Genomic DNA, 144,179 nt, shown 5'->3' with positions numbered 1-144,179 from the left:
GAGATCACAGAGAGAGGGAGGGGTAAGGTCATAAAAATATTTGAAAACAAGGATGAGAATTTTAAAAATTGTGGCCTTCCAGGACTGAGAGTCGATGTAGGTCATTGAGTACATGGCTGGTGGATGAATAAAACTTGATGTGGGTTTGGATACAGACAGCAGAGATCTGGATGAGCTTAAGTTTATGAAGGGTGGAAGATGAGAGACTGACCAGGAGAGTACTGGAAGAGTCAAGTCTAGAGGTAACAAAGGCATGGATGAGGACTTCAGCAGCAGGAGTCAAATGCAACACTAAGGTTGCAAACAGACTGATTTAATCTCAGGCTGCCAGGGAGAGGGTCAGGTGAGTAGCTAGGGAGCAGTGTTTGAGGCAGGCACCAAAATTAATGGGTTCAGTCTTTCCTAAATTTAATTAAAAGAAAAATTCCGCCTCCTCATATCTGTATTTTAATCAGCCGTTTGTGTTCCAATCACATACTGGTCTTGCACTCATCTAAAGCTGAAAGTCCAAAACCAAAGTGCAAGGCACATAACCCCGTTCTCTAGATGCAATGTGAATGTCGCCACAGTCTCAGAGTGCTGCTCTCCCCTTTGAGAGCTGACTGGTGGTGATTTAACCTGAAGGTCACCAGGCGACGGGCAAGATTGAGAAGGCATGACTAACCTCAGCTGGTACGAGAATTTAACTCATGCTGTTGGTGTTGTTCCGAATCACAACCCAGCCATCCAGCCAACTGAGCTAACCAACCTCCAGATAGCATGGCAGGATTGTACTAGGATATATAAAGGTCATCAAGTTATAAAAGAAGCCATAGGGAATAAAACCCATTAGCGTGTGTGAATTCCAGCTGCTAACTTAATGTGAAAGAGCTTCAGAACTTGTTCAGACCTGCAGTGCTGATAAATTATCAGTCTTTCACTCTTGTGAACGACAGTAGTTATGTGGCATACTTAGGGTGATAATTATTAATAACCTCCACCATCTGTTTTGCATTGTCTTGACAGCTTGACCAAAATAATATACAATAAAGTGTTGGATGATTTGGAAAGCTGAATGTATTCCTGGAAGTATCTGAATCCCTGTGCTGATAAAACAAAGATATGCACGATCAATGCTTAAACTAATTATTTATCTGCAGAGTATACTTAGGTAATTCAAGTTTAATTTGACCTGTGCTTTCAAAAGAACATCTTTACTGAAGCTATATATGATTAAACATTGAAAATACATTTGTGAATCAGAGAAATTTGTACATAAACCTCTTCCGATATTATCCAGGATGGAAGAATTCTACTATAAAGTACATATACATTTCCACTCAATACAGATTTTTTTTACAGAGGACATAATTAAATTGCCTTACAAGATGTAATAGGATGGGTAAATTAAGCAAGATAAATTATGCCTAGTCATCTCTCTCCCCTGAAACTGTATGAACTAGGTTATTTACAATCTCGACTTCATATTTGACCCCAAGAAAAGCTTCTGACCACGTATCCGCTCCATCACAAGACCCCCAACTTTTATCAATGTCACTGGGTTCTGCCCGTGTCTTGGTTCATCTGCTGCTGAAATCTTCATCCATGCCTTTGTTACCTCTAGACTTGACTATTTCAATACTCTCCTGGCCAGTTTCTCATCTTCCACCTTCCTCAACCTCAGCTCATCCAAATCTCTGCTGCCTGTATTCGAACCCACATCAAGTCCTGTACATCCACCACTCATGTCCATTGACCTACATTGGCTCTTGGTTAGGCAAGGCTTCAATTTTAAAATTCTCATCCTTGTTTCAAATCCTCCTGTGGCTTTGTCCCCCTTATTTCAGTAATTTTCTGCAGCCTCACAACCATCTGAGGTAACTGCCCTCTTCCAATTCTGACTCATTTCCTAATTTGATTTCCCCACCACTGGTGGCTGTGTCTTCAGCTGCACAAGCCCAAAGCTCTGGCGTTCCCTTCCTTAACCTTCTCTACCTCAAGCGTCTCTTTGCTGCTTAAAACCCACCTCTTTGGCCAAGCTTTTGGTCAAATCGCCTAATATTTCCTTACGGGGCTCAGTGTCAAATCTTCTTTGATAATGCTCCTGTAAAGCTCCTTGGGGCTTATCAATACTTTAAAGTCACTATATAAATGTAAATTATTATTATCAAATGTAATTATTGCTTTTTAAAAAGGTTTGTTGTGTAACAACCAGATGGCTCCACAGTTCTCCAGGGAACTCCCGATGATTAGAACATATAGGGGTATATTTGTCATTGGTAGCTGGAATTTCTTTCTTGCTCTTCTAACATTCTCATCGATAGGATGGCCCTAGGTGAACAATAATCTGGGGCTACAATGTGAAGCTATCTGTAACTTTCGGACATGGACTCTTGTAATCCTTCTGTGTGTCCTCAAGTTTGCAATCTTACAAAGGATAGATTAATTGTAACTTTAGGAGTGCGAGAGTATAGTCATTATGTTTTTTTAAAATTGATGCATTATGTGGGCATCACTGTCAAGTTCAGAAATGTTGTCCATCACTAATCTGAAAGGTTGCTTGACTGGTTATCAAGAGGCTTGGACCAATAATCCAGAAACTTTAACATGAGTTAATATCCATCCTTGGTAGCTGGGGAGTTTATATTCAATGAATTAAATAATTTTGGAGTAAAGAGCTCATATCAGTAATGAAGACCCAGAGGTTTCCGGATTATATTAAAAACCCAACAGCTCTACTGATGCCCATTGTGGATGGAAATCTTCAATCCTTCCCGGTTGGCCTACATGTGACTCCAGACTTACAGCAATGTGGTTGATTCTTAACTAGCCTCCAGAACATCCATTTGGCCACTGGCACGTTTACCACCACATTCTCAATGACAATTATGGATGAATAAATGTTGGCCTTGCCAGTGACACACACATGCCGCGCAGCAAGATACAAATAATTGATTTTATTTATTTATTTTGTAACAGTCAGTTAATGAGCGAACAGCAGTGCCAATCACAACTCATGTACTTTGTGCCCAAATGAAACAAGAACTGGACAATATTCAGGCTTGGGTTGATAAGTGGTAAGTGTCAGATAATGCCCGTCTTCAACAAGAGAAAGTCCAACCATCTAAACTTGATATTTAATGCCATTACCTTTACTGAATCCCTAACCATCAACATGGGATATCCATTGAACAGAAACTTAACTGCTCCAGCCACATAAGTATTTTGACTACAAGAGTTCAGAGGCTCAGAATTTTGTGGTAACTCACCTCCTAACTTCTCAAAACCTTTCCACCAAGTACAAGTCACAAAATCAAGAGTGTCCTTGCCTGAACAAAAGCACTCAATAATATGCCACATAAAAGGTTATGCCACAAGAGCTCATGGTGTTGCAGGTGTAATGAATGAAGAAATTGTTATATATTTCCTATTTGTGGTAGTAATGTTGTTAAAAGCCCCTGTTTAAAATACATACCGGCAGTATGTCTGCTAAACCTGTAATTAAGGTGCCTTCAAAACTTGAGATAATTATCCATTTCAACCACTTACTTGGTTACAAATAAAGGACTAATGGAATATTGTTATGATTGCTGGAGGTTCCCTGGAGAGGATTTATGAGGGATTGCATTTAGTCTTAGCTAAGCAGGTCATGGAACTTAATGGGATACAGATGATGTAATTAATGGGAGGAACCAGGTCCGTCTGTAGTTTTGCAGTCTGTTATCGGATTTTAAGTTGAACAATAGTTTTGACAAATGCTGTTCGGTTGAGCAGAAGTGTACTGGATCCGCTCTTAAAAGGAACTCTCTCCAAAGGTCTGCATAGCTAAGCACCTAACATTTTTATTAACCTTATTTATAAATGGCATTTGAACTGTATTGGGTTGCTTAATTGGAATTAGTGGTAGGTTTACATGGTAAGTTCAAATTTTTCCTTGTATTTAAGATCTGTTTAACTGATAATTATAAACCTATTTCTTTGATGTTAATGTGGTTAATTCTGTGTTTAAGTTAAAGTTGTTTTAACATAAAGATACCTATTGGTCAGAGACATCACTTCTGGGGTGAAGTATACTTTCCTCACAGTTTTGCAAGTTGAAAAATTGTTTGGGATTCTGCTCCAGCATTCTAACAATAGTTGGAGCCTGGATCTGTATCCTAACACAGATAATATATTAGTAGTAATAGAGGACTGGCAGATGGAATATGGCGGAGGAAAATGTGAAGTTATGTACTTTGGTAGGAAGAATAAAGGAACTGAATATTATTTAAATGGAGAAAGATTGCAGAAAACTGCAGCACAGAGGATTTCGGGGGTCATTGTGCAAAAATCACAAAATGCTATCATGCAAGTTGAGCAGGTAGTAAGGAAGGCAAATGCTGGACTTTCTGTGAAAGGGAATGGCTGTCTATACTCCATTCCCATCCATCAGGAATGCCAAGAGACAATATCAGACCAAGCTAGAGTCACACACTAACATCACGGACTCTCAGCGGTGTGGCAAGGCTTAAACAACATAATGGGCTACAAAGCCAAGCCGAGCAGAGTCTCCAGCAGCAGTGCACCTCTCCCCGATAAACGCAATGCATTCTCTGCTCGGTTCGAGCAGGACACCATCAAATCGATATCAACTGCCCCAGCAGCCTCGGACACGCGCATACCCACCATCACAGCTTCCAAAGTCAGATTGGCCTTCTTGAAAGTGAGACCTCGGAAGGCGACGGGTCCTGACGGGGTTCCTGGTCGTGTACTCAGATCCTGCGCGGACCAGCTGGCAGATGTGTTCGTGGACATCTTCAACCACTCCCTACTCCGTTCCGAGGTCCCCGCATGCTTCAAGAAGACCACTATCATGCCAAAGAAGAGCCAGGCAACGTACCTCAATGACTAATGTCCGTTGGCCTTGACATCAATCGTAAGGAAGTGCTTCGAGAGGTTGATCATGAGGCACATCAACTCCATACTCCCTAGATCTACTGCAATCTCCACCATCTACACCATCTCCCTGGCACTACATTCATCCCTGGAGCATCTCGACAAACACGGCTCCTACATCAGACACCTATTTATTGACTACAGCTCCGCCTTCAACACCATAATCCCAGCAAAGCTCATATCATAGCTTTAAATCCTAGGACTTGGCTCCTCACTCTGCAACTGGAATCTCGACTCACTGACCCATAGACCACGATCAGTAAGGTAATCAACAACACCTCCTCTACGATAGTCCTCAGTACCAGGGCCCCACAAGGCTCCGGACTTAGCCCCCTACTATACTCCCTATATACACACACCACTGCATGGCAAAATTTGGCTCCAACTCCATCTACAAGTTTGCTGACGACACAACCGTAGTGAGTTGGATCTCGAACAACAATGAGTCAGAGCACAGGAGGGAGATAGAGAACCTAGTGGAGTGGTATAATGACAACAATCTCACCCTCAATGTCTGCAAAACTAAAGAGCTGGTCATTGACTTCAGGAAGCAAAGTATTGTACACACCCCTGTCTGCAACAACAGGGCCGAGGTGGAGATGGTGGATAGCTTCAATCTGTCGTGGTCCACCCACATCGACACTACGACCAAGACAGCACAACAGTGCCTATACTTTCTCAGGAAACTAAGAAAATTCGGCATGTCCACATTGACTCTTAACCAATTTTTACAGATACACCATAGAGAGCATGCCACCTGGCTGCATCACAGCCTGGTATGGCAACTGCTTGGCCCAATACCGTAAGAAACTACAGAGAGTCATGAACACCACCCAGTCTGTCACACAAACCCACCTCTCATCCATTGACTCTGTCTACCAGGATGTTGCCTGGTATGGAGGGCATTAGCTATGAGGAGAGGTTGAATAAACTTGGTTTGTTCTCACTGAACGAAGGAGGTTGAGGGGCAACCTGATAGAGGTCTACAAAATTATGAGGGGCATAGACAGAGTGGATAGTCAGAGACTTTTTCCCAGGGTAGAGGGGTGAATTACTAGGGGGTATAGGTTTAAGGTGCGAGGAGCAAGGTTTAGAGATGTACGAGGTAAGTTTTTTAGACAGAGGGTAGTGGGTGCCTGGAACTCGCTGCCGGAGGAGGTGGTGGAAGCAGTGACGATAGTGACATTTAAGGGGCATATTGACAAATACATGAATAGGATGGGAATAGAGGGATACGGACCTCGGAAGTGTAGAAGATATTAGTTTAGGCTGGCAGCATGGTCGGCACAGGCTTGGAGAGCCAAAGGGCCTGTTCCTGTGCTGTACTTTTCTTTGCTCTTTGTACACCTCCTGCTGCCTTGGGAAAGCGGGCAGCATAATCAAAGACTCCTCCCACCCAGCTTAGTCACTCTTCCAATTTCTTCCATCAGGCAGGAGATACAAAAGTCTGAGAACACGCACTGAGAGATTCAAAAACAGCGGGCGCGATTCTCCGCACTCACGACGGGGCGGAGAATAGCGGGTGGCGCAAATTTTTACGGCGACGCTGGTCCGACGCCCTCCCGCTATTCTCCCCCCCCCACGCCCGCCCCCCCGACACGAATCGCTGCTCGCCGTTTTTTTTACGGCGAGCAGCGATTCTCCCCTGGCCGATGGGCCGATTTCCAAGGCCTTTACGGCCGTTTTCACGAATTTGAATACACCTGCTATACAAGTTCGTGAAAACGGCGCCAAAGTGCCGTTCTGCACAACCATGCCACCGATTGGCACGGCCGCACCGATCGCGGGCAGCGGGTACTTACCCCACGCACTCTTTGTTATTCCGCCGCCCTGCTGGTTCAGTCCGCGGAGCGGCTGAGGTGCATTACGGACGGCGCATGCGCGGGTCTGACGCATATGCGCGGATGACGTCATCCGCGCATGCGCGGGTTGGAGTCGTCCAATCCGCGCATGTGCGGCTGACATCATCATATGCGTCAGCCGTCGCTATCTTTGGCGCGCGGGCTTAGCGAAATTCATTAAGCCTGTGATGCCGTAGATCACGGGGCCGCGATGCTAGCCCCGACCGGGGAGCAGAATCGGGTCCCGGGAGGGGGCGCGGAAGCTGCCGTGAAACACGGCCGTTTTCATGGTAGCCTTCACGACTCTCCGCCTTTGCGGAGAATCGCGCCCAGCTTCTTTCCCGCTGTTACCAGACTCCTAAACGACCCTCCCATGGATTGATCTGATCTCTTCACACATCTTCGTTACTGAGTAGTACTACACTCCTGTATGCTTCACCCGATGCCAATGTATTTACATTGTGTAGTTTATGTTTGCCTGATGTATTTTCTTTTCATGTATGGAATGATATGTCTGAACTGTACACAGAACAATACTTTTCACAGTATCGCGGTAGCTGGTTTGTTATGCAGAACAAGGCCAGCAGCGCAGGTTCAATTGCCGTACCAGCTTAGCTGAACAGGCGCTGGAATGTGGTGACTAGGGGCTTTTTACAGTAACTTCATACTTGTGACAATAAAAGATTATTTTTATTATTACACGTGACAATAAACAAGTCCAATCCTTTATGTCAAAGGGAATGGAGTTATGGAAGTCCTGCTAAAACTACACAAGGCACTAGTTACACTACACCTGGAACAATTTTGGTCCCCTTATCTAAGGAAAGATATATTGGCATTGGAGGTAGTCCAGAGAAGATTCACTAGGTTCATCCTGGATCTGGAGGTATTTTCTTGAGAAGAGAGGATAAGTCGGCTGGTCCTGTACTCATTGGAGTTTAGAAGAATGAGAGACAACCTTTGTGGTAGTATGACTAGGGGTATTACGGTACCTGAGAAGTGAGCTGCTATTGGTGCAGAGGACTCGCTGCCCATTGGCCCTGGTAAGTCATGTGCCTCTCAGCCGATTGGCTGAGAGGTAGGTAGCTCCGCCTACAAGGCGGGATATAAGAACCCGTGCTTCCCAGCAGTCCGCCATTCTTCTGTACGTCTGCTGCCGGGCACACATCTTGTGCATTAAAGCCTTTTGTTTGGATCACATCTTCATCTCGTGTCCAATTGATGGTGCATCAATTTAATGCACAAGTTTTAAAAGATGGAGCTTCGTATCAAGCCAGAGTGCCTTCGACTCAGCCCGCACGCAGAAAATGCAACAGCTGCATTTAAACACTGGCTGGCGTGTTTTAATAGTTACTTGAGCACAGCCGTAAACCGCCCGACGAAGGAACAAAAACTGCATATCCTCCACTCGTGCGTGGGCACCGCCGTGTACACGCTCATAGAGGACACAACAGACTATGATGCAGCTATGGACATGCTAAAGGGACATTTCATCCGGCTGGTGAACCAGGCCTACGCATGGCACTTGCTGGCCACGAGACAGCAATTCCCTGGTGTGTCTTTAGACGAGTTTTTTTTTTTTTTTTTTCCATGTCGGTGCAACATCGAGGGCCGAAGGGCCTGTACTGCGCTGTATCGTTCTATGTTCTATGTTCTATGTTCTACCAGACCCTCCTTGTTCTGGGGAGAAACTGCGCCTGCCCACAGGTTTCTGCGGCCGAGCATACCGAACCTTTAATTAGAGACGCTTTCGTTGCGGGTATTCAATCTTCCCAGATCCGCCAGAGACTCTTAGAGAAAGAAACTTTAATCCTCGCTGAGGCACGGGCCCTCACCTCCTCTCTCGATGTCGCTAACCCCAACGCCTGTGCGAACGCTCCCGACCGCGCGGCGGCCCCCTGGGCAGCATGGAACGCGACCCCCCTCACCTCCGCAGACTCGGAACCTCCTCAGGCCTGCGCTGCAGGGTGCCCCGATAAACCCACAGGGCCCCGCTGCTACTTTTGCGGCCAGGCCAAGCACCTCCGCCAGCGCTGCCCGGCCCGCACCGCAACCTGTAAAAGCTGCGGCAAAAAGGGCCATTTTGCAGCCGTTTGTCAGTCAAAGGCGGTCGCTGCAGTCCTGAGCAGCGACTGCGGGTCCCCCCCCCGTGCTATTCATGCGCCCTGCGCAGCCCGCGGTCCTCTCTGCCCCCACCCCCTACCGCCACGAGTGATCATCGGGCGCCGGCATTTTGGGTCCCTGACGCCATGTGCGATCCCCGGGCGCCGCCATTTTGGGCCCCGACTCCACGTGCAATCCCTGGCACCGCCATTTTGTTCACCCCCCCACCACGTGCGGCCGACGGGCGCCGCCATCTTGGATCGGCACCGAGGACCCCGCAAGTGACCACTCGCTGCCGGATGACGACTCGGAGTTCCTGCCACGACTCGCCTGAGTAACGTTGGATCAGTCAAGGCACGCTTTCCACGGGGACCATGAAGATCTTCCTCAATGGCCACGAGACGAGTTGCCTGTTGGACTCCGGGAGCACGGAAAGTTTCGTCCACCCCACCACGGTAAGACGCTGTGCACTTCCCGTTTACCCGGTAAAACAAAGTATCGCTCTGGCCTCCGGTTCGCACTCAGTCCAGATCACTGGGTGCTGCATAGCGGACCTCACGGTCCAGGGGAGGAAGTTTAAAAACTATAAGCTCTTCGTCCTTCCCCACCTCTGGGTGGCGGCACTTCTGGGGTTAGATTTCCAGTGCAACCTCCAGAGCTTAACATTTAAATTCGGCGGCCCTATGCCCCCCCTTACTGTCTGCAGCCTCACGTCCCTCAAGGTCGATCCCCCGTCCTTGTTTGCAAGCCTCACCCCGGATTGCAAACCCGTCGCCACCAGGAGCAGACGGTACAGTGCCCAGGACCAGACCTTTATCAGGTCCGAAGTCCAAAGGCTTCTGAAGGAAGGGGTTATCGAGGCTAGCAACAGATCCTGGCGAGCACAAGTGCTGGTGGTTAAGACCGGGGAGAAAAATCGGATGGTCATAGACTACAGTCTATGGTTTACGCAGCTGGACGCGTATCGTCTCCCACGTATCTCCGACCTGGTCAACAGGATCGCACAGTACAAGGTTTTTTCCACGGTGGACCTTAAGTCCGCCTACCACCAGCTCCCCATCCGCGCGAGTGACCGAAGGTACACTGCGTTCGAAGCGGATGGACGACTCTACCACTTTTTAAGGGTTCCTTTTGGTGTCACGAATGGGGTCTCGGTCTTCCAAAGGGAGATGGACCGAATGGTTGACCAACACAGTTTACGGGCAACCTTCCCGTATCTCGATAATGTCACCATCTGTGGCCACGACCAGCAGGACCACAACGCCAACCTCCGCAAATTCCTCCGTACCGCAAAACTCCTTAACCTGAACTACAATAAGGATACGTGCGTGTTTAGTACCGACCGTCTAGCCATCCTCGGCTACGTAGTGCGTAACGGAGTGATAGGCCCCGACCCCGAACGCATGCGCCCCCTGATGGAGCTCCCCCTCCCCCATTCCCTCAAAGCCCTCAAGCGCTATTTGGGCTTCTTTTCATATTATGCCCAGTGGGTCCCCAATTACGCCGACAAAGCCCACCCACTCATCCAGTCCACAACGTTTCCCCTGTCGATGGAGGCTCGCCAGGCCTTTAGCCGCATCAAAGCAGATATTGCAAAGGCCACGATGCGCACTATCGACGAGTCCCTCCCCTTTCAGGTCAAGAGCGACGCGTCTGATGTTGCTCTGGCGGCCACCTTCAACCAAGTGGGCAGACCCATGGCCTTCTTCTCCCGTACCCTCCAAGCTTCCGAAATCCGCCATTCCTCGGTCGAGAAGGAAGCACAGACCATAGCTGAAGCTGTGCGACATTGGAGGCACTATCTGGCCAGCAGGAGGTTTACCCTCCTCACAGACCAACGGTCAGTGGCTTTCATGTTCGATAATGCACAGAGGGGCAAGATAAAGAACGATAAAATCTTGCTGTGGAGGATTGAGTTGTCCACGTACAACTACGACATCTTGTATCGTCCTGGGAAGCTAAACGAGCCTCCCGATGCCCTGTCCCGCGGCACTTGTGCCAACGCACAAGTGGACTGCCTCCGAACCCTCCACGCGGACCTCTGCCACCCGGGGGTCACCCGCTTTTTCCATTTCAGTAAGACCCGCAACCTGCCCTACTCCATCAAGGAGGTCAGGACAGTGACCAGTGACTGCCACATCTGCGCGGAGTGCAAGCCGCACTTCTACCGCCCTGAATGAGCACACCTGATGAAGGCTTCCCGCCCCTTTGAACGTCTCAGCATGGACTTCAAAGGTCCCCTCCCCTCCAACAACCGCAACACGTACTTCCTGAACGTGATTGACAAGTACTCCCATTTCCCTTTCGCCATCTCCTGCCCCGACATGACCACGACCACCATTATCAAAGCCCTGCATACCATCTTCCCCCTGTTCGGTTACCTGGCATACATTCATAGCGATCGGGGGTCCTAATTTATGAGTGACGAGCTGCGTCAATTCCTGCTCAGCAGGGGCATCGCCTCCAGCAGGACGACCAGTTACAACCCCCGGGGTAACGGACAGGTCGAGAGGGAGAACGGTACGGTCTGAAAGACCGTCCTGCTGGCCCTACGGTCCAGAAATCTCCCAGTCTCCCTTGCTGGCAAGAGGTCCTCCCAGACGCCCTCCACTCAATCCGGTCACCTCTCTGTACCGCCACTAACCAAACGCCTCACGAATGTCTTCTTGTTTTTCCCAGGAAGTCTTCCTCAGGGACCCCGCTCCCGACCTAGCTAGCTACCCCCGGGTGCATTCTGCTCCTGAAACACGTGTGGGTGCACAAGTCGGAACCGTTGGTCGAAAGAGTCCAGCTACTCCACGCGAATCCGCAATACGCGTATGTGGAGTATCCCGACGGCCGACAGGACACGGGCTCCCTCCGGGACCTGGCACCCGCCGGATCTCGACCACACCCCCCAGCACCACCCCCCCCCCCCCCCCCCCCCCCCCCGACACCCACTGCCCCCAGCAACGACACACTCACAGCTCAGCGGACAAGGACCCCCTCCCCCAGCCTGGCCCCTGCTAGCTCCGACCTTGGGGTACGGACACAGAAACAAGATCATCGCTCCCGGAGTCACGGACGACCACCGCTCCGACGTCGCCGGCACCACTATGCTAGTCAAGCAGGACATCGAAGGCGCCCACTCGACTGATTGAATTGATGTGACCTACGGGTGGACTTCTGCCTGTGGATGAACTCTTGTGATTTTCTTTTGTTCTTTACCTGTTCTCTCATTTCCCCCCCCCCCCCCCCCCTCCCTGATTATGCACACTGTACATAGTTGTTTTTTTTTCCTTTTAAGACCATAAGACATAGGAGTGGAAGTAAGGCCATTCGGCCCATCGAGTCCACTCCACCATTCAATCATGGTTGATTTCAACTCCATTTACCCGCTCTCTCCCCATAGCCCTTAATTCCTCGAGAAATCAAGAATTTATCAATTTCTGTCTTAAAGACACTCAATGTCCCGACCTCCACCGCCCTCTGTGGCAATGAATTCCACAGACCTACCACTCTCTGGCTGAAGAAATTTCTCCTCATCTCTGTTCTAAAGTGACTCCCTTTTATTCTAAGGCTGTGCCCCCGCGTCCTAGTCTCCCCTGCTAATGGAAACAACTTCCCTACGTCCATCCTATCCAAGCCATTCATTATCTTGTACGTTTCTATTAGATCTCCCCTCAACCTCCTAAACTCCAATGAATATAATCCCACGATCCTCAGACGTTCATCGTATGTTAGGCCTACCATTCCTGGGATCATCCGTGTGAATCTCCGCTGGACCCGCTCCAGTGCCAGTATGTCCTTCCTGAGGTATGGGGCCCAAAATTGCTCACAGTATTCTAAATGGGGCCTAACTAGTGCTTTATAAAGCCTCAGAAGTACATCCCTGCTTTTATATTCCAAACCTTTTGCACATTAGTTACGGGTCAGTGGGCAGCCATCGATGCAATGGTACGGCCTAAGCATCTCTAGTCATACTACCAGTCTCACGTACTCACGGGACACCACCCCCCCCCCATGCCCGCGTTTCCCCCCCCCCCGCTTCCTTTTCAACAAGGGGTGAATGTGGTAGTATGACTAGGGGTATTACGGTACCTTAGAAGTGAGCTGCTATTGGTGCAGAGGACTCGCTGCCCATTGGCGTGGGTAAGTCATGTGCCTCTCAGCCGATTGGCTGAGCTAGGTAGCTCCGCCTACAAGGCGGGATATAAGAACCCGTGCTTCCCGGCAGTCGGCCATTCTTCTGTACGTCTGCTGCCGGGCACACACCTTGTGCATTAAAGCCTTTTGTTTGGATCACATCTTCGTCTCGTGTCCAATTGATGGTGCATCAACCTTATTAGGGGGGTAGATGCTGAGAGGAGAGGATGAGTGGGCATTGTCTTAGAGTAAGGGGTCACCCATTTTAGAGATTAGGAGGAATTTTTTTCTCTCTCAAAGGGTAGTGAATCTGTGGAATTCTTTACTGTCGAGAGCTGTAGAGGCTGGATCAAATATGTTCAAGGCTGAGATAGACAGATTTTTAATCAGTATGGGTCTGATAGCCGAAGGAATTCATACAACAGCAGGTAGGCAGGATAACAATTTAGGTTTATTTAATCAATACTACAATTACACTTTTCATCCCACAGAGTCACTCTCCCTGACGGGCTCCCAGGTCGGCATTTTTACCTTGTGAGGTTCCTCCCAATTAGGAACGGAAGGTTGCCTCCAGCCCTATTCACCTGGGGAGTTTGTACTCTCCAATATAAGGGAACCATTTATATTATAGGGTTTGGCCCAAGGAGCTGTGATAATGGTTACCAAGGGTTATGGGGATAAGGTGCAAAAGTGAAGTTGAGGATTATATCATCCACGATCTCATTGAATGACAGAGCAGACTCGATGGGCCGAATGGCAAACCAACAGCAGAGGGGATTACTGGCTCATTCCCAGAGTGGTGCACAGACAGTGGGCGAGATTCTACGCAAATGCGGAGAATCGTAAAGGCTGCCGTGGGACAGGCCGTGACCCACGGCAGCATTCACCGCCACTTCCGGGGCCGATTCTCCCCCCCCGGGCGGGGCTAGGAGCGCGGCCCCGTGCGTCACGGCCTTGACGACGGTCGTCAAGGCCGCACGCTAAGCGTCATGCCGGCTGACGCGGCCGATGACGTCAGCCGCGCATGCGCAGGTGGCTTCTTTTCCCTCAGCCGCCCCGCAAGACGTGGCTGCTTGATCTTGCGGGGCGGCAGAGGGAAAAGAGTCGTCCGTTACGGATGCACGGCCCGCGATTGGTGGTCACCAATTGTGGGCCTATGCCCCCCTTGGCATTGCCGTGTTACTGCTGTGCCAATCGAGCCCCCAGATGCCCCAAATGGGCATCTGCCGCCTGTTTCACGACGGCAGCGAGCAGGTGTGTTTGCTGCTGTGTTGAAATGGGCGTGAAGGCCCGGCCGCTCGGCCTCAGAGAATCATGGCGTGGGTCGGGCGTGGGGGGGGGAAATAGCGGGAGGGCGTGAAAAATGTCGGGAGTATTTTGATCTCTAACTACCGCAATCAGTCTGTTTTGTTGCGCAGGTGTGTCTTTCATACCCTTCGATCATACCCTTCGATCACGCTGGCTGCTTACAAAAACTAATTTAGTAAACAGCCGGCAGCGAGAGCGCTGATTGACAGGCCGGGCCAGGCCGGCAGGGCGGAACCACAATTCGGTGCCGCTGTTGCGCTGCGGACTGGGTTGATGCGCTGAACGCTTCCGGCTTCCACAAATGGCGTTGGGATGGAGCGCGCGGCTGTGGCGGTTTGTGCCGTAAGTATGGGCGCGAGGTCGATTCGAACCGTTAAATATCGATAGTTCAAACACATCTCAGTTGTATTTGATGTGTCAGAGGCCAGGCCGAGCTCTCTGCATTCATGTTGGGATCTGCCCGCCGGCCCAGGCGCTGGTCAAATTATTCACATGACTGAATTGGGAGCCAGACTTTATTTACAAGTGCATTCCAGCCTTGCCAAATCTGATGCGCTATTCGCTCCTCCTCATTTTGCTTGCGCCCTTATTTTGTTTGCTTTCCTCCAACATACGAACTGAAGTGTCCCGTGAAAAATAAAGCTGTCCAAGTAAGAATTATCTAAAGTTGAACTTCTGCCATGGATTTTCCTACATTGTTGGAAGATTTGAAATCGTGCAAGTTGCCTTATGTGAGAGCAGTGTTTGTGCAGAAGTATCTGCTATGATCCCAACAGCATTTTTCTCAGCCCTCATACTTCACTTGAAAAATATTAGCAATGCAAATAAGTGGATTTGTATCTTTTAAAATGGTTTTCAAGCAGTTGGAATTCAAAATTAATCTGATATGACATTTTCCAAAATTTGTGAAACATTGTATCCTTGTACAGCAATCTTTTTTAAAAATGTCTTTATTAGGCGTTTAAGTTTTGCAACAAACAAATAATGCAACAAACATATTTTCATTGCAAAACAGGCACAGTACAGAAAATTAATGTGAATATAAGTGCAGAAATAATATTTATCTAACAATACAAAGGAAAAAACAGCTCTATACCCCAAATTCCTACAGCTGATCATGTCTAGATCTTTAAAAAAGGAGATAAATGGTTACAATCTCGGGTACAATCTCTCAACCTGAGAGTAAATTTAATCTTCTCCAAATGCAAAAAGGACATTAAGCCCCCTTACAAGCCAGAGGCACTAGGCAGAGCAGGAGACCTCCGACTGAGCAGTATCCACCTCTGGACTATCAATGAGGTCATCTGTATGAAAAGATACTCGATGTTCCCCCCTATCCCAATTAATACCCCTCCATTGAAGCTCTCAAGGCTACAAAGAGAGTCTCTATTACGAGGGTAAATAAAAGTGGTGAGAGTAGGTAGCCCTGCTCATTGCCCCTATTCAAGGGGAAGTAGTCTGAATATGAAATACTCATGGCGTGTTAAACAAGGGGCACTGAGAAGACAAAGCAAAAGATCAACCCTGCTGTTACCAGACTCCTAAACAACCCTCTTCTGGACTGACCTGATTAATACTACAATCCTGTATGCTTCACTCGATGCTGGCATTATGTATTTACATTGTGCTCCTATTTATTTTCTTTCATGTACTAAATGATCTGAGCTGCTTGCAGAAAAATATTTTTCACTGTACCTCGGTACACATGACAATAAATAAATCCAAACCCAAGATGGCCAGCGAGCCAAGTCAGGTGACTCAACAAAGATCGACCAGCAGACACCGTCAGCAAACCAAAACTAAACCCCCACCACACCCACCTCCCTAACCCAAGCACATTGTCGGAGCCGAGCATAACCACGCACGAAAACAAATGGAACAGTGAAATGAAAATCGCTTATTGTCACGAGTAAGCTTCATGGAAGTTACTGTGAAAAGCACCTAATCGCCACATTCCGGCGCCTGTCCGGGGAGGCTGGTACAGGAATCGAATCGTGCTGCTGGCCTGATTGAAAAGCCAGTGATTTAGCCCAGTGAGCTAAACCAGCCCCAAGCAATAACCTAAATCTTACAAATAACAGAAAGCAACTCAACACAAACTCTAAGCTCATTTAAAAAAAACTATTATGGGCTGCAGAAGATGTTTTCATATCACTCCTGTTAACTAACACACCTTATCGTGGGGATTAAAAACGTAATTGACTTGGAGCGCCGCGAGGGTGACTGAAAGTCGTGCCAAATAGTAATAACGGAGAGAAAGAAAATAGGATATTGTAAACAGCAGAAATCCCTCATATACAACTATGGTCATCAAGAACACACCCAAAAAACAGACGTGAAAAGTACCATACAACGAGCCATAGATCAGATTAAATATAGCACAAATTGTACTGCTGGACAAAGAAATGCATGTCCCAACGAGTCAAAATAATAGTCCTTTTCATCGAATGTTTAACGATGGCGGCTGGAAGTTGACTTCCTTCTCTCCAGTGAGGATTTCACATTGTTAAAGGCGGCCTTTTGCTTGGTTCGGTCTGCACTCATTTCCTGATATTATCTGATAGAGTGGCCTTCCCACCTGAAATCCCAATGCTGTCTTGCCCATCGAAGCACCGACTCTTCCTTAAAGCTGTGAAACCTGCAATTACAGCAGGAGAAGAATCTCCATGGCGAGGCTTTGGTCGAAGCGGTCTAAGTCGGGGGGGGGGGGGGGGGGGGGGTGGTGTTGGATGTCCATTCTCACCACTATTTTGTGCAACAGGTCTGAGAAATACTGAGTAGGACGCAGCCTTCAATCCCTTCCAATAACCATACAACATGAACATTTTGCTTCTGGATCTGTTCTCTGGGTCTTCTAGCTTGGATGTTAATGCCCTGTTATCCTTGATCACAGCGGTAAGGTCAGACTCATAGGAGGTGATCCTATCACTATGGCCAGACAATGGTTGTTGCTCCTTGTGCTTTGACGGTCTGGCTGGTGATCTCGAGAACTGAACGAATAGGGACCCAAGGCCTCCTTGATATTTTAAGTTCCAAATTCAAGCATTGTCGATATTTTTCAAGCCCAACCGCCAAAGGTTTGCTGAGTTGCTTCGGCCGTTAGTGGAGTGGCCAAAGGATCCTATTTTGAAAAAAAGCCGAGTTATCCCTGACCTGACCAATATTTTATCCCAAGTGGGAAGCAGTGATGTTGTGGTATTGTCACTGGATTAGTAATCCAGAGACCCAAGAGTAAAACTCTGGGGACCCAGATTCGAATCCCATCATGGGAGATGACGAAATTTGAATTCAATTAAAATCTGGAATTAAAAATCTAATGATGGCACAAAACCATTGTTGATTGGGCAGCACGGTAGCATGGTGGTTAGCATAAATGCTTCACAGCTCCAGGGTCCCAGGTTCAGTTCCCGGCTGGGTCACTGTCTGTGCGGAGTCTGCACGTCCTCCCCGTGTGTGCGTGGGTTTCCTCCGGGTGCTCCGGTTTCCTCCCACAGTCCAAAGATGTGCGGGTTAGGTGGATTGGCCATGCTAAATTGCCCGTAGTGTCCTAAAAAGTAAGGTTGGGGGGGGGGGGGTTGTTGGGTTACGGGTATAGGGTGGATACGTGGGTTTGAGTAGGGTGATCGTTGCTCGGCACAACATCGAGGGCTGAAGGGCCTGTTCTGTACTGTTCTATGTTCTATGATTGTTGTAAAGAGCCATCTGGCTCACTAATGTCCTTTCGGGAAGGAAATCTGGATCCTTACCTGGTCTGGCCTACATGTGACTCCAGACCCACAGCAATGTGAGTGACTCTTAACTCCGGTCAAGGGCAATTGGGGATGGGCAATAAGTACTGGGCCAAATGGCGATGCCACATCCCATGAATAAATAAATTTTAAAAATTATAATGGAAACTTGACTACCTGGTTATTACCACATTGTCGGAGGTTGTACACAAACTAGCTGCTGTGTTTCCACAATGCAACAGTTAGTGCAACTCAAATGTATTGGTTTTGGTGTTAAAGCACGTTAGGACAACGTTTGGTTGTGAGAAGCATATATAAATTCTGGACTTTATTTTCCCAGAAAGCTAAATATATATCCAGAAAAACATAATTATTTGACCTCCCAATATCCTCTAACAAATTTACGTAACTCAAGAGAACCAAAGATGCAGTTAATTTTGCCAATTTACTTATGCATTGAAATCTAGCTTCCACTGTGATTGAGGTTTGCACACAGGATTGGTTTTTAAAAAAAATTAGAGTACCCAATTCATTTTTTCCAATTAAGGGGCAACTAAGCGTGCCCAATCCACCTAGCCTGCACATCTTTTGTGGGGGTGAAATCCACGCAGCCATGGGAAGAATGTGCAAACTCCACACGGACACTGACCCAGGGTCGGGATCGAACCTGGGACCTCAGCACCGCGAGGCAGTAGTGTTAACCACTGCGCCACCGTGCTGCTCACACACAGGATTGATACGTTGCTGTTGATTATGCATGTGCTTTAACTGTTTGAGTAATCATTGGTTCAAATTTGTTAGTAAATATTTTTACTTTCAATAGATCTTTGCAGCTATATATTTCTGAAAGAATGCTTCCTGCTGTGTATCCTGTGTCCATCATGCCCAGGCGGAACAATTCAAATAGAACATCAATAGTTCGATGTGGTAGACAGGTCTATGCCAGGCTGTATCCTGTTTTGCTGATTCGACCTGACGGATCCACTATCAATATCCGATACATGGAGCCTAAAAAAATGATTACCGTAAGTATTAAATAATTATTGTTCAGAAGGAAAGGGAAGAAAATTTGTTCAATAAAAATCAAAAAGACAAAGGTATATAAATGACATTTTTTAGTTCAAAATCTTCCATTTATGTGGTTAGCATCAATGCTTCACAGCTCCAGGGTCCCAGGTTCGATTCCCGGCTGGGTCACTGTCTGTGTGGAGTCTGCACGTCCTCCCTGTGTGTGCGTGGGTTTCCTCCGGGTGCTCCGGTTTCCTCCCACAGTCCAAAGATGTGCGGGTTAGGTGGATTGGCCATGCTAAATTGCCCATAGTGTAAGGTTAATGGGGGGGATTGTTGGGTATGTGGGTTTAAGTAGGGTGATCATTGTTCGGCACAACATCGAGGGCTGAAGGGCCTGTTCTGTGCTGTACTGTTCTATGCTCTATGCTCTAACTCCCCATTTCACAAGTTTTGAAACTATTTTCATAGGAAAAGAATGTGACCCATATTTGTGAGTTTCTACATCAAACATTATCTTGAAAAGACTGCGTAGCTGGCTTCCAATGTCATACTGAAAAACAACATCATAAAATAAAGGTGGGGGTGTATGTATATCGCTACATCTATCTATTTACCTATATACAACTCAGGTAGTTTCTAGGATTACAGGAAATCGAAATATCTTGTCAAGTAATTTAGCCCTTGATCACTTAGTCCAGAACAGAGCACAGATTACTTAATATCTTTTCAATTTGTTCAATGCAGTGTTTGTTTCAGCAGGAGTGAACGTTTATCACCACAACTGTTGCCTTTAACCAAATATTTTACTTGCTAACTTTGTGCAAACTGCTGTTAACTAATGAGGGTGTATGAAGAACACAATGTTCATATTGCATGTGATGCAAACATAAAAGTACTGCTTTGTGGTTGAGGTGTTAAAAGTCTCTGCAGAAGACGATTTGTTTATGGGTTACAAAAGTCCAGATATACTTGTTACAGAAGACTTTCTCATTCAAGGAAAGTAATATGTGGGCGGCACGGTAGCACAGTGGTTAACACTGTTGCTTCACAGCACCAGAGTCCCAGGTTCGATTCCCGGCTTGGGTCACTGTCTGTGCAGAGTCTGCATGTTCTCCCCGTGGCTGCAGTTTACTCCCACAAGTACCAAAAGACGTGGGTTAGGTGAATTGGGCAGATTGAATTCTCCCTCGGTGTACCCGAACAAGCGGCGGAGTATGGCAACTAGGGGATTTTCACAGTAACTTCTGTAAGCCTACTTGTTACGATAATAAAGATTATTATTATATGTGAGAGGAAATACATTTCAACTCCTCTTTGCACAGAATGCAAACTAAATGAAATATAGGGTATTATTTTCCTATTGTTAGTGAAGAAGTCATATGACAGGGCTCACCATTCTTTTTTACTATATTGATCAGTGGGAGAATATGTATTCTAGAGTAGGGTCAGGAGAATACTTCAGCCTGGAGTTTGTTTCTGTTGAGCTGAGGACCTACTCTTAATGTACCACTGCAGATACTTTGTATGAGTTAAAGGGTTTATATTAATAAAATACAGTTTTCACTCGATCAGACCACCACTCAATTTTTCTGAAACATGGAATAGCAACTCCACTTATAGCAGGGTGCGTAGAAAAATTCAAGGTATTCAGGCAAAGTCAACATGGTTTTGTGAAAGGGAATTCATGTTTAAGCAATTCATTGGAGTCCTTTGAAGAAGTAACATGCTGTGGATAAAGGGGAACCAGTGAATACATGGATTTCCAGAAGACATCTGATAAGATGCCACATCATCAAAGGTTATTGCAGAAAATAAAAGCTCATAGTGTAGGGGGTAACATATTGGCATGGGTAGAAGATTGACTAGCTAGCAGAAAGAGAGTAGACATAAATGGGCCATTTTCTCATTGGAAAGATGTGACACGTGGTGTGCCACAGGGATCTGTGCGAGGACTTCAGATTTTTAGAATTTATATAAATGATGAGGATGAAAGGACCAACGATATGATTGCTAAATTTGCTGATGACACAAATAGGTAAAAAGTTGTGAAGAAGACATAAGAAGGTACAATAATATAACAAATAGGTTCAGTGAAGTGTCAAAGATCTGGAAAATGGCATATACTGTTGAAAAATGTGAAATTGTCCACTTTGGTAGAAATAATTTATCTAAATAGTGAGAGATTTCTAAGCTCTTGAGATGCAGAAGGAACTGGGTGTCCTTTCATCCTAATAATTTATATGAATTGTAAAAAGCTGAGATCCCAGCACAGATCCCTGTGGCACACCACGTGTCACATCTTTCCAACGAGAAAATGGCCCAATTATGTCTACTCTGTTTCTGTATGAATTGCAAAAGGCTAGTATGCAGGTAGAGCAAGTAATTAGGAAAGCTAATAAAACGTTATCATTTATTGTGAGGGGAATTGAATACAAAAGTAGGGAGGTTAGAGACCACATTTAAAGTACTGTGTACATCATTGGTCTCGTTTAATGAAGGATATAAATGCGTTGCAAGCAATTCAGAGAAGACTTACTAGACTAATACCTAGAATGGATATTGGTCTCATTTAAGGAAGGATGTAAATATGTTGGAAGCAGTTCAGAGATAATTTACTGGACTAATACCTGGAATGGGCAGGTTGTCTTGTCAGGAATGCGTCTTACTCTTCAGGATCCCAACGGATATAAGCAAAGGCTTATATCCGTTGGGATCCTGAAGAGTAAGACGCATCTTGATTGAAACCTTTAAGATTCTGACGGTCTTGATGGGGTGGATGTGGAAAGGATGTTTCCTATTGTGGAGAAATCTGGAACTCTTGGAGTCTCTGTTTAAAAATAATGGGTCGCCCATTTAAGACAGAGCAGGAGAATTGTTTTCTCTTGAGGGTCATGAGTCTTTGGAACTCCCTCAAAAGGCAGTGGAAGCTTTGAATATTTTTAAGTGAGGGGTGAAAGGTTATTGATCATTTAAAAAGAGTAATGGAAGATTATAGAAGATTCCGAAATGAGGAATTGTCATTACAATCAGATCAACCATTATCTTATTGAATGGTGGAACAGATTTGATGGGCCAATGGTCTACTCAGCTTATGCTTGACAACCCAAACTCAATTTATTGTAAATAGTTTGATGCATTAACCAGAACACCAGGAGCATAGGAACAAGTGGAGGACATTTAACCTTTCAAACCATTCCATTAGATCATAATGGATCTGTATCTTAATATCCTTGCCTAATAGAATTCTTAGTTTTGAAATTTTCAGTTGACTTAGCCTCAACAGCTCTTTGAGGAGCAAGTTCGAGATATCCATTATCTTTTGCATGAAGATGTATATTGACTTCACCCCCAAATAGCCCAGCTCGATGGTTATGCTCCTTGTTCTGGATTTCCCCACCATGATCATAAAGTACGCTTAATCTTCTATAATTAAAGTTTGCTTCAAGGTAAAAGTGAAATTTATTATAAATAATCATTTCAGTGACAAAGAAGCTACTTGGAATTCACCTGTTTGAATTATTCTTCATATTCTGCCCATACTTTAAAAAACCAAAACCTATTTTATTAATTTGTGTTGTATTGGGCCAGATTGCATGTTTCCTGTTGTGACTTGTATGGATTTCAGTGCATTTACGCAGGATAATCAGATAACCCAGGTTGGTTGAAAACCATTTCTTGATTTGTTACAGATGCCAGTCGATGTTTCCCTTTTGCCGGAAGCTGAACGGAAAGCAAGAATGCGCAAGCGTGATCCCAAAAGAGCTGGAATGAAAGAGGAGCAATTCGAAGATGAATTTAAAGTTGACAATTATAGTAAATTCTGGAAGAAAAAGTAGTCTTCAGGATTTTGTATTTTAGGAACACAACCATCACTGGGCTGCTTTACTGGTGTTGAAATCAGTGTAATTTTGGCCAATGCACAGTGCATGTATTACTATTGTGATATTATTAATAAGTACTGTTTTTTATTTATATGATATAATTGATCTATATTATTAAATGTGTTTCGACAGGAAGGTCACAGGGAATAAAGCAACAGATTCCTGTTTTTATTTCTACTATTCCGTGGCTTAAATGCTAGGAGAAAATGCTTTCAAAGTTAACTAGACTATAACCATTCACATTTATTCTGTGCCTCCTGTTCCTGACAACATTTCTATTGATTTGACTTGAATATGCTTAGTTCTATTCTGTAAAGTATCATGAAAACCTGGCTGCAGTAAACTAGATTTGAGTATTAATTATTTATTATTATTCATGGAACCTTCAGCTGGAGCATTACAAATACTTTCACTTAATCTCCCCTCCCACCTTTCCCGGGGTTACGCAGTCTTTTGGTACCTCATCTAAGTGTGTTTTAAAAAAATTCTTATTAGTTTACTCCTCGTTGCTGGCCTTGAACAGGTTTTGGAACAGCCCGACAAACTGCAAAGTATCCAGGAAGCCTTCCTCTGCCCCTTGGGTGGCGTACTTAATCTCCAGGTGGAGAAATTCCAAAAGGTCAGCGAGCCAGTCTACAACTGTGGGTGATGCTACCGATCACAACCGAGCATTATTCTCCGGCGTGCGATTAGGGAAGCAAAAGTGAGGACGTTGGCCCCCTTCCACATGGGTAACTCTGGCTGCTCCGATACCCTGAAGATTGCCACTATTGGGCATGGCTTCACCCTCACCCCCACAACCTTGGACATTGCCTCAGAGAAGGCTGCCCAAAACCCAGCAAGCTTAGGGCAAGCCAGGCCCCTCTGGCACCGCTCAAATTTGTCCTCCACCTCCGGGAAGAACCTGCTCATTCGGGTTCTGGTCAGGTGCGCTCTGTGCACCACTTTGAGCTGCATTCGGCTTAGCCTTGCACAGCAGGAGATGGAGTTCACCATGCTCAGTGCTTCGCTCCAGAGTCCCCGTCCTACCTCTGTCCCCAGTTCGTCCTCTCATTTTTGTCTGCCCTTGTCCAGTGGAGTCTGGCCTCTGTCCAGTAGCTGTCCGTATAATTTCCCACATAGCCCCCCCCCCTTCTCGTTGCTTGTGCCTATCAGGTCGCTAGCAGTATGTTTTGTGGGGCCCGGGGTACCCTGCCGTCTCTTTGTGGAGAAAGTGTTTTATTTGGAGGTGTCTCATTTCCTGTCTTTTTGCTAGCCTCCACTTCCTCATCAGTTCGTCTAGTGTTGCCAGTCTGTGCCCTACGTCGAAGTCCCCGACCGTTAATGTGCCCCCTCTCCGCCTCCATCTTCTGAAGGTGGTATCCAGCATGGCTGGGGGGAATCTGTGATTGCCGCATAGGGGAACCATGAGGGACATTTTGGCTATCCCGAAGTGTTGTCTCAGCTGGGTCTACGTTCTCAGTGTGGCCGCTTCCACTGGGCTTGTTTTGTATCTTGTTGAGGATGGGGTGCTGCTGTGGCCAGGGCCCGGAGGGTCATTACAGGGTGCCTCGTCCATTTGTACCCAATCTGTATCAACTTCTTGTACCCATCCCCCTCACTCTGCTGTTGCTGCCCAGTGGTAGTATTGTAGGTTTGGTAAGGCCAAACGCCCTTTGATTTTCCTTCTTTGCAGTGTCTTTGGGAATTCTTGGGTTCTTACCCCCTCTAAACAAACGTCATGATTAGACTATCTACGTTTTGCACAAACATCATGATTAGACTGTTTACGTTTTGGAAAAAGGCCTTGGGGATGAAGATCAGAGTGGATCTAAACAGGAAGAGGAACCTAGGCAGTATGTTAATCTCGCACTCCCCCCACCAGGGAGATGGGGAGTGAGCCCCACCTTTGAAGGTCTCTTCTTACTTCCTCCACCAGGCTGGTCAGGTTCCACTTGTGGATCTGTGTCCAGTCTTTGGCTATCTGGATCCCCAGGTAGCGGAATCTGTTCTGGGCTGTTTTGAACGGGAGCCCCTCCAGCTCTCTCCCTCCCCTGTTTGGGTTCACTGGGAATGCCTTGCTTTTGCCCTGATTAAGTTTTTGTAGTATGCCTTCAGTCCTCCTATGGCTTCGAGACATAGAGGAGCAGGTCATCTGCATAGAGTGAGACTTTGCTCTCTGTCTCCTCTCTGGATTACGTTCCAGCTTTTCGCGTCCTGCAGGGCTATCGCCAGGGGTTCGATCGCTAGTGCGAACAAGAGTGGGGATAGGGGGCAGCCCTGTCTTGTTCCTCTCTGCAGCGGGAAGTATTCAGAGCTGGTGGTGTTAGTTCGATTGTTCGCTTTTGGAGAGGTGTACAGGATCCTCACCCAGAAGGTGACCCCGCTCCTAGCCCAAACCGTTCCAGTACCTCGAGGAAGTATTTCCATGCGACTCTGTCAAAGGCCTTTTCTGTATCCAGGGAGACGATCACCTCTGGTGTTCTCTCCGGAGGGGGTCATTATTACGTTCAGCAGCTGCCTGACGTTCGCTGTGTGCTGCCTACCGTTGGCAAAGCCGGTTTGGTCCTCTGCGACCACCTCTGGTACACAGCCTTTTGGCCAGGAGCTTTGTGAGTATTTTCGCATCCACGTTCAGCAATGAAATGGGTCTGTATGATCCACATTCCGTCGGGTCTTTATCTTTTTTTTTTTATAAATTTAGATTAGCCAATTATTTTTTCTAATTAAGGGGCAATTTAGCGTGGCCAATCCACCTACTCTGCACATTTTTGGGTTGTGGGGGCGAAACCCATGCAGACACGGGGAGAATGTGCAAACTCCACACGGACAATGACCCAGAGCCGGGATCGAACCTGGGACCTCAGCGCCGTGAGGCGGTTGTGCTAACCACTAGGCCACCGTGCTGCCCAAGGGTCTTTATCTTTTTTGGGTATCAGAGAGATTGTGGCCTGCGCTAGCGTGGGGGGCAGGGTGCCCCTTACCAGTAAGTCCACGAACATGTCCCTTCGGTGTGGGGTTAGGACTGGTGAGAATTTTTTTGTAGAAGTCCGCCGGGAATCCGTCAGCTCCCGGTGCCTTCCCCGCCTGATGCTCTCCACGATTTCTCCCAGGTCTATTGGTGCTTCCAGCTCCCCCCGTCTGTCTTCCCCCACAACTGGTAGTTCCAATCCGTCTAGGAACTGTCTCATACCCATGTTTCATCTCGGAGGCGTACAGTCCCCAGTAGAAGGTCTCAAATGCCTGATTGACCTCCTTTGGTTCTGTTACCAGTCTGCTTCTGCTATCTTTTACCTGCGCTATTTCTCTCGTGGCTGCCTGTTTTCTCAGCTGGTGAGCCAATAGGCGGCCAGCCTTGTGTTCGTGGAAGGTTCCCTGTGTCTGGCGGAGTTGGTATACTGCTTTCCGAGTGCTGCTTTTTTATCTCTGCCAGCAGCTCTACAGTCGGGGCCTCTGTCGAGTATTTTCTGTCGACTTCCAGAATGGAGTCCACCAGTTGTTGCCTGGCCACCCTCTCTTCCCTATCTCTGCTTACCTTGGAGGCTGTGATCTCTCATCACGACCTCCAGTGCCTCCCAGAACGTGGAGGGTGAGACCGCCCCATTTTGGTTGTTACTAACGTAGTCTATGGCCAGTGATGTTTTTTGACAGAAGGCCTCGTCGGCCAGGACGTCAGTGTCCAGCCTCCATGTGAGCCTGTGGAGGCCTGTCTCCAACCTCACATTCATATAGTGTGGCACGTGGTCAGAGATAACGATCGCAGAGTACTCCGTTCCCGTGATTCCCTGGAAGCACCGATTTCCCCACTGCAAAGAAGTCGATACGGGTGTATACGTTGTGTACTTTTGAGAAGTATGAAAATTCCTTCTCTCCCGGGTGTAGGAGCCTCCATGGGTCCATAAATGCTCCTAGTTACCTCACCATGCCAGTCTTTTTCCCTGCTCTCACTTAATTTTAATTATCTTAAATCAATTACATTTCCAACAATTTGAAATGCATGGGTAGTGGGGGTGGTATTGAAAGTAAAATACTTACATTTTGAAATTGGGTCAGTAATATTTGAACATAAAACCTCTGGAGACAACATTCACATCAGGACAAAGTTCTGACTAATTTTGCCACACTAATCTAAGTCATGCTACATTTAGAATACTGAGGAGTGATTTTAACCCAATTTACATGTCAGAAAGCAGGTTATTGAGCAGTTTAAATTGCGTACATTGGTTATCCATCTAAGAACTAACCATTTGCGAATTAAACCTAAACAAGGATATTTTCCAAAAGCTTTGTGGGTCTATTTTAAATGAGCATGTCTGGTCCAGATGAAGAGCAGCGCAGTAGCATAGTGCTTCACAGCTCCAGGGTCCCAGGTTCAATTCCTGGCTTGGGACTGTCTGGAGTCTGCATAGGTTTTCTCCCACAAGTCCCGAAAGATGTGCTTTTAGGTGAATGGGACATTCTGAATTCTCCTTCAGTGTACCCGAACAGGCACCGGAATGTGGCGACGAGGGGCTTTTCACAGTAACTTCATTGCAGTGTTAATGTGAGCCTACTTGTGACAATGAAGATTATTATAATTAGGATCAACTGAGCAGAATGCTGTGATTTTTCCATTCATGTCAACCTGTGGAACATGGCTTGGATCTGTAAGAGGCCATAAAAGAATGTTTTAGAATATCTTCCCCAAGCGAAGAGTAAAGCTTGTGCTTTCCCTCTTCCCTTTTTCTTAATCATGAGAATCCCACTGGTTGGAGCAGCAGCCAATTCTGATGCTCACCTGGTTATAACAGGTGGCGTCACAATTTTCCACTTCTACCTCTGGCAGTCAATTGAGGTCAGCCAGTGGGATGTCAGTGAGGGCCAAGAGTTAAAAATTTGCCAGGCCCTTCTGCTGCAGAGAGTCAATTTATAACCTACTCAAAACTGGCTTTGCATTAAATGCTCATATTTACTATCACACTGCTATTTTGATCATTTGAATGAGTTATCTCTTGTGCAACTCTGCAGCCAACAAATCTATGGAAGAAATGCTTTGCGTAAAATACACTGTCACATCTTTAGATTCTATCCAGCCACCTGCAATGCTCTTTCTGAATTTATCTTGGCAGATTGTTCCATCTCCTCTTTCTTTGATCTATCTGCAGCTTTCACACAGTTGACCATATTTCTCCTTGAGCACCTCCTCTGTTGTCCACCGAGTCAATGTGCTCCAGCTCCTATTCTTATCTAATTGTAGCCAGAATCAACTGCAATGATTTATCTTCCTAGCCCTCGTTATTTCTGGAGTTCCCCAAGGGCCTGTCCTTGACACTCATTTTCTCATCTATATGCAACCCCACGACAACGTTATCTGAAACATCAAGTTCCATGTGTATGTCAGTGACTTTGGGCTCTATGTCTCTTCACCACCTCCTTGGATCCTTCAACATTCTTTGACTTTTCAGACTGTTGGACGAACCTGCCGCAAACTCCATTCCTGATAAGTAACTTGAGCCGAGTAAGTGCATTTAGAATCTTGGTGCTGAGTTTCTGATCACATACCTGCACCACCTACCTAAAATTCCTCAACTGTAACCCTGACGCAGCCCACCTACATACTCCTGTTACTTCAATACTTAATTTTTAAATGTCCTCCAAGCTGACCACCCACTCTATCCAAACCTGTGCGCATTTGAAAACTCTGCTGCTCATACCTTACCTTGCCCCAAAATGTATTAATCTATCATCCCTCTGCACGCTCACCTTCACTAGTTCCCCACCTGACAATGATTCTTTATTTTCAAATCCTTTTATGGACTCACCCATCCCTTTATGTGTAACCTTCTCCTTCTAGCCTTTGAGGTCTCTGAACCTTTGAGTTCTGGCATCCTGTGCTTCTCTTAATTAATCACTCCACCCCATTGGTGACTATGTCTTCACCTGCCCCAGGTCTGAAGCCCTCACATTCCCGTCATAATCTTCCACATCGCTTTGCTCTTTTAAGATGCCTGTTTCACCTGCATCTCGGCCATGGATCAGTTCTTAGCACTTTTGCCTGTGACTAACAAAACAAGGCCCAGGAGTGGAACAGTAAGAGAGCAAAGCCCAGGAGCAGAATCACCAAAGTCAGGGATGCCCGAGAATGGTGCCCACAAAGACAACAAGGCCTGGGAGAAGATCCAGCAGAGGCAGCGAGGTAAGTGGAGCAGCCAGAGACATCAATGCCTGGGAAAAGAGCATCTGGAGACTGCGGGCGGAGCTACTTTAGATAGCGAGGCCTGGGAGTGATTACGCCTGGGAGCCAGAGCTGCCAGAGAGCAAGGCCCAGACACCGAGCCATCAGAGCGTGAGCCCGGGGTTTGAAGGTTGAGCAGTAGATACATCGCTGAGGTGAATCTACAAGTCGAGAGTTTCGTGGATAGCACAGTTCCGGATGTCACCCTGCAACATACGCTTATTCAGGCGGATAGACAATGGGTGACTTCCAGGCAGTTAGCTTGGTAGAGGCAGGTACTCTTGTGGCCCCTTGCAGACTGCTGCCAACATATATGTTGAGGGTCTTGATGTGGGCCTCAAGAGATTTGTCTCTAAGTTGTCAATGTTGAGCAAGATATTGAGAATGACAAAGCTTCTGGCTGAACGCAATTACATTGTTATTTACTAGAAACAACAATACAGCTCTGCACAGGCCTCGATCTCGCCTGGGTGCTCACAATTACTGAGGCTGATTACTTGATTATATGCCTGTCTTAGGGTATACGTAACACACTCACATACAGTAGTGAAGATCTGCAGTAAGGCTCACAGGCAATAGTGAACATCTAACATGGAGTCTGGACCTCTTATCCTCCAGCTTTACATCTAATGACGTCACTATGCAGCTTCTTAAAGGAACATATCATTGTATTGGTATACATACAACATCACCACAGGTACTGCAGGAGCCCTCTGTGTATCTTGGTCACCTATCAGTATTCACCTCTGAAGTGTGGAATTGTTCTTTTGGGGAATACAGTTGGAGCCAATTCCATGATATCACAGCTGGCTCAGCTGAATGGGAGTTGGGGGGGGGGGGGTGGGGGTGGGGGGTTGGTAGTTAAATTAGAAAGTAATGTTAGGGGATTCTGTAGCAAGGTAGAGGCATTTCTGCATGAATCTAAGATAAAGGGTGCGATTCAGCAACCACATTTAACGGGTGAATTGCAAGAAAGCCCCAAATTGGGCTCTGCGCGAGGCTGATCATGAATCACCTGGCTGCACGAGATCTACATCTGCATATTTCTTGAGCCATTAAAGACCCAGGCACCGGATTCACCTGGCACCCAATACTCAACAGCTGTGCCTGTGGTACCTCACTGGGGCACCATTTGGTACTGGTCCGTGTAACGGCACCTGGAGGGGGGCATCTCCCAGGCCACTGGCGAACCCTGGCAGTGCCACCCAGGCAACCTGATGCCAGGGTGACATTGCCAGGCTGGTAGTCCCAAGCTGACCAGGGCAGATTGGTACCCTCTTGCACCTGGGAACCTTGGGGAAGCCAGTCTGGCAGTGCCACCTGGGTACCCTGACGTCAGTGCCAGGTTGGCATGCCAGGGTCAGGTCTGGGGGTGGGGGGGCCTTGCCAATTAGAGGGGGATGACGGTGGGGTTTCTGGGGCTTTCCCAAAGTAGGGGCGGTGAAGGAGGGTCAATGAAGCCGGCGGTGCCTGTGGCGCCCGGACCTGCAAACAGCCTTTCCTGCTGGTGAGATCAACTCGCCAGCAAGAAATCACTGTCAGTGCAGCCTCGTTGGCAACTCCCCGAGGCCAAAAAACCGGCAAAGTGCCATTGAATAGTGGGGTATGTCTCAGCACTGCAGCTACTGAGAAACATCCCGCTAAATGTGCCCAAAAGTGGACTTAGTTTGAAGTCTGTTGAATCATGCCCAGTATATTGCCTCCGTTATGCCAGGCACATGTCACTGAGTAGCAGCAGAGCACTCAAGGTACAGAGTGAACAGCCAGAAGTTGTAGGCCATATTGATTTCAACAGCATAGGTAGGAAGAGGGATGAATTCCTAGAGCCAGCTTTCCAGGGAGTTAGGGAATAAACTCGAAAGCAGGATCTCAAAGGAATCCATAGATTACTCCCAGTGCCAAGCGGTGATGAGTATAGAAGGAAACGGATAGAGCAGCTGAATGCATGGCTGAATGGATATGAAGCATGAGGGAGGGCTTTAGATTCCTGGCACGTTGAGACCTGTTCTGGGGAAGATGTGACTTGTAGAGACAGGATCATTTGCACCTGAACTGAATGAGGGTGGTTTGCTTGTGCTGTTGGCAAGGACTTAAACTAACAGGACAGGGCAATAAGCACAGGTGATTACATTAGAGAGAAAAAAACAAGTGCATAATGAATTAAGAGAAATACATAGCACTAGAGCAAGATAAAGTAAGGCATGAAGTGAGGTCAGGGTAAGAGGGAACACAATAAGGCCTAAATAGGATTACTGTTCATGTATGTGAGGGTATGGAGGGTAGTAAATAAAGTTGATCATCTGTAGGTGCAGATAAGACAAATAGAAATATGTCATGGCGGTAGTAGAGAACTGGCTCCAAAAACAAAGGTTTGAATATCAAATATTCCCGGATACATGGTCGTCAGGAAGGAAAGCAGGAATGATGGCAACATAAAATGAAGGGTATAATTCTAATGGAGTTGTAGCAGCAGAGGGTTCGGGGGTATATGTTGTAAGGATCCTTCATGTTCCTGTTTATTCTCTGTCTTTTTACCTATTTCCCCTTTCTTTAAATTCTTTCCGTTACATTATTGATCCAAAACAATTGGTGGACATGTGTCTTTAAGGCAACCTGTATCTTTACTTCAAGCAGAAGAAAGCAGTGGCCTGTGCCTTTAATTCAAACAGGATTCCAGAAGACTGTGTTTCTCCATCTTGTGTGTGTGGGTAGAGGATGGGACAGTTAAAGAGGGGGTGGGTATCAGCTTGTTGTTAACCAGTTGTATTTACTGCATATTTTGTGATGGTTCTTGATATAAATAAACAGCTAATTGTGTTTCAACTTACATATCTGGTGCCTAATTATTGGGAAGCCAAGGGCCAACAACTTCGGGAAATTTTATATGAATTGTTGGTTAATTCACTTATGGTGTGACTCCGGGGCACGTGGGACTGGAACTGACCGCACAATTTCCCAGGGTGACATGATAACGTTCATAAATCACTGAAGGTGGTAGGGCAGGCTGAGAAAGTGGTTAATAAGACGTAGGCATTTCTGTGATTTATAAGTGAAGGTATTAAAGTGGTAAAGTGCAGTTGGTTTGGTGAACCAAATAATTGTGCCGCCTGAATGGGAGTAATGTGTTCAATTCTGGCATGACACCTTAGGAAGGATGTGAAGGCATTCGAGAGGATACTGGAAAGGTTTACAAAAATGCTTCCAGGGATGAGGGACTTTAATTAGTTGGAAAGCTTCGAGAAGTTGGGGCTGTAATCCTGGAGAAGGTATGGTTAAGAGGAAATATCATCAAAATCATGAGGAAGCAAGTTAGTGTAGATAGAGAGAGACTGTTCCCATTGACAGAAGGACAGAGAATCAAAGGACACTGATTTATGGTGAAAGAACCAGAGGTGACATGAGGAGAATCCTTTTCACACAGGTGATTCGGATCTGAATGCAATGCCTGAGTGGTGGAGGCAGATTTGATCGTCACTTTCAACAATGTGTTGGATAATTATCCAAAGAGAAAAGAATTGCAAAGGCCTTGGGGGGAAATGGTGTTTAATGGTGGTGAACCTCGACAGGTTAATGGTGGTGAATCCCATCAGGTTAATGGTGGTGAACCGCGACAGGTTAATGGTGGTGAATCCCATCAGGTTAATGGTGGTGAACCGCGACAGGTTAATGGTGGTGAATCCCATCAGGTTAATGGTGGTGAACCTCGACAGGTTAATGGTGGTGAATCCCATCAGGTTAATGGTGGTGAACCGCGACAGGTTAATGGTGGTAAATCCCATCAGGTTAATGGTGGTGAACCGCGACAGGTTAATGGTGGTGAATCCCATCAGGTTAATGGTGGTGAACCTCGACAGGTTAATGGTGGTGAATCCCATCAGGTTAATGGTGGTGAACCGCGACAGGTTAATGGTGGTGAATCCCATCAGGTTAATGGTGGTGAACCTCGACAGGTTAATGGTGGTGAATCCCATCAGGTTAATGGTGGTGAACTTTGACAGGTGGTGAATCTTGACAGGTGGCTTCAGAAAGACAACATTTTCTGAAAGTTTTAGGCTTTTAGTCTCAGGTCCCTTTTCAGTTAGGGAATTGCACTGTAATAATGTTTCTTTTCTCCACCTATGCTCCAAACTTCTGTTAAATTAATCAATTATATTCAAAAGTAATAGCTTAAATTGTCATCAATTGAAGAAGCAATGCAGCAAATTCACTGCATGCATGGTAAACATTAATATTTATCATCTTTGGCAAAGAACAGTCTTGACTGACAGCCATGAAGAATTAAAATAGAGCAGCCTTAATCAACAAGCTTTTGAGTAAGCCTGCTTTTGAGTGGTGCGGCCGTACTGCCTGAATTTTATTACTAGGAAAAAACAATTATCACATTTTATCAGCAAATTCTATTCCCTTACTTCAGTATGTTAATAATTAACAATGTCCAAAGTTCAGTTAAAAAAGGTTGCAACTTGCAGGATTCATCGAACCAGCAATCAAAGTTTCCTGAATATTTGAAATAAAAATAGAAAATGCTGGAAATATTCAGCAGGTTATGATAACATCTGTGGGTTAATAGGGTTAGCCCTTCAGGTCTATACTTTTCATCTGAACTGGGAAAAGTTAGAGATATAATAGATTTTGACCAAGGGGTGGGTGGGGAAAGGGCAAAAGGAAGATCTGTGACAGGATGAAAGTCAGGGGTGTTACGAATGCCTGGTCAGCTCTCAACAATGGCTAAGAGGCTGAACCAGAGCCATAAATTGTAAAGTTTTAAGATGATGTTGAAAGATTGATTTGTTTCAGGAGTGATAATATAGGAAATAGGGTTTGGTTATTTTATAAACAAACTTTAATAAAAGGAAAAACAATATTTAAACTTTTAAACTTCAACCCTACATTAACAGGTTACATGTTGTTGCTTAACCTTAACACACCAGTCCCCGTTAAACAATGCTGTAACAGAAATGCAGCTCTTGTGCTACTTTTAGATGCGGACAAAGGCAATACTTGCATTTACAAAGCAATTTTTCTTCAGGTAGGGGCATATGTTCTGAATCCATTTTCCAAAGCTTGCCTCGGTGCCAACTTTCATGACCTTCTCGGTCAATTTCCAAAGCCTTCTGCCCTGTAACTTTCATTATCTCTGGGTCGAATTCCAAAGCCTTCTCCTCTGTAACTTTTATGACCTCTCTCAATTGATTTCCAAAGCCTCTGTAACTGTTCAAAGCACAATTTTCTCTCTCTCTCTCAGCTCCGTTCACCCCCTCACGCAATCGAACAGAGATATGATATTGATATGCAACTACCTCACATTGACAGATAAAGAGGCCATCAGACTCTGTAATGGGCTAATAACTGGTCAGACAGGAATGAAAGACAATGGATCTCGAGTGAATCACTCTTGCTGAACCCGGCCATCCTGTGTATTCCCACTAATGAGTTTAGGTCTGAATGGGATAATGTAACTCATGCCAGGTGTGAGCATATCCCTTTGAATCTGTGCAAGCAGATTTTTTTTCCCCTCAGTCTTTTTAATCCCTAAATTGTCTGCTACATTGGGATCTCTTTTCTGGATGCAAATTCTGAATATCTCTCCCACGTGACACCACCCTTCCTAGAGAAAAAATGAATCATCAATATACAGAGATTCCTTCATTTTCTGAACCCTTGTCAATTTTAAACATTTTTTAAGAATACATACAGTTTAACGTCCTAATGTGCATGTCTTTTTTTTTTTCATTTTTAAACAAGCAAACATCACATGAGTATAGTCCGTTGTAGCCGTTTCCCATATCACTGTCATGATGGGGCATTAGCAATCGCATTTATTGTTCGGACATTTTTGCATTAAGTTTGTCGAAGTCATCCTAGTATTATCAGACCTTAAAGTGCTCTTGGTGACAGTCTCCATACTTTTACACAACAAAACTTCATCAATAATTCAGTTACATGCAGTTGGGTTTGTACACTCTGTATGGCACCTCTTCCGCTGGGACAGTGGTTTTTCTTCCCACTTTAAGAAACCTCACTGGCTTATCCTGTTTTGTCTACCCAGCCCTTTTCGTAAGCCACCCAACACTGTGACTTCTCATGTTCAGCTTTATTACAATGAAAACACTGGCGTTTTCTTGTCTCTCTACCACTCTCTTTGGTTTCCTTTTTACTCTGAGGCACATTCTCCTTAACATCACCAACAACACCTCTGCACAGACCCCCTGTGAACTTCTCATTTCCCCTGTTTCTATTCTTCCTAGATTGAAATTGATGTCGGACCACTAAACTTGGCTTTATGAACCAATTCAAAATCCGCTGCCATTTCTGCAGCCTGTCTAGCCATTTTACCTCTCTCCTCTTCCACAAGAGTTCTGCAACTGCGGGAAGTGAATCTTTAAATTCCTCTAAAATGGTTATCTCCCAAAGTGCCTCATACGTTTGGTTTATTTTAATGCTCTTGTCCACCTCTCAAAATTCACTTATTTAATTCCTTCAAATTCTCTTCTGACCTGGTTCTTTTCTTAGATCTCGAAACTTCGGCTTGTAGGCTTCTGGCATTAGTTCATTGGCAATTAATATGGCTTTCTTCAACACATCATAACCCCAGACGCCATCAAACAACACCCATGCAAGCTCAATCTGCTAACAACAGCACAGGTACAAACAAAGATGGCTGATGTACCTAAATGAAAAATAAAACTCCTTGACAGAGTGAATGGAGAAAGGAAGGCCAGGAAGCTGCTGACATGAGGACTTCATCCAGCAGGAGGTGTCAGTGATGGTTAAATGGAAGAAAATGCTAGTCTGGAAAGGCAGATTCAGAAGAAAGCTGAGATTCAGTTTCAGATTGCACAAGAACTCCAGCATACCAACAATCATCTGCATGAGATCAAAGAGGAGCAACCTCAAGAAGGAAGAGAGCTACTCACAAAGCAACAGGTTGTAGGGAAAGAAACTGCAGGAACTGTAGAGCTCCAAGAGCAGTCAAATTCCTATCATAATGGTGACACAGGAAGTGATGACACTAGGATCTGGTCAGGAGGAACAGATGAAGGACTAAAGCTGTCTCACCATTTCCAGACAACATCGTCCGTGGTGGAATATGGAATCTGGTGGCTGAAGAGCTGGTACAAATGTAGCCAGAATAGTCAGCCACCTTTCAATATGCAATGACTGGTGTTCAACACTGTCCAAATGCACCAGATGTTACCAATTATTCTGGCTATCCTCAACAGACTGCAAAAGAAGCAGGATACAAAACCATTGATAAACCCAATCCAAACAAGGAATTATCGGTAAGAATCTTGGCCACAAACTCCCAAATTGTTATGGGCGCCTGATCAGCTCTCAACAGTAGCTAAGAGACTGCACCAGAATCATAACCTTTTAAAGTTTTAAGATTGTGCAGAAAGATCTATTTGTTCCAGAAGCGATAATATAAGAAATAGTCACTAAGACTAAAAAAAGTGTTAAGAACATAATTTTATAAACAAACGTTATCAAAAGAAAATAAAACAATATTTAACCTTCAACCCTAACAATAACAGATTACATGTAGTTTCTTAACCTTAACACACTAGTTCATATTAAACAACACTGTATCAGATCATGCAGCTCTCATGCTACTTTCACAGAATGACAAAGGCAATACTTGCATTTATGGAGCAATGTTTCTTTAGGCAGGGGCATTCGTTCTGAAAACCTTTTCCAAAGCCTGCCTCATTGCGAATTTCATGAACTTCTCGGTCAATTTCCAAAATCTTCTGCCCTGTAACATTCATCACTTCTCTCAGTCGATTTCTGAAGCCTTCTCCTCTGCAATGTTCATGACCTCACCTGGTTGCTTTCCAAAGCCCCTGTAACTTCAAAGCACTACTTTATCTCTCTTTCTAAGCTCCACCCAGCCCCTCACACAAAAGACCAGAGACATGCTACTGATATGTAACTAACCTAACATTGACGGACACAAAGGTCATCAGATTCTGTAATGGGCTAAAAGCTGGTCAAGGCAAGAATGTCCCAAAGGACAATGGATTTTGAGTGACTCACCCTTGCTGAATCAGGCCATCCTGTGTATTACCATTAACAAGCTTAAGTCTGACTGGGACAATGTAACTCATCCCACGGGTGGACATATCCCTCTGACTGTGCGAGCAGTTTTTTTTTCCTCAGTCTTTTTAACCCCTAAATTGCCTGCTACACTGGGGTCTCATTTTATGGACCCAATTTTATAATATCTCCCTTGCGTGACAAAGAGAGATTGACTTATAAATGAGTTAGTCTTCCAGGGCAAAAGAGAACGGTGATGCGATCAGAAAATAAACAAATAACAAATTGGCCTCAATTCTCCGGCCATTGGGGTTCTCTTTTCCTGCCAGTAGCGCACCTCTGCCTGCGGTTTTCCTCGCGGTGTGGGGTGGCTTCAATGGAAAATCCCACTGACGAGCAGCGGGAGTAGAGAATCCCGCCACCTGGGACTGGCACACTGCTGAGAAACACACGGCCGGGGGAGCCAGAGAATCCCATTCATTCTTTGCCTAGAGAAGATGTGCTGATGACAGCAAACAGAAAATAAGGAAAGGAAAACAATATGGAGCAACGATTATGGTCTACAATTGTTGAACTCAATGTTAAGTTTGGAAGGCTGTAAAGTGATTAATTAAAAGATGAGGTGTTGTTCCTCAAACTTACGTGAGCTTTACAGCTGGCCAAGGAGACAGATGTTAGCGTGAGAGCCAGGTGAAGACTTAAAACAACAGACCATTGGAAGCTTGGGATCATACTTGTGAACAGAATGAAAGTGTTCGAAAAGCGGTCACTCAATCTGCATTTGACCTCCTCTATTGTAAGTAACCAAAACAGCAGTCTAAATTGAAAGAAGTAAACATAAACCGTTGATTCACCTGGAAGGAGTGTTTGGGACCTTCGAGGGTGAGGAGAGGTGAGGCAGATGTTCCATCTGCATTTGCATGGAAAGTTGCTGAGGGAAGAAGAAGGGGGGGGGGTCAGGGGAGACTGAGGAGTGGGTCAGGGGAGACAGAGTGGATCAGGGTGTCATAATTTCTGCTCCATTTTGGTTTCTCCCCCCCACCCCCCCCCCCCCCCCCCCCCCCAGCTAGCAGCACCCCTCTTCCAGGCACATATACTGTTCTTTTGTTTTACCTCTTGCAACATCGCCCTCTCCTTTGGCCCCTGGAAGCCCTCTACTGTCATCCAATCTCTTCTTATGTTCACCCTATCACAGATCTTCCTTTTATCCTTGCCCCACCCACCTCTGGCTGAAAACCTATTACATCTCTAACTTGGCCCAGTTCTGATGAAAGGTCACAGACTTTAAGCTGTTTTTCTCCCTTCCCACAAACGCTGCCGTAACGTGCTCAGAGTATTTCTATCATTTTCCGTTTGATCTCAGATTTCCACCATCCGCAGTAATCTGTGTTTCGAGAATGTTTACCTTGGAGACACCAGACTTCATTGTGATTGCCATTTACTTTGCATTTGTTATTGCTATTGGAATATGGGTGAGTTAAGAATCCCCAGGGTGAAGGAGACTGTTTATTTTTCAGTTTACATTAATGAAGGTTGCAGACTTGAACTCTGGTGTTTACAAATGCAGACTTGTAAGAGTGAAAAAAAATGCCTATCTTCTGCTTTATGTTGTTTCATTTGTTGGTTGGAATGTATTCACTACAGTTCACAGTTAAAACCTCCTTTGACTTATACTGGAAGCTGAGGCAATGAATAAACTGGCGATCGGATACTTTGTGACCTGGTGCATTCAGAAAAATAAATCAACTTTTTAGAAAGATTTTTAGGTAAAAATAATGCAGTTCAGACATTTTAGCATTCCATCGCTATCGTGGGTTTATATCTACATAATTGTTTGAGACTTGTACATGCGCAAAACATCAGTTTCCGATAGTTATTTTTAAAATTATGTTCTTAACACTTTTTATAGTCTTAGTGATTATACAGAGATTATGGACCAAAATTAAACACATATTTATAACCGAGTGAAATTTAAGCTGTTAAGTATTAGAATTAACGATCCACTCTATGTTGCAAACACTGCAAAATATGAGCAACCGTTTGATTGCTGTATATTTGAAATACGTTTTTTTATGTGTAAATTACTCTTGGGGCTCGCTTGCTTAAGCAGGAGTTTATAGAAAATGTAATTGAATTAAACAGGTCGTTTTTACTATGAGCTTAGCAAGTTAAAGAAATAGAGTGATGACTTATTTTTTTCCCAACAGTTCCTGGTTCCTGTACGTCAAGTCCTAACTGGGTCCTAATGACCTTCCCACGCTGTTTGGAGTTGATTTTTAACCTTGCTCTCTATTCCATTTCATTTGGACTTTGATTAAGAGAAATCACATCTAAATCTTTTTTGCATTACAGTCGTCTGTGAAAGCCAACCAAAGCACGGTGGGAGGATATTTTCTTGCTGGAAAAGCCATGACATGGTGGCCTGTAAGTCTATTATTGTAGTTATTTTTCGAAGCATGTTAATATTTGATGTAAATAACAGCTAATTATCACTTCTTGTTAATAAGTATTATTGCTTGATGTTGCAAGGGTTTGTTTAGTAGATTCACAGAGAGGTTCAGAGGCTTTTATAACACATAGAGCTAATTATCTTAGAGCTAATTATCATAGAATTTACAGTGCAGAAGGAGACCATTCGGCCCATTGAGTCTACACCTGCCCTTGGAAAGAGTATCCCACCGAAGCTCACGCCTCCACCCCATCGCTGCAACCCAGCAACACCACCGAACACCGTGGACACAAGGGGCAATTTATCATGGCCAATCCACCTGCCCTGCACATCTTTGGATTGTGGGAGGAAGCCTGAGCACCCAAACGAAACCCACGCAGACAGGGGGAGAAAGTTCAAACTCCACACAGTCACTTAAGGCCAGAATTGAACTTGGGTCCCTGGAACTGCGAGGCAGCAATGCTAACCACTGTGCCACCGTGAAGCCCTTGATACATATATACATATGCATAAAGTATAGCCCAAGCTTTATTTTAAATTTATTTTTTGAATAGATTTTACTGGATATGGATGGGCCAGTATTTATTTCCCATCCCCAACTGCCCACTTTTCAGATGGCATTTTTCAGAGTAAGCCACGTTGGTGTGAACCTGGAGTCATGGAGTAGGCAGCATGGTGGCATAGTGGTTAGCATTGCTGCCTCACCGCACCAGGGACACGCATTCAATTCCGGCCTCAGGTGACTGTCTATGTGGAGTTTGTACTTACTCCCTGTGTCTGCTGAGTTTCTTCCGGGTACCTCCCATCGTTCAAAGATGCGCAAGTTAGGACGGGGAGTGGGCCTAGGTAGGGTGCTATTTCAGAGGGTTGGTGCAGACACGATGGGCTGAATGGCCTCCTTCATCACTGTAGAAATCCTATGGTAAACCGGACCAGGTTTCCTGGCAGATTTCCTTCCCTAAAGGACATTAATGAACCAGGTGGGTTTTACAACAATTGTCAATGGTTTCATGGCTGTCACTAGACTTGTAATTCCATATTTAATTGAATTCAAATTACCCATATGCCGTGGTGGGATTTGAACCCTAGCCCTCAGATCTTCCCCGGGTTTTTGGACTACTAGTCCAATGACAATGCCACTGTTCCACTGCCTCCCTAAAATTTATGCTAACTTCATGTTGACTCGAGTTTTTCCACACAATTCTGTCAACTATTATATGTCTCTCTATATCATATTGTGGGTGATACTGTTCGTCAGTCCCATATTAGCTCTTGCTATGCTAAACACCCTTATACTATACTTGTTCCCCAAAATCTTTACGCAACATATTTACTTATTACCCCTGCTCCCCCAAGTCTCTGACTTCATAAATTCAAATGGTCTGGAGGTTTGTCAATTCTTCCAGACCTTGTTCTGCCACATTTGAGGAATAGTAGGTTCAGTTGCTTTGCACAAGTTTTGTTGGCTTGGAGTTAAAATCATAGTATTCAGTGTTTCCAGAGCCTGGCTATCAGTATCTGATTTGCTTTTTACACTCCTTGACGTTAAACCTTACCTGATCAACAACCCACTTGCTTTGTTCAGACACCCTAGGCATGTCCCATTCCTTCTGCGAAGAGTGTCCACTCCGTTCCTTCATAGTATGAACATAGATTTTCTTTCTCCATGGGGGTGCGGCATGATCTTTCTTGGAGTTGAATGTGTATCTCCATTCCGTTAGAATGTTCCTCATCAATGAACTCAACCCGCTTTCATCACCACATTGTGTCCTTTCCTGTGTCCTTGTACCTCACTGAGGTGTGCTCTGGTGAGTTGATGGTCACTACTCTCCTGCCCCAGCATCGCCTTGCTACTGTGCATTTTTCTTGAAAATTACAGTTTCATTGCCATGATGTTCCCTGGTTGTATGACAGCAACCATTGGAGCCTGAGGTTGGGATCATCAACCTGTTGCCTGTAATTCTGATGTGTGCCTTCCAATCAAAGTATGGTGGTACCTATCTGCAGGTTTGTTTAGCGTGACCAAAGAGAAGCTTCTTTCACCTGCAAGGGAATTGAACAAACCTGCAAAGAGTGAAGACAATTCAGAGCAGAAGTCTCGGTTGAGTGTATTGGGTGGTCCTCTCGTAAATTTGCAGTTCTGTGTAGTTGACAACAGAGGTTGTTTTGACATCTCCTGCTATTTTGAGGAGGTTAAGGGCAACAAAGGTCCCTGAATAAGAAGCAAATGACATACATTTCTAATATTTGCTTATTGCCATACTGGAGTAGCTCTAGGATCATACTTCTGACTGCAAGTCAGATTCCTCTATGCCCATAGAGTGGTGTGTCTGTAATGTGTCGCCAGAGGACTTTCAGCCATGGTTTCTATTCACTCCTGTGCCGAATTTGAAATTAGTGTGCTGACCCTTTATAGAGACGTTAGCATTCCAAAAGGAGAACCCAAGATCCTTGATCTCACTCAAGAAATACGATTGGATTTCTTCCACAATCTTGGGGAACATAGGACATAGAACATAGAACATACAGTGCAGAAATGCAGAAATTAAATGAAATGAAAATCGCTTATTGTCACAAGTAGGCTTCAAATGAAGTTACTGTGAAAAGCCCCTAAAGCAGGCCATTCGGCCCATCGAGTCGGCACTGACCCACTTAAGCTCTCACTTCTACCCTATAACAAATAACCCGTCCTAACCTTTTTGGACACTAAGGGCAATTTGGCATGGCCAATCCACCTAACCTGCCCTTTTTTGAACTGTGGGAGGAAACCGGAGCACCCGGAGGAAACCCACGCAGACACGGGGAGAACGTGCAGACAATGACGCAATGGGGAATCGAACCTGGGACCCTGGCGCGGTGAAGCCACAATGCTAACCACTGTGCTACCATGCTGCCCTAACTGTTTTGAGACTGTTTTGAGATCTCTGCATGTCACTGTGTCTTAGACTTGCACTGCTTTCAAAGGTTCCCCACGCTGTTGCAGTTGAAACTCTGCATAGAGATTGCTGGACATTGTTTTTGTATGTGAGGACTTTTGGCTTCACAGCATTGACATGGTCTGCTGCCAGCACGTGCTCTGTTTGGATATTGTCTTCCTTGGCCTGGAATCTGTCCCATCTTCTTTTGCTTTATGAACTTACAGTTGGGGTTGCTGGCTTAACTTTGCCTCATTTAATGGACCTTTGCAAATTTCAATCTGTTCTTCAGATTATTGGATTTGCTTTTTGGACTTTGCATGCCCTAAGGTTTTAATACTTCTTAAAGTCAGCATTGAAGGATTTGAGAATCTCTTCAAACTTATCTGAAGATTAATTTATTCCTTGCTTTGCAATTATGTCATCTGCTATCGGACCTATTGAGTACAGTTGTGTATTCACCAGCCTCCTTCTTATCTAACCCTGAAGCTATCATGCATCTTGAAAATCTTTTTGTCGACTTCCGGTGGCGGCGATGTTTGAGTGAGCCACACATTCGGCGGGCTCTCACTCTGGCGGGGCTTTAGGGCTGATTCCCCGCAATAGCGGGACCACGGAGCGGCAAAAAGGCGGCCGCGAAAGTGCTGGAGAGCGGGCTGCAATCTATGGAACCATGGGAGTCCAGGAAGCAGAGGAAGAGAGAGAGAAAGGGACAGAGGCAAGGAGCAGAGGAAGCTGACCTGGAACTTAAGATGGCGGACACACGGACCTTTCATGCTCCAGGAGATGAAAAACAGTTTGAGTCGCTGAAGCGGGACAACTTGGACCCACTTCAGAAGGCAGTGGATCAGCTGAATCAGAGGCTGGATGCTCAAGATGTAAAAGTTAAGGAGCTGGGAGAAGGAAGGCGGCAGCGAAAGTGCTGAGGAGCGGGCTGCGGCACATGGAACAGTGGGAGTCCAGAAGGCAGAAGAAAAAAGAGAAAAAGGGACAGAGGCAAGGACCTGAAGAAACTTACCTGGGACCTAAGATGGCGGACACACGGACCCTGGACTCAGCAATCCAGCAGGCACTGGATAACATGCTCCACGTAATGAAGTCCAGTTTTGAAGCGCTGAAGCGGGACAGCTTGGACCCAATCCAGAAAGCGGTGGATCAGCTGAACCAGAGGCTGGACGCGCAGGATGTTAAAGTTAAGGAGCTGGGAGAGGCAGTGGAGGAGCAGGCGGATGCGCAGACGGTTGCAGCGCTAGAAGTTGACGGGCTGAAGGAGCGGCAGAGAAGACTGCTGGACAGAGTGGAGGAGCTGGATAATAGAGTCCGCAGGAACAACCTGAGGATGGTTGGCCTCCCGGAGGGGGCTGAGGGAGCTGATGCCGCAGCGTTTGTAGCAGACCTATTGATGCAGCTGATGGGGGCCGAAGCCTTTCCGCGACCGCCGGAGCTGGAGGGGGCACACAGAGTGCAGGGGCGGCTGGGCGGACCCCCCCGCCCGATGGTGATTAGGTTCCACAGGTTCGTGGACAAGGAGCGGGTGCTGCGGTGGGCAAAGAGCGCCAGGAGCAGCACGTGGAACAACAGTGTTCTCCGCATTTACCAGGACCTAAGCCAGGAGGTGGCTCGGTGGCGAGCAGCATTTAAGAATGTCAAGGAGGTGCTGTTCAAGAAGCACGTGAAGTTTGGTCTGCTGTTCCCAGCTCGTCTATGGGTCACGCACCAGGGTCAACACCACTACTTCTCCAAGCCTGAAGAAGCGATGGATTTTGCGAGGGATCAGGGGCTGGTCCCGAAAAGAGGCCCCACGGACGTGAATTAGGGCCCGAGGATTACTGTGGGAAGGTACGCCGAATGGGCCTGGACTGCTGTTCAACGGTTTGCTGGGTCAAAGGTGCCAAGCGGAACATTTGGGACTCTTTCCTTTGTTCATGGACATTGGTTTGGGGTTTTTTTTTCTCATGTTTTTGTTTTTTCCTCTTTTTTCTGTTTTTTTCCTTTTTGGGGTGATTTGTACTTTTTGTGCAGCTCGCGGAGGACACTGGAGCCAGCACGGTAACGAAGGGGGGCCGGTCAGCAAGGGGGGCCAAGGACGTGGGTTGTGGGGTTTTTTGTTTTGTTGATGTCCATGCCTTTCTGTACCAGTGAGTTTGCTCCAGTGGGTTGGAGAGGGGGATGGGGCGCCGGGGAGTGGGGAGGAGGACGGGGAAACAATGGGAATGAGGCAGCTGGGCGCTGGAGTGTTGAGTCACCGGGCTAGCAGATTGGCTAGTCAAGGGAGTCAGGTGGGGGGGGAGATCACAGCCAGTGGATGGCAGGGGTGGGGGTATCGGGGGATGTGGTTAGGGGTGGGGAGGGGGGGGTGTTCTGCTGACGTGGGAGGGACTTGAAATAGGCACTGGAAAGGAGGTTGAGGGTGGAGGCAGCCAACGGGCGGGCCAGGAATGGCGCGACGCACGGGCCGGGGACCAGCCCGAGAAAGGCTATGGCTGACCGGCGTGGTGGGGGGGGGGGGGGGGGGGGGGGGGTGGGTTGTGCCCCCCGACCAGGCTGATCACCTGGAACGTCAGGGGACTGAATGGGCCGGTTAAGAGGGCGCGGGTGTTCGCGCACTTGCGGGCTCTGAGGGCGGACGTAATTATGTTGCAGGAGACACATCTGAAAGTGTCAGACCAGACCAGGTTAAGGAAGGGCTGGATTAGCCAGGTCTTCCACTCGGACTTGGAGTCGAAGTCCAGGGGGGTGGCAATCATGATCAACAAGCAGGTGCAATTTGAGGCGGAGGGCATAGCTGCAGACAGGGGGGGGCAGATACCTGATGGTACGGGGCAGACTGGAGGGGAGAAGAGTGGTGCTGGTGAATATATATGCCCCGAACTGGGATGACGTGGACTTCATTAAAAGAGTACTGGGGAAGATCCCGGACCTGGATTCTCGCAGGCTAATAATTGGGGGGGGGGGAACTTTAACATGGTCCTTGACCCGGCTTTGGATCGGTCGTGTCCCAGAACGGGTAGACTCCCAGCAATGGCAAGGGAGCTGAAAGGGGTTATGGAGCAAATGGGGGCAGTGGACCCCTGGAGAGATAGACAGCCGACAGGAAGGGGCTACTCGTTTTACTCGCACGTCCATAAAGTATATTCTAGGATAGATTTCTTCGTACTAAGCAGGGATTGTATAGGGGAGGTAAAGAACACGGAATATTCGGCAATTACTATCTCAGACCATGCCCCGCACTGGGTAGACCTGCAGATCTGGGGAGCGAGCTACCAACGCCCGCAATGGAGGCTAGATGTGGGACTGCTGTCGGAGGAGGGGATCTGCGAGAGGCTTCGGAGATGTATGCAAAATTACTTGCAGGTGAATGACACGGGGGAGGTCTCAGCGGCGACCCTGTGGGAGGCGCTAAAGGCAGTAGTGCGGGGGGAGCTGATTTCAATTGGGGCCCACAGAGCCAAGGCAGACAGGGCAGAGATGGATAGATTGGTCAGGGAAATGGGTCGGATAGATGTAGAGCACGCGGAGTCCCCGGGGGAGGTTTTACTCAGGGAGAGGCAGAGACTACAGGTGGAACTGGGGGCACTATCCACGAGTAGGGCCGTGGAACAGCTTAGGAAGGCGAGGGGAGTGGTGTACGAGCATGGGGAAAAGGCTAGCAGACTGTTAGCGCAGCAACTCAGGAGGAGGGAGGCGGCCAGGGAAATAGGTAGAGTGAGGGATGGGGAGGGGCGCAAAGGGGAGGACCCGGCAGGATTGAATAAGGTATTCCGGGACTTCTATCGCAAGCTGTATACTTCGGAGCCGCCGGAAGAACCGGAGGAGATGAAAAGGTTTCTGGACGGGTTAACATTCCCAACAGTAGGTGGGGGGCGAGTGGATGAGCTGGGGGCCCCGATTAGAGTGGAGGAGGTACTGGGGGGCCTAAAGGCCATGCATTCGGGGAAAACCCCGGGGCCGGATGGATACCCAGTAGAGTTCTATAGGAAGTTTTCTGAGCTGGTGGGCCCGGTCTTGGCGAGGGTTTTCAATGAGGCAAGGGACAGCGGGACCCTGCCGCCGACAATGTCGCAAGCCACTATATCACTGATATTGAAGCGGGGTAAAGACCCGGAGGTGTGCGGGTCCTACAGGCCAATCTCCCTGATTAATGTTGACGCCAAGCTCCTGGCAAAGGTACTGGCGGTTAGAATGGAGGACTGCGTTCCGGAGGTGATTGGGGAGGACCAAACTGGGTTCGTGAAAGGTAGGCAGCTGGCGGCCAACCTGAGAAGATTACTTAATGTGATAATGATGCCCCCGGTGGGTAGGGAGGTGGAGGTAGTGGTGGCGATGGACACCGAGAAGGCCTTTGACCGGGTGGAGTGGGAATATCTTTGGAAGGTGCTCGGACGGTTTCGGTTCGGGGAGGGATTGGTGGATTGGATCAAATTATTATATCAGGGGCAGCACGGTGGCCTAGTGGTTAGCACAACCGCCTCACGGCGCTGAGGTCCCAGGTTCGATACCGCCTCTGGGTCACTGTCCGTGTGGAGTTTGCACATTCTCCCCGTGTCTGCGTGGGTTTCGCCCCCACAACCCAAAAATGTGCAGAGTAGGTGGATTGGCCACGCTAAATTGCCCCTTAATAGAAAAAAATAATTGGGTAATCTAAATTTTAAAATAAAATCAAAAATAAAAAATTATATCAGGCCCCGAGGGCCAGCGTCAGGACTAACAGAGAAGTGTCGGAGTACTTTAGGCTGTACGGAGGGACCAGACAGGGCTTCCCGCTCTCCCCGCTGCTGTTTGCGCTGGCCATAGAGCCGCTGGCGAATGCGCTGAGAGTTGCAGAGGGATGGAAGGGGATGGTGAGGGGCGGGGTAGAACATAGGGTCTCTCTTTATGCAGACGACCTGCTCCTGTACGTGTCGGACCCAGTGGCCGGGATGGGAAGTATACTGGGAATGTTGAGGAAGTTCGGCCAGTTTTCAGGATACAAATTAAATACGGCCAAGAGTGAAATGTTTGTGGTGCAGGCAAGGGGCCAGGAGAACAGATTGAGAGGGCTACCGTTTAGGCTGGTTGAGGAAAATTTCTGGTATTTGGGAATCCAGGTGGCACGAGACTGGGGCAGGCTGCACAAGTTAAATTTGGCCAGGGTGGTGGAGCAAATGAAGGGAGAGTTTCGGAGATGGGATGCACTCCCGCTGTCGCTGGCAGGGAGGGTGCAGACTATAAAGATGACAATCCTCCCTAGATTCCTGTTTATTTTTCAGTGCCTCCTGATCTTTATCCCACAGTCCTTCTTCAAAAAGGTTAACAAGATGATCATGAGCTTTGTCTGGGCGGGAAAATCCCCGCAGGTGAAGAAGACGATGCTTGAGAGGAGCCGCAGCGAGGGAGGGCTGGCTTTGCCAAGTCTGATTAACTATTACTGGGCGGCTAATATCGCTATGATAAGGAAGTGGATGGTGGGTACGGGGTCTATCTAGGAGCGGGTGGAGGCGGCTTCGTGCAGGGGCTCCAGCTTGGCAGCCCTGGTCACGGCTCCTCTACCGCTGCCGCCGGCCAGGTACTCCACCAGCCCGGTAGTGGTGGCGACCCTGCGGATATGGGGCCAGTGGAGGAGGCATGTAGGGGAGATGGGGGCGCCTGTCTGGGCGCCAATCTGCGACAACCATCAGCTTGCCCCCGGGAGTATGGATGGGGGGGTTTCGGGCATGGCGGCGGGCGGGGGTGTTGAGGGTGGGCGATATGTTCCTGGAAGGGAGCTTTGCAAGTTTGAGGAGCTTGGAGGAGAAATTTGGGCTGGTAAGGGGAAATGATTTTAGGTACCTACAGTTGCGGGACTTTGTTCGTAGACAGGTCCCATCTTTCCCACGCCTCCCGCCAATGGGGTTCCTAGACAGAATAGTCTCTAGGGGGGAAGAAGGGGAGGGTAGAGTCTCGGGTATTTATAAGGTGCTCATGAGGGAGGAAGGGTCCCAGACGGAGGAACTGAAACTTAAATGGGAGGAGGAGCTAGGCAGGGAAATGGAGGACGGGCTGTGGGCAGAGGCCCTGAGTAGGGTAAATTCGACCGCGACATGTGCTAGGCTCGGGCTGATTCAATTTAAGGTCGTTCACCGGGCCCATATGACGGTGGCTCGGATGAGCAAATTCTTTGGGATAGAGGACAAATGCGCTAGGTGCGCGGGAGGACCAGCGAACCACGTTCACATGTTTTGGGCATGCCCTAAGCTGAGGGGGTACTGGGAGGGATTTGCGGACGTCATGTCCCGGGTGCTAAAAACAAGGGTGGCGATGGGTCCAGGGGTGGCAAATTTTGGGGTTTCGGAAGACCCGGGGGTCCAGGGGGAGAAAGACGCCGATGTTTTGGCCTTTGCTTCCCTGATAGCCCGGCGACGAATACTATTGGCGTGGAGGGACTCAAAGCCCCCGAAGACTGAGTTGTGGCTTGCGGACATGTCGAGTTTCCTGGGTATGGAAAAAATTAATTTTGGCTTGAGGGGATCTGTACAGGGGTTCGCCCGGAGGTGGCAACCATTTATTGACTTCTTTGCGCGAGAGTGAGCGTCAGCAGGGGTTGGGGGGGGGGGGGGGGGGGGGGGGTGGTAGAGTAGAGTAGAGTAGGAGGGATAAAATGGCGGGTAGTACCGGTGGGAGAGGAGCGGGCTTGTGCAATATGTTACAATTGAAGTATTGAAAGTTCATGGATGTTTGCACATTTCTGCCTTTTTTGCTTTCTTTCTGTTGATGTCTGTAACTGTTTACAAAGCCAAAAACTACCTCAATAAAATTGTTTATTAAAAAAAAAGAAGAAAATCTTTTTTGTCGAAATCCTCAATTCTGGACCCAGCCTAGCCTTTCTATGATCCAAAATTGATCTGGCAGAGTTGATTTATTATCCATTGTTACTTCTCAGCCAAGGGGAGTACGGTTTCAAATGCTGTTTCGCCTTTAAAGATGGCGCTGCATTGATCATTTTTTCAATGCTTTTTCTTGTGCTTGTCGGGTTTCGGCAGGCTCCCTCGATGACCATGACCTGACTTCAAAGGGAGCTTTTTCTTGGAGCGAATTTTAAATCAAAGATTTGAACCCTCAGTACATTTGGTACCAAGGTAGGATGTTTTAAAGGCGATTCCAGACTTTGGCTGCGTTCTTAAAACGTTGTTTTTTCAAAGCATCTGGACTGCCGCATGGTATGGCATCCATTCTGAAGTCTGGCTGGCCATAGTGATTCACGAAACAAACTGACCGATTAATAATCAAAACACTTTTGAAGGCTAGTTCAGCTTTAGAACTGAATTGTTTCTCGCCCTTGTAAAAACCTTGTGCTCAGGGAAAGTGAGGTTCAGGGGGCCCCAAGAACAGCGAGATCCAGGTGGAACCAGAGGAGAGTGGAGTCCAGCATGGCCCGTGGATAGTAAAGTCCAGGTAGGCCAGGGATAATAAAGACAAGGCTGGCCGACTGAGAGTGAGGTCCAGGCAGGCCCAAGGAGAGTGAGGTCCAGCATGGCCCAGGGAGAGTGAGTTCCAGCATGGCCCAGGGAGAGTGAGTTCCAGCATGGCCCAGGGAGAGTGAGTTCCAGCATGGCCCAGGGAGAGTGAGTTCCAGCATGGCCCAGGGAGAGTGAGTTCCAGCATGGCCCAGGGAGAGTGAGTTCCAGCATGGCCCAGGGAGAGTGAGGACCAGCATGGCCCAAGGAGAGTGAGGTCCAACATGGCCCAGGGAGAGTGAGTTCCAGCACGGCCCAGGGAGAGTGAGGTCCAGCATGGCCCAGGAGAGAGTGAGTTCCAGCATGGCCCAGGGAGAGTGAGGTCCAGCATGGCCCAGGGAGAGTGAGGTCCAGCATGGCCCAAGGAGTGTGAGTTCCAGCATGGCCCAGGGGAGAGTGATGAGCAGGGAGAGTGAGGTCCAGCATGGCCCAGGGAGAGTGAAGTCCAGGCAGGACCAGGGGAGAGTGAGTTCCAGCATGGCCCAGGGAGAGTGAGGCCCTGCATGGCCCAGGGGAGAGTGAGGTCCAGCATGGCCCAAGGAGAATGAGGTCCAGCATGGCCCAGGGAGAGTGAGGTCCAGCATGGCTCAGGGAGAGTGAGGTCCAGCATGGCCCAGGGAGAGTGAGGACCAGCATGGCCCAGGGAGAGTGAGGTCCAGCATGGCCCAGGGAGAGTGAGTTCCAGCACGGCCCAGGGAGAGTGATGTCCAGCATGGCCCAGGGAGAGTGAAGTCCAGCATGGCCCAGGGAGAGTGAGTTCCAGCATGGCCCAGGGAGAGTGATGTCCAGCATGGCCCAGGAGAGAGTGAGTTCCAGCATGGCCCAGGGATAGTGAGTTCCAGCATGGCCCAGGGAGAGTGAGGTCCAGCGTGGCCCAGGGAGAGTGTTCCAGCATGGCCCAGGGGAGAGTGATGAGCAGGGAGAGTGAAGTCCAGGCAGGACCAGGGGAGAGTGAGTTCCAGCATGGCCCAGGGAGAGTGAGGTCCTGCATGGCCCAGGGGAGAGTGAGGTCCAGCATGGCCCAAGGAGAATGAGGTCCAGCATGGCCCAGGGAGAGTGAGGTCCAGCATGGCCCAGGGAGAGTGAGGTCCAGCATGGCCCAGGGAGAGTGAGGTCCAGCATGGCCCAGGGAGAGTGAGTTCCAGCACGGCCCAGGGAGAGTGATGTCCAGCATGGCCCAGGGAGAGTGAAGTCCAGCATGGCCCAGGGAGAGTGAGTTCCAGCATGGCCCAGGGAGAGTGATGTCCAGCATGGCCCAGGGAGAGTGAGGTCCAGCATGGCCCAGGTAGAGTGAGGTCCAGCATGGCCCAGGGAGAGTGAGGTCCAGCATGGCCCAGGGAGAGTGAAGTCCAGCATGGCCCAGGGGAGAGTGATGAGCAGGGAGAGTGAAGTCCAGGCAGGACCAGGGGAGAGTGAAGCCCAGCATGGCCCATGGGAGAGTGAAGTCCAGCATGGCCCAGAAGAGAGTGAGTTCCAGCATGGCCCTGGGAGAGTGACATCCAGCATGGCCCAGGGAGAGTGAGGTCCAGCATGGCCCAGGGAGACTGAGTTCCAGCATGGCCCAGGGAGAGTGAGTTCCAGCATGGCCCAGGGAGAGTGATGTCCAGCATGGCCCAGGGAGAGTGAGTTCCAGCATGGCCCAGGGAGAGTGAGTTCCAGCATGGCCCAGGGAGGGTGAGTTCCAGCATGGCCCAGGGAGAGTGAGTTCCAGCATGGCCCAGGGGAGATTGAGGTCCAACATGGCCCAGGGGAGAGTGAGTTCCAGCATGGCCCCGGGGAGAGTGAGGTCCAGCATGGCCCAGGGAGAGTGAGGTCCAGCATGGTGCAGGGAGAGTGAAGTCCAGCATGGCCCAGGGACAGTGAGTTCCAGCATGGCCCAGGGAGAGTGAAGTCCAGCATGGCCCAGGGGAGAGTGAGGTCCAGCATGGCGCAGGGCGAGTGAGGTCCAGCATGGCTCAGGGAGAGTGAAGTCCAGCATGGCCCAGGGAGAGTGAGTTCCAACATGGCCCAGGGAGAGTGAAGTCCAGCATGGCCCAGGGGAGAGTGAGGTCCAGCATGGCCCAGGGAGAGTGAGGTCCAGCATGGTGCAGGGAGAGTGAAGTCCAGCATGGCCCAGGGACAGTGAGTTCCAGCATGGCCCAGGGAGAGTGAAGTCCAGCATGGCCCAGGGGAGAGTGAGGTCCAGCATGGCGCAGGGCGAGTGAGGTCCAGCATGGCTCAGGGAGAGTGAAGTCCAGCATGGCCCAGGGAGAGTGAGTTCCAGCATGGCCCAGGGAGAGTGAAGTCCAGCATGGCCCAGGGGAGAGTGAGGTCCAGCATGGCCCAGGGAGAGTGAGGTCCAGCATGGCGCAGGGAGAGTGAGTTCCAGCATGGCCCAGGGAGAGTGAGTTCCAGCACGGCCCAGGGAGAGTGAGGTCCAACATGGCCCAGGGAGAGTGATTTCCAGCATGGCGCAGGGAGAGTGAGTTCCAGCATGGCCCAGGGAGAGTGAGTTCCAGCATGGCCCAGGGAGAGTGAGGCCCAACATGGCCCAGGGAGAGTGAGGTCCCACATGGCCCAGGGAGAGTGAGGTCCAACATGGCCCAGGGGAGAGTGAGGTCCAACATGGCCCAGGAGAGAGTGAGGTCCAACATGGCCCAGGGAGAGTGAGTTCCAGCATGGCGCAGGGAGAGTGAGTTCCAGCATGGCCCAGGGAGAGTGAGTTCCAGCATGGCCCAGGGAGAGTGAGGTCCAACATGGCCCAGGGAGAGTGAGGTCCCACATGGCCCAGGGAGAGTGAGGTCCAACATGGCCCAGGGGAGAGTGAGGTCCAACATGGCCCAGGAGAGAGTGAGGTCCAACATGGCCCAGGGAGAGTGAAGTCCAGCATGGCCCAGGGGAGAGTGAGGTCCAACATGGCCCAGGGAGGGTGATGTCCAACATGGCCTGCGAGGATGAAGTTCAAGATGGCGCGGCGAGAGTCATAGAGAGCTACAGCACAGAAAAGGCCCTTCAGCCCATCGCATCTGCGCAGACAAAAACAACCACCGAAGTATTCTAATTCCATTTTCCAGCACTTGGCCCATCATCTTGTATGCCTTGGTATCGCAAGTGCACATATAAATAATTCTTAAATGTTATGAGGGTGTCTGCCTCCACCACCCTTTCAGGCAGCGAGTTCCAAACGTCCATCATCTTCTGGGTGAAAATATTTTTCTTCATATCTACTCTAAACCTCCTGCCCCTTATCTTAAATCTGTACCCCTGGTCATTGACAAGTTTGCTGACGACACGACCATAGTTGGTTGGATCTTGAACAACGGCGAGTCAGAATACTGGAGGGAGAGAGAGAACCTAGTGGAGTGGTAAGCGACAACAATCTCTCCCTCAATGCCAAGAAATATAAAGAGCTGGTCATCGCCTTCAGGAAGCAAAGTACTGAACACACCCCTGTCTACAACAACAGGGCCGAGATGGATATGGTTGATAGCTTCAAATTCCGAGGTGTGCACATCACCAAAAATCTGTCCTGGTCCACCCACATCGATGCTACCACCAAGAAAGCACAACAGCGCCTATACTTCCTCAGGAAACTAAGGAAATTCGGCATGTCCACATTAACTCTTACCAACTTTTACAGGTGCACCATAGAAAGCATCCTATCTGGCTGCATCACAGCCTGGTATGGCAACTGCTCGGCCCAAGACAGCAAGAAACTTCAGAGTCGTGAACAGAGTCCATCACACAAACCTGCCTCCCATCCATTGACTCCATCTACACCTCCCGCTGCCTGGGGAAAGCGGGCAGCAGAATCAAAGACCCCTCCCACCCGGCTTACTCACTCTTCCAACTTCTTCCATCGGCCAGGAAATACAAAGGTCTGAGAACACGCACGAACAGATTTAAAATCAGCTTCTTCCCCGCTGTTTCCAGACTCCTAAACGACCCTCTTATGGACTGACCTGATTAATACTACACTTCTGTATGCTTCACTCGATGCCTATAACTAAATATTTACATGTGTACCATGTGTTGCCCTATTATGTCGTTTCTTTCCTTTTCATTTAGCACACTGGGCTAAATCGCTGGCTTTTAAAGCAGACCAAGGCAGGCCAGCAGCACAGTTCAATTCCCGTACCAACCTCCCCGAACAGGCGCCGGAATGTGGCGACTAGGAGCTTTTCACAGTAACTTCATTTGAAGCCCATTTGTGACAATAAGCGATTTTCATTTCATTTCATTTCATAAATGATCTGTATGAGCTGCATGCAGAAAAATACTTTTCACTGTACTTCAGTACACGTGACAATAAACAAATCCAATCCAATCCAAGGGATCAATTGATGTATAGGGCATGGGTGGGGCCACACCAGGAGTATTGTGTGCACATGTGGTGTCCTTCTCTGAGGAAGGATGTTCTTGCCATGGAGGGAGTGCAGCGTAAGTTTACCAGGCTGATTCCTGGGATGGTAGGACTGTCATATGAGAAGAGACTAAATCGGTTAGGATTAAATTAATCGGAGTTTAGAAGAGTGAGGGGGGGATCTCATAGAAACTTAATAAAATTCTTGCAGGATTAGACAGGGTAGATTCAGAAAGAATGTTCCTGATGGTGGGGGAGTCCATAACTAGGGGTCATAGTTTGAGGATAGGGGGAAACTTTTTAGAACTGAGTGGTGAATCTGTGGAATTTGTTACCACAGAAAGTAGTTGAGGCCAAAACGTTGTGTAATTTCAACAAGAAATTAGATATAGCTCTTGGGCTGAAGGGATCAACGGATATGGGGAGACAGCAGGATCAGGGTATTGAACTTGATGTTCAACCATGATCATAATGAATGGCGGAGCAGGCTTGAAGGGCTGAATGGCCTCCTCATGCTTCTATTTTCTAAGTTATATGATTGCAACACGTTCCAGGTAGCAGGCACCCCCAGCCGGGTCGTAGAATTGCCGGGGGGCGGTGTGAATCCCACCCCGATGCCAGCTGCCAAATTCTCCGCGCCGGGGTTTTGGCTGAGCCGGGAATCGCACCGTGCCAATCGGCGGCCGCTAGCAGCGGCCCTCCCCCCGGCGACTCTCCACCCCGCGATGGGCCGAGCAGCTGCCCGGTCCCGCCGGCGTAAATCAAACCAGGTCCGTACCGGCGGGACCTGGCTCTACGGGCGGCTTGCAGAGTCCTCGCTGGGTGGGGCGCCCGGGGATCTGGCCCTGGGGGGTGCCCCCACGGTGGCCTGGTCCGCGATCGGGGCCTACCGATCCGCGGGAAGGCCTGTGCCATGGGGGCACTCTTTCCCTCCACGCCAGCTGCTGTCAACCTCGGCCATGGCTGGCGCGGAGAAGAACCCCCCCTGCGCATGCGCTTGGCTGACGCCAGCACACGCTGGCGCTCTCGTGCATGCGCCAACTTACGCTGGCCGGCGGAGGCCCTTCGGCGCCGATTGGCGTGGCGCCAACCCCACTGGCACTGGCCTAGCCCCTGAAGGTGTGGAGGATTCCGCACCTTCCGGGCGGCCCCACGCCGGAGTGGTTCACGCCACTCCTGGTCACCGGTACCTCCCGCCCCGTCGGGTAGAGGTGAATCCCGCCCAGGGTTCATGGACTTCCACGACAGCAAAACTGGCACCGAACCTGGACCAATTCAGTGACACAGGAAGGGCTAGCACCAGAGCCACGTGAAACACAATTGATTCCAATGGGAAATGTGTTGGATTCGCTCGGTCCGTGCATGACACTTGGGAGGCTGACAAGCTGCTGCCGCATATACACACTTCACTCCCCACACACACCATTCCTGTCAACAAGATGCCACAGGTTGCACTGGACCATGTCCCAACCCACTGATGGGTCGGCTGGGGCCAAAGGGCACATAAGGGGGTGGCCTGGGGAGACACCCATACCACCTCTGGCTCTAGGTTCACTGTGGGCAGTCAACAGCTGCATGGCTGCCTTGCAGGCTGCAGCAAAGGTGTTTCATGCCTGTCCACCCCAACCCCACAGCCCACCTCCTGGCCACCCCCCGCTATTCCCTCCGGCCCTGGCAGAAGCCCCCCGGCCAGCAGCACAACTGTTAGCTAACCATGGTGATGTTGGTCACTTTGTACCCCCTCCCTCTCTCCGTCAGCAGCCATGGCGCCTGTTTCACGATTTTTAAAAACTCAAGTGAACCTCACCATCGGGAATTCACCCCAGCGGAGAGGACAATCGCGTAGGCCCCAGAGAATACTGGGTCAGGCCCGCTAATGATATGCCAACAGCATTCACTGTATGTGCTTTCTGGAATGCATTGACGCCACTGTCAGGGCACTGGAGAATTGCAATTTAATCATAATAATCTTTATTATTGTCACAAATAGGCTTACATTAACACTGCAATGAAGTTACTGTGAAAAGCCCCTAGTCGCCACACTCCGGAGCCTGTTCGAGTACACTGAGGGAGAATTCAGAATGTCCAATTCACCTAACAAGCACATCTTTTGTGACTTGAGGGAGGAAACCGGAGCACCCAGAGGAAACCCACGCAGACACGGGGAGAACGTGCAGACTCCACACAGATAGTGACCCAAGCCGGGAATCGAACCCAGGTCCCTCGCGCTGTGAAGCAACAATGCAAATGTGAGATCGACGCCGGCCACTTTTTCGGCATTAAAATCGATTCTCCGCACACCAGCGTCGGCTGACGGCGAATCCCGCCCAAGGTCCAGGAAACGTTTAGTCAATATGATCAAATGATGAGGATGGCCAGTCTATTGACAAAGTCCATCAACAATCAGTATGGTGAACATCAAAGAATGTCTTTCCACAGTTGGGGGTACCAACAGAAGCCTTTACCACCACACAGATTATATGCCAATAGATGAAGGCTCAGCATAACCTATGTGCAAAACTGGATACCAGTGCAAACACCTTTCCACATCATATACTGAAAATCCCACAGGTTTGGCAAGTAATGATTCAACCAACCAGTGCCAAAACCACTACATACAATGGCTCAGAGACTCCATCCCCGAGATCCATTACACTCAAGTGTCACCACAAAAGCCCACCCTTGTTACTCCAGATATTTTATGTTGTGTACAGTACATGTCCAATGTTCACAGGCCTGGCATGCAGGGATCAAATCCAAGTTGCCATCCACTGTGTCCTCAACTCAACGCTGATGACTAAAGACCACAAGGAGCACCATTGGAAATCTTGTGCTGAACTAGGTTAGGTGACGTAACTCTGCAACATTGACATGTGATTCCAGACTCACGGTCTTGTGGTTGACTCTTAACTGCCCGCTGAAATGGCAAGCCTTTCAGCCCGAGGGCAATTAGGGACGGGCAACAAATGCTGGGTTGACAGCAAAGCCCACATCCCATGAAAGATTAAAAAAGGTAATTAGCCAATAGGCTCAGTGGTACAGTTTGAACAATAGATATACCCATTCCAAACATCCAAACTAGTGTAGAACTGCTACTTGGCAGACAGGTGCGGACAGACCTCCCCAGTCACTACTCCCAGGAGTACATGACAACTTGATCAAAAAATGGGGTGGGGGGGTAAAAGATGTCCATGACCAGGATACGGGTAACAAATTACCCAACCTGAACATTGGACAGTAATTTTCAGTACAACCACTCAACTGATGGTACCTGGAATCCAGCAGAAATCATCAGCGTATGCTGTGACCCAGAATCATATTGTGACGAACACTAAGTGAACCCCATTGCAACTAGAGCATGGTCTAAGACATGGCAAACAGCAGCCTTCAGCAAAGATCACCATAACTAAAGCTGAATGGATAAGCAAACCTCCAAATTGCAGATTTCAGAAATTTGTAAATTTATTGTTTTTTGTTAAATTGCATCTAGTCGAATGTTATTTTCTTTTGCTGTCATACAGACAGTTTGATTCTTCAGGGGTAAACCTTTTGTTAGAAAAAAGAGGGATGTTTTGATCTGAGGTGAATGCACATGTAATGAGGTATATCATAAACCATGTCAATCACCACCATTTTAACAAGGTATTCATCCGTGACTTGTAATCATAGAATTTACAGTGCAGCAGGAGGCCATTTGGGCCATCAAGTCTGCACCAGCCCTTGAAAAGAGCACCCGACCTAAGCCCACACCTCTACCCTATGCCAGTAACCCCACCTAACCTTTCTTGACACTAAGGGCAATTTAGCATGGGCAATCCACCTAACCTACACATCTTTGGACTGTGGGAGGAAACCAGAGCACCCGGAGGAAACCCACGCAGACACGGGAGAAAGTGCAAACTCCGCACAGACAGTGACCCAAGCCGGAAATTGAACCTGGGACCCTAGAGCTGTGAAGCAACTGTGCTAACCACTATGCTACCATGGCCCCCACCCCACCCCACCCCAGTATGCAAGCAACAAGATACACATCAGATGTACTATACTCAGCCTCCTAGTAAATCTATCAATGACTATCACATCTTCAAATAAAGAAGCCACATTATTGTTTCGCCAATTCTTGTGTATGATTGATATGTTTACATCAAAGAAAATGAAGAATGTAACAGTTTGAATACTGATCCCTGGGAGCACCACACTATACCTTTCTACAATCCAAAAAACAATTGTTTACCTCTACTCTCTTTCCTGTCACTCAACAAATTTTTCTCCATGCTGCCATTGTCCCATTTATTCCATAGGCTTTAACTTTGCTGACAAGCTTGTTACGTAGTACTTTATCAAACATCTTTTGGATGTCCAAGTATACCACGTCAACCGCATTATCCTTATCAATCCTTTCTGTTACCTCATCAAAAAACTCAATAAAATTAGTGATTTGGTATTTGAGTATTGCTGAAAAAGGGAAATCAATAAGACCAAAGGGAACAACAATTTATACTGCCCGCAAAAAAGGTTGTTACTTTGTTGGCAAGTGGACTCTTGATCGGTTGGGATATTGTCATGGAGAAGGCACCAGTGAACAGTTATCCCTCAAGCTTTTGTTTAATTGAAAGAGGAACAAGGCCTGGTGTAGTGGGGAAAATTGCACAGCTATTTGAAGGTAGTGTACTCCACCGCCACGCTCGTGAGAAACCAGACAACGACTCTTGGAGTTACGAACAATACTTTTATTAGAGTTATAGCTGAGCTGGTGCGTATGCAGCTCACACGCCACACAACTCTGCTCCCCACCCTGTACAAACAATGATACTTCACATCAAGTTCCATAAATTAGCGTATGCCAATCACTTGTTATTAGTTTTTAAAAAAATATTTTTTATCCTCCTTTTTCACATTTTCTCCCAAATTTACACCCACCAACAATAAACAATAGTCAGGAACAAATACGTATCAATAACAACGATCCCATCCTCCCAGCAAACCCCAAACATTAGCCCGCATGTTCACATAAACAAATGACAAAAAGGAATTAGGGATCATCCATAGTCTCCATTAACACACACAGCAAACCCTCCCCCTCAACCCTCCCACCCACACGCCTCAACAAATGTTCGATGTTACACAGTTTTTGAAAGTGCAGAATGAATAATACCCATGAATTGCAGAACCCCTCCGTCCTTCCCCTCAGTTCAAACTTAACCTTCTCAAGAACCAAGAATTCCAACAGGTCCCCCCGCTCTCCAACCTATCAGGATCTGCCTACGGGCTATCAACGAGGCGAAGGCTAAAACATCTGCCTCTGCACCCGTTTCCAACTCTGGCTGGTCCGACACTCTGAATATGGCCTCCTGGGGGCCCGGGTCCAGTTTCACGTGCACCACTTTAGAAATGACTCTAAAAACATCCTTCCAGTAATCCACTAGCTTTGGACAGGACCAAAACATATGAACGTGATCAGCAACCCCCCACCCCCCACCCCCGCAACGTTCACGCAAATCTTATACTCTTTCAAAGAATCGGCTCATCCTCACTCTCGTGAGGTGTGCTCTGTATACCACCTTCAGCTGTATCAGCCCCAACCTCGTACACGAGGTGGAAGCATTCACTCTCCGGTGCACCTCACACCAGAACCCCACCTCCATATCCTCTCCCAACTCTTCCTCCCACTTTGCTGTGATCCCTTCCAGTGATGCCTTCTCCTCTTCCAAAATAGCTCTATAAACCGCCGACACTACCCCTTCTCCAGTCCCCCTGTCGTCAGCACCTCCTCCAGCCATGTGGAGGCCGGCTCCACCGGGAAGGTCTGTATCTCCTTTCTGGCAAAATCTCGAACCTGCATGTATCTAAACATTTCTCCCTGCTCCAGCCCATACTTCGCTTCCAGCTCTTTTAATCCTGCAAACCGACCCCGAAGAAACAAATCTTTTCGTGTCTTAATCCCCTTCTCCTCACATTTCCAAAAATTTCCACCCCACTTCCCTGGCTCAAATCTGTGGTTCCCCCGAATCGGCATTTCCCTTGACCCTACCCCAACGCCAAGTGTTGACGAAACTGCTTCCAAATTCGTAATGAAGCTATTATTACCAGACTCCCTGAGTATTTCCCCGGGGCCATCGAAGCGGCGCTGTTGCTAGTGCTTTCAATCCGGACCCCCTGCACAAACTCTCCTCCATTCCGACCCACTGGGAATCAACCCCTCTGACCCAGCTCTGCACCTTCTCCACATTCACCGCCCAGTAGTAGTACATCAGGTTCGGGAGACCCAGACCCCCTGCCTGCCTTCCCCTCTGTAGCAGCACCTTTCTCACTCTGGCCACCTTCCCTCCCCATATGAACGAAGTAATCCTTCCCTCAATCTCTCTGAAAAAGGCCTTTGGCAGGAAAATTGGTAGGCATTGGAAAATAAACAGAAATCACGACAACATGTTCATTTTAACCGCCTGTACCCGATCCGCCAGTGACAGAGGGAGACCATCCCACCTTGCTAGATCAGCTTTCACTCTCCCCACCAAACTAGAAATGTTGTACCTGTGGAGCCACCCCCCTCCCCCACCACCGGGCAACCTGTACCCCCAGGTACCTAAAGTGAGTCCCTGTCCAACGGTGTTATTAGTTATCTATGTCCAATCATGACTCGATTAGGTTTACATCATTCATAGTATATGAAAATAATTAACCAATCACATTAAAGGGCCGCATGCTGAATTAAACTATCCAATCACTACAAAGGCACGTATGCTGTCTTGCAATTAGTGATATCTGTGGTCCAATAACTGGGTGTTTTACATGCTGTTTAACATACTGTTTTATGGTGCTTTGAGGTATGGCTGCTATCCATCAACCTTCCCTGCTGTTGTCAGCAGACAGCTTGGAGCCAGAACAAATGGTCCTATATTGTTATACAAACCTTGTGTTTTAACACTTGCAGAGTCCCTGCCTGGAAACTGGCCCCAACTAACAAATTGTGTCCTTGTGGTGTATTTTCACAAATTGGCAGCTTATCTCTCACAATCAGAACTAAAGGATTTAACTTTTCCACCAAGTAATAGATCTAGAGGTTTTATGCTCTTTGTAATGTAATATCTAATATCTAAAAGAAGCCCCAATTGCCCTCTTCACCTGGACATGTTCTTTGCTTGCAGAGGACAGGACTCTGCATTTAAATATACATAGTCTCTAATAAGCATAAGTGAGCCATATTGTGAGCCTAAACGTAAGCTTGGCCAACAGCCATTCCCTGGAGGACTGCTAATGTGAGTATAGAATGTGGCTAAAAACAGGGCTCAACAAATATACAGAGTATACGCAAAAATATTTTGGGGCTGAAAAACTTGAATTGTTTTATTCGCCGAATCAGTTTATACATTGCAATGTACAGTGTCACATTCCCAATTCTCCAGTCCTATGGCACCACCCCTGCATCTAAGGAGGTTTGGAATGTTATGGCCAGTTTTGCCTCAATGTCCAACTTTATGTCCCTCAGTATCCTTGGATGCATCTCAGCTGGTCCTGGTGACTTATCAACTTTAAATGTGGCCAATCTTTATGCTGCCTCTTCTTTCTCAACTTTGATCCTATCCAGTGTCTCAGCTACCTCCTAATTCATTGTACTACGACTTTGTCAGCTTTCTTCCTCAGCAAGCGACTCTTTCGAACCTCTTTCTGTTCTTGCAATGCAGTCTGTCTGCTATTGCTTTATCCCCACAGTGCTCTCAAATCCCCTGCTGATCGCACAATGTTCTACATAAGCCCTTTTAGGGAAGATGAGCAAAAACGTGGTAAAAGAACATTAAGGAGCATCTAAAAGAAAAACAAAATGCCGCAGGCGTAGGGATGTTTAGGGAGGCAATCCCAGAGATTAAGGCCAACGCAGCTGAAGGCACAGCTGCCAATGGTGGAGCAACTAAAATTGGGGATATTCATGAGGTCTGAATTAGAGGAGCGCAGATATCTCAGAGGGATATAACGCTGAAGGGAATTACAGAGGTAAGGAGGGGAGCGATACCTTGGACAGATTGTGAAGAAGTATGAGTCAATGCAGGACACCAAGCACAATGGTGTTGAGTGAACAAGACCTGTGATGGTATTCTGTGCCCTCCTCCTGTGGGAGATTTTGTGGCAGGGGGAGCATTTAATCAGGCAGAAGAATGACTGGTAGATACCTCGCCACTTTCCCATCGCCACCCTGATTACGTCTGTGGTGGGAAGCCATCAGCTGAGGCTATTAAGTGAGAAATTAAGTAAACATTCACTGCAGATAAGCGGAACTTGGAAAGTAGATCATCTGAAGGAAAAATGAAATAAACTGTCAATTAATCAAGATAAAGCAAACAGATATAAAGGGCCGGGTTTTTGCACCCCAATAAATTCAGGAATCGGCAGAATTCAGGTCGCAGGATCATAAATTTGAATTTCAACTTCAAAAAGAGCCCCACACAAACTTCTCAGAGGTGGGAAAAAATTTAGGATAGATTTGGTTCACGACCCTCCTGATATTGGGGTTGTCATTGACAAGCCTATTTAACGTCCCACAGTATTTTCATCAGGTCAGGCAGGATTTGGGACACCAGTTAAAAGAGTTCACAGATTTGGAGAAGTCTGCTGAGGAGTTGGGAACATTCTGGCAGATAAGTGTAAAATGTTTTGCTGATTTCAGAGGTCTTAGATGCTGTATTAAAAGCGAAATGTGCTTTTACTGCATTGATTGATCATAGGGTTCTGTTCTGAAAAGATATGTTGACCATTACATTAGCCAAGACTGTGCACCTGTTGAGATGCATTTCCCATTTGAAAACATGCTATTGCAGATTCAAAACTAAAGAAAACAGGACTTGGAAACCATCCTGTTTTGATCTGAGCAGTGATTTAAATTTCCAAAATCCTTTAACCTAAAAAATGGGCTGCTGCTTAAGCTTAGAGGAAAAAACACAACCACCTGCTCTTCCTCTTTGATTGACAGGCCATCTGGTTTGAAATAGAAAACAAATAATCCTCTTTTAATTTCAAAAGGCTCCATTGACTGGAGTTGTAATGGTTTGTTTTTACAGTAGAGTTGATTAGGAATGCGTGGCTGAGTTGTAAATGTTTGCGAAATATCAGTGTGTATTTTTCACCATTGTTCGGGAGACTGCAAGCTTGGTTTGATTTTTTGAAGAGGTTACAATAGGATTATCCTAGGCAGCAGGCCCAAACCTTGCCCACCCATAACGCAGAGACAGAAATACGGCAGGAATTGGAGGAGGTGAGGTGTTTGGGTTGGCAAGCCCTGACTTGCATTTCCAATTTAATAATCAGCCCCAAGACTCAAAACCTGAAGATAACGGTAGTCAACAGAATTGATTTCCTTTTATCTGAACATTACTTAAAATAAAAGGCTGGATGTAGAACAGGAGGCAATGTAAGGTAATTACAAAATCATGGGATTACAAAAAACATGGTTCAGCCCAGGAGTTGGGAGCTGGTTTAGCTCACAGGGGCTGGTTTAGCTCACTGGGCTAAATCGCTGGCTTTTAAAGCAGACCAAGCAGGCCAGCAGCACGGTTCGATTCCCGTACGAGCCCCCCCCCACAGACAGGCGCCGGAATGTGGCGACTAGGGGCTTTTCACAGTAACTTCATTGAAGCCTACTCGTGACAATAAGCGATTTTCATTTCATTTTTTTTCAAATTCAATATGCAAGAATGCTCTTGAATGTTTAGAAAACAGATATGCAAGATTTAAAAAATGATAATGAAAGCACGACGGAAGAGAGGAATTATTCACCTCTGATAGAGTGACATTCACTCTTTAATCACTAAATCAGCTTTCGCTTTTTCCCTTGGAAAGACTAGCTGGCTTCTCATAAAGGGACCTTGTTTCTTCGACCACACTATTTAGGCATCTAGCTGCAAGTAATGCTGAAACCTGTGAGCAAAGAAAGTTGTACTTGAATCCATTTCTTTGGTTTTACATTCGAGAAAAAAAATCTGGGATTTATTATTAAAGATTAGATATGAATAGACATGCTTAAAGTTGTAACATAATGACAGAATTACCACTGATGCATTTCACAGATGTTGGAAGTCTCAGCGAAATGTACATTATAAAAAGAGCTTAACATTGAAACCAGCATAACATGTTTTATTCTCAATATATTAACAGATTGGAGCATCTCTAATGTCCAGTAATGTGGGCAGTGGCCTGTTTATTGGTTTGGCAGGAACAGGAGCTGCAGGAGGCATCGCTGTTGGAGGTTTTGAATGGAATGTAGGTTCAGCTATTGCAGATCCTAACTTATTAAATGCTATATCTTACCCTGATAAACTGCTTATTTTGAGAAAAAAATCTAGTCCGGCTATAGTATGGCCCCTGTTCTTCCATCCACAGTTTTGATTATTGCTTAAAAGCTGCCCCTTGTTGAAACAGAAATCTTTAATATACTGCATGGTTCAGTCTGTGGCGTGATTTTACCAGAGAAACTCTGGGCCGGATTCTCCGTTTCAGAGACAAAGTGCTGCTGCCGGGATTGAATCGGTGGGTGTTCTACGACCCCAAAAGCGGTGCTGGTCCCAGAGCAATTCAGGGTCTGTTAATTCACAGGGGTCGGGATTGGCACTCGGGAGGCTGACAAGGTGCAGCCACATATAAGCACTCCACTCACCCCACGCATTAATTTCAGCCAAGAAGATGGCAACCCAAAGCGTGGCACCCCATTTTGCGATGCAGAGCTCGGGACCTGCTCGATGCCATGGAAGAGAGACAGGGCACCTGAAGTGTTGGGCACTGTGGATCCGTGAAGCAGACATAGGCCACCAACACTGAAGATGGTTCAACACTATTTTATTAACTCTTATAAAATGCTAGACATACTATTACTGTGGGTTTACACGATGCTAGATTAACTAGAGACCTGTGCCTGTGCGAACCAGTTGAATCTCTCAGCACGTGGTGAGAGTCTGTACTGTAACTGATAAGCTCTTGTGCTTCTGAGAGGCAGCATCCAGAATGAGCAGGAAAAGTGATGCCCTCTGCCTTTATAGTGCGTGTGTTCTAACTGGTGATTGGCTGCGGTGTTTGTGCATGTTGATTGGTCCTAGTGTATGTCCATCAGTGTGTGTGTCTGCACCATGATATACTGGTGTATATTATGACAGCACCCTGTTCCCAGAGCGGCCAGCATTGCTGTAAAAGGCTGCACACCCTCCTCAGGGCAGCCAGGGTGAGTAACCAGTACCATGCCCCTGGCACCAACCTCCATCCCACACACCCGTACCACCCCCCCCCCCCCCCCCCAGCCCAGAGGGCGACCGAACCCTATCCGTCTGCAATCTGCTCGTACCCCATTCTGCACCACCTGTCTACACTCATACCGCCCGCCATGACCGGGGAGCCCTGCACACGCAGACCACAGGCTGTCCGTCCCCTGTGCTGCCCAAGTCCGACTGCCTCACACTGCATTCCCCCACACCGCCCCTCCTCCAGGAGATGGCAGCCCGCAACCACATGGAGAGAGAGCAGACTGGAGGGCGGGGGGGGGGGGGGGGGGGGGGGGGGAGTACATGAAGGGGTTTCAGCAAACATCCAGTGCCTGCAGGTGTGGTTGGAGGAGTCCAAATGCCTGTAGGGGCAGGAGGTGCTGCCGACCATGCGTGCTACCCAAGCCAACACTGAATGGGTGGCGTCTGCGGTGGAGGCCTCGAGGACCAACGCATCAGCCATGAGTCAAGATGTCCAAGGCCTGGGACACTCTGTGTGGGCGGTAGCCGAGGCACATGACGGTGGCCTTGTCACGGACAGTTTATGTACCGGGGCCACCTGGACATTGCAGCAGCACTCCAGAGCTTGGCCTAGTCACAGCAGGTCATGTCTGCAGGTGTCGACGGCATTGCCTAGGCACTCGCTGACCTGAGCCAGTTACAGAGGGATGTGGAACTGCCCTGTGCTCCATGGCTGCGAGCATTGAGACCCTTGGCGAGATGGTAGTGGGCCTCCAGGACTGGCAGTGCCAGGTGGCAGGGGAACCCCGGGAGGTCGCTCCAGCTGCACCCCCGCCCCAAGGAGTAGCCAGGGGACCATAAGGCACCCCAAGGGAAGAGCACGTGCTGAGGCGCCTCAGACTCCCCCGCCTCCCCCCTCCTGTCCCTGGTGCATTTGATGGGCAGCGGGCAGAATAGGATGGCGCCACACCAACTGGGACACACAAAAGACTGCCGGGCCTATCCAGGCCTGGTCGCTGCAGAGAACAGCCGCCAAATGGGACTCAAGTCACAGGGCAGGAATCACAGCAGACCACCTCCACCCCTGATTTACCTCCCGGGGAACCATCCAGATGGAGTGTTAGGGCCCGTAAGGCAAGAAAGTTAGACACCAGTTAAGTTGGCACGGATGTAGCACACAGGATAGCCTGAGGGGCTAGAGCACAAACGTGTAGATACATGTTCACCTGTTCACAATAAACATCTGTTCACAAATGTTCCAATCTGCCTCGGTGCTCTGTCAGAAGGGTGTGAGAGATGGGCTGGGCTGGGCTGGCTGCAGAGGGCATTGGGGGCTGCGATCATTCGAGGTTGGCATGGGCCAGGTCAGCCACTGCACATCGCTTGGTATACAGCCCCGCTCCCTCCCTCTCCACACTCCTTCCACCCCGGACCCTGGGCGGATTCGCCGCCGGCTAGATTTGCATTTCGCCGGCGCCCGGGGGGTTTCCCGATGGCGTGGGGCTGCCACACAATGGGAAACCCCATTGACCCGCTGGCTTAATGGAGAATCCCGCCGGCGGGCCGAGGCAGGAAGGTGACGTGGCGGGGTGGAGAATCCAGCCCCATGTCCCTACCTCCACCACCTCAGGGGGTCTATGGGACCGTGTGATAGAATTACCAGCTCTCACAGGGATCACCCAGGCAGATGGTGGAAAGTTCTACCGAGGGAAGGAGGCTGATGTTGTCAGACAATGCGGAGCACCAGAGCTCATCACAGAGCGGGTCATCATCATCCTCTATCCCATGGACCAGACCTGCTGATACTGCCAACCCAGGGCCTGCACCCCTGTGAGGAGGTAGAAATCACAGAGGGGGTTGCAGACATGGGGGAGGGTGGGTAGTGCAGGGAGGGTGGACATGGGAGGGGATTATTACATAGAACATACAGTGCAGAAGGAGGCCATTCGGCCCATCAAGTCTGCACTGACCCACATTAAGCCCTCACTTCCACCCTATCCCCGTAACCCAATAACCCCTCCTAACCTTTTTGGACACTAAGGGCAATTTATCATGGCCAATCCACTTAACCTGCACGTCTTTGGACTATGGGAGGAAACCGGAGCACCTGGAGGAAACCCATGCAGACACAGGGAGAACGTGCAGACTCCGCACAGACAGTGACCCAGCGGAGAATCGAACCTGGGACCCAGGTGCTGTGAAGCCACAGTGGTATCCACTTGTGCTACCGTGCTGATGGTTGGTCAGGGTGGGGGGGTGTGGGGCTGGGACAGGATGTTAATGTCGCCGTTGGCCAGGCCACCTAGTCGGTGAACCTGGAGGCACTGGCTCACACGTTGTGCGATCTCCTGTCGATGCCCAGGCCCCATGTCCTGCCAATCCTTGCCCTCCTCCGCATCCTCCTCGCGGACGAGGACTGGTGTGCAACCACTCCTCCAGTACATCGGCCCTCTGCGGAGCTATGTTGTGGATGGCGCAGCAGGCCACCATGATGTGGGAGACTCTCCTAGCGTTATACTGGAGGGCCCCTTGATGGACAGGCGGTGCTGCCCCACACAAAGCTTAGTGCCGCCCCTCCTTCCTCTTCCTCCTCGGCCTGTTAGGCGGCTGGCTCTCCATCCTCAGCGGCTAACTCCGCTGATGCAGGGCCCTTTCCGAACAGCTCCTGCTTGTACAGCCTCAGTGCATCTCCCTGGGCTGTGACGGCAAGGCAGGTGCAAACCATTCCGGGTTGGATTCCAAATTCAATTTTCTGTAGGGAGTGAAAGGCAGACATGTTAGCATGGTGAACACCCCCGTGCCCAACCAACAGTCTACACGGTGTCCCCGGGCTGGCCCCGGCCGATTCAGCAGGTGTTGCTCTGCACAACCACGGGCCATGGTGGGCGGTCAGTGGGGTGCACAGCAAAATGGATGCCTTGCAGGCCGTGGCAATGGCAGTCCGTGCCTGCGCAATCTGGTCTCGTGGGGAGGGGGCATCCCAACTTCATGACCCATCGCCTGCTAAGCATCGCTACTCCCCCCAGCCCTGGCAATGCTCCCCCCTCCAAGCCAGCCGGGCCAGCAGCAGGACTGGCAGCCCACGGCTACGCCTTTGGGAACATTTCCTATCTCCTCTCTCTCCCTCAGCAGCCTTGGTGCCTTGCAGACCAGGGCCCAATTTTGCTTTTCTGCCCCAATCAATCCCCCCCGCCATTTGAACTGCCCCCTCCTCGCTTTTGACCCTCCCCTCCCCCTCCCACCCTCAGGGATGCCCTGGGAACAGCCTCTCAACCACCACCACCCCCCCCCCCCCCCCCCCCCCACCTGCTGAGGCTCCCTGGGCATGATCCCTGGCAGTGCCAACCCTGCGCTCTAGTAGTGCCTTTGCCAGCCTGTCACTGCCAGGGTGACCGGGTGGCACTGCTACGCTGGCAATGCCAACGTGTACAAGTGCCTGAGGTAGTGTCAGGGTGACCCCAGATATCGTTACAGCTGGTTCAAGTTTGTAGAAACCAGTAGTAAATGGTGCCCTGGCGAGGTCTCCCAGGCGCAGGCCTAATGGCTCATATGCTGATCTGGATCATGCCCAGTCAGGGAAGATCCAGATTGTGATGTCGCTCGAGACTCCGTTAAATCTGGCGAAGGGTTTCAAGCATCACAAATCCTGCGAGACTCACCAACCTCGTCCCGACACTAAAACGGGTGCGACAAGGCCATTAAGTCATGCCCTCTATCAAGGCTCAGCCTGACGCAACTAAAAGTGGTACATAGAGCCCACTTAACGAGAAACTGTATGAGTAGGTTCTTCCCGGAGGTGAAGGACAGATGTGAATGGTGCCAAAGAGGCCCGGCCAACCACGCCCACATGGTCTGGTCTTGCTCCAGACTTGTGGAGTACTGGACAGCCTTCTTCGAGGCTATGTCCAAAGTGGTGGGGGTGAGGGTGGAGCCATGCCCGATAGTGGCGGTCTTCGGGGTTTCAGACCAGCCAGATCTATTCCTGGGGAGGAGGGTGGACGCCCTTGCCTTTGCCTCCCTGATCGCCCGCCGTAGAATCCTGTTTGGCTGGCGGTCAGCAGCACCACCCAGAGCTGCAGACTGGCTGTCCGACCTCTCGGAATCTCTCCAAATGGAGAAAATCAAATTCGCCATCCGAGGGTCAGACGACGGCTTCCACAGAACGTGGGAGCCATTCATGCAATTGTTCCGGGACCTGTTTGTGGCCAACGTACAAGAGGAAGAATAGTCGGGTGGCCAAGAATCAGGGGAAAATGGACGGGAATCGGGGGAAGGTAGCCCGGGGGGGGGGGGGGGCTACGGGTTCGTTCCGGGTTTTGATGGCTAGCTAAGGCCCAAAACCAAACTAAATAAATGCCAATAAACATGTGCCTCGGCCATATTGGGGAATGTAAAATATGTATGCCGGCTAAAGGGGGGAGGCCACAGTTATTATTACGAAGATGCTTACCTGTAAATATATATGTTAATTTTTGCGTGTTCTTTTTTTTTTCTCTCTCTCTCTAACAATTTGTAATTTGTTCAATATAAAACATGAAAACTGAATAAAAAACATTTATAAAACTCCGCCAATCTTTGTGTCATCTGCAATTTTACTAATCAGACCACCCACATTTTCCTCCAGATCATTTATATATACTACAAACAACAGAATACCACTAGCTACAGGTTTCCATTCAGAAAAGCACCCTTTCACCGCTTTGACTGATCACTCAGCTTTACTAACACCTGAACCAAACTTGATACTTAGTGAACAAGCTTGGGGCAAGTTTCTGTCTGCAAATAGTTTTTTTTAAAATTCTGAATTGTAAATGAATTTAAAGGGAAAGCCCCAGGGCTAAAGTGAAACAAATAAAATTATTTCAATTTTGTCACAATTGTTTGAATTATCTCCATGTCTCACATAGACAAATGGTGAAACTGAGTTGAAATGGACAACAACATGGTTTAATGTAAACCATAAAATTAATACAGTACGTCTTTGTGTTCCTCATGGATTGAACGTGTATTGTTAATAGTCATTAGTAAGGAGTTAATGCATTTGATCAAAATAACGTTATTCTGGACACAAGTCGAGTTCTGAGTGCTATTCTTTCTCCTTGTTTTAGGCTACTTGGCTTCTGGTGGTACTTGGCTGGATTTTTGTTCCCGTGTACATTGCTGCTGGTGTGGTCACTATGCCTGAGTATTTGAAGAAGAGGTTTGGAGGACAGAGAATTAGAATCTACATGTCCATATTATCTCTGATCCTATACGTGTTCACGAAGATATCGGTAAGTAGCAGATGTGTTGCTGTGTGTCATTTCATTACTCGATTGTCCCTGGAGCAGCACAGGGGCTGGTTTAGCTCACAAGGCTAAATCGCTGGCTTTTAAAGCAGGCCAGCAGCACGGTTCGATTCCCGTACCAGCATCCCTGGACAGGCGCCGGAATGTGGCGACTAGGGGCTTTTCACAGTAACTTCATTGAAGCCTACTCGTGACAATAAGCGATTTTCATTTCATTTCATTTTCATGTTAGATTTCTACATTTTATATCACAAACACCGGAACAACATTAATCTCAAAGTTTCAGATGGAGTACCGGCAGCGAAGTTTTCTGCATTACTCCTATCGGTACAGTACTTTGCAAACTCAAATTTGCCATTCACTGTTTTGCAATCTTACTGTATTTAATCAAAAATCCAAATCATTGCAGCAAATCTGGAAGAAAAGAGGAAGTGCTGCAGTCTGGAGTTCAGGCACCATCTCTGGGGACAGATGAGGAGTTAGTGAATTATTGCACAGGAGGGAACACACACACCACACACGTGCATACACTCACAGAAAACGTGGACAAACTCACTCAAAAGTGTCTGAAAGAATAAATAGAAATGGAAAAAGAAAATGGTTAAATTCGATAAGATCATGACTGATACAATTCTCAACTCCACTTTCCCACCTTATCCACATAACACTTGATTCCCTTACTGCTTAAAAATCTGTCTATCTCAGCCTTGAACATAAACGACCCAGGCTCTACAGCTCTCTGCGGAAAATAATTCCACAGATTCACTACCCTCTGTGAGAAGAACATCCTTCTCATCTTTGCCTTAATATTCTCTGAGATTTAAAAAATATTTTTATTCAAATGTTTTCCATTTGATACAGAACACCAAAACAACACATCCCATCTAAACAACACCCGAGCCACAAACCACCCCCCTCAACTGAAAAAAACCCGAGACCCTCCTCCCTTACACCCTGCCCCCCCTTTCACATCTAACGGTGAACAGCTCGTTGAAATACAGAACAAACAGCTGTCATCTCCCCTCAAATGTTCCCCTAATGGTGTATCTGACTTTCTCGAAGTATAGGAACTCCATCAGATCTCTCAGAGACACTGAGGCACTAGGTGGGTAAGATGACCTTCAGCGATCCCATCAGCACTCGCCTCAGAGCAATCAATGAGGCAAAAGCCAGGACATCTGCTGCTGCACCCATCTGCAGCTCCGGCAAGTCTGATGCCCCAAATCTAGCCACTAAGGCTCAGGGCTCCAGTTCAATTTTCAGAATCTCTGACATGGTGCGAAAGAAGGAGACCCAGAACCCCATGAGCTTAGAATATGACCAGAACATATGCATAAGGTTGGCTGGAACCCCTCCATATCTCTCGCACCTGTCCTCCACGTCTGCAAAAAAACGACTCATCCTGGGCCTGGTCAGATGAGCCCTACACACTACTCTAGTTGTATTAAGCCAAGCCTCACACACAAAGGCATGGAGTTCACCCTCCGCAGGGCCTCACTCCACACCCCATCCTCCAACACCAGCCACAGCTCCTCTTTCCACTTGATGTACACGTCATGACGCTCGTGACGTCATTCTCAAAATGACCGCCAGCCGTTGTACGCAGTTTTCGTTGCTGTAAAACAGCATTAATGGCATCAGCCACATAGAACAGTACAGCACAGAACAGGTCCTTCGGCCCTCGATGTTGTGCCGAGCAATGATCACCCTACTCAAACCCACGTATCCACCCTATACCCGTAACCCAACAACCCCCCCTTAATCTTACTTTTTTTTTTAGGACACTACGGGCAATTTAGCATGGCCAATCCACCTAACCCGCACATCTTTGGACTGTGGGAGGAAACCGGAGCACCCGGAGGAAACCCACGCACACACGGGGAGGACATGCAGACTCCACACAGACAATGACCCAGCCGGGAATCGAACCTGGGACCCTGGAGCTGTGAAGCATTTATGCTAACCACCATGCTACCGTGCTGCCCCAAATTTTCTGATTTCGCGCTCTTTTCGTTTGCGACGAACTCCGCATATTCAGAGAATGCCTGTTGACTGGCTTTGCACCTATTAATCGCGTTTTCTAGAGTTAAAATCGGTCGTCTAAACATTTTGTCACGCAAACGTTTGTCATTTATCCCAAATACAACTCGATCACGCACCTTTGGGGGCTAGGCCCGCTCCGGAGTGGTCGGCACCACGCCGACTGGCGCCAAAACCGGAACCAGCGGCCTTTCAGGCCCGCCGCCCGGCGCCGGGGCTGGCCAAAAGGCCTTCGCCGGTTCGCGCATGCGCCGGTGGTGACGTCAGCGGCAGTCACCACCGGCGCATGCGCGCTGGGGGGCTCTCTTCCGCTTCCGCCATGGTGTAGGCCGTGGCGGCGGCAGAGGAGAAAGAGTGCCCCCAAGGCCACTGGCCCGCCTCCGATCGGGGGGCCCCGATCGAGGGCCCGGCCACCATGGGGGCACCCCCCGGGGTCCGATCGCCCCGCGCCCCCCCCCCCCCCCAGGACCCCGGGGGCCCGGTCGCGCTGCCGATCCTGCCTCCACCAGAGGTGGTTCAAACCTCGGCGGCAGGAGAGGCCTCCCAGCGGCGGGACTTCGGCTCATCGCGGGCCGGAGAATCGACGCACGGGCCTCGCCGATCAGAGTGGCGTGACTCCCGCCCCCGCCAATTCCCGGGTGGCGGAGAATCTCTGCCACGGCGAGGGCGGGATTTTCGGTGGCCCCAGGCGATTCTCCGACCCTGCTGGGGGTCGGAGAATTTCGACCAATGTGCCTGTCAGGTCCTCTAATAGTGTGTTTTCTGGTGCCCCAGGGTACCCTACTGTCTCTTTGCGGAGGAAGTGTTTTATTTGGAGGTGTCTCAATTCCTGTCCTTTTGCTAGTTTCCACTTCCTCATCAGTTTGTCCAGTGTCACCAGTCTGCGCCCTATGTAGAAGTCCCCGACCGTCAATGTGCCCCCTTCCTGCCTCCATCTTTTGAAGGTGGTATCTAGCATGGTTGGGGGGAATCTGTGAATGCCGCAGATGGGGGCCATGGGTGACATTTTGGTTATCCCAAAGTGCTTTCTCAACTGGGTCCACGTTCTCAGTGTGGCCGTTACCACTGGGCTTGTTGTGTATCCTGTTGAGGAGGATGGGAGTAATGCTGTGGCCAGGGCCCGGAGGGTTGTTCCTTTACACGATGCCTCCTCCATTTGTACTCAATCTGTGTCGGGTTCTTGTACCCATCCCCTCACTCTTTCTGCCGTTGCTGCCCAGTGGTAGTATTGTAGGTTTGGTAAAGCCAAGCCCCCTTTAACTTTTCCTCTTTGCAGCGTCGGTTTGGGAATTCTCGGGTTCTTCCCTGGTACCATGTGGGAATGTGGTACCTTACTATTAAAGTTTTGCTACTCCTGGTAACATGTGGTGTTCTTTGTGTTGCTAAATTCAGGATGGTTGGAGTAGTGTTCACCACGACCACAAAATAGCTTGATCTTGATCAAAGCTATAAGTTTATGACTATTAATTTGGATCCGACACGTACTCCTAAATAATACACAGTTGATAATTAATATATAATCTACACTCACCTACAACGAATCTCTACATTATAATAAACTATGATCTGCTCTTACTCACCCGACATTTACTTCAGTCTGTCTCTAGTTAAGTCCCTCACTTCTCTCCCCCCACAAGGCTTCGCATCAATGTCTTATATACTTGTAACTGTAGCTCCATCTAGTGGGTTGATCTAGACATTTCATTAACCCTTGCAGTTCTTACATTTATGGTAATACCACAGGAGCCAGCTTCGATACCACATCCAATTTAAAATGTTGCCAAAATTGTCTCCATATCTTGAAAGTGGAGACAACCACCGACTTTGCTGAATATTTCACCGATGTGATGTGGAGCGAGTCGTCGCTAATGCCCTCAAACCAGACCCCTTACGTGATTTTGACTCCATTTGTACTCAGATGGCTTCTGGATCGCCACACCTCTCCAACACCTTCTCCACATTCCCCGTCCAATTGTAATATATCAGGCTCGGTACCAACAAGCCCTCTGAATGTCAGTCCCTCAGGAGGACTTTCCTTCGAATTGTCGTCACTTTGCCCGCCCAACTAAAGGTCGAAATCGATTTCTCGACTCCCCCAAAAAAGGACTTTGAAAGAAAAAAACGGCAAACGCTGGAAGAGGAACAGAAATCTTGGTAAATTATTCATCTTAACCGACTGAATCCTGCTTGCCAAGGACAGAGGGAGACTATCCCATCTCTACAAATTGGTTCTGACCCTTCCCACCAAACTCATATAGTTAAACTGACGGAGCCGGGCCCAATCCCGAGCCAACTGAACCCCAGATACCTGAAGTGAGAACCCACTAAACAGAACTGCAACACCTCCAGATTGGCGCCCCTCCCTGGGGATTAACCGGGAACCACTCACTTTTCTCCAGGTTCAATTTGTGCCCTGAAAAAGAGCCAAAGTGCCTCAGCAGCACCATTATATCACCCATGGTGGGGATCGAGTCTGTCACGTACAATAAGAGATCACCAGCGCACTATCTGAAGCCCTCAGGGCAATGGCCAAAGGTTCTATCTCTTGCTGCTGTAAGGAGGGACAATATCTTGGAAGGGTCTTCAAATGAGGCTTCCTGGGTAGAGTTTAGGAATAAAAAAGGGGGCAATCTCATTGCTGGGAATGTACTATAGGCCCCCAGTCAGTGGGCATTAGAGGAGCAGATATGTAGACACTCACTGAGGTGTGTAAAAATACTAATAATGGGGAGGTCATGCCTAACGAAATTGATTGAATTTTTTGAGGAGGTGATTGAGTGTCTAGATGAAGGTAGTGTAGTTTATATCAATTTCAGCAAAGCCTTGACAAGGTCCCACATGGGAGATTGATAAAGAGCTGTCTGTGCGGAGTCTGCACATCCTCCCCGTGTGTGCGTGGGTTTCCTCCGGGTGCTCCGGTTTCCTCCCACAGTCCAAAGATGTGTGGGTTAGGTGGATTGGCCAGGCTAAATTGCCCTTAGTGTCCTAAAAAATAAGGTTAATGGGGGTTGTTGGGTTACTGGGATAGGTATACGTGGACTTGAGTAGGGTGATCATTGCTCGGCACAACATCGAGGGCCGAAGGGCCTGTTCTGTGCTGTACTGTTCTAAAAAAACGTAAAAACACATGGGATCCAGGGTAACATGGCAAGTTGGATCCAAAACTGGCTTAGCGATAGGAGACAGAAGGTAGTAGTGGAAGGCTGTTTATGTGATTGAAGGCTGGTGTCCAGTGACATACCACAGGGATCAGAGCTTATTGTTCATGCTATATATATATATAAACAATCTACATAGATGAGAATAAGGGTGGGGGGGGGGGGGGGGGGGGGGGGGGGAGGGAGGTGGTGAGAAGTAAGTTTGTGGATGACACAAGATTGGAAGGGTGGTTAATAGTAAGAAAGAAGTTCTTGGGTTTCAGGAAGATATTCACGGGTTTGTGGCAGCTGGAATTTAACCCTGAAAATGGCGAGGTGATCTACTTTGGAAGGAGTAACAAGACAAGGGAGCACTCAATGAATGGCAGAACACCAGGAAGTTCAGAAGAACAGAGGGATCGTGAGGTTCTTGTCCACAGGCCCCTGAATGTGGCAGGACAGGTTAATAGGCTAGTTAAGAAGGCATACTGGACACTTGCCTTTATCAATCATGGTATAGATTATTAGAGCAGGGAGGTTATGTTGGAGCTGTACAAACTTTTGGTTAGGCCACAGCTGGAGTACTGTGTACAGTTCTGGTCACCTCACTTTGGGAAGGATGTGATTGCGCTGGAGAGGGCGCAAAGGAGATTCACCAGGATGTTGTGTGGGATGCAGCATTTCAGCTACGAAGAGAGGCTGGATATGCTCGGATTGTTTTCCTTAGAGCAGAGATTGCTGAGGGGGAACATGGTTGAGATATAGGATTATGAGGGGGTCAATAACAAGGGAGCATAATTTTAAGGTGAGGGGAAAGAGATTTAGTGGGGATTTGAGGATGTTTTCTTTCACCCAGAGGCTGGTGGGAATCTGGAATGCACTGCCTGGGAGGGTAGTAGAGGTGGAAAACCACACAACTCTTTCCTGAAAGAGTGCCGAAAGACGTGCTTGTTAGGGAATTGGACATTCTGAACTCTTCCTCCGTGTACCCAAAGAGGCGCCTGAAGGTGGCGACGAGGGGATTTTCACAGTCACTTCATTGCAGTAAGCCTACTTGTGACACTAATAAAGATTGACTCTTAAAAGGTTTGTGGATGACCCCTTGAAATGTCGTAACATTCAAGGCGATGTGCAAAGTTCTGGAAAGTGGAATTAGTGTAGATTTAGGACGCGATCCCATGGCCACGCTGCACCAGAAAAGCAGCTCGTCACGCCACAGCGTGGCTGATAAAAACCGGGAGACACGATTCCCGGGATCTACTTGGCTCAGAACGCTCGCGATATCTAACGCGATCTTGTGAGACTTTGCAATATAAATCCTGCCTATTGTGGGTGGATCACTTTTAGCAAATCTGCATATTAGAGCGAGATAGCTCGTGTCATCTAATATGCAGATTCCTGAGGCACCCAAGGCATTGGAATCTACCCCCTTTGCCTCTCAGACTTCAGGAGAGCGCCATTCCGTACTGGTCCCCACAACGAGGACAAGACGGAACGCCACTTGTGGGAGTCTCACAGGGGACCGGAGGCCCCAACAACATGCCCCTTGGGCAGGGTGGTACCCTGGCACTGGGGACACCCTGGCACCTTGGCAGTGCCACCTGCATGCCAGCCTGACACTGCCAAGGTGCCCAGCTGGCACTTTTTGTGTGATGGTGATCAGACCAGGGGTCTTGCGTTGTGGGGATGGGGTGGGGGAGGGGGTGCGGGGACCCTCCCATAGTGCGTTGGGGGTCATGTAGGGGGCTTTGGAGATCATGGTGTCCCAATCTCTCGCTACATTGAGGGGTTCTGGCAAGCGGAGCTCCTCCGTGTAGGAAATTGGGCTATGTGCGGCCTTGGCTGCGTGTTCTCTGCTGAGGCCCCTTATTTAATTCATGTGGCGTTGTATAGCCATGTGTTTCTCGCCGGGAAACACGCGGCTAAACACACTCGCTAGGGGACTTTGTTCCCATTTAGTTGAATCGTGCCCTCGGTGTAATTTTGTCAGTGCAGAGTCGATGGGCTAAAGGTGTCTCTCCTGTACTGTATGACCCTAGACTCTATGGTTCTGTTTAATCTATCCTGCTCATTACCACCTCAAAGAATTCTTTTTTTTCCCCTTTTAAAAAAAATTCAGAGTACCCAATTAATTTTTTCCAATTAAGGGGCAATTTAGCGTGGCCAATCCACCTAGCCTGCACATCTTTGGGTTGTGGGGGTGAAACCCACGCAGACACGGGGAGAATGTGCAAACTCCACACAGACAGCGACCCAGAGCCGGGATCGAACCTGGGACCTCAGCGCCATGAGGCATCAGCAACAACCACTGCGCCACCATGCTGCCATCACCTCAAAGAATTCTAATTCAAGGAGTGGCGGGTAAGGCAGGTAGAAAGAGAATCAGGAAAAGCTGGTAAAACTAAGAAGGATCTGATGGCTCAGGAGAGAGAGATAAATAATAGCAGGTTAATATTAATACTGCAGACCACCCCACCACCGCAGTTTTCCACCCGAAGGTCCTTACCCAAAGCAAAAACGTATTCTCTCCTGCCCAACATTGGTAATATGGTTTATTTAATCTAATCCTCCTCCTGATCTGGGGCTGGATTCTCCGGTCCCCCAGCTTTGTGTTTCTCGATGGTGTGCCATTCGCTGATGCCAGGTTTCTGTCTTCCCACCGCTTGTCAATGGGGTTTCCCATTTAAGCCACCCCACTCCACGGGGAGGTGTGCGCTGCTGGCGGGAAAAGTGAATCACAAAAGTGAATCCTGAGCGGGATTCTCCGTTGGCGGGATCCTCCGCTTCGCCGGTAGCGCACTCACGCACACGGATTTCCCGACGGCGTGGGAGTGGCCACAATGAGAAATCCCATTAGCCGGCCGCTGGGACGGAGGACCTCACTGCCAGCGGGGCATGCCGCGGCAGAAAACAGGTGTGACGGAAGGAGAATCCTGCCCCTTGCTCCTGCTTTACAAATTAAACCTCACAGTGCTAGTTACTGGGTCTCAGCTCTTTTTCCTTTGGGAAATGACTGATTGCAAGTGATTCTTGTGTAAACAGCTCAAAATATAAATTAGCTATCACTTGCTGAGAGTTACTGAGTGCGTATTAAGGTATAGAAAAGTTCTGTTCTTCCACTGACAACCTGGTATACATCCACCAGGTCTCTCTGAATTTTTACCAACAGGGTCAGTTTGCCCTTCTCCACATCTCTCGATGAGATTGATTTTTTCGAAACCTGAAGGAGTGCTGTTAGTTACTCTAAAAGAATGTTGCATGTTCTTTGTTCATGAGCATGACTCACATTCATGTAGTGCAATGTCAAATCCATAAATCTTATAAATGGGCACTTCATTGCAGAAAGCACTAAACTCGAACACCCAGCAAGAATAAGTTTCTCCGAACTTAGCCATTTCTTTATGGCTGATGGAACTACCTGTTTTATCTCTGAATTCATACATATAAGTCACCCCACCATTTTGTTTCTAGGTACGCTTACCCACTGTCGGGACATAGGCAGGCGACTGAATCCTCAGCTTCAATTTTTGACAATTTGGAGCCAGCAGGTAGAAGTTGCTCAGACTGCTTTAGGTGATGACTGATCAGCGGCTGGTTATTGCCAGTTTCTGTCTCTCAGAGAAGTGTGAAATTGACAAAACCCACTGACCTACCAACAGGGCAAGTCACCCTGGACCAAACTGCACTATCTTCACAAAGATGCAAAGCCTGGATTTTTATAGCAGAGGAGGATAGCATGAGTCAGGAAATTGTGTCCCAACTCGGTGTGCCTGATTAAGAGAAAGTGCCTTAAAAGGCAGGGGTAAATTCTCCGTGTCGGGACACCCGAGGCCGGTTTCCCGATGGAATGGAGAATTGAAAAATCACCAGCGGACGCCGATGCAAACACGATGCTCCGACCCCCGAGGGATCGAGCTTCATGCCCGCACCCCAGCAGGAGGATGTAAATGATGCACGATCAATTTAATGAACAAGTAGTATCCCCAGCAGCTCTGGTAAAGAATGACTGCTGTGGGTGAAACACAGACTCTTATGCTCCGCCTGCTGGGCGGAACCAGCAGGCAGGTTCTACCACTCATACTACAGTATAAGGTACATCCCACCTAGGTACCGCGATACCCCTAATATAGCCTACCACAGTAAATTAATGCAAATGGGTCTTAATGAGCCATTAACATCCATTTAATGGGCTTGGCAGCCTAAACTCCGGGCCTCCGTGATTCTCCGGTCCTCTGGGCCGTGAATCATGTGGGTGTGATTACTACAGGTCTCACCAAACGTGAGCTTGATGTGGTGGATCAAAGGGGTAACTCCTTAAGGGAGTTGCTCCCAAAGTCTATCCAAGGGCCATGCTTCCCCCCCCCCCCCAATACCATTGAATGTCCTGCCCACCCCTCCTCTACCAGACATCCCCAGAGACCCTCAAATGGGAGAACCTCTTCAAAGAGACCCTCTTAATAGGGAGACCCCCTTTAGGGACCCCTTTAACAAGGAGACCTCCCCCAGAGACCCCTTTAATAGGGAGACCTATTTAGGGAACCCTTTAATAGGGAGATGCCCCCAGGGACCCCATGATTGGGGAGAGCTGCCTAACCCCCAAGAACACCAAGAATTAGGAGACCCCCCGGGATCCCCTAACTGAAGGAAACCCTACATTGACCACCTAACTGAAGTAACCCCCTACAGAGACCCCCTAACTAAAGGGACCCCTACCAGGGACCACCTGACTGAAGGAACCCCCCACCACCAGAATAGAGACCACTGTCTGGAAGCTAGAGAGCAGTCTGGAGGTGGGTAGTGAGAAGAATTACAGCTGTAACACATACCTGGACACTCCACTTGTTCATTTCTGGAAGGACAACCACTGTAACCTGTGTTTCAACTCCGCAGAACCATTAGCTGCAAGCCATTCATTCCTTTCTAGTAGTGGATTCTTATTGACAGCTTCCACATAACAGCTGCAGCCTTGATTCATTCATCTCTCTTCATGGAGAAACCCCAATATTTACAAACATCAACCACATCAAAGAGCGGCAAGTGTATTCCAATCACATGCTTGAGTGCATAGAATGCACATCGTGATTAGAATGCCCCCCTGGAAGGGGCAGGTCGGGTCATCCCTATAGTTGGAAGAATGGGCAGGGGACCCAGGCGATCCAGGATAGGGGGGCTGCTTTGCGGAGCGGGGGGAGGGGTGGTTGGGGGCTGATTGGCGGTGCGGGGTGGGGATAGTGGCCAACCACAGGAATTTGTTATCGGGCTTCCTGCTTGAAATGGCGGCCTTGTGACGGGATCCCCTTGCGAATCATGAATTTGTATGGCAAGAGGATGCAGGATTGCTTCCCGATTTGCTCTCCCAGGGGATACATAAATAGGTTGCAATGCTCCTCCAGCAGGAGTACATGGGCAGGGCTCTCCATTCCTGAGACTAAGGTGCAGAATTTGTGGACTTACACAACCGCAAACCTGGCCCCGCACTTGGATTGATTCAGCTATGATCAGGGGCTAGCACCGCTGCCACGTAGAACACAATCAATTCTAATGAGAAACGGGATTCGCCGGATTCGCGATTGACACTCAGGGGGCTGACAAGCTGTGGCCGCATTTACCCACTTCACTCCCCGCGCACACCATCCCAGCTAACGAGATGGCAGCAAGACGCGCGGCCCCATCTTTCACGGACGCAGAGCTTGAGACCCTCCTAGACGCCGTGGCGGATGACCCTGCACCCCGGCCCGGGAGGCTGATAGCCACCAATCATCATGCCTCGGTGCTGGTGGCAAATGCCCTGAGCGCTGTGAGCAACACCTTCTGGAACGACCCACAGTGCGGGGAAGAACTGCACATCCTCCTCGGGGCAGCCAGGGTGAGTAGGCAGCACTGTGCCCCTGGCACCAAACCCCCCTCCCAACTCCGCACTCCTTGCCCCATTGTTGCCTGGCGCTATGGGGGCCTCTGGCCCTGGCACCCATCCCTGCTGCCAGGGGTACTTTCAGCTGCCGCTGCTCTTGCCAGCAGTATGCTTCCCAGCCCCCGGCCAGAGCCCTGGTAAGGGCTACAGTGGGCCTTTCCCTTGGGTGGGCCGCCTGATGCACTGCCTGCCGGTGGCGGCCGGTGGGGGGGTTATGGATGTGGGGTGCCCATATGCCCAGTGTCAGTCTGCAGAACCAGGAGCCAAGATGGGTGGTCAGTAGGGTGTGCAGCAAGATGGCTGCCTAGCAGGCCGCAGCAATGGCGGTCCGTGGCTGGACACTGCCCCAGTCCCGTGGGGGGGTCATGCTGGCCATATGGCCCATTCCCCTATCACCACCTATCCCCCCCTGCCCTGGCAGTTCCCCCCACCCCCGCACCCCAGGCAACCTGGCCAGTGTCCGGCCTGGAAGCCCACAGTCATGCCTCTGTGTCCTACCTCGTCTCTCTCTCTCTCCCTCATCAGCCATGACGATGGTTTCACGATTCTTAAAAGCATAAGTGAACTGCGCCGCAGGAACTCGGCCCATTGGAGGCAGAGAATCACGGAGGCCCCGGAGAATACCGGGTTTGGCCTGCTAATGACTTGCAAACAGTGTTTACTGTACAGGTGCTGCAATTTTGGCGTTGGAACATGTTCTCCAGCCAATCGCGTTTTCATGATTTCGGCGTCAGCCAACGGAGAATCCCTGCGCATATCTCCAAAAAGGAGAATCCCACCCATGTTTTTTAGTCCGGCAGGGATGGGTATTGGGTACAAGCTGGAGTCGGGCGCACCTCCCTCAGAAACAGTCCAGAGGTGGTCTCAGAGGCCCATCTTGATCATTGGAATGTTCCTGGGCCATGGTTCTGCCCTGGGAGCAGCCACACTGATTTTCCTCATTTTCATCAGGGCAAGTGTTGGTAGTTGGCTTTAGGTTTGAATCCTGATGCCTGTAATCAATTCCAACTTTATTTTTCATTTGCAAAGTACTGAATGCGGCTGCTACCACAAAACAGGCCCCAACAGAATACACTAGCCCACATAAAGAAGACAATGTGAACAATCACAAATGCTTTGTCGGCTTTTGTGAAAAATTGTGAACAATGTGGCAGCACGGTAGCATGGTGGTTAGCATAAATGCTTCACAGCTCCAGGGTCCCAGGTTCGATTCCCGGCTGGGTCACTGTCTGTGCGGAGTCTGCACGTCCTCCCTGTGTGTGCGTGGGTTTCCTCCGGGTGCTCCGGTTTCCTCCCACAGTCCAAAGATGTGCGGGTTAGGTGGATTGGTCATGCTAAATTGCCTGTAGTGTCCTAATAAAGTAAGGTTAAGGGGGGGTTATTGGGTTACGGGTATAGGGTGGTTACGTGGGTTTGAGTAGGATGATCATGGCTCGGCACAACGTCGAGGGCCGAAGGGCCTGTTCTGTGCTGTACTGTTCTATCTTCTATCTATCTATCTTCTAATTGCAAATTATTTAAATTTTTTATGACATCTCTGAAATCCTTAATTTCATTTTCTCCTGAAATCTGTACTCAGTGGTTTCAAACTTTGATATTGATGGAAAATTACTACCCTTTTATGAGGATTCTTAACATATCCCAAAGCTTTTGCCTTTGTGCGTCTACTTTTAATGTAGGTTACAGATTGTTATTTAAAACTAAGGTTGTGTTCCTGTTTCAGACGGACATTTTCTCTGGCGCACTTTTTATCCAGGTCGCATTGGGTTGGAACATCTACCTTTCTACAGTAATCCTGCTGGTGGTGACTGCTGTTTACACGATAGCTGGTAATCATTTTAACAAGAAACATGCTGTCTGTATGAGATGACCTCCATGTGTCACTTTTGGGAACAGTTTCTAATGCCCATGAGCTGAAAAATGTTTCCAAAACCAAGAAAGCATACAGATGATCTTCTCTCCCATCTTATACCAATACTGCTCTGCAACCACACTGATGGTTTCTCGGGATTGTTTCATATCTGTTGTACTGGTTCCCTTTGTGCCCAGGGTAAAATCAGGAACTCTCCAGGGGGGAAAAGAGCTCTATTCTGATGGATAGAGTGAATACAATAACAGCATGCATTTATATAAAACCTTTAGTGTCAAAATCCTAAGGTGCTTCACTAGAGCACAATCAGACAAAAATTCACATTATGTCAAAGAAGGAGACATTAGGTTGGATGACCAAAGGTTTGGTCAAAGAGGTAGGTTGGAAAGAGCACCGTAAAGGAGACAAGGTGCAGAGGTTTAAGGAGGGAATTATAGAACAAGATAGCTAAACGATTAGCATCCACTGGGGTGGATACACAAGAGGTCGGAGTTGGAGGACACCGTACTAGCTTCTGCTTTTGTACTTCAAGGTCTGAATGATATGCATGCCAATTGATATTGATTTGCTCATCCGTGCCAATAGCAATAACATTATCCCCCCAAAAGTATTAAAGCTGGGAAGTCTGTTGACAAACACAAAACTGAGTGTTTTGGGCAATTATTGCCTGTGAAATCAAACCACCGAACCAAATAATAGATGGCTGCCTGAAGAATGATAAACAAACCATTCTTTAGCTTGTTGCAAGAGTTCTTCCAAGTGCCACTTTGTTAATACAGTATTCACATCAGTTTTTTATTTACCTTTTTTCAAACAAGTTAATTGTGGAGGATTGGTAATTTATTTAAATTTTTACCATGTGTGTCTGGGAAAATAGCAACAGTTGAGGATAATGGAGCTAGATGAACATGGCGTCTGTTCTCCATTGTAATATTCCTTAAATTGCTACTATGTACTTGTAGTGCTTGTTCTTCATCAGTTGACAGGAAGCACACTCATACAGTTAGTAGATTTCTAAAGGAACCTGTTAGCTGTTGAAACGCAAGCCAGTCAATTTGTAGAACTAGTTCGGAAGGATTTTTCTTAATGAATAAACAATCTTAACAGTGTGTAAGTTTCCATGTGTAGATCTCTTCCATATGTCGTCTTCTTGCAGTCCTGAAAAATATCAGCATTCTCAAAATACTAATGCAGGAAAAGTGACTTATGCACTACTTTATTGTTTGGTTCTCTTATATGATTTGGTGCAATTAAATTTTATTTGGTCCTTGTGCAAAGTAAGACAATTCTGACGAAGTGGACATTTGTCCCCTTCTCATAGTTAGCAATAGTGCGGTTTCATATAATTTATCAATAGCAATCTGCATTTATGTAATTCTTTTAAGAAAACAAAGACACGATCATATGTACTTTGCTAACTTTTAATTAAGCACAGATGCTAAACACCTGCAGAGATAAAGCAGTTGGACAACAGATGGTGTGCTATTTTAATTGGAAACTTATCATTAATCTGTTACGCTAACGAGATACTTCTAGCAAAGGAGAAAGCCAGTCACAAGGGTCTTTTGTGGTCTATTGTTAGTAATGACTGGTTGTACCCAAGGAATCATGTTAATCATAATAGATATTTAATTAACTTTAATTACTGCTATATTTGTACAGTTTTAACTGGGTTACTAATCTTGATGAGTGGTTAATTGGTTAATCTGATATGCTTTCATTTTGACAAGATATTTAAACGGAAGGCTTTTACTTGAGGATTTAAAGAAGATGACCAGAAAGTTCAAATTAAGTTTGGAGATGATTGTAGAATATTGTGGAAACCTTTCAGAAGGTTTGGGAAGAGGGAATATTGTGAAATAGAAGTATAAATTAGTTGAATTATAAGGAATAAACACCAGGAATTTCCTTGAGACGTTAGTGCACTAGGGCAGCACGGCAGCATAGGTGGCGAGCACTGTGGCTTCACAGCACCAGGGTCCCAGGTTCGATTCCCCGCTGGGTCACTGTCTATGCGAAGTCTGCACGTTCTCCCCGTGTCTGCATGGGTTTCCTCCGGGTGCTCCGGTTTCCTCCCACAGTCCAAAGACATGCAGGTTAGGTGAATTGGCCATGATAAATTGCCCTTAGTGACCAAAAAGGTTAGGAGGGGTTATTGGGTTACAGGGATAGGGTGGAAGTGAGGGTTTAAGTGGGTCGGTGCAGACTGGATGGGCCGAATGGCCTTCTTCTGCACTGTATGTTCTATTTTCCATGTTCTAAAGAATGAGAACAAATGAGATGTAAAACACGTTGTCGATTCACTATTGTCCATTTTGATTTATTGCCAGAGACCAATATCGCCCCAATAGGGGTGTGATAATGTAACATAATTCAGTTTAGAATTACTGTAAGTTGAACTCGCATAATTTTGACATCAAATGATTGTACAATTTATGGTATTCACTTCTTAGAAAACTGCCTAACCATCTATGTAGAAGTCAGAAAATGAATAAAGTTGTTTTTGACACGCCAAGTTGTGTTCTATTCAATTCTTGAGATCCTTTAAATGGCCATGAATTAAATGGTACATCAACTAATACTGTACTGATGGTTGATGTCTAAGCTATGCCTAGATATTTTCAATTTGAGTTGGTTTACATATGAGAATTCAAGAGCTGGATTAGGTTTCATAATAAGACCTCAGATGCAAGTATAATCTTATTCCTACATTGTCAAATTTACATTTCCAGTCTACATTGAATTTTGTAATCTGCATTTCGTATTCTACAGATTCTGTAAATCTTCCTTTCATCAATACGTTGATCAAAGGGCAGTACGGTGGCGCAGTGGTTAATACTACTGCCTCACGGCGGCGAGGACCCGGGTTCGATCCCGGCCTCGGGTCACTATCCATGTGGAGTTTGCATTCTCCCCGTGGACTACGTGGGTCTCACCCCCACATCCCAAGGATGTGCAGGGTAGGTGGCACTAAATTGCCCCTCAGTTGGGAATAAAAATAGGTTGATCAATGAGTTCCAGTGGGGTGATACACAGAGCACTATATGCATTGGATGTAAACTTTGAACCTTAGTTTTTCCTGCATGGTGATTTCCAGATTAAAATGATGAGTCACCCTGAGGCAAATTAAAGAAAGCAGATTTCATTAACCATAAACTCATTATTTCCTCCCTTCCCCCATAACTTGCAGTATCAGCTCATTTTCATCCAAAATTTGATTAGTCATGCCACCTGAACAAGCAGCAGAGCTGAATAGAGATCTAGTCATATTCAGCAGCCGTATTAGCAAAGGTCAGCAGTAATTTACCTTTGAGTTGATGCAATGCACAGGAAAATCTAAAAACAAAATTAAAAAAGATGAGAAAATAGAACTAAGAAACTGTAGTTTATCTTGAGCATAAGTTACTTCTAAACCCTGAAGTCCAATTGATTAATATTTCAAATTCTCTGCTAGTAAGGAATAAAGCAGTTAAGGAGTTTTAAAAATTATGAGCTTCAATCCCTTCTTTTGCTTGGGTCTGTGTCCAAAATTGGCTCAGGGCTTCATTCCAACCATATCCCACTGAAGCAGTGTTGAATCAGAAATCCGTCCTGATATATCTTCCGATATGGAGCCTCAGTAGGTTCCTGTATAAATGCCAATCATAAATGTATTAAAACAAGTTGAAAGCTAAACTATGACGACTATGACTTCTGGCGCAGACCTCCGCAGGCTGAGGTGTTCAAGAAAGATTTATCTTCATTTAAATTAATCTAAAAGCTTCAGGGGGTAGGATGACTACATTTATATCAGATTTATTATGTACAGTGTGGGATTATTTGCTTGAAAAATCAGTAAATGGTTATTTTTGCCTTCCCACTCGCAGGTGGTTTGACCGCTGTGATTTACACAGATGCCCTTCAGACTGTAATCATGGTGGTAGGAGCTATTATCCTTATGTTTATTGGTGAGTCTTTCAGTATGAACAAACATAAAAATTGTCCACATAAGATAAGTATTTGGAGAGGAATGAATATAAACTGAAGAGCAAATTCAGCTCACTGACTTTGAAACCCACACATGTACCATTTATCTGTTAGTTGGAATATGATTAGCTTCAGGCTGAACAGTAATACGCTTTTAATATAAACAGATTTTCAGCAACATCGGACTGCGTTTTCTGAAATGGATAAATTGCAGAAAAGCTTTTATATTGCATTGTATCAGTAGATTTTCCTTTTTATATGGAAAATCTAATCTAGTATTCATGAGTCTCAGTCACATGATGTAATATATCTTCAACCTCTATGTCCCTATCATTGTTATTGCATTTCCAAATGCATAGGGACATAGGAATTAGGAGCAGAAGTAGCCAATTCAGCCCTTCGAGCCTGCTCCACCATTCAGTCAGACCATGGCTGAACTCATCCTGGTCCAAATCCACCTCCCCACCTGTTGCCCATATCCCTTTAACCCGTTTTTAAAATCAAAAATATATCTCTCTCTTTCTTGAAACCACTTAATGACTCAGATTCCACCGCATGAGAGGGCAGCGAGTTCCACAAATTCACCACCTTCTGCGAGAAGTAGTTCCTCCTCACCTCAGTTCAAAGGGCGGGCATGGTGGCACAGTGGTTAGCACTGCTGCCTCACAGCTCCAAGGACGTGGGTTCAATACCCACCTTGGATGACTGCCTGTGTGGAGTTTGCACTTTCTCCCCTCGTCTGTGCTGGTTTCCTCCTACAGTCCAAAGATGTGCAGATTAGGTGGATTGGCTATGATGAATTGCCCCTTAGTGTCCAGAAGGTTAGAGTTAAGTGGGTTTACCGGGTTAAGGGGATCGGGTAGTGGCCTGACCCTGGGTAGGGTACCCTTTCAGAGGGTCGGTGTAGACTTGATGGGTCGAATGGCCTCCTGTAGAGTTATTTTTTTTAAATGATCTCAGTTCGACATGATGATGTCACTCGTGCACAAGTCCAGGGTTACCTTCCATGCCTCATTCAACATTCTGCAATGTGCTCATCCTGGCATCTATCACTGTTTCTTGCAGGGCAGTAAAATTAATTCCCCAATCTGCTTTATCACGCAACCTCCTGCCCAGTAGGTGTGTCGAGAATTAATCTCATCAATTTCTTTCCCATTCAACTCGCACCATCCACTATCATACCGCCGTTTCTGCTGGCAGATCAACAATCACTACTTACTGTTTCCCTTTAGAATCTCCATTTACTCTTCAACAAATCCCTTGTCCATGAAATCTTTGGAGATATTTGGATATGTTGGCTTTGATTGAAACTTGGTTTACTGCTGGTGGCTCCTTGCCCATGCAAAAGCATTTCCACTTTATTATGTTTTCCACCATCTGCCTCACTCAATGGCAAACAACAGTGTGGCCCTTACCACAAAGTTGTACCTTGACCTCAAATATCTTCTACTGGCACCTTTAAACTCTCCTACTCAGCAGTGAACCTGTGGCTCCAACTTTCTGTAAAGAAATGCGAGGTGAAAGGTAATTTTAAATCTATATTTGCCCAACATTTGATTGAAATGTATTCAATTACTGATCTAACGATTTGTAACTACCTACCATGCTCTATCCTTCTGTCCCCTGCTCCTCATTCCCTTTTCCTCTCCATCCTGCCACAGGATTCTCTAGTTATCCATTCTTTAACCTTTCTGGACCTGACCTTGTGCCTCGGATCCAATCCCTCCAATCATTTGTAGCAATAAATGCACACTGTCACATCGATCTCCCCTCCACCTATGACCAGCAACCTAAAAGCACCCACTACTGCTGACATTCGGTAATGGCTAGATCACCATCTAGGATCCCAGAGCCATTTACAAATCGTGGACAGGACCCCTTTCTGGGACTCCTGCTTCTGTTCCCACACAATAATGATACAGGTGGCAAGCCCATACCCTGCATTCCTGCACACCCTACCAGGTCAGTCCATCTGTGTAGGCACCTTCCCAGAGTCCCTCCTCCAACCTCACAAATGCAATTTCTGTGTAGTTGGGCCAAATTCTCGGTCATCCATGGCCCCACAGATTAATTATGAACTAGAATCTGGATCCAAGAACCTTTGAGGTCTTACCAGGCCTACCATGCCCCCTCCATGCCAACGCATTGCCAACTCATGCCCTCACACTATCCCATGGCCCCTTAGAGCCTTCATGCCAATTTATGCCCCCACCAGCCTCCCTCAATGGCCCCTGTACCCTCCATTCCAACTCAAGGCCCTTCCACACCCATTCACCAAGTATGCACTCTGTACAGAACCAATGAAGCCTATAGTAACAATAGTATGCTGAGGGTAGGACAAGGCATTCGTGATTGACGAGGGAAGTCAAGGACAGCATAAAAGCAAAAGAAAAAGCATGCATAGTGACGAGGAATAGTGAGAAGCCAGAGGATCGGGAAGCCTTTAAAAGTGAGCAGAGGACAACTAAAAAAGCAATAAGGGGAGAGAAGATGAAATAAGAGTGAAAGCTAGCTAGAAATTTATAAAAGATCGGAAATTTTTTTTTCAATATATAAAAGGTAAGAGAGAAGCAAAAATAGACATTGGATGACTGGAAAATGTGGCTGGAGAAGTAATAATAGGAAACAAAGAAATGGCAGACGAACTGAATAGTTACTTTGCATCAGTCTTCACGGTGGAAGACACCAATGGGATGCGAGAGCTCCAGGAGAATCATGGGGCACAGGTGAATGCAGTGACCATCACTAAGGAGAAGGTTCTGGGGAAACTGAAAGGTCTGAAGGTGGATGAGTCAGTTGGACCGGATGGACTACACCCCAGGGTTCTAAAAGAAATAGCTGAGGAGATTGTGGAGGCATTAGTGGTGATCTTTCAGGAATCACTGGAGGCAGGAAGGGTCCCAGAGGATTGGAAAGTGTTTAATGTAACACCCCTGTTTAAGAAGGAAAGGAGGCAAAAGACAGGGAAATTATAGGCCAGTTAGCCTGACTTTGGTCATTGGTAAGATTTTGGAGTCTGTTATTAAAGATGAGATCGCGGAGTACTTGGAAGTGCATGGTAAAATAGGGCAGCGTTAGCACGGCTTTGTCAAAGGGAGGTCATGTCTGGCAAATCTGTTAGAGTTCTTTGAGGAGGTAACAAGGAAGTTAGACAAAGGAGAACCAGAGGACATGATTTATTTAGATTTCCTGAAGGGCTTTGTCAAGGTGCCGCATAGGAGATTGTTAAATAGATTAAGAGTCCATGGTGTTAAGGGCAGAGAGTGGGGATAAAGGGGTCTTTTTTCAGGATGGCAGGCGGTGACTGGTGGTGTATCTCAGGGGTCTGTGCTGGGACCACAACTTTTCACAATATACATTAATGATCTGGAAGAAGGAACTGAAGGCATTGTTGCCAAGTTTGCAGATGATACAAAGATCTGTCAAGGGACAGGTAATATTGAGGAAGCAAGGAGGCTGCAGAAGGAGTTGGACAGGCTAGGATAGTGGGCAATGAAGTGGAAGATGAAATACAATGTGGAAAAGTGTGAGGTTATGCACTTTGGAAGGAGAAATTTAGGTATAGACTATCTTCTAAATGGGGAAATGCTTAGGAAATCAGAAGCACAAAGGGACTTGGGAGTCATTGTTCACGATTCTCTTAAGGTTAATGTGCAGGTTCAGTTGGCAGTTAGGAAGGTAAATGCAATGTTAGCATTCAGGTCAAGAGGGCTAGAATACAAGACCAGGGATGTACTTCTGAGGCTGTATAAGGCTCTGGTCAGACCCCATATGGGGTATTGTGAGCAGTTTTGGGCCCCGTATCTAAGGAAGGATGTGTCGGCCTTGGAAAGGGTCCAGCAGAGGTTCACGAGAATGATCCCTGGAATTAAGAGCTTGTCGCATAAGGAACGGTTGAGGACTCTGGGTCTGTACTCGTTGGAGTTAAAAGGATGAGGTGGGGGATCTTATTGAAACTTGCAGGATACTGCGAGGCCTGGATAGAGTGGACGTGGAGAGGATGTTTCCATTTGTCGGAAAAACTAGAACCAGAGGACACAATCTCAGACTAAACAGACGATCCTTTAAAACAGAGACGAGGAGGAATTTCTTCAGCCAGAGGATGGTGAATCTGTGGAACTCTTTGCCACAGAAGGCCACGGAGGCCAAATCACTGAGTGTCTTCAAGACAGAGATAGATAGGTTCTTGATTAATAAGGGGATCAGGAGTTATGGGGAGAAGGCAGGAGAATGGGGATGAGAAAAATATCAGCCATGATTGAATGGCGGAACAGATTCGATGGGCTGAGTGGCCTGATTCTGCGTCTATGTCTTGTGGTCTTATGTATGAAACTGCTGAGAAAAAATGCACGCATTCACAATTCTTTGAAAAATTCTTGATTTCCTATGACCCTGTAAAAGTGTCAATCAAACAGACCATTAGAGTATAAATAACAGAAGCATTAAGCTGTCCAAACCTCTTAAAAATTTGCAAATAAACATTTAGACATCGATAAAATAGCTCAGAAAAAAAATAACTTACCACCACATGAAGGTTCAATCAAGCAAAATAAACAGTTCTGCACAGCTGTCACACTCTCAAAATCCTTTTGTAGGTCTGGGCTCTCAACCCAACAATATGTTCTTCGCTTGCTCATAATAGGCAGAGTGCGCACCATTCTCAACCAAACTGCACTCACTAAAACCAATACAAAGCATCTCCTGTTAAATGTGATTCCAGAATTTGGCAGCATTTGCTGAACAAGCCTGAGTGTGCTAAAAGTTACACTGACAACATAGAACATAGAACAGTACAGCACAGAACAGGCCCTTCGGCCCTCAATGTTGTGCCGAGCCATGATCACCCTACTCAAACCCACGTATCCACCCTATACCCGTAACCCAACACCCCCCCCCCCCCCCCCCTAACCTTACTTTTTTTATTAGAACACTACGGGCAATTTAGCATGGCCAATCCACCTAACACCTGGACTGTGGGAGGAAACCGGAGCACCCGGAGGAAACCCACGCACACAGGGGGAGGACGTGCAGACTCCACACAGACAGTGACCCAGCCGGGAATCGAACCTGGGACCCTGGAGCTGTGAAGCATTTATGCTAACCACCATGCTACCCTGCTGCCCATTTTAAGAAACATTTTAAGAAAACCAGTTGAGCTTGTAACGTGGCTCATTTGTGTTTGCTCGAGGCGCGATACATTCAAGCGCAGGGACCCAGTCTCTTCAAACAACAGAAATATGTTCAGCTCTTGTGCTTTATTTGAATTATTTGGAGCTTGAGCTGCCTGTAGTTTCCTGTTGCTCTCTCCATCGCAACGTCTGAACCAATCAGAGTTAGCTTGCCAACCAATCAGCACCATTTTCTCCTGCAGTATAAATTGTGGGGATCATTTGAAATTTGGAGTTCTTAGATTTGTGCTGATGAATGCAAGACAAAAAGCTTTGGTAACATTTCTGCCCTTTCAGCAATATTCAAGAGTCTAACTGCAAAATATAAACTAAATATAGTGACTTACGGAAAGCCAATTATCTAAACTGCATGACATTTGTAAGAACAATGCTTTCCATAATCACTTCAGGCACCACAGAAGTGCTGAGACCACACATTGCATCAGTTTCTTTGGAAATAGGACAAGGTTAACAATGCCCGGTTGGAAGTTTGCTTACAGAGTGCTGATGTTCATTTTCTCAAAAACAGTACAAGGATTTCAAACCAGGCAGTTGTTTTCTGAGTATATCATATTGAAGCATGCAGCTGATTCCACTGGAGGGCAGAAACACAGCATGTGTGGTATCTCGGGATGATGAATTGAATATGAAACATGCAAGCAACCTTAAAAATTCTTCCAATTCTAATTCCTTTCCTCTTCTCAAGGTGCTTCCTCTTGTTAGGGTTTGATTCTACTTGAAACAATCACTTTCCAATTAATTCTCCCACCCCCATTAAAGTAGCCATTCCTCATGTTTGAGACTAAAGTGAGGCCTGGAGACTCCACCACAGAGACATCCTAAATAAACAGACCCCCCAGAAGAGAGACCATTGTCAGGAACCCCCCATAAGAGAGACCCCTACCCAGAAGATAGAGAGCAGTCCATCAGAGGGAATGAAAAAAATCACTGCTTTAACACTCACCTGGGTAATACACTTGCTGGCTCAGACACAGGAAGCAGCATGTGTCAATTCCTGGAAAGAGAAAACCAGTCAACAGGGTTTAAACCCCCTCAGATCTTTGATCTGCAAGCCATTCATTCAGTTCTCTTTGACATTGATTTTACTAAGCTGTGGTTAACAGCTTCCACACACACTCAGCTGTCAGCGTTGTTCCATTCATCTCCCTTCATGGTTGAGTAAATTTGAAGTGGTCTACCCTCAATGTTTATAAACATCAAGCTTTGATTGACAGCTTGGAGACTACTGCAAACGGAGTTAAGTGCTGTCAGTTTCTAGCGGACCACTTCAAAATCACTCAACCCTGAAGGGAGGTGATTGGGAAGCAGGTAATTCTGTTTGAAGTGGTCCAGGAGCCATCCAGAGGACCGGAGAATCACACGGACCCAGAGAATACAGTACCCGGACCGTTAAGTGGAATCTAATGTGTCTTCTATCATCCTCCTGCTGGCGCTCGTTCCTGATGCTAGCGGGTGGTCGGAGCATCCTGTTTTCTACCCGCCGCTGGATACTCTGCCTCATTGGTAACTCTGCCATTGGCGGCATGAGACCCATAGGAGCAACCTGAAAAGGTTGTCACCAAGAGAAAATCAAAGTTTATTTTAGGCTTTGACTTTGACTGAGACAGAGATCGAAAGAGAAATAAACTAATAAATGCCAATAGCACAGAGTGGGCTCACAGTGAATCAGCTGCTGGCTTTTCACCATGCCCAATCTCTTTCCACTGGGTTCACAGAATGAAGGCCGGAATTCTCCAGCTGTTGGGATTCTCTTTTCCTGCCGGCAGCGCAGTCCTGCTCGTGGGTTTCCTATTAGTGTGCTGTGGCTTCAACGGGAAATCCCATTGGCAACCGGTGGAAGTAGAGAATCCCAGCGAACGGCGGCTCGGGAACTGGAGAATGTTTCAAATTCCTTTTGGAGACTTGTTTCCTTGACCCACTGTTGCTTTTGGTTGGTTTAAAATTAAGAATTGTGGCAATACATTCCAAGTCAATGGAAAATGAAAACTGGCAGGATGAAAAATCAACCATTGATTGGCTACAAGTCCATTTCCTGCTGCTGGTGTCGATCAATTTCACTCGAAAAGGTCTCCAATATGCTGCACCAGGGGGAAAGAGCAACAGGTTGGACTAATTGGACAGCTCTTTCAAATAGGACAGGCAGGATGGGCTGAATGGTCTTTCTTTGGTAGAAGATTCTAATATGGAAGGAGAAGAGACCACTGAGGTGCGGAAACTACCTGAGGGACCACTGCCACCTTTTACCTGAAGGTCCAGGATCAGCAGTGACAGCAGCCAACAAGATGAAAATCAGGGAACTTACTGGCTGTCACCTTGTCACTAACGGCAGTTGAAGAAGGGGTGAGCAACCAGCACCTCAATAGAGATGGAAAGAGTTAACATAGAACATATAACAGTACAGCACAGAACAGGCCCTTCAGCCCTCGATGTTGTGCCGAGCATTGTCCGAATCCAAGATCAAGCTATCCCACTCCCTGTCATTCTAGGTGTGCTCCATGTGCCTATCCAATAACCGCTTGAAAGTTCCTAAAGTGTCCGACTCCACTATCACAGCAGGCAGTCCATTCCACACCCTAACCACTCTCTGAGTAAAGAACCTACCTTGGATATCCCTCCTGTATCTCCCACCCTGAATCTTATAGTTATGCCCCCTTGTAACAGCTACATCCACCCGAGGAAATAATCTCTGAACGTCCACTCTATCTATCCCCCTCATCATATTATAAACCTCTATTAAGTCGCCTCTCATCCTCCTCCGCTCCAAAGAGAAAAGCCCTAGCTCCCTCAACCTTTCCTCATAAGACCTATCCTGCAAACCAGGCAGCATCCTGGTAAATCTCCTTTGCACCCTTTCCAATGCTTCCACATCCTTCCTATAGTGAGGTGACCAGAGCTGCACACAATACTCCAAATGTGGTCTCACCAGGGTCATGTACAGTTGCAGCATAACCCTGCGGCTCTTAAACTCAAGCCCCCTGTTAATAAACGCTAACACACTATAGGCCTTCTTCATAGCTCTATCCACTTGAGTGGCAACCTTCAGAGATCTGTGGACATGAACCCCAAGATCTCTCTGTTACTCCACATTCCTCAGAACCCTGCCGTTGACCCTGTAATCCGCATTCAATTTTTTCTACCAAAATGAATCACCTCACACTTATCAGGGTTAAACTCCATCTGCCATTTTTCGGCCCAGCTCTGCATCCTATCTATGTCTCTTTGCAGCCTACAATAGCCCTCCACCTCATCCACTACTCCACCATTCTTGGTGTCATCAGCAAATTTACTGACCCACCCTTCAGCCCCCTCCTCCAAGTCATTGATAAAAATCACAAATAGCAGAGGACCCAGCACTGATCCCTGTGGTACACCACTGGTAACTGGTCTCCAGTCTGAAAACTTTCCATCCACCACCACCCTCTGTATTCTATGTGATAGCCAGTTACTTATCCAATTGGCCAAATTTCCCTCTATCCCGCACCTCCTTACTTTCTTCATAAGCCGAACATGGGGAACCTTATCAAACGCCTAAACCTTATCAAACACCTTAAACCTTATCAAACGCCTAACATGACCTTAGAGTGCGTTGAATTGAGTCTAGGCTCCATCTCCAGATTTCTATGAAACTCTCCTGCTAAATTTTGTGTGGGATAGCAGATAAAATTGCAGTCTGTGTACCCTTCAATGACATGCACAGAAAGGACTGCACAGATACAGGCGTGATTTTACAGAAAAATGTCATAATATCATTTTGGGTACATTTGGCAGGGTGTTTCATGATGGCCGCGTTGGCGAGATCGCAGCCCATATTCAACGGCACTTAGTGCCAAAAATGAGCCTCCACGGGTTTCTCACCATTCCTGGCAGTCTCGCCGTCTAATTCACCTGACATGCGTCTCAGCTTCTCACCGCTAATAAGGGGGAGTTCATTTTAAACGCACCCTCACCACTCACTCCCAGTCAACACACAAGCGTGGCACCGCACCGACCTGCTCTTTGCTTTGGCGATGCCGACCTGGCCAAGCTTCACGATGCTATGGATGAGAGGCAGGCCACCCTGTTCCCCCAAGGGGGTCAGAGGGCCAGCAGCAGGGTCAGCAATGCCACCTGGGAGGCAGTGCCAGCAGCATGACCAGGAGGACCAACGTCCAATGTCGGAAGACCAACGACCTCCAACGAGTTGCAAGCGTAAGTTATCACCTCTCTACTGGCATCAGTTTCGCCTGCCATCCTTCAATTTCTCCCCTCTCTCCCAAATCACTTGCACCCTCCCCACATCCGATCTTTTTGCTTGTTCTTCAGAACCCCTTAGCACTCACCAGCACAACTCATTTATGCCCAGGTGCAGTGCCCACGCATTCCACTTGCTAAAGACTCACCTGATCCATCAAGCGTGCGGCTCACAATGCCCTCTCTTTGTCCCCACAGGAGATGATAGCCCACAATAAGTGGGAAGGGGCCAAGATGGGGGTGGGGAGGAGGGTGTGAGATGCCAGTGATCCCAGCCCTCACCCGCTATGGAGATCATGGTGTTCTGAGGAGAGAGCAGCCACTGACAGCAAGGTTGGCCAGCGCCACAGAGGTGAGAAACCATTACCCCTTCACCGAGATGACCTGTCTCAAGTGAATTGTTCATGTCAAACAAAATGACCTTTCCCTCTCACTGACCACATGCCCAGTGGCTCGCAGGATATCCATCTGATGAGGCCGAGCCATCAGGAGTTGTTTCCCCCCCCCCTCACCTTTGGACACAGGAGATGCCTGGCACCCAGGCCTACACTGTTTGGGTGGCGACTGCAGTGGAAAACCTGGGGCATGACCCAGGCGTCTTGAGTAGTGGTTCCCAAGGCGTGGCTCAGTCTGTGACGACAATGGCTGAAGGCCTCGACACCATGTCCCAGTCAATGAGGGACATGTCCCAGACACAGTTGGACATTGCCAAGGCACTCCAGAGCATGGCCCAATCACTGAGGAGCATCGCTGAGGGCGTTGACACCATGGGAAGCCGCCAGGACTTGCAGAGCCAGAAGACTCAGAGGCTTCTGGAGCTCATTCCATCTGCCCCACCATCTCATGGAGTTCCCAGGGCCATGGCACCGTCAGCGAGCAGGAGGTGATGCAGGCTAACCTGGGTCTTGCCACTAAGGAGATGACGGCGGTCTCCAGTTCTTCTGAATCCCCCCTTCCTGACACTGGCAGATCTCTAGGGCAGCAGGAAGAACAGGGTGGCACGACGATGCTGTGAAGCAGGTATGTTGACCAGCGTCCTCCAGCTTCAGGCCCTCCAGAGGACGTCCGTCAGGGCATCAAATACGAAAGGGCGTGGAAAGCAGAAGGCTGCCTCAACCTCTGATGTACATCCTGGAGACACACCTAGAAGTAGCACTGGGCCACGAAAGATCAAGAAGAGTGCAAAGCACTTAGTGGGCACTGAGGGGTACACTATCTCCAGCTAGGGGGAATGGAAATGTAAAATGTTCACTATTAAAAAATGTAACACCTGATAACATGTGAAACCTCTGTCACATTAAGTCAGACTTTTGCAGAAACTAAGAAGCACTAGAATTTTCCTCACAGTGAGTTATCATCACTCTCCTGTCTTGTACAGTGACCCGCTGACAGCACCAACACAGGCCCATCACCCTGGAGTGATTTTACACAGACCCTTGGAGAGTGAAACAGTGTGGATGGGGAAGGGTGGTGTGAAGAGGGGAGGGGGTGATTGGGGGTGGAGGAGGAAGAGGAATTGGGGGCAGGAGGGATGATACTAGGGCGGCTGAGCTGATGGACACAGCCTCGTCCTATGAGAATCTGGAGACGATAAGCAGCACGATAGCACAGTGGCTAGCACAATTGCTTCACAGCTCCAGGGTCCCAGGTTCGATTCCCGGCTTGGGTTAGTGTCTGTGCGGAGTCTGCACGTTCTCCCCGTGTCTGCGTGGGTTTTCTCTGGGTGCTCCAGTTTCCTCCCACAGGCCAAAGATATGCAGGATAGGTGGATTGTCCATGCTAAATTGCCCTTAGGTTAGATGGGGTTACTGGTTTATGGGGATAGGGTGGAGGTGTGGGCTTAAGTGGGGTGCTCTTTCAAGAGCCGATGCAGACTCTATGGGCCGAGTGGCCTCCTTCTGTATGGTATATTCTATGATACCTCCCCGAACAGTCGCCGGAATGTGACGACTAGGGGCTTTTCACAGTAACTTCATTGAAGCCTACTTGTAACAATAAGTGATTATTACCTCCCCAATCCTCCTGGCATGTCAGACCTTTGCTACAGCACTGGATCCTCCTCGGGCTCGTCCATCTGCCCATCCTGGTCTGTCTCCTCCTCCTCGGATGAGGCCGCATGTCCCTCCTCCTCCTCCAACATGTCGCCCCGCTGCTGTGCAAGGTTGCGAAGGGCATAGCAGACCACCATAAAGCGGGAGACCCTCTGGGGGGTGTACTGCAGGCCCTGAAATGAAGCAGAGTCCCGTTTAATAACCAGCGGCGGGAAATACCCGACTAAACATGCTGTGTGAAAAAAATCACTTCTTTAAAACTCACCTGGGCAATACACCTGCTGTCACAATCCCTCAGCGGTGATATCGCCAGTAGCCCAGGGATCCAAGAAGCACTACTTGCACACCAATCGCCAGGCCCCTTGAGACTAGAGGCACACAGCGATGAAGGGACACAAGGCCTGCAAGCTAACTTCCAACCCCCCCAACCCTCGTGAAATGCTGAGACTGAACCATTCCCCCCCCCACCCTCGATCCCGAATTTCACTTATTTGAGCCCCTCACGTCCTCTCTGGTTCCCCCTCTCCAATTGACACCATGGAGCGTGATGGCAACCTGAGCGTTCATCTCCGATATCCTCTTCGGATGTGACATTGCAAGGTTCTTGTTCTAAACAGCTGTTGTAAATTGCCACTGGCACGCAATATTCAGTGAGGTGGGGGGGGGGGGGGGGGGGGAAGTCCCGGCAGGATGCTCACTAATTCTATGTTAATGCATTTCCTTGAGGTTCCCGACTTACTTGGATGGGAGCCTCATTATTTCACTGGCGTGGTGTGTGAAATATCGGGAAACACAACCTCGCCGGCTAGAATCGTGTTTCCCGACTCTCACGAGACTTTGTTCCCGTATCGCCATTCTCGCTAATGGCTAATGCAGGCTCAAAATTCCGCTCGATATCTTTAGGATATTGGCCTTGGGAAATTTATTTATTCACACACCAAAAGGCTGGGCAACACACATAAGACTTCCTAGAATAACTGCCACATCGGCATTGGTTGATCTCACATCACAAACTATTTCAACATGTCTCAGAGGAGTGAACTTGTTTCTTTTGTGTGGTCCTCCTGGTCTCAAATTACACACTTTTTTGATCAATTTTTTGCAGCCATCTTCATCCATTCAGCTTTCTTGGATGACAACGCCTTGCACTTTGGGGAGAGCTTTGTGCTTGAATATCACCATCGGCTTTAGTTTTGTGTAATCCGCCATACAAAGTAAAACCAGTGTGAATAGCATCTTCTCATGGATGTTCGACTTTACAATAAATTATTTTTCCCCAGTCTTATTAACTAGTTTGCTGGCATGTCAGAGTTCACCGGTAGTTCATCCATATTTGCAACACAGGCCACTCAATATGCATTCTTCTCTCAATATCGAATAACACAACAGTGAAATTTGACGACTACATCATTGAGTTCAGGTGGCAGCTGCCGCAAATTTTTCATTTTCTGACAGAATACTTAATCACGCCTTTTCATAAATCTTGTGCACCATCTGGCGCCAGTCTCGAATTCTGAACAACCATCTTTCTTTGCTTCTCTGAGGGCAAAGAGTCTGATGGCTTCGTGTGCGATAATTGACCATCTTGCTGAAGCTTGTTAGCCCACTCTGTCATATTTTTCTGCCGTTTAATTTGAGCTGCATACTTACCATTCTTTCATGAAGACACCTTTTTCGATCATGTGGTACACATTGCTCTTGTCGATTGGCTGGAAGATTGCCACAATGATTGGCAGAGGAGAAATCTAAAGATCCCCACTTTTGCCTTTAAATGAATGAAGCATAGTAACTACTGATAAATAATTAATAACCACAACACAGTTTGATCCCTGAAAACCATGGCCGATTTTGACACGGGGTATGTGGAAAATCATATTTTGGGGTCGAAGGTCATGCAGCTTACTTCTACACGAGATTGACTTTTTCATGAGTGTATGCGATGTTACAGGTATTAAGCATCATTCTCTTTTAATGTAATTTTAATACATGTTTCAAGTGAAACGCATGAATGAATTGTAAAAGTCCTCATGGCCTGTCGAACTAAAAATAAACTTTTGTGTATTCAGGTTTTCAGAAAGTTGGTTGGTACCCAGGGCTAGTGGAGAAGTATTTCCAAGCAATACCCAACATCACTGTGGCAAACACTTCATGCCACATTCCACGTGCTGATGCTTTCCACATGTTTCGACATCCTATCACTGGTGATATCCCTTGGCCTGGGCTCATATTTGGTCTCACAGTGCTTGCCACATGGTGCTGGTGCACTGATCAGGTAAACCATGTCAGCCTGAAGACATTAACTGAGAAAATGTGATAACAATTGTCTACTTGATCTCCATATTGCTAGATTCCTGGCAGAGTATATTATTGCAAAAGCTAATTGCACAATTTGTTTTATTATGGAGTTCCGACAACTATTTTCTTTCCTTTTCTCATTTTCTAGCCACCTTTGGTTTTCTGTTTTTTGACACTCGTAACCATATGTCCATTCATCCATAATAAGCAGACAAGGAACTCACTTATCAGTGAAACCATAAGGACTTGCTGAAGTTTGAAGGAGCACACTTGGTTGTGGAGTTGGAGCATATAATAAACAGATCAAGATTCTGCATTGCATTGGTCTTCACAAAACTATGCAACTGAAATAAAGTGGCGCAGAGGCTGAAGTTGCACCTGGGCTGGGGGCAGATTGAGGGGCTTTTCATTTGTGAGGCCTTCAAGCCATCTTTAAATATTGTGGATACCCATAACAGGGTCAACTAGAATCGCTGCTTGTCTGTCCTATCAAACACTTCCAGGACAAAGCCCTACTCTTGGTTTATGCTGACAGTCACTTCAACTCCCTTTCATAGAATTTACAATGCAGAAGGAGACCATTCGGCCCATTGAGTCTTCACCGGCCCTTGCAAAGAACACCCTACTTAAGCAGTCGACTTCACCCTACTGTTGACTGTGAGCAGCCTCTAGCTTCACAGCTGAAGGCTATTGCTAATAAAGGATTGGCCTTGTTAGTTGTATGAGCACTTCACAGCTGCAGGTTGTGGTTGCTCCTTGCACCTGCTGGTGGCTGCAGATGCTGTTTGCTTCCTTTTCAGTAGCAGGAAAGAAGAACAATTTTTTCTAAGGTACCTAGGTCCTGGAACACTGGGTGAGTCCAGAAGGCAATCCAGTTTGAAGCAAAAAGACGCTGCGAGATCTGGTTCGTGATATTGATCCAAATGGGCCACCTTAAGATGCCATTGAAGAAATGCTTCGCAGAATTGCTGATGTTTTTGTTGCTGGTGTGATGAGTGCTGCATGTAACTGGCACGTCACCGCAGGTTAAACACGCTGGAAGTTAATGATGTTCAACTGCACCTTGAGCGCCGGTGGAATATGAGGATATCAGGATTTGGTTCTGGTGAGATTGGGCCGTGTGGGAGGGCCTGCACACCTGCGGCTCCTGGAGGGAGAATAGCACTGATACGTGGAATATGTCACACATTGATGGACAGACCATTTCTACTACAAAGTTCTCGACATGATAACACATTCTCAGGCTTATCCTCTATTTCTGTTGAGGAACCTGCGAGGGGTAATACCTTTTATTTTGTGAAAATGAGCTGATATAGTTCTGTATTGGTACCGATATGGAACGGTGACATTTCCTTGCTATTTAATGGTTAGTGTGATACATGGAATTTTGCAGAATTGATTTTCAAATCTTTGTTACTGTTGACTATTTAATAAACAAAATATTCTGAAGTTGCTTCTTGTGCCATGCCCCAGCTGATGATTATTACATTGCATTTCCATCAAACATTAAAGCCAGAGCAGTTTACCTGAACTGTAGAAGCGTCAATGCCATAGAGCCAGCAGCCAACAATTAAACACTCAAGAACTGGGCTTCAGCACTGGGAATATCCTCGTGACCACAGGGTAAGTATGTGGATTGGGGAGGGCACCTGATCATCGTCTCCCTAATATACCAGCAAGGGTCTGGGGTCTAGGGGCTCCTGATGGGCCGGGGGTGAGTGTGATGGCACGCATGTCGCCTTGTGTGCACCGTGGCATAAGGGATTGCCCTTATTAACAGGAAGGGGTTCCACTCACTGAATGTTCAACTTGTGCGTGGCCACCACCTCCGGATCGTGCCCGTTTGTGCACATTTACCAGGGAGCGTGCATTGCAGCTACATCCTGCGACAGTTGGAGATGATGGGTTGGCTCTTGGGGGATAAGGGATACCCACTGAGGTCCTGGCTGATGACGCCAGTGCGGAGGCCGGAGAGCGAGGCTGAGACCCGATATAACGAGGCCCATGTTGCCACCCGTGTTGTCATTGAGCAGTACGTCTGACTGCTCATAATGTTCTCACTTTGTGATGGTCTGTTGTGCCCTCCACAACCTGCAAAGCAGAGGAGCGACATGCTGTAGGAGGAGGATGCAGAGGGACATCGGCCTCATCTGAGGAGAAGGAGGTGGACCAGCAGTGATGGAGGGCAGGACCGTAAGACATAGGAGCAGAATTAGGCCACTCGGCCCATCGAGTCTGCTCCACCATTCAATCATGGCTGATATTTTCTCATCCCCATTCTCTTGCCTTCTCCCCATAACCCCTGGTCCCCTTATTAATCAAGAACCTATCTATCTCTGTCTTTTTTATAAATTTAGAGTACCCAATTTATCTTTTCCAATTAAGGGGCAATTTAACTTGGCCAATCCACCTAGCTTGCACATTTTTGGGTTGTGGGGGCGAAACCCACGCAACCACGGGGAGAATGTGCAAACTCCACATGGACAGTGACCCGGAGCCAGGATCGAACCTGGGACCTTGGCGCCGTGAGGCCGCAGTGCTAACCTACTGCGCCACCGTGCTGCCCCCATCTACCTCTGTCTTAAAGACACTCAGTTATTTGGCCTCCACAGCCTTCTGCAGCAAAGAGTTCCACAGATTCACCATCCTCTGGCTGAAGAAATTCCTCCTCATCTCTGTTTTAAAGGACCATCCCTTTAGTCTGAGATGGTGTCCTCTGGTTCTAGTTTTTCCTACCAGTGGAAACATCCTCTCCATGTCCACTCTATCCAAGCCTTGCGGTATCCTGTCAGTTTCAATAAGATTCCCCCTCATCCTTCTAAACTCCAACAAGTACAGACCCAGAATGCTCAATCGTTTCTCATCCGACAAGCTCTTCATTCCAAGGATCATTCATGTGAACCTCCTCTGGACCCCTTCCAAGGCCTGAACGTCCTTTGTTAGCTACGGGCCCAAAACTGCTCACAATACTCCAAATGGGGACTGACCAGAGCCTTATACAAGCACGGGGAGGACCCATAGGTGGAGCCAGAGGATGGAGGACAAGCGGCGGCAAGGGTCCACCATGCCCGAGGACCAGGGGGGCCTTCTTCTTCACCTGATTCTTGTAGGACAAGACTTTCTCCATCAGCTCAACCCCCCTTTACTCCTTTCCCCCTGCTCCCCCTCCCCCACATTCCCATCCTTTCCACAGTCCCCCTTCCCCCAATCTCTCCTTCTCAATCAATCCTCCCAATCCCTCTACTTCCCCCCACCGCCAAACCCTCCACACCCCCCCCACCCCCATTCCACTTTATCCCACCCATTTCCCTCTTTCCCTATCCTGTTCTGCCTGTTGTCTTTGAGATGCGCCAGCGTCAGGAGGGGATTATTCGGAAGAACTGGAGACCGCCATCATCTCCTTGGTGGCAGGACCCAGGTTGGCCTCCAGCACTTCCTCCTTCCTGATGGTGCCTGTAGGGTCCTAGGGGTCTCCCTGGGATGGAGGGGCAGCTGGAGTGAGGACATGGGCCATGCCTGGGACATGTCCCTCAGCATCTGGGAATGATGCTGAGGCCCTCAGCCATGATCTCGGACATTGTGCTCCAGGCTTTCCACTGCGGTGGTGGTGCCACGCATTGTTGGTATCATCTCCTACCCCTGAAGCAGGACTATTCCAATCGGCTACGCACTCACTGGAATGTTACTGACATCCAATCCTGAATGTCACGGCAGTCATCTGCGTCAGCTCTGGGAAAAATGTGTCCAAAGGCTCGGCATCTGACTGAGACTCTGCTGAGACCTGGGGTCCAGCAGACCACCGACTCCCTTGGATGTTTCTACCTCCATCCGATGTGCATCAGCAACTGTGTTGTGCTCACCAGATTGTGCCCAGAAACCTGTTCACTACTGTGTGGTGTGTGTCACTGCGCTGGTGGAATGTGGGGTGATAGCTGTGATGGTCTCCTCATAACTCTCCTCCGAGGTGGTCTCTTGGATGCTTACCTCTGTGGCACAGGCCAACTTTGTTGTCAGTGACTGCTCTCTCCTCAGTCCACCCTATGATCTGCAGCGTCCATTCCTCATAGACGGTGAGGATTCAAATGTTTGGTACTCCGCCCACCCCCCTCACCCGTCTTGACTCTTTCACACTTATTATGGGAAATCTTCTCCTGCGGGTCAAAGAGACGGCATTGCGAGTCACGTGATGGTCAGGTGGGGTCTATAGCAGATGGCATATGTGGGCACCACACCTGGACACGAAGGCGTTGTGCTGGTGGGTGCCAGTGGGTTCTGAGAAGCAAACACAAAAATTGGTAGTGGGAAGGGTGTGAGATGTCAGCCAGTGCATTGAGGTGGGAAGGATTGGGGGGTTTGGAAACTTGAGGGGTGGCAGGTGGAACTGATGGAGGAGAGAGGTGGTAACTTATCCTTGCAGCTCGGTGGAGGTCGTTGATACTCTTCCGACATTGTACGGCGGTCTTCCTGGTCATGCTGCCTACACTGACTGCGGCTGCCATTGCCTCCCAGGCGGTATTGGTGACAGTGTTTCTAGTCCTCAGACCCACTCGGACGAACAGCATGTCCCATCTCACATCGTCAGCGTCGAGAAGCTTGGGCAGGTTGGCATCCCCAAAGCAAGGAGCAGGTCTGCTTGCTGCTGTGCTTGTGTGTTGACTGCAAGTGAGTGGTGAGGAAGCGTTTAAAATCAGCTCTGCCTGATTTTAATTAGTGGTGAGGGCCTGTGACGTGAGTCCGGCAAGACAGCCAGTAATGGTGAGAAGTTTATTGGAGCTCATTTCCGGCATTAAGTGCCATTAAATACGGGCAGTGATTGCCAACTCGGCCATCGAGCAACACCCCACCAAACGTGGACAAAATCACACCTAAAATATTTCCATTAAATCGTACCCTTATTCACTATTGGTGGAGAGCTCAGACTCTCTTATTTATCCTAAATAGGATAATTATTAGATTAGAGATGATTGTTGGTGATAACAGCAGATGAATGGATCGCTGAATGAATTGGCTTTAAATTTCTATGTTACTTTAACAAGCATATATTAGCGATGTTAAGCATTTTTTCTCACTATTATTATCAACAGTAATTGCTGGCCTACTGGCACTGAAATTAAGCTGTGGGATGCTGAGATGCAAATGCTTACTTTGTGCATCTGACATTTTTCTCTTTTTATTTTCGTGGAAATGCTAACCCATTAAAATAAATAGATTCATGCCTCTAACTATGCAAAGAGGAACTCTAAACAAAGACATTAAGTGTTTGTATGTTAGTATTCCACAGTGTACATTTAGGGTGCCATTATGTCATAGTTTACCGTGTCAAACTTCATGACTATCAGAGAAATAAATCTTTCTAACTGCCAATTCTGTTAGATTTTTCACCCTCTCGTCTCAATTGATTGTGCCTCCATGAATTGCTCTGAGGCATGCCTGCTATTTTAAAAATGCCAGTAGCAAACTTGGTGGGGTGCCCACTTGGCCTGCCCATTGTAGCTGACAGGTGACTACTCATTGACTGCCCATTTTCAGGAATTGGGTGGCTATCAATTGAACATCGCTCCTGCTATAATAAATACTGCTTGCTGCTAATGTTAATAGATTCTAATGAGATGACAATTGTAAGACATATTTCTCAATTATTCAATTTATTTGTAGTTCTCTGTTTTAAATAGGTAATAGTACAAAGATCCCTTTCAGCAAGAAATCTTTCTCACGCTAAAGGAGGATCAATTTTGGGAGGTTACCTGAAGATGCTGCCTATGTTTTTTGTTGTTTGGCCAGGCATGATTAGTAGAGCACTGTATCCAGGTGCGTATAAAACTGATGTGAATGTCTTTAAAAGGCTTTAGTTTTAAACCATCATTCAAACAATTTCAACTTGCAGCACTTGCTTTGCATTGAATGATCAATTCAGTGTTAAAGTATTCTTGTGGTATCTATGTAATTCATCTATGTCAGTAAAGTCTTAGAGAGATGAATAACAATGATTTAATTTGATCTATTCAAGAGCGACAACCCTATTCAGTCAGTTCTGTGCGAATAGCACACCTGTCGATATCAGACAGATTCACAACACAAATGGGTTGATCATGTTATCTATGTTATGCATGGTTTTTAAGAGTTAAATAATACATTTACGTGAATTGTACAATTACTGACCTGAAACAATTAATTTCAACATTTCCAGATCAAGTGGCATGTGTGGACCCTACTGTCTGTGAGTCCATTTGTGGAGCCAGAGTAGGATGTTCAAACATTGCATACCCCAAACTGGTAATGGAACTTATGCCTGTAGGTGAGACTGTGCATTATTATCTTTTAGTTCTAGAAATGCATATTTATGAGCATTGGGCCTATTCTTTGTTCCTTGTCTCCTGCTTGGTATACATTGTCCTTCACTGGGCCTATTCACAAGCAAGACTATTGAAACTGTCAACTATTGATACTCACTCATAGTTAAATTATTTAACATCACAAAAGTTGTTTCCTTTCACCTTCTGGCGATGCACAATGTGAGCAAGGTGCCAGTTTTCTAGCAGAGATCAGACAGGTAAACCACTTAGTCCACTTCTGTAGCTCGTTGTCAGTCAACTGGCACAGTGCGATTTATCTTTCTTTTTTCTCACTGGAGGGAGCTACCTCGCCTCCATTCAGACTCTTTCATTCAGTGCAGAACTTACAAAATCATTGCTTTCCAAATGGGAAGAATTTCTTTTGTTTGAAAATTACAGTAGGGTTCATTAACTTTCCAAACACCTCAAAATTTCAGCACGGGCTCTAAATGACCAAAATCAAAGATTTTGTGAATTTAACTCTTCCCTGCCCTGCAGGAATGCGTTGGATCAAATAGTAAAATTAAGCTGAACAGTTTCCCTCTCTCTTCCACCCTCAACCTTTTCATGGCTTTTTTGGGGGGAATGGCTGAATTGCCTATTGTATAAGCTGATTCAGAAAGAGGCCTCATACATATCTGCCAATGGATGGTATTGCTTTAGATTTGAAACCATCAATACCTTTGAAGTTTGCGTTGACCAGACATTTAATTGGACCAGTCATATATATACTGTGGCTACAAGGGCAAGCCAGAGTCTGGGAATTATGCAGGGAATAACTCACTTCCTGACTCCCTGAACCCTGTCCACAATATACAAGGCACAAGTCAGAGCGGTAATGGAATGCTCTCTACTTGCCAGGATGAGTGCAGCTTCAAAAACATTCAAAACGTTTTACGTAATCTAGGACAAAGCAGCCCACATGATCGGCACACCGTCCACCACTTTAAATATTCACTCCCTCTGTCACTGGTGACAGTGGCACCCATGTGTACTAGGTTCATCAAGGTTCCTGCGACAGCACCTTCCAAACCTATGACTTCTACCACCTAGAAGGATAAGAGTTGCAGACCCATGGGAACATTAACACTTGCAAAGTTGTCCTCCAAGCCATGCACCATCCTGACTTGAAACTACGGGCGGGATTCTCCGACTCCCACCAGGCCGGAGAATCGCCGGGAGGAGCGGTGTGAATCCCGCCCCGACGCCGGCTGCCGGATTCTCAGGTGCTGGTGTTTCGGCGAGGGCGGGAATCATGTCACGCCGGTCGGCGGCCATTGGCAGCACCCTCCCCCCACCTCCGCCGATTCTCCGGCCCGCGGTGGACCAAGTGTCCGCCCGTTTTCAGCCATTCCCGCCGGCATATATTATACCAGGTCCGTACCGGTGGGACCTGGCTCTGCGGGTGGCCTGCGGAGTCCTCGGGGGGGCGCAGGTGGGATCTGGCCCTGGGGGGGACCCCCACGGTGGCCAGGCCTGCGATCGGGGCCCACTGATCCATGGGCGGGCCTGTGCCGTGGGAGAACTCTTTCCCTCTGCTCTGTAACAGTCCGCCATGGCTGGCGCAGAGAAGAACCCCCCTGCGCATGCACTAGGATGACGCCAGTACACGCTGGCGCTCCTGCGCATGCGCCAACTTGCGCCGGCCGGCGGAGGCCCTTCGGCGCCCGTTGGCGCGGCACCAAGCCCTTCGGTGCTGGCTGGTGCAGCGCCAACCCCACCGGCGCTGGCCTAGCTCCTGAAGGTGTGGAGGATTCCGCACTTTCCGGGCAGTCCGAAGCTGGAATGGTTCACACCACTCCTCGGCGCCAGTACGGCCCGCGCCGCCGGATAGCAGAGATTCCCGCTCCTGATCATTGTTTCTTTGCTGTTGCTGGGTCAAAATCCTGGAATTTCATAACAGCATTGTACCCACACCAAATAGACTGTGGCAATTCAAGAAGGCAGCTCACCACCCCCTTCTCAAGGGCAATTCATAGTGAGCAACAAATGTTGGCCGAGCCAGCGATACTCACATCCCACAAAATAATTTTTTTTAAATGGAGCAAAAACAGAAATTCACTTTCAACATAATGCCCAATTACAGATCCTATACTTAGTACCACCTGTTGATCTATACGCAGCAACGCCTATCGATCCTGTAATAATTCCAGGAGGCACAAAGTGAAAACCAATCTGGCTTATTTTAAACTGAAAAGAATGTTGCTACCGTGGCACACTAAACAAACGTCCCAGCCCACGACTATCAGGAATTGCTGGTTCGGGTCTGGGAGCTACATCTAAAGGTCCCATTAACAAGCCCCAGCTGGATGGGCTTCCACCCACTCACCACAGGAACTTTGATTCTGCGAAACCCGCAGGGAGATCAATCAGTGATCCCCATGGTCCTCGTGAGGGTTATCACATCCCCGCTCCCTCCAGTCCGAACCATCCCCCTCACTCCCGTGACGATGAGGCCTCTTTCGTTGTTTGGTAAAAGGCCTCGGATTGGCGGCAGACGGAGCCAAATCGAGGTCGAGAAGTAGACTGGGGATCGTCACTTCCTTGTTGAGGCTCATCTTCAGTGCTGAATGGCAGAATGGCTCTGGTTCCCCTATAGGCTAAGTCCCCTTGCCAAGGTAGTCGCAACTGGTGTCAGGGACCTTGTGTCTGCTGAAATTCTCTTCTCTGGAGTGGGTCCCCTGCTTCTCAGGTGGTCCGGGTGTTTTTTCACAGCCTTCCCTTGGATTTGACTTTATACGAAACCGAAACAGTTTTTTCCAGCACGACTCCTAGCATCCTTTGGGAGACATCTCCAGAGTTCCGCATAACGGAATCTCCTGTACTGCCGCCACCCCCCTCTCCTCTCCAGACCTCTGGTCTGCCACAGGGACAAAACATTTGCCAGAGTTTTTTTATTATCGAAAGACATGGTGGCGCACTGTTGCCTCGCAGCGCCAGGGACCTGTGTTTAATTCTGACCTTGGGTGACTCTGTTGACTTGCCACGTTCTGTGTGGGTTTCTCCGGGTGCTCTGGTTTCCTCCCACAGTACCTTATGTCCAAAGGTTAATTGGGGTTACAGGGTTACAGGGATAGGTTGGGGATGGGTCTGGATGGAGTGCTCTTTCAGAATGTGGTGCAGACTGGATGGGCCAAATGGCCTCCTTCTGCACTGTGGGTATTCTATGATTCTATTCTATGATTCTATTGTATGACATACAATGTACTCCTAGCCATTTTCGTTGGGTCAACCATAATAAGGAATATCGATCCCAGGAACGGGCCAGCGAAGTCCACGTGCACCCATACCCATGGTCTTCCTGGCCATTCCCATGGGTACTAAGAAGCCAAAGGTGGGAGCTTCTGGTTTTCCTGGCGCATGAGGCACTGCTGCACCAGATTATCGGTGTCTGTATTGAGCCCAGACCACCAGATCCTTGTGAGTATTTGCATCTTGGATACCCCAGGGTGTCCATTGTGTACTTTTGTCAGAATTAGGTGCTGACCTGGGCGGGGGACAACTACTCAGGCTCCCCACAGGACGATGCCACCTTCTACCCTCAGCTCTTGTCATTCAATGAGGAAGGTTTCCATGTCATCCGTGGGGTGTCCTCTGATTCCACCACTGAAGATCATAAGCTGCAATTTTATCAGTGCGAGTCCACGCTTGAATCTTCTTCACAGATACTGGCCAGGTATCCAGAAAGTTCAAGGTCATGATGGCTCCTTCCAACGGCAGCAGAGGGACCAAGCTTGTGGCCAGTGTGAGGTGACTCAGAGCATCTGCTTTGGCAATGTGAGTTCCTGGGCGGTGCTTGAGAGAGTAGTCATAGGCCGCTGACAATAATGCCCAACGTTGGATCGCTCAGAGGCGATGGGGGGAATCACTTCATCTTCTTTGTAAAGGCCCAGAAGGGATTTATGGTCTGTTATGATTGTGAAATGTTAGCCATACACATATGGGTGGGATTTTTTCACCCCAAAAATAACAGCCAGTCCTTCAAATTCAATCTGAGAATAGCGTCTTTCCATGTCTGCCAAGGTTCTGGATGCATATGCTATTAGTCGCTATGTGCCATCATCCCATCGATGGGAAAGGACTGCCACTACTCAATATGGAGAGGCATCACATGTTAATACCAGTTCTCTCTTGGGGTCATAATGAGCCAGGATGTTTGATGATAGTAACTGCTGCTTCATCTTCATGAAGACAATAAAGATTATTTTCAAGACATTATTCTGTGACATCTGCAATGACCACTTCTGGTATTTATTTAACAGTGTGTGCAGGGGTGACAATAAAATGGCCAAGTTTGAGATAAATTTCCCGTAGTAGTTTACGAGGCCTCGCAAGCATTTTAATCCTGTCGTTTTACAGGGTCGGTGCCTCTTTAATGGCCTTAAGTTTATCCTCCACGATGTGTAGGCCTTCTTTTATCAACTCGTTGCCCGAGGCAGATCACTTTGCTGCCTGAAACACACATTTTTCTTGTTTGAGATGGACACTTGCGTCAGAAAATCATCTCAAAATCTCCTCCAGGTTTTCTGGGTGGTCTTTTTATGTGACTCCTTTGATTAGTACAACATCTAAGTATATTGCCACCATAGATAGCCCATGGAGAATGTTCTCCATCATGCGTTGACAATTGGCACATGCTGACAAGACTCCGAAGGGCAGGCATGTAGATACATATAAACCCTATGGGTTTTAATCATCACGTACTTCCCGGATGATTTGTCCAGATCTAGCTGGAGGTAGGCATGGCTAATATCTAGTTTGGTGAAGGTTTGACTCCCTGCCAGTTTGGCATATAGATCTATGCGGGGCACGGAGTACCGATCTAAATGTGAGACAATATTAACCATTAGTTTGTCAATCCCGCAAAGGCAGATCGACTTGTCGGGCTTGGGCACCACTGGTGCAGCCCACTTTGCTAGCTGCACTGGTCATACTATCCCGAGGCTCTCTATTCGCTCCAGTTCAGCCTCTACTTTCAGAAACAAAGTATATGGGACTGGCCGTGCACTGAAATATTTGGTTAGGGCATCGAGGTCCACTGCTCCGAAAGAGACAATGCTGGAAAATCTCAGCAGGTCTGGCAGCATCTGTAGGGAGAGAAAAGAGCTAACGCTTCGAGTCTGATGACTCTTTGTCAAAGCTCCACTGCTCCCTTTATTCTACCAAGGTCTCCTTGGAATGCCTCTGGGTATTTGTCAATGACTTCTTACAGTCCACCGGTTCCTAGCATAAAAATCTGTGCCCAGTCCAGATGGATCCTCTGGAACCAGTTTCTGCCCAAGAGGCTGGTTCCTGATCCTTGTAAAACTATGAGCGGTCCTGCTCCCGGGTCACTGTCCGTGTGCAGTTTCCACATTATCCCCGTCTCTGCATGGGTCTCACCCCCACAGACCCAAAGATGTGCAGCATAGATAGATTGGCCACGCTAAATTGCCCCTTAATTGGAAAAAAACATTGTGTACTCTATATTTTAAAAATAAGTACAACTACGAGTGGGAGTCGGGCCTTCTGCCACCCATAGGTAACCGGGGTCATAGTAGTCCCCTCAATTTTCAAAGGCTCCCCTGTATATGTCGCCAAACTGGGTCTGATGTCTCACAGTCCTTAGGGCAAGATGCCCATCTGGACATGCCAGAAGGCCTGTACCCCAAAGATGGAGATGGCAGCTCCTGTATCCACCTCCATTTCTAAGGACTGGCCCTTGACCAAGAATGTTATTTTTATCGGGGCAACCTTACGGGTGATGATGCAGTTTAGTTACATTGTTTCGTCCTCTGTGCGCTGATAGACTTGCATGGCCCGGGCCTGAGGTGGATTTGGCTTCCGGCCTGGGCAGCACATGTACTGCTGATTCTGGCAGCCTTCCCTGGGTCATGTTCTTTGGCGACTTACAACAGCCATGAGCCTGATGCATGTTGTCCTCCAGGGAGGCTTGCCTTTTCCTCCTAGGCTTATCCAGCCGACTTTTAGGATGCCAGAATATCCTGGCTGAATGTTGAGTGGGTGATGGGTGAGGCACGTGGGAGCCTTCATTGGAAATTCCGGCTTTTCTGTCTGAGGGTCCTTCTGCAACCCGCTCCACTCCCAGCCTGAGAACACTTCTGTCCATCATCCCTTGAGGTTGTTGGGCCCCTTTCCCGGCATTCTCCATGGATAGTGCTAATTCTAAAGCACTTTTGAGGTCTAGTTAGAGTTCTGCCAACAAATCTTTTGATATTGCAACATTATTGATCCCGCGCATAACATCTCCATCTAGAATTGACTAAACTTGCAGGATTCGGCCAGCTTTCTTAATCTAATAAGAAATTCTTTGATGGGTTCCCCAGGGGCCCCCCAGCTGTGTTGAATTGGTAACGTTGGAAGATTGTGGACAGCTTTGGGTCATAATGGTTCTTTACGAGATCCACAAGCTCATTGAACATTTTAGTGTCGGGCAGCACGGTAGCATTGTGGGTAGCACAATTGCTTCACAGCTCCAGGGTCCCAGGTTCGATTCCGGCTTCGCTCACTGTCTGTGCGGAGTCTGCACATCCTCCCCGTGTGTGCGTGGGTTTCTTCCGGGTGCTCTGGTTTCCTCCCACAGTCCAAAGATGTGCGGGTCATGTGGATTGGCCATGATAAATTGCCCTTAGTGTCCAAAATTGCCCTTAGTGTTGGGTGGGGTTACTGGGTTATGGGGATAGGGTGGAGGTGTTGACCTTGGGTAGGGTGCTCTTTCCAAGGGCTGGTGCAGACTCGATGAGCCGAATGGCCTCCTTCTGCACTGTAAATTCTATGAATTCTATGATAAACTCTTAATAATACTGAACGCCAGGGCCCCACATGCTGTCAAAAGGATAACTATATGTCTGTTCTACCCTTCTACGCCATTGGCAATGAAGAAGTAGCATATGCGTTCAGCATACTGGGACCAGTCCTCCACGTCCACATAATAAGGCTTGAGCTTCCCAAACAAGGACATTCTTGGCTTTTTCGTTTTGATTTGTTTCTTACATTTGTTTGTCTCAGGGTGGCACGGTGGCACATTGTTTAGCGCTGCTGCCTCACAGCTCCAGGGTCCTGGGTTCAATTCTGGACTCAGGTGACTGTGTGGAGTTTGCACTTTCTCCCCATGTCTGTGTGGGTTTCCTCCCGATGCCCCGGTTTCCTCCCACAGTCCAAAGATGTGCAGGTTATGTGGATTGGCCATGATAAATTGCCCCTTAGTGTCCAAAAGGTTAAGGGTGGTTACTGGATTACAGGCATAGGGTGGAGGCATGGGCCTAGGTAGGGTGCTCTTTCCAAGGGCCGGTGTGGACTCGATGGGCCGAATGGCCTCCTTCTATACTGTAAATTCTATGATTACTGGAGTTGTCATTGGGGAGTTTCGAAAAGTCTGTTCTGAATCCCGTGCTTGATCTTCATCACCAATGTAATAATTCTGGGAGGTGTGCAGTGAAAAATCAAACTGGTTTATTTTAAATTGAAAATAAAGCCGCTACCCCCGCACACAAAACAAACGCCCCAGTCCAGGAATATTGGGAACTGCTGGTCCGGGTCTGGGAGCTACACTTAAAGGTCTTGCTAACGAGTCCCAGCTGGGCGGGTCTTCACCTGCTCATCACAGGATTCCTCGTGATGGTCATTAAACATACAAATTAGGAGCAGGAGTAGCCACTTTGTCCCTCAATGTGGAGATGCCGGCGTTGGACTGGGGTGAGCACAGTAAGAAGTCTTACAACACCAGGTTAAACTCCAACAGGTTTGTTTCAAACACTAGCTTTCGGAGCACTGCTCCTTCCTCAGGGACTTTGTCCCTCAACATTCAGTAAAATTATAGCTGATGTGATTGTAATCTCAACCCCACATCCTGCCTACCCCTGATAACCTCTCAACCCCTTGTTAATCAAGAATTTATCTAGCTCTGCCTTAAAAATATTCTTCACTCACCTGATGAAGGAGCTATACTCCGAAAACTCATGATTCCAAATAAACCTGTTGGACTTTAACCTGGTGTTGTAAGACTTCTTACTGTGCCCACCCCAGTCCAAGGCTGGCATCTCCACATCTTAAAAATATTCAAAGACTCTGCTTCCACTGCTTTTGAGGAAGCGAGTTCCAGGACTCATGACACTCTGAGAGAAAAAATTATCCTCTTCTCTGCCTTAAATGAGCGGCTGCTTATTTTTAAACTGTGAGCCCTAGTTCTAGATTCTCTGACAAGAGGAAACATTCTCTCCACATCCACCCCTCACGATGTTAAAGTTTTTGATCAAATCGCCTCTTACTCTTCTGATTTCTAGTGGATACAAACCTAATCTCTCCAACCTTTCCACATAAGACATCCTACACATTACTAGTATTGGCCCAGTAAACATTCTCTGAACTGCATCCTTCCTGAAATAAGACCAATTCTGTACACAGTATTCCAGATGTGGTCTCTCCAATGCCCTGTACAACTGAAGTATAACCTCCCTACTTTTGTCATAAATTCCCCTTACAATAAATGGTAACCTTCTTTTAACTTTCCAAATTACTTGCTGTCCCTGTATACTAGCCTTTTGTGATTCTGCACTAGGACCCCCAGATTCTTCTGCACCTCCGAGCTCTGTAATCTCTCACCATTTATATAACAAGCTTTTTATGCTTCCTGCCATAATGAACAATTTCACATTTGCCCACATTATGCTCCATTTGCCAGATTTCTGCCCACTCGCTTAACCTATTTCCTTTTATAGCCTCCTTACGTTCCCTTCACAATTTACTTTTCTACCCATCTTTGTGTCATCAGCAAATTCTGCAACCACGCCTTCAGTCTCTTTGTCCAAGTCATTTATATAAATTGTAAAACGTTGGGCCCCTGCAGTGATCCCTGTGGCACACCACTCACCACATCCTGCCAATCAGAAAAATATCTATTCATCCCTGTTTCCTGGAGTTAGCTAATCTTCAACCCATGCCAATATGTTACCCCCTACACAATGAGCTTTTATTTTCGACAATGACCTTTCAGGGGAGGTGGTGGCATAGTGGTATCATCACTGGACTAGTAACCCAGAGACCCAGGGCATTGCAGGGCACCCGGAACAAAATGGAAAAAATATGTGTTTCAAAGCTCACCTGCTTCTATGTCACATCAGAGGCAGACAGGCTGTAAAAATCATGCATGATTTTGGTCTTCCACTCCAATTCCCGTTTCCAGCAAGTTTGCCAGTCTGAGATGAGGGTGGAACTGGTTGGAAAAATTCTTGACTCCCGGTCTATCTCTGACAAAACCTAAGCTGTTGTGCTGATTTTTTGGATTATTAATAACAACCACAAATGCCTGCTGGTAGAGTCTTATTTACAACAGTAATTATACTATTTAATCCCTTATACTTTGTTGAAGTTGCTGAAAAAGATAGTGATTATCATTAAGTAACATTATCGAAATTTATGGGTTTCTTCAAATGTTCTGGATGTTGGCTGCCATTTCCCTCCCCACATACCAAAAAATTATTTGTGGTCTGCTTTTGTTTTCTTTGTTTACTTTGAACTAGGCTTGAAGGGGCTGATGATAGCAGTATTGATGGCTGCTTTAATGAGTTCACTCACCTCAATCTTTAACAGCAGCAGCACACTATTCACCTTGGATATCTGGCAGCGAATCCGCAGAAATGCCACCGAAATGGAGCTGATGATTGTTGGCAGGTAACTTCACATTCCAACAAGACTGATAGGAAACAAATACATGGGAGTATGAACAAGAATCACCAACTTAACACACCGCTGGGGGTTCATGTGTTATTTGTTTCGAGTGGGCCTTGATTCAGGCAGCAATTCGATAGCCGTGCTTTCGCCAAGACCAAGGGGGTGCTTCAGTATCATGTTCAACATGGACATGCCTGGAAAGGAGCCCAGGGATGTGCTTGGCACTTAGGGGTAGATTTTTAACTAGACAGCCAGAAGTATAATTGACATGGTAAATTGGACACACATTATAGAAACTGTCAGATTTTTATTTCCAGCATAGGCATGCCAGGTTGCCTTGCTGCAAGAGCGGTGCTGTGTTCTCTTCTGCCCTCATTTATTCTCATACATCTGCAGATAGCAGTTAGAAAACTTCATGTTGGCATCCGTTTTTTGGCAGTCTCCTTCTTCCAATGAATCTGGCCCATTTACACCCTTCAATGTTATTAGAACTGGATTTCTGGCAGGGCTTAGAGCAGTGCAATCAGGCATTGGACTTTCAGGTTGGGTACGATCCATCCGTGCAGCAGGCAGAAGGGCCAAATGTCCTTCAGACCCGGCGTTCATTAAGAAATGGGCACCTTTGCTCACCAATCTGATAAGGGGGAAAACCTTGCCTGATGCCGTCTGCAGCACTTCAGAGATTTTCTGGGGAGTGCTGAGTCGGGTGGTGGGCTTGCTGGTGGGGATGGGGAAGATTCATGGTGGCCTCGAGAAAGTGGAGCTAGCATGCACTATTCCCCTATTCCCCAAAATCCCATCCCGGTCCGAAACACTTTACAGGCATCCAATTTAAATCTGTTAATGAGGCTGATCTCTTTCAGCTGGCCACCAGTTCAAAGCTCCTCCAGAATTGGAGCAGGTGTGAAGTCGGCAGGAGCTTCAACTTTTCTGATTTGCATTCATTTTCAGTATGAATAGAATGGCAGATGAAAATCAGCCCACTAGTTATATTGTTGCTCTGTTTACTTGCTATAAATATGGCGGTTAATAAGGTCGCCTTTCTTAATCCTAATTATGAGTATGCTTTCAGAGTCGCCAGGTATCTCTCGATACCGCCACAAGGTTCAACCCAAATACCGATCAAAGAGCCAATACACCAGTTAGTTAGTTCAAAGTCAATACTACTTTATTTACACACAGTATGATTTACTCATGCACAATAACACTACAGGCGAAGCGATATCTATCACTAACACCGATACTTGATTTCGGGTGCCCACTTAGGTCAGAGGAACAATGGCTGTTGTTCGGATCTGAGGCTGTTGGGTTCGAAGAGGTAACAGGAGTACAGCTAAGATCGTCCGTCTGGTAGCGAGTGTTGAATTTGAACTTACTTGCTTCTGGTGATGCTGGTGGAAGGGTCTCTCCACTTGAGAGCCAAATCCAAGAGAGCGAACCTTTCGCGGGGGTTCCTTCTTATACTTGGAGAGGCTTCGCGTGCTTTTAGGCCGGCCTTAAACTTGGTCCCAATTAATTGGGCAGCTTCTTAATCATTGTCATCGATCTGAGCCAATAAAGGGGTGGGTGCCTTGATGGCTGGGCGTGTCCTAAATGGCCGTTGGCCTTGCTTTGTTTGTGTCTTTTGGTTGGGGTAGTGGCGCCGGACTGTCTGGAACAGTATTGGCTACCTGAGCACTCATTCTTTGTTTCCCAGAGTTGGGCCATCAATATGTAAATCGACCCAGAGTTTCGGTTCCGTCTGCAGACTGCCTTCCAAATATACATTCGGGCTCTGTGCCTGCTTGTTGCTTTACATTGTCCATATTTCCCTATAGGCTCTGCTAGTGTCCATTTTATACACTGAAAGTGGCCATCCCAGATGGCTACAATAGAATGGTAGATGAAAATCAGCCCACCAGTTATATTAGAGCTTTCAAACTGAAGTAAGGAGAATGAAAACTTCAGCATCACTGAGTTATAGAATTAAACTTCTGTACTTGGATCTAGTTGTGTGAGTGGGACAGGGAGAAAAGTTAATACATCCAGTGAGGATCCACCTGCTAACGCCCCGATGATTTACACATGCTGCCTATGATGTTTTCTCTTCTTTTCAAACTTATTCTACACCTGTTGACCATTTTCTACATTAAACTGTATCTGGTGTTTAATGTCCTTCTGGTTCAGGCACATATAGCTCATGCGAGTAGCTTCGGCTAATATAGGACGCTCAGACCACACTCACATCTGAAGCACAACTGGTGTTGAACTAGCTTCTTGCACCTATTAGTCACATGCTTGTATGTTTACTTGGTCTTTTGCACACTGTTTCCACCGTTTAGCACCAATATAGTCCTGTTGTAGCTTTAATATGTTGGCACTACATTTTCAGGTATGCCTGGTGCTGTGCCCAATGACAGGATTCGTTCCCCAATTGACATTCGTGACCCAATTGGATTTACACGACAATCAGACAACTTCATGGTTACCTAGTGATACCAGCTTTACATTCCAGCTTCATTTCTTTTAATTGAATTCAAATTCTCCATATATCTCCAACCAAGTGTTTGGTCAGTCCTTTTAACCCTTTCTTTATTGCCTTGGCACTTGGCATCCATTTTCCACAGGCCTATTCAGTGAAATGCCTTGTAATATTTTTCTTATTCAAAGGTAAATATACATGGAGGTTGTCATTATACATCTTTCACCATCCATCTTAATATGGTTGTTCAGGGGCGAAGTATTTATGCAACTGTTAGTCAAAAGGAAAGACATGAATCCTTTAGTTTTGAAAAACTCCATAACTGCAGGCACGAGGAACACTCATATTGATTAACTGGTTTACTCCACTGTCCTGTTTGCTTGTAATAATGGAAAGATCTCTTGAGTGTTTTTGCCATTATTAGCAAAGAGTCTATAAATAAAGAAGATGGTTGATGGACAGAAATGGATCAGCACTGAGACCTCACAGTAGTCAAATGGAACCTGTGCCTGAATGTTATTTCCTATTATTTATCATGGTTATCCTCTCCAGCAGGGGAAATAAGGCATTTTAATTACTTTTATCGTGCTTCTGCATTAATTTCTTTCTTTTGGCAGGATATTTATTATTTTACTAGTTGCCATCAGTATAGCTTGGATCCCTATTATCCAGACAGCAAACAGTGGCAAGCTCTTTGACTACATTCAGTCTATTACCAGTTGCCTCGCACCGCCAATCACCGCACTCTTCATTCTGGCAGTGTTCTGGAAGAGAGTCAATGAGCAGGTAAGAAGCAGCACCACATTTTCAGGTATGTGTGGTGCTATTCCCGATGATAGGATTTGTTCCACAAGTGCATTCATTAGTGACCCAATTGGATTTTTACGGCTGTCTGACTACTTCATACTCACTTGCTGATATGAGGTTTATACAAATTTATTGAGTTGAACTGAATTCAAACTCTCAATCAACAGTATTCTCAATCTTCCCTTTACTGACTTGATATCGGCAGGTGATAGGTGTTAGAGTTACAGATACTTTAAAAAAATAAATTTAGAGTACCCAATTTTTATTTTCCATCTGAGGGGCAATTTAGCATTACTAATCCACCTAACCTGTACATTTTTGGGTTATGGGGTTGAGACCCATGCAGACAGGGGGAGAATGTGCAAACTCCACATAGACAGTGACTGGGGGCCGGGATCGAACCGGGGTCCTCTGTGCCATGAGGCAGCAGTGCTAAACACTGCACCACCGTGCCGCTCAGAGTTACAGATATTTAATACTCCATAATGTTCAATCAGTTGAAGCTTGTCTTAAGTCTCTATGGGCGCGGTCTTCCCAAAAGGGAACAAAGTCCCCGAGCGAGCTCGTTTAGCCATATCATCAAACCCATTGGGATCATGTATCCTTTATCCAATTTCTCTTTTATGTATAGTAAGAAGTCTTACAACACCAGGTTAAAGTCCAACAGGTTTGTTTCAAATCACTAGTTTTCAGAGCACTGCTCATTCCTCAGGTGAATGAAGAGGTATGTTGCGGAAACATATATATAGACAAAGTCAAAGATGCAAGACAATGCTTTGAATGCGAGCATTTGCAGGTAATTAAGTCTTTACAGATCCAGAGATAGGGGTAATCCCAGGTTAAAGAGGTGTGAATTGTCTCAAGGCAGGACAGTTGATAGGATTTTGCAAGCCCAGGCCAGATGGTGGGGGGTGAATGTAATGCGTCCAATGTGATGTGTAATGAATCCAAGATCCTGGTTGAGGCCGTACTTGAATCCAACCGGGACCTTGGATTCATGTTGCATTACATTCACCCCCACCATCTGGCCTGGGCTTGCAAAATCCTACCAACTGTCCTGTCTTGAGACAATCCACACCTCTTTAACCTGGGGTACCCCTATCTCGGGATCTGTAAAGACTTAATTACCTGCAAATGTTTGCATTCAAAGCATTGTCTTGCATCTTTGACTTTGTCTATATATATGTTTCTGGAACATACCTCTTCATTCACCTGAGGAAGGGGCAGTGCTCCGAAAGCTAGTGATTTGAAACAAACCTGTTGGACTTTAACCTGGTGTTGTAAGACTTCTGACTGAGCTCACCCCAGTCTAACACCGGCATCTCCACATCTTTTATGTGTATGTTGGTATTTTCTGAGTGGATAGAATAGTATTCAAAAAACATATGGGGCAGAATTTTATGATACCCCACCAGTGGGATTACGGATGGGGAGGGCCTGTAAAATTCCCCGGACAGCATTCCCAATTTCCTTCCTAACCCCGGCCTGTAAAGCAACTGTGTGGTGGGTTGGGCAAGGCCTAGGCCGGCCTGCCCAGCCTTGCCCCAAATCAGCCCAAATGAGACCCTGAAGTGGGCAATTAATGGTCACTAAAAGGGCAATTTCCCTCCTGATCTCAATTTTAAGGCTGGCAGGAGGAGTTTAAAGGTAAGGGAATCCCAGCAAGTCACCCTGCTTGGGTGGGAAGGAGTGGATGATACCTTCAATGGCCTTCTTTCCACATCGAGCACCCTCCCTTAGGTCTGACCCTCACAAACCCCATCCAGGTTGCTCCCTTACTGCCTTGCCATAAAGAAACTCACCTCTCTGTCTCTATCTTCCCAGGTTTAATCTCTCCACCCTGTTGCAGGACCACCCCCACTTACCTGCTCCAGGACTTAGAATGTTGGACTGCTTGCCCCCATCCCACCCCACTGACTGCTGGTTTAATAGCAGCGGAGGCATGGTGGCCCCACCTGCCAATCTCCCACCTGATTAAATGCATCCCTGCCTCCAAACCCACCGCCGGGGTGGGCATTAATTTGTGCCCATTGACTTGAGGCCCTTTTCAGGCCTGCAAACAGGAATATTTCTATTTGAAATAAAATTGCAGGTCAGTAACATCACGGCAAATCGTACACAGCTATGTTCTTGCACAAAGAGATTGTGACATGATTATCCAATACGTGAAAAGTATTACATTTTTGCACTACGTTGTTCACAGTTACTCCCCAAAAGCACTCTTTACCTGGTGGCTGTCAACATCAGGCTGTAAATGATACACCTGCTTTTGAATTGTCCTTGCTGAAAATTAGATTTTGTAAAAGCAGTGGAACATGTTTTTTTTTACCTCACAGGGTGCATTCTGGGGCCTTATGGTAGGACTGACCTTGGGTCTTATTCGAATGATCATGGAGTTTGTTTATGGAGCGCCATCATGTGGTGAAGTGGATCAGAGGCCTGGCGTCCTCAAGGACGTGCATTACCTTTACTTTGCTATTATGCTATGTGGAATGACTGCAATCGTTATTACCGTCATCAGCATGTTAACCCCAGCAACGAAGGAAGAAAATGTACGTAACAGGCATTCAGAATTTTATTGACCCATCAAAGGAACTGCATCCTTTTTTATTTTAGCGACTGTGTATAAAATTGGTTTATTCCCCGTTTCCGAAGGGCAATCCAAACTCTTACCTGCCAGGGCAGCTGGGGACCTCCGATCCCCTTGGAGACCCCCACGAGTGTCATTCCATCTGGTCCCCATTTGTGGGGACCAGTACCAAATGGCCCTCGCCCTAAGTCCCTGAGGCAAAGGGATTGAATCCCAAAGCCTCAGTTACCTCAGGAATCTGCACATTAGAGTAAGACTTACTGCCTCACTCTAATATGCAGATTTGGTAAAAAGTGATCCATCGTGGCGGGATCCACCTTACAACATCTCCTGAGATTGTGTTGAATCTCATGAGGTGTTGCGAGCCGGGTAGATCCCGGGAGCGGGGTCTCCCGGCTTTCAGCGGCCACGCTGTGCTGCGGCAAGCTGCTTTTCCGGCTCAGTGTGGCCGGCGGATCGTGCCCTGTATTATTCTTTGGAATTCCTTATCCCCAAAGACTGTGGATGATTAGTCCTTGAGTATATTTCAGATTAACTGACAGATTTTCAGGCACAAAGTGAATGAATGGAGGATGGGGAGAAGGTGGAAGATCAGACATGACCTCACTGAATAGTGAAACAGGCTCATGGGGGCCATCTGGCTCTACACAGGCAGCCATGAAGACAGTATTCACGGAACCAGCTTGAATCAATCTATTCCGCTGTGAAATGGGATTTGGTATCACAACCAAAAAGATTATTAAATATGTTTTATAATCAGACTTTAGCCGCCACACAGTACTGAAACAGTATTGAATATTATGTTCCTCATCCATGAAGCTAAAGTGGTGCATTAACCCCCAAGACCCTAAAGCTTCACTTTTCTTTGTTCGTTACACGTGGAGAAAATTCTGTATTCCACAGCATTCCTGTGTGTCGTGGTAACGTCAACGGACCAGTAAAGGCCCAGGCTAGTATTGTGAGAACAGAGGTTCAGGTCACACCATGGGTTTATCTAACATCCATGGATTTCTGGAAGGCCTTCAATAAGGTGCTACACAAGTGTTTCATTACAAAATAAGCACACTTGGAGTAAGGGTTCGGATAGCAGAATTGAAATATATCTTCAAATCATGTGGACCTGTGCTGGGACAAGCTTTGTTCAGCTGTACATATAATTTATTTGGATTCGGGCTTTGGAGAAAAAAAAGCGGACGGCCATTTTTACAGGCAAGGGGAGGAGCGCAGTGTTAAATCCTGTAAAGGTCTTTGGGTTGGAATCCGACCATCATCCTGTCCACTTCCAGGTTCCTGCCACTTTGAACTCAGGAGATCCCATTATCAATAAAATATATGTATGTATCATGTATGTTTAAACGGTTAGATACATCAAGGGCAGCACGGTAGCATGGTGGTTAGCGTAAATGCTTCACAGCTCCAGGGTCCCAGGTTCGATTCCGGCTTGGGTCACTGTCTGTGCGGAGTCTGCACGTCCTCCCCCTGTGTGCGTGGGTTTCCTCCGGGTGCTCCGGTTTCCTCCCACAGTCCAAAGATGTGCGGGTTAGGTGGATTGGCCATGCTAAATTGCCCGTAGTGTCTTAAAAAGTAAGGTTAAGGGGGGGGTTGTTGGGTTACGGGTATAGGGTGGATACGTGGGTTTGAGTAGGGTGATCATTGCTCGGCACAACATCGAGGGTCGAAGGGCCTGTTCTGTGCTGTACTGTTCTATGTTCTATGTTCTATATATTTAAAATAAGCCAATTATATTACAGGTACAAGTTGGGGCTAAATTCTCTGCCCCTTGACGCTGGTAACGGGTTCCGTGACCGGGTGGAGAATTGGGCGTCCTCTGAAAATCAGGGTCCACACCCGGCACGGAAACAAACGGCATACTCCGGGGCCCCGCTGGGGACAGCAATGCGATCCTCGCCCCGCGCCAGCATTGGCATGCAAAAGCGGCATTTAAATGTGTTTAAATATCATTACCAGGCTTGATCCAGTATGCTCTGGGCCTGCGCGAGTCTCCACCCCTCTCAGGCGGAAGTGACACGGGTGTGGTTCATAGCAGGTATTGAAAAGCATGGTCTGGGAACCATGGCTTCTGAGGGAGAGAGGAGGAGGTAAGAGAAGTTTCTAAAAGAGTTTACGCACAGGAACAAAATGTAGTTGGGGGGTGGGGTCTGCAGCATGGAGCGACTTGCCGACAGTCTGATAGATTTGGGGTGGCCCCATTGGGGTCGGGAGGGATGGGCACAGACACCATTGCTGCGGTAGTTGCTAAAACAGCAACCATTTTGTACAAGTCACAGGCCCCTGGCTGCTCACTCCGCCAACTGCTTATTGTGTCCTATAAATGTTTACGAAGCTTCTTGTCATTTGGGAGCCCATCCAGGCCACCCCTCTGGAAACCTTCAGACCCAGCTGACTCATCAATGGGATGGGCATGGCCAAGCTCAATCAATGGCACAGCAAGTGCTGGCACTCCTGAGTGCGCTCATCAGAAGTGCAGCCCCACTACAGAGGAGGCAGGGGAACAGAAGAGGGTACCCCAGACAAAGGTCACATGCACCGTGACATTTGGCACCATCCCTGGCACACCGCCTCTCACAGGGCAGAGGCCTCGCCAGTCACACTATCGGCTAGCCCACTCTGCAGGACCGCCAGCAGTCTCCAAGCCCTACCTACCCACTGCACCCCTGCTCCCATCCATTCCACCCCTGGACAGGTTGTCAGAACTTTGTGTGTCACACACATCACACTGCAGCTACGTTCCCAGCAGATGCCCACCCACCTCGCCCAACCCAGGCTGTAGGATCTGCCCAGACACAAGTCCCGAAGCATGGAGTGGGTTGATAGCTCACCGTGACCCTCTCCACCACACAACCAGGTGCTACCCTGCTGGTGAGATAACACACAGTCCACCCAATGTGGACAGGCACAGTAAATGCCACTGTTGAGACAGGACAGGACCCACAGAACCTATTCCTGACAAGGGTTGCGGCAGCCACAGGTCCCCCTGTTGACAGGGATGGGGGGGTGAGGATGGAGGCCCTCCCCCGGTGCCACTCACTGATGGGGCCAGGGGTGCAGTGTGGAAGGCAACGTATCGGGTGGGGGGAGCTAATGCGGAGGGTGGAGCTGAGATGCAACTCAGGTTCATCATGTAGCCTGTTGGATTAGGATAGGCAAGGAAATACCCATCTTGCTAACAGCTCTTCTCCTCTCCCCCACCCCTCCCTCCATGCAAGAGGAACCTGCTCCAGAAGAGTCGGGGCTAGCTGGGGAGCCGGCCATACAACAGGTGGGAGGTGCGAATGACGCACCGCATCAGGCCGCATTTATACCATCAGCGCCTGTCCTTCAAGCACCTGCTGGACCAAGCATGCTGTCAAAGACTTTGTCTGAGTAGGGAGACCGTGTGCCACCTTCTAAATATGATGATGCACCTGGAACTGCGGGGGCATGAAGGACGACATGCCAATGGCCATGAAGGTGATGCTCATCCTGAGCCTTTTTGCCTCGTCTTTCCAGGCGTCGAGTTGGAACCTGGCAGGTACCTGCCAGACATTCGTGCACAGGTACATCCACACCGTTATATGCCCGGGCAGCGGACTACATAAACGTTTGTCTGGACGAAGCCCAGCAAGGTGCCTGGGAGCAGGGTGCGCTGCCATTGCTGGCATGCCCCAGGTTCAGGAGGTGATAGATGGGCACATGCCCCCCTACATGCATCAGCTTATGAGGGGATGCTCTTCATCCATCAGAAGGGCTTCCGCCTCCTGAATGTGCAATTGGTATGTGACCGGCAGCTTTACATAATGTACGTCTATGCCCGCTACCTGGGCAACACGCACAACATGTATATCCTGGTGAACCTGTCGGTTCCTGGCACCTTTGAGGCACTCCCTCGGGTGAGATTTGGGTCTTGGGCAACAAGAGTTATCCGCTGCGGTCGAGGATGATAATGCCTGTTCAGAGGCCCGGACCAATGCGGAGAACTGTTATAGCGATGCCCATGCAGCAATGAGGAGCGTGATTGTGCAGTGAATCAGTCCCCCAAGGACGGATCTGAACCCTGATGCTGTGAGGCAGCAGTGCTGATCACTGTGCCACCATGCTGCCCCATTGTTGGCCCGGTCTCCTGCACCTGAAGGTGGTTGGACACCTCCAACTGTGCCTGCAGGCACTGGAAGGTTGCTGACACCCCACTTCTATAGACCCTGGCTCTGTGTCTGCATCTCCACCAGTGATGGGATCATTTTTTCCAGAAGCACAAAGCCTGCCTGGGCTGCAGCTAATTCCTGGGATTGAGCAGCCCTCCAACTGCCCGCTCCCTTGGGAATTCCCACCATCACCTGATGTGCCACAGCATGTTTGACGTGCGCACCAGAAAGTGTCCCAGGAGCCTCTTCACTAAAATGCCCCACCAAGGGGCGGTGGAGGGAACAGGAGACAGCTGTGATGAGAGGTCAGTGTCGTCCCCGGACTGGTCCTCCGGGGTGTTCTGGAGTTGCAGCTCGGAGCGGGGTAGACTGGGCAGGCTGGGTATGTCAGGTGGTGATCCTGCAAGACAAAACACAAGACACATGGTGAGATCCTGGGTAGGAGTGGCGTATGGGGAGGGGTGACTCACTTGCAAGATGCATTAGGGGCTCACTTGCTTTACCCATGCCGACCTCCACCTGGGAGATGGTCCTCTCTCCCACCTCCCTGGCTAGCTCCATCGTCCTTGCTCAGCAGCGGTTAGGATCCTTAGGTCCAGGTCACTCCCTCCGGTCTTCTCCTGTTCCCAATGCTTATGGGCTGTATTCGCCTGAGGGGACAGATAATGGGCATTGTGAGACATTTGGCCGTGGGTTACACGGGGGGGGGGTGGGGGTTTGTGGCTGCCGGTATGTTTGCATAAGGCACCCTGCCAAAGGGGACCATACAGGTGTTGGGGTTTGGTGAAGGGGGGATAGTGTCATTGTAATAAAATAATAATAATCTGTATTATTGTCACAAGTAGGCTGACATTAACCCTGCAATGAAGTTACTGAGAAAATCCCCTGGTCACCAAACTATTGCGCCTGTTCGGGTACACTGAGGGAGAATTCAGAATGTCCAATTCACCTAACAGCACGTCTTTCTGGACTTATGGGAGGAAAGCGGAGCACCTGGAGAAAGCCCACGAAGAAACGGGGAGAACATACAGACTCCGCACAGACAGTGATCCAAGCCGGGAATCGAACCCAGATCCCTGGCACTGTGAAACAACAGTGCTATCCACTGTGCTATTGTGCCGCCCATAGAATCATAGAAAAGTTACAGCACAGAAGGAGGCCATTCGGCTCATCTTGTCCATGCCAGCCCAAGGATACCCAGATGGCCTTTCTAATCCCACTTTCCTGCACCCAGTCCATAGCCCTGGAGTTTACAGCACTTAAGGCGCAGATCCAGGTATGTTTTTAAAAAATTCAGGGTCTCTGCCTCCACCGCCAACTCAGGCAGAAAATTCCAGACTCCCACTACCCTCTGAGTAAAAATATTTTTCCTCATGTTTACACGACACCTTCTGCCACTTATAATGAACCTATGTCCCGTTTTTCTAGAATTCTCCACCAGGGGAATCAATTTATCCTGTTCATCCTATCTCTTCCTCTCATAATTTTGTACACCTCAATTGAGTCACCCCTCAGCTTTCTTTGGTCCAAGGGATGTAAGGGGGAGGTGGGGGGGAGAAGGGATGAGGGATGGGAGTACGGGGGTGGGGGTGAGGGACAAAGGTGATGCTGGGGGCATAGAGATGGTCACTCACCTGGGCTGACCGAAGGACGTCCTGCGCTACAGGTCTGTCCGCTGGTGAAGCCCACAGCATCTGCCACCGCCGCCCAGGCCCGGTTGACGTCGGTGGGCGGTAGCCTCCTGCCCATCCCGGGGAAGAGGGTGTCCCGCCTCTCCTGCACCCCATCCTGTCCAGCTCACCATCAGTTAACCAGCCTTCCCCGGGATTCCCGACGATTACAGCACAGTCTATTCTGTTGCAGGTGAATGCAAAAGTGGCATAGGTTGACAATTGATCGGGGGTGCACTGCTGGTGTGTGATTGTGTGCGTGGGGGCTCAAGGACCCCCCCCCAATGGGTGAGTTGGGGCATTGTGGGAGTCGCATTGTGGGGTTGAGAGATCGGTCCGCCATTCAAAACATGTGCCTCGATCACTTCCTGCACTGAGGAGCACCATTCTTCAGACACCCTCAGTGCAGGAAATGTGGATAGGTGCGATCTCGATGGAGCGTTCCCGACCTGCGGCCAAAAAAAGAGTGCCGTTAGAATGAGGAGTAATTCCCGGTGCTCAGAACCAACTCTGTTTTTGTTAGTTAAATAGCGGCCTTAATCTCTGAAACTGAGAATTTCCCCCATGGTATTTTCAGAATCCATAGACCAGAGTTATACTGCCACCTGTTGGTTGTATTCTACCCAGCGACGAAGGACCATTTTAAAAACTTGCTGCAGCACGGTGGCACAGTGGTTAGAACTGCTGCCTCACAGCGCCATGGATCCGGGTTCAATTCCGGCTCGGGTGACTGTCTGTGTGGAGTTCGCACTTTCTCCCTATGTCTGCGTGGGTTTCCTCCCACAGTCCGAGGATGTGCAGGTTAGGTGGACTGGCCATGCTAAATTGCCCCTTCGTGTCCAAAGATTAGATGGAGTTAATGTGTTACGCGGATATGGTGGGGCCTGACTCCAGGTAAAATGCTCTGTCAGAGGGTCAGTGCAGAATCAGTGGGCCAAATGGCCTCCTTCTGCATTGTAGGGATTCTATGACTCTGTGACAGCAGAGAGGCTGCAGTTTGTGTATTAACTGTAAGGTGATCTGCAACTTTTGCCCTTCGTGTTTTTGAGTGTAAAATTGTCAACCTATGCTACTTTTGCATTCACCTGCAACAGAAAACACTGTGCTGTACTGGTCCATGTAAAGAAGGTATTCAATACAGTGCCTCCACAGACCTGTGAGAAACATTATAGCTAATGCAATAAAAGGGACAGTAGAAATGTGGACACAAAGCTCCATAATGGTCAATGGATACTTTTCAGGCTGGAGGAATCTTTGTAGTAGTGTTCCCCAGGGGTCCTTATGGGGACTGTTGCTTTTCCTGATATTTATTAATCTAGATCTTGGTGTGCAGGAGACAATTTCAAAGTTTGTGGATGATACAAAACTTGGAAGTAATGTAAACTGTGAACAGGACAGTGGAGAACTTCAAGAGGACATAGACAAGTTGGTGGAGTGGGCAGATAGGTGGCAGATGAGATTCAATGTGGAGAAGTGTGAGGTGATACTTTTTAGTAGGAAGATCATGGAGCGACAGGGCAGAATTCTCTGTTTGGGAGACTATGGGGTGAATTTTCCACCACGCCAGCTGTGTGTTTCTCAGCTGTACACTGTCGCTAACAGCGGGATTCTCCGTTTCTGCAGCTGGCCAATGAGATTTCCCATTGTAGGCACGCACGCCACCGGGGGGGGGGGGGGGGGGTGCTGCCGGCACAGAGGATCCCACCGGCAGAGAATTCACCCAGTGTTCTCTCACCGGAGCTGAATTGCTTGTCAATGGGAGCACAAATCAGGAAACAATTCAACATCGCTCACCATGCAAATTTGTACACGGCAAGGAATAAGAGGGAGTTTCATGCTTGAGTGATTTTGAAGTGCTGAGCTGGTAATTGACTGCACTTAACTCTCTTCGATAAACAAGGGTCTCATTTCTGGGGGGCTTCTTGACAGGGATCTCATTTCTGGAGTATCTGTGGAGATTCTCCTATCTGTGGGGATCCCTCTATTTAGGGGTCTCTGGGAGGTGGGTGGGTTTCACGCCTGTCCTTGGAGGAAGGGTGGGACCCAGAAAATGCAGGAGAGCTGATTTGTGATGCAGTGGTGGGAGGTTGATTTGTGTGTGTGTGGGGGGGGGGGGGGGGGGGCGGGGGAGGGGGATAGCCAGCCACAGGACTTCGCTATCGGACTGCCCGCTCAAAATGGCCACCCGATAACGAGGGAATCCCTCTTAATCCTCACGATGCATAAATTTTGCATGTCAAAGGATAGTAAATTACTTCCTCATCTGCGCTCCCAGCAATCCACTTCCGCCGGGATATGTTATACCCACAAAAGGAGAATGTCACCCAGTATCTCCGCCAGTGCGGTATTCCTTCTGTATGCCCTGGAATGCCAGCCTTGATTTTCATCATCAACCCCTGGATTGGGAATTCAGCTCAGAACCATGTGACTCAGAGATAAGAATGCTATCCACGAAGCCACAGCTGACTATCCTGCTAGAAATTGACTCCAGTGTGCTGTTTGCTTTTCTTAAAGCCTTATTAGCCTGTCTTACTTTTTCAATGATTTGTGTGCACGCCAGAGTGCTTTTTTTCTTATTCCAGTTGGCCACTTATTTTCCGAGGAGTATGTGATCTCCTCTGTCTTCCTGCCAAAATGTACCACCTCACACGTGAAGGTTATTTGCCAATTCCATTTCCATTCTGCAAGTTTAGTGAAATCTTCCAATATTTTGTTCCACTTTTCCTCTGTTCGTTACAACCACAGTCTAGTATCATCTCCAAATTGTTATGTCACTTGTTCAGATCTTAACCTTGGCTCTACAATGCAGCACTTTATCCAAGGCTTTTTGTAGATATAATGGATTATCTCTACTTCTTTGCCCTTATCTACTCTTTCTGGGTTTTTTTTTGAAGAATTCTATAAATATGGTCAAGTATAACCTACCTTTTTGAAATCCCTGCGAACTACGCTGTTGCTAATTTTCTTATTTTTTAATTTAATTTAATTTAATCTTTATTGTCACAGGTAGGCTTACATTAACACTGCAATGAAGTTACCGTGAAAAGCTCCTGGTCGCCATATTCCGGCACCTGTTCGGGTACAAAGAGGGAGAATTCAGAATGTCCAAATTACCCAACAGCACGTCTTTTGGGACTTATGGGAGGAAACTGGAGCACCCGAAGGAACCCCACGCAGACACAGGGAGAACGTGCAGACTCCATACAGACAGTGACCCAAGCCAGGAATCCAACTTGGGACCCTGGAGCTGTGAAGCAAAAGTGCTAACCACTGTGCTACTGTGCTCCCTATTGCAGCTTTGCGTAACAGTCTACTTTTTTTCATCATACTATCATCAATAAATATACATTAAATATCATTGCATCTTGGCAAACAGGGAGTTGAGTTTAATAGTTTTGCTGCAATAGCTCTTTTTTTACACATGTTTGCAGGGTGCACATGAGTTCTACCTCCATTCAGGTTGTCTTCTGACCAGAGCTATCATAAATCCAAACACAAAATTCCACCTCTAATAAAGTGTAGGGGGACAGAGCAGCAATGAGCCTGTTTACATAGATTCTGCTGCAGGAAATAGTAGTACCCTGTTCTCCCCCCCCCCCCCCCCCCCCCAAGTGAATTTATTTTTTAATAACTTTTGAGCAACATTGACACCAAAAAAGAAACTGCATTTATGGTTTACTGTAAGTCAATGTAATTCACCGAGTACATTATTGCATTGTTTTATATTTCCAAAGCTGATCCGATTAACATGGTGGACTAGACACAACCAAACCTGTACCAATGATATAAATGACTCCTCGAACCAGACAAAGACCGTTGCCGAATCTGTGGAGAGTAACACTGAAGTGCAATCTGGTACAGAGGACAGAGGTCTACGTGAAACAGGTAGATGAGTGTTGATTTAAAAGACCGTGCTGTGAAATATTGTGGTATATCTCTCAGGAAGTGTAAGTTTGATCAGGTTAACAGAGCGCTGGGATCTTAGTGAAGAATAGGACCTAAAGTTATTCTCCTCAGCGAATGAAATTTAAGGAATGAGAAAGAATCAAAGGAATTATGGAGAAGCAGGATGGATCCATATCAAATTAATCACAGAATGGAAACAGGGGTCAATGAGATTAGGAGAGAAAGAAAGCAAAAGTAAAAAAACCTTAAAATTTGAAAACTGCGGGTGGGATTCTCCTTTGGCTGACGCCAAAATCACAAATCACGATTGGGCAGAGAATAGGTTCTGACACCAAAATCGTGGCCTTGGGCCCACTTTGACGCCAAATCGCAATTCTCTGTCACCGCGACAGCGGAGTCAACACAGTCAGGAACGCATGTACAGTAAACACCAGCCTGACCCGGTAATCTCCGCGATTCTCTGCCTCCGATGGGCTGAGTTCCCGATGGCGTGGTTCACTTGTGCATTTTAAAAATCGTGAAAATGGTGTCATGGCTGATGAGGGAGAGAGAGGAGATAGGACACTGAGAGGCGCAACCATTAGCTGCTGGGCTGGACACTGGCCTGGTCGGCTGGGTTGCGGGGTGGGGTTATGGGGGAATGGAACATGTGGCCAGGGTGCCCCCCCTCCCCCCAGGGGACTGGGGCGGTGTGCAGCCATGAACTTCCATTGCTGCGGTCTGCAAGGCAGCCATCTTGCTGTGTCCCCCACTGACCACCCACTTTGGCCCCTGGTTCTACAGAATGACACCGGCCATATGAGTGCCCCACCGCCGCAACCCATCTCCCTTCACACTTGAGCAGCTTTGACGTACCCAGCTATGAAACTAACAGAAAGCACTTAACTGACTTTTATGTGGTCCAGGAGCTGTAAATCATTGCTAAATGTTTACAAACATTGTGGTAGCTCAAAGCACTCAAGAGTGAAGAGAGATTAATGAAACAATTCAAACAGCTGGGTGCGTGAGGAAGCTGTCAATCACACCCTAGTGAAGGCAATTTCACAGAGAAATTAATGAAAGGCTTGCAGATTAAAGATCTGAGGGGATTTAAACCCAGCTGACTGGTTTTCTCTTTCCTGTAATGGATAGGTGCTGCTTCCTCTGTCTGAGCCAGCAGGTGTATTGCGCTAGTGAGTTTTAAAGCAGTGATTTTTTTTCGCAACCTCTGTCTGAACTGCTCTCTAGCTTCCAGGCAGATGGGGGTCTCTTTAATTAGGGGGTCTCTAGTGGGGGGTCTCTCTCATTGGGGTCTCTCTAATTAGGGTGTCTCTCTAATTCGGGGCTCTTGGTGGGGGGGAGGGTCGGTGGGGGAGGTGCGCGATTGCTATGCATGGGGGAGGGCCGCCACTGGATCTCGCGATCGGGTTGCCAGCTCAATATGGTGGCCTGATAGCCGGATTCCCCAGGGAATCACTCACAATCCTGGCCATGCATAACTTTGCATGGCGAAGGATTAGTACTTGCTTGCTGATTTGTGCTCCCAGTGTGACCGCATGCGAATCAGGTGTGATTTAGCTCTGGTGAACATTAGGGTGAACATTCGGGTGAATTCTCCGCCTTCCCAGCCGTTTTTTTTTTCGGCAGAGCGCCATCTTTGCAGCAGCATTTTCTGTTCCCGGAGCTGGCCAGTGGGATTTCCCTTTGTAGCTACCCCGCGCCATTGGGAAATCTACAGGCGGGAATGGGCTGCCGACGGAATGGAGAATCCTACCAGTGGAGAATTCATCCCATAGTCTCCCAAACAGAGACTATGTGTGGGAATGAGATTGAATGGTTTAAATTGTTCCTTTTCTGGACAAGAGAGATTGATTCACACTGTGGTTAGCACTGCTTCCTCGCAGCGCCAGAGACCCAGTTTCGATTCCGACCTTGGGTGACTGTCTGTGTGGAGTTTGTATATTCTCCCCGTGGGTTTCCTCCGGGTACTCCAGTTTCCTTCCACAGTCCAAAAATATGCTGGGTACGTGGATTGACCATGATAAATTGCCCCTTAGGGTGGTGTTGCAGGAATGGGCTGAGGTAGTGTGGCCCTTCGAAGGGTCAATGCAGACTTGATGGGCCAAATGGCCTCTTCCTGCACTGTAGAGATTCTATGATTAGCACTGCAAACAGTGATCGAATTAATATATTCCTGCCCTAATGTTCTGTGGCAAGATTAGTGTGAAAACCCAGCAAGTTCTAAAAAGTAATGGGGAGACCATGGGCTGGATTCTCCATTCTGGAGACTAAGTCTCCATGCCGGTGAGAAAACGGTGGCATTTTACACCAGGAAACTGGCGCAAAACGGTGACCGATTCCCTGTTCCGGGTGGCTAGCAGACAGGCAAGCGTAAAGCTCCCTGCTCTAGCTGCCGATATGGCCTGGGGAGTTGCAGGGTCCGTGGGCATGCATGCACACAGTAGCGGCCTGTAACGGTCGCACCGTACTTAATGGTGGATGCCACTCGCGGACCCGGCCTGCAAAATAGTCTCCCCCCCCCCCCCCCCCCCCCCCCCCCCGCAGCTGGCTCGCGCACCCTGGACCACCCCACCACAGTGCCCCCAGCACCGAATATGACCACCCTTGCCCGCAGATCGGTTCTCCCCCGACTGTGGCGGCACTGGACTGAGTCCGCAGCCGCCTCACTGAGTTCCCGATGGGTGGGACCATGAGAGACCCACGCCGTCGGGAACTCGGCCGGTCAGGGACAGAGCATCGTGGGGCGCGCCTCAACCAACGTACGGAGGCCATGGATACGGCGCGTGGCGTACTCCTGGAGTACGTCGTTTTTCAGGAGGCTGAGCATCACGAAAGCAGCGCCGCCCCCGATTTCAATGCAACAGGGATTCTCCGCCCCGTCGACGAATGTGATTTTGGCATCGGGGATCAAAGAATCCAGACCCATATGAGCAAACGTTTGTGGAAAGGAAAAGGTGGTGTGGCGTTATTCAACCAATAATTTTTAACACTGTGTGCATCATTAAAACACTGTTACGTTTCCAGCAAGGTTATTATTGTCCCCCCAGAATTTGTCATTCATTAATTCATGTCTTTTGAGATACGTAATTTCAGAACAGCTTGTTTATTGCAGCTGTTTATTTCATTTAATTTTGTTATTTATTTCAGTGGCACTTCCCCGGTGGAAGAAAATATTTTTTTGTTTGTGCAGCCTCAGTGCACAGCAGAAACCTGAACTGACAAGAGAAGAAATGGATGCCATGCAGAAAAAGTTAACCAGCATTGAAGAGAAGCCATTATGGCGAAATATATGCAACATAAACGTTCTTATTTTGTTGGCAATTAATGTATTCCTCTGGGGATACTTTGGATAAGAAGAACTTTGGGGATTTTATTTAGTGCAGGATCTGTTTGGTTTCGAACAATACATTTATGGCAACAGTAAGATAAATATCCACTTTTGTCATTCTGATTGATGCAGCTAACAATTGTTTCCACTGTGCCGGACAGTTTTGTAAAGTTTAAAGTGACACTTTTCCGAATAAAACAGTCGCATTGCAATTATAAAGCTACTGGGAGCATCCCCTTCCCGGGGATGAAGTATTTTTCAAAAAGAAAAACAGTATTTTATATAAAAATGGAAAAGAAAACCTCATCTTGCTCAATTTTCTCTTTCGCATTCTCTTCAATGTTGTTGTTTAAAGTTTTAATTTCACCCTTCCTGTCTTATTTATTCTAAACAATTAATTGTTGTCACCACCCCCTTCTTCTCCATAAAATATTTGATATATTTCCCTCAAAATCAGTAAAGAACCATTTCTTTGCTTTTGTAAAATTAATATCTCATTAAAATGTCATCTCATCGGGGCATAATTCTTAATTTTCAGGGGAGGAAGTGGCACAGTGGTATTATCACTGGATTAGTCATGTATGTGTACAAATCATTAAAGCTGGCAAAGTAGATTGAGAAAGTGGGTAAAAGAAACATACAGGATACTGGTTTACATAAACAGAAGCAAAGGATGCAACAAAGAACCTTTATAAAGCATTGGTTCACCTGTCCTGGAGTATTTTATACAAGTCGGAGCTTTGGGGAGGGTGATGAAAAGTTTGACAAGAATGGTTCCAGGTATGAGAAACTTCAGTTCCGTGGATAGATTGGAGAAGGTGCGGTTGGTGTTTTTAGAGAAGAGAAGGTTGAGATTAGATTTGATAAAAGTGTTCAAATTCATGAAGGCTCTGGGCAACGTAGGTGCAGAGAAACTGTTTCCACTGGTGGAAGGTCAAAAACCAGACGACATCAAAATAAGGTGATAAGGAACCAGGCTTGGATTTTACCAACATGCCGTGGGTTATGACATTGTGGCCAAATGCAGATCCTGGTCCCACACTGGTGCATGATGGGACTGCAGCATCAGGTTTACCACTGGTGGCAGGGACAAGGTTGCTGCTGAGAATACTGTCCAATTATAAACCTCGGTCTGCCTTTCTGAGCTGCTGACCCAATCAGAGAGCCAGCAGATCTGCAGCGTCAGCAATGCCACAAATAGAGAGAGGTAGCCATTGTTGGGAGGTTGAGAGGGTGCCACCATGTTGAGGCACCCTTGAAGGAATGATAGGAAATTATTGAATGTCCCAGAGCCATGCAGGCAGGTCCCAACCATGGGCGGGCGTGGTGGAGGGAGGGGTGATTGGCAGCTTTAGAGTTGTTAGGGCAGCCATTGCTACTGAGGGACATCTCAGTGGACTGTGAACCCCCCACACAATGCACCCAACCTTGCTGGGAAACTGCTGTAATCTACTTGTTATAACCCTCATAAGGGCCATGGGGAAACAATCATTGATCTCCCCGTGGAACTCATGAAATACAAGTACTCTAGGTCAGAGAGGTGGCAACCACCTGGGGCTCGTTAAGGCAGGGGATAAAATAGTAATAATAATCTTTATTGTCACAAGTAGGCTTACATTAACACTGCATTGAAGTTACTGTGAAAAGCCCCTAGTCGCCACATTCCGGCGCCTGTTTGGGTACACAGAGGGAGAATTCAGAATGTCCAAATTACCTAACAGTACGTCTTTCAGGACTTAAAAGCAGGCCCACCTCAGGGCCTGATCAGATCTATCCTCCCAGCAAGGTCTGCATTGGGAGTGAGATGCTGGACTCAGCCTCTAATTGTAAATAAGTGAATGCATTCACCATCCTTATGAGTTATTATAGTACGCATGCAGCGGAGTCCATTCCGCCTCAGTAAAATGCTGGGAGGGACATAAAAGAAGTGGAAGAATTGCGGGGCCATGGGGCAAGGGCAGGGGTGAGAGAGTGATTCTAACAAAACAGCTGTTACAGTTAATCACCATGGACAGGATGGGTTCAATGGTCTCTGACATTTTTAACTACAATTTCCTATTTGCATCTGTGTACTCATTCATACACATATGTATTCATATACATTTATACACACCCATTTATCTACACATTTGTACACATTTATACATACACATTTATACATACACATTTCTGCATACACATTTATTCATACATATTTATACACACAGATTTACATGCATTTACACACACATTTCTACATACACATTTATGCATTCACATTTTTATACACACACAGTTATGCATAAACATTTATGCATACACATTTATATAAACATATATACACAAATTTATTCATACACATATATAGACACACATTTATAGATGCATTTACACGCACATTTATTCATACATATTTATACACACATTTATATGCACACTGATTTACATGCACATTTACAGACACATTTCTATACACATTAATACACACATTTATTCATACACATTATATGCAGATTTATACACACATTTATACACACATATTTATGCACACACAGGCAGCGTGATTTTCTTGCCTTGTAGACAAGAGAGAACTGCGAGGCGGGCTGTGCAACAGGGCCAAGGGTCAGGGGCCAATATGCCCATGAAATGAAGGTGGAGGGGTGCTTGAAGAGTGTGGGGGTGTGCAGGGCAGTTACGTGGGTGCCTCTGGGAGGTTGGAGGGGTGATAGGTGGAGGTCCTGGAAGGGAGGGGGTGCTGTAAGGAGGCTTGGGGGGTGCCTGAAGAGGGGAGATCCACAGGGACCCCATAGCAGGGTGTCCTCACTTGGGGGGGGTGTGGGCTAGTGTCCATGTGTGTGGGGGGTGACATTGCCCATGGCTGGGGATTATTGGGGACCCACAAGCTCACTTAGAGATTGGCACGCCCTTTCAAAATGGCAGCATTTCAGCTCCCCATTGCTAACGAAGGGTGAGATTCTCCGGCCTCATTGTGCTCTTGCTCGAGCGAAACGAGGCTGGTGAATAGTGGGAGAGGCCAAAAGCGAGAACCACACCAGGTGCCAAACAGTTTATAATGCAACCGACCCACTTCCGTAGATGAAAGCAGGATCTCGCCCTTGCGTGGCGAGAAACCAATTGTCACCACTTAAGCCATATTTCCAGATAATTAACGGGAGCCATCCTGTATTGAATGACCTCATTCACCTGCCTCTCCAGCAAGTGCTCACACTGGCGCCGATTAGTATTCCTTTTAAAAACGTGAACCTGGGGAAAGGGCTTCTGTGTGGACCCTAGGAGGCGAGAACCCATCTTGCTCACAGGAAAAGAGCCCGTGGGCACTAGGCTTGCCATGCCAGTGCTCAGCGGGGGATGGGGTAACCTTGAATGGGGGTGGGGGACCCTCCGCTTGGTGGGCCACTATGGGAGTGTGTGGGGGAGGCGCTGCGGGGGCAACCACACATGGCACCACCATGCGACCCCCTAGATCGTGTGTACTTATTCTAGGGGCACATCTTGTCCCTGCCCGTCTGCCCCACCGACTACCCGTAACACTAATAGGAAATTGGCAAAAGTGGTTAAGTGCACACCTCATACAACCCAAGTGGATTCCCATGGGTAGCCAGACCATGTAGCCTGTGGGAGTGATTGCCTAGCATCCCAATCACACCTTTTTGCATGGACACTGTGTCTGAACACTGCGGGAGGCAACACCACACATGCAGCAGCCAACATCCAAACACCCGGGGGATGGGATACAGCTCCAGGGACAATCCATGGCTGGAGAGTGGGTGAGTGCCATGGAGAGGGAGGTGCATGGAGAGATGGGTGAAGAGATCGGAGGTCGGCCCTCATTGCAGAAGTAAGTGACAGAGGCATTGTACTGGTTATGCACAAGGGTGTTTATTTTGTGTAACAAATACCCCTCCCGGTGTTTCAGACCCCTCCCCCTGTGCCCTCAGTGATCCTCGGTGTGCTTTGCCTTCCTAGCTCCAGCACTACATCTAGGTGTGACCCCCAGGATGCACATCAGCGGTGGAGGCAGCCAGCTGCTTACCACATCCTGTGGTCTTTGAGGCCTCTTGCGGGTGTCCTCTGGGGCCCAGTCCCAGCCCCGGGTCACTGTCTATGTGGAGTTTGTACATTCTCCCTGTGTCTGCGTGGGTCTCACCCCACAACCCAAAGATGTGCAGGTTAGGTGGATTGGCCATGCTAAATTGCCCCTTAAATTGGAAAAAAAAAAGAATTGGGCACTTTAAATTTTAAAAAAAGCAGCTGGGGCAGATGTATCACTGTAGACCTGGGTTTAGAATCTTGGGGTGGAATTTTATTGCGAGTTTCAGGACCTAAGAGTCAGGACCAATTGGGGGTCCTGGGTCCATTCTATTCAGAATGTCGGGGCTCAGGCAGCATGGTGGCCTAGTGGTTAGCACAACCGCCTCATGGCGCTGAGGTCCCAGATTCGATCCCGGCTCTGGGTCACTGTCCGTGTGGAGTTTGCACATTCTCCCCGTGTCTGCGTGGGTTTCGCCCCCACAACCCAAAAATGTGCAGAGTAGGTGGATTGGCCACGCTAAATTGCCCCTTAATTGGAAAAAATAATTGGGTAATCTAAATTTATATTAAAAAAAGAATGTCGGGGCTTTTAATTTGTAGACCGAATCAGAAGTTCTGGAGACTCGACAGTCCCACCGGGAGAGGTTGCACTGCTGAGAGAGGTCAGAGAACAGGAGGAAACCTCAAAATGGAGGCTCCCTCGATTTGCCCCCTTAGTTTCTGGTTCCCCAACCTTAAATGCCCCAACATTGAGCTGGGAAAATTCAACCATATATTTTGGATAGTAAGTGATGGTGCAATTTGAGGCTGCTCATCCTTGACCTGCGATCATTTTAAAGACCTAAGGGCATAGAACATGCATTAATGTTAAATCGGACATCTGTTCGCGGACATCTTTAACCTGTCTCTACTCCATTCTGAGGTCCCCATCTGCTTCAAGAAGACCACCATCATACCGGTGCCAAAGAAAAACCAGGCAACATGGCCCTGACTTCAGTCATACTGAATTGCTTCGAGAGGTTGGTCATGAAGGGCATCACCTCCATACTCCCAGAACGCCTTGATCCACTGCAATTCGCATACCACCGCAACTGGCCCACAGCAGATGCCATCTCCCTGGCCCTACACTCATCCCTAGAGCATCTCGACAACAAGGACTCCTACATCAGACTCCTATTTATTGACTATTGCTCCGCTTCAACACCATAATCCCAGCCAAGCTCATATCAAAGCTCCAAAACCTAGGACTTGGCTCCTCACTCTGCAACTGAATCCTCAACTTTCTAACCCACAGACCAAAATAAGTAAGAATAAACAACAACACCTCTTCCACAATAGTACTCAATACCGGGGCCCCACAAGGCTGTGGACTTCGCCCCCTACTATACTCCCTGTACACACACGACTGCATGGCAAAATTTGGTTCCAACTCCAGCTACAAGTTTGCTGACAGTACAACCATAGTGGGCCGGATCTCGAATAACGCGAGTCAGAATACAGGAGGGAGATTGAGAACCTAGTGGAGTGGTGCAGCGACAACAATCTATCCCTCAATGCCAGCAAAACTAAAGAGCTGGTCATTGACTTCAGGAAGCAAAGTACTGTACACACCCCTGTCAGCATCGACAGAGCCGAGGTGGAGATGGTTAGCAGTTTCAAATTCCTCGGAGTATACATCTTCAAAAACCTGTCCTGGTCCACCCACATCGATGCTACCACCAAGAAAGCAAAACAGCACCTATACTTTCTCAGGAAACTAAGGAAATTCGGCATGTCCACATTAACTCTTACCAACTTTTAAAGATGCACTATAGAAAGCATCCTATCTGGCTGCATCACAGCCTGGTATAGCAACTGCTCGGCCCACGACCGCATGAAACTTCAGAGAGTCATGAACACAGCCCAGCCCATCACACAAAACTGTCTCCCATCCATTGACTCCATCTACACCTCCTGCTGCCTGGGGAAAGTGGGCAGCATAGTCAAAGACTCCTCCCACCCGGCTTTCTCACTCTTCCAACTTCTCCCATCGGGCTGGAGATACAAAAGTCTGAGAACACGCACGAACAGACTCAAAAACAACTTCTTCCCCGCTGTTACCAGACTCCTAAACGACCCTCTTATGGACTGACCTGATTAACACTGCACCCCTAACCCCTGTATGCATCACCCAATGCCGGTGTTATGTAGTTACATTGTTTGTGTTGCCCTATTATGTATTTTCTTTTATTTCCTTTTCATTTCATGTACTTAATGATCTGTTGAGCTGCTCGCAGAAAAATACTTTTCACTGTACCTTGGCACACGTGACAATAAACAAATCCAATCCCAGCAGATTTAAATAATAAAAGGAAACGGTATAATAGATTATCATTAGGAACTTCACCACTTTAAAGAAGGTAGCTCAAATACACTTGGTTGAACTATTCCCATAATTTCCTGCCAAAGATCCTGAACACAAATACCAAATATAGGGCTGATGTCTACGGCTCCGTATGGGTTTTGAAGATGAATGTTTTGAAACAATAATAAAGAAATTATGTGCAAGATTCTCCATTTGTGAGACTATGGGCTGGATTCTCCAATTTTGTGTCTAGTCTTACAACCAGAAGGTTAGCGCCGCCCAGCACCGATGCTCTGCCCGGGGGGGGGGGGGGGGCTAGCAACCACGCCACGTAAAGCCCCCGGCTTTACCTGCAGATACGGACGGAGAATTGCAGGTCCGTGGCTGCGCCTGTGCATGGTGGCAACCTTCAGCAGTCGCGCTGTACAACATGATGCTGGCCACACGCAAACCCAGCCTGCCAGATAGTGGCAACCTGTGACCTCCTCGTCACTCCCTGGCCGGCCTCCTACCAGTCCCTCTAGCCGCCACTGAAGCCCCCACGGCCAGTGGAACGGCTCCCCCCCCCCCCCCCCCCACCGCCCAGCCCGACTGTGGAGGCGCTGGACACAGTCTGCATCAGCCACGCGAGGTCCCCGAGCATTGTGAGCACACGCGCTCCACGCCATCGGGAAGTCGGCCCATTGGGGGCGGAGCATCGGGGGAGGGACTCAAGTGATGTCCTGAGGCCATCCCAAAGGCGTACTCAGCAATGACGCCGTTATTGAGGGGGCGGAGCATCCGAAAAATGCCCCCACCCCCAATTTCAACATAAAAACGAATTCTCTGGCCAATCGCCGAATGCAATGTCGGCGTTGACAATCGGAGAATCCAGCCCTATGTTCTCTCACCAGAGCTGAATTGTTACTGATTTATATTCCCCCTGGAGTGCAAATTGGGAAGTAATTGAGAGCCCTTGCCATGCAAATTTATGCAAGGGGAGGAATACGAGGAGTTCCCGAAGGAATCCCGCTATCGGACAGCCCGATAGCAAAGTCCCACAGCCGGCCTGACTGCCTCACCGCAAATCAGGCCCTACCTGCACCGCGAAGCAGCCCCAATCTCCAACCCCAGAACTGCAAAGCAGCCCCTACCCCCAAGATTGCCAGGGTGCTCCCCTTCCCCCGAGTTTGGGGGTGACCCAACCTCCCCGCCCCCCCCGCCCACGGGACTCCCTAACTAGGGAACCCCCCCCCACCCCCCAGGGACCCGCTTAACATGGACTAAGTGCATCCCAGTCTCTCAAGCTTGTGATTTCATTGTACTTACCACTCTTTGATATGATTGATGTTTGTAAACATTGGGGTTTCAGCACTTAGAGTCACTCATCCATGGAGGGAGATGAATGAATCAAGGCTGCAGCTG

The 144,179-nt window shown here is 47.8% G+C and overlaps 2 protein-coding genes across 2 annotated transcripts; both read left to right on the top strand.

Moving 5' to 3' along the window:
• Positions 1–14,487: 14,487 nt before the first annotated feature.
• Positions 14,488–23,271, top strand: mrpl55 (mitochondrial ribosomal protein L55). The gene is made up of 3 exons (XM_038794307.1): positions 14,488–14,633; positions 18,843–19,044; positions 22,720–23,271. The coding sequence occupies exons 1-3, from the start codon at positions 14,593–14,595 to the stop codon at positions 22,864–22,866; spliced, it is 390 nt and encodes a 129-aa protein (XP_038650235.1). The 5' UTR covers positions 14,488–14,592; the 3' UTR covers positions 22,867–23,271.
• A 15,176-nt stretch (positions 23,272–38,447) lies between these two features.
• slc5a9 (solute carrier family 5 member 9) lies at positions 38,448–136,610 on the top strand. The gene is made up of 14 exons (XM_038794306.1): positions 38,448–38,613; positions 39,494–39,565; positions 64,463–64,567; positions 70,626–70,790; positions 83,617–83,722; positions 87,630–87,710; positions 101,266–101,471; positions 107,167–107,302; positions 107,682–107,789; positions 117,345–117,495; positions 120,574–120,742; positions 123,100–123,315; positions 132,900–133,050; positions 136,219–136,610. The coding sequence occupies exons 1-14, from the start codon at positions 38,539–38,541 to the stop codon at positions 136,422–136,424; spliced, it is 1,947 nt and encodes a 648-aa protein (XP_038650234.1). The 5' UTR covers positions 38,448–38,538; the 3' UTR covers positions 136,425–136,610.
• Positions 136,611–144,179: the final 7,569 nt, after the last annotated feature.

The sequence above is a fragment of the Scyliorhinus canicula genome, chromosome 4, assembly GCF_902713615.1.
Source record: "Scyliorhinus canicula chromosome 4, sScyCan1.1, whole genome shotgun sequence".
Lineage (NCBI taxonomy): Eukaryota > Metazoa > Chordata > Chondrichthyes > Carcharhiniformes > Scyliorhinidae > Scyliorhinus > Scyliorhinus canicula.
This window is presented reverse-complemented; position numbering and strand designations above follow the sequence as displayed.

Bases quoted from the DNA above. Each gene is read 5' to 3' on its own strand.
- mrpl55 (XM_038794307.1), top strand. From the start codon at position 14,593: ATGGCGTTGGGATGGAGCGCGCGGCTGTGGCGGTTTGTGCC. The intron at 14,634-18,842 runs GTAAGTATGGGC...TACTTTCAATAG, and splicing joins CGGCTGTGGCGGTTTGTGCC to ATCTTTGCAGCTATATATTT. The intron at 19,045-22,719 runs GTAAGTATTAAA...GATTTGTTACAG, and splicing joins AGCCTAAAAAAATGATTACC to ATGCCAGTCGATGTTTCCCT.
- slc5a9 (XM_038794306.1), top strand. From the start codon at position 38,539: ATGTTTACCTTGGAGACACCAGACTTCATTGTGATTGCCATTTACTTT. The intron at 101,472-107,166 runs GTAAACCATGTC...TGTTTTAAATAG, and splicing joins GGTGCTGGTGCACTGATCAG to GTAATAGTACAAAGATCCCT. The intron at 120,743-123,099 runs GTAAGAAGCAGC...TTTACCTCACAG, and splicing joins GGAAGAGAGTCAATGAGCAG to GGTGCATTCTGGGGCCTTAT.